Raw genomic sequence first — 144,179 nt, 5'->3', positions numbered from 1 at the left:
ATTGTGAAAAAGGAAAAATAAATTCATGATAATTTTGCTGCTGCACCTCAAACTGCAAAAGTTACAGCCACAATATGTGATAAGGCCTTAGTTAAGATGGAAAAAGCATTAAATTTGTATAAGATATTTTGAGAAAGAGAAAGAGAGACTACATTCACATAATTTTTACTGCAATTTATAATTGTTCTATTTTATTATTAGTTTTTGTTGCGAATCTCTTACAGCACCTAATTTATAAATTAAACTTTATCATGTTTATGTGTTTATGTATGTATGGAAAAAACATAGTATATATAGGATTCAGTACTATTCAGTCGCAGGCACCCACAGAGGGTCTTGGAACATAGCCACCATGGATGGGGGGTACTATTATATACATTCTTTTGAAGGGCACATGAAACACTCTTCATCATATGGTAGGCCACAAAGCAATTCTGAGCAAATTAAAGAATATTGAAATCATACCAAGTATCTTTTTCAACCACACTGGTATAAAACTAGAAATCAGTAACAGGAGAAATGTTGGAAAATTAACAAATATATGCAATTTTAAAAACACTATCCTGTACAACCAATGGGTCAAAGAAAGAATTGAAAAAGAAAAAAAAAGTACCTTGAAGCTAATGAAAATGGAAAAACACCCATCCATACCTATGGGGTTCTGCAAAAGCAATTCTAAGATGAAACTTTATAGTAGTAAACACCTACATTAAGAAAAAAGAAATATCTCAAACAACCTAACCAACCTAATTTTTCACCTCCAAGAACTAAAAAAAAGAACAAATTAAGTAAAAAGTTACTAGAAGAAAGGATATAGCAATGATCAGAGCAGAAACAAATGATATAGATCTGAAAACCAATAGAAAATATCATAGAAACTAAGAGATGATTCTTTGAAAAGATAAAGGAAACTGACAAATCTTTAGCTAGATTGACTAAGAGAAGGAGAAGAGTAAAATAAATAAAATCAGAAATAGAAGAGGAGACATTAGAACTGATACCAGAGAAATACAAAGAACCATGAGAGACTACTAAGGACAAGTGTAAGCCAAAATAAAATTATATAACCCAGAAGAAATGGATTTCTATAACCATACAAACTACCAAGAAGGACTCCCATAAAAATAGAAAATTTGAACACATAAATAACAGGAAGACTGAATCAGTAGTCAAAATTTTCCCAACAAAGAAAAACCGAGGACCAGATGGTTTCACTGGTGAATTATACAAAACATTTTAAAAAGAATTAATACCAATCCTTCTTCAACTTTTCAAAAAAATTTAAGGGGAGGGAACCCTCCCAAACTCATTTTACGAGGACACCATTACCCTGATATCAAAGCAAGATAAAGACATTACAAGAAAGGAAAATTAAAGACCAGTATTCCTGAAAAATACTGATGCACAACTTGTTAAGAAAATATTAGCAAACAGAATTAAACACACTAAAATGATCATTCACCATGATCAAGTGGTATTTATCCCTGGAATACAGGATGATCCAACATACCTAAATTAATAAATGTTATACACTACATTAATAGAATAAAAGGTAAAAATGATCTGATCATCTAAATCGGTGCAGAAAAAGCATTTGACAAAATACAACATCCTTTCATGATAGAAATGCCCAACCAATTGGGAATAGAAGAAATATACCTCCAAATAATAAAGTCTACATATGACAGATCCACAGCTATCATCATACTCAACAATGAAAGGTTGAGAGCTTTTTCTGAGATCAGGAAAAACAAAGGTTGCTCACTCTTATTCAATACAGTACTGTCCTAGCCACAGCAATCAGACAAGAAAAAGAAACAAAATGAATACAAATCAGAAGGAAAGAAAGAAGTAAAATTGTCTTTGTTTCCAAATGATACGACCTTATATGTAGAAAACCCTAAGAGTCCATGAAAAAAGTTAGAACAATCAACAAATTCAGTAAATTTGCAGGATACAAAATCAACACGCAGAAATCAGTTGCATTTCTATACACTAATAACAGAATCTCTGAAACAGAAATTAAGCAAATAATCCCCTTATAATAGCATCAAAAACAGTAAAATACTTAGGAATAAATTTAACCAAGGAGGTGAAGGATTAGTACACTTGAAACTATAAGACCTTGATGAAAGATATTGAAGAGGAGCACAAACGAAAGGAAAAATATCCAGTGTTCATGAATTAAAAGAATTAATACTGTAAAAATTTCCACTCTAGCCAAATCAATCTACAGATTCAACACAACTCTTTTCAAAATTCTAATGGTATCTAGCAAAGAAATAAAACAAATATTTCTGAAATTTGTATGGAACCACAAAAGAATCCAAATAGTCAAAACAATACTGAGAAAAAAAGAGCAAACCTGAAGGCATCACATTTTCTGACTTCAAACTATACTACAAAACTATAGTAATCAAAAGAGTATGGCACTGGCATAAAAATAGCACAGAGATCAATGGAACAGAGTCAAGAGCCCAGGAATAAATCCCCACATGTGCAATCAACTTATTTGACAAGAGAGCCAAGACTACTCAACAGAGAAAGCACAGTACCTTTATAAATGGTGCTGGGAAAACTGGGTAACCACATGCAGGAGAATATAACTGGACCCCTATCTTACATCATTCACCAAAATTAACACAGAAAGGATTAAAGATTTAAACATAAGGTATGAAGTAATAAAACTCCTAGACAATAAAACTCCAAAAAAAAAAAAAAACTCCTAGATATTGGGGACAATCTTGACATTGGTCTTGGCCACAATTTTTTGGATATGACACCAAAAGTGAAAGCAACAAAAGTAAAAATTAATGCATTAAACTAAAAAGCACAAAGAAAGAAATAATCAACAAAATTAAAAGGCACCCTAGGGATGGGAGCAAATATTTGCAAATCATATATCTAGTAAGGGGTTAATATCCAAAATATATAAGGAATTTATACAACTCAATATCAAAAAACAAGCAATCATTCAATCTGATTAAAAAACAGGTAGAGGACATTTTTCCAAAGAAGACAAACAAGGGGCCAACTGGTACATGAAAAGGTGCTTAACATCACTAATAATCAGGGTAATACAAATCAAAACCACAATGAGATATCACCTCACACCTGTTAGAATAACTATTATCAAAAAGTCATGATGTAACCAATGTTGGTGGAGAAAATAGATTTTTTTGCAATATTTTTGGAAAAGTAAATTGGTACAGCCACTATGTAAAACAGTATGGAGCTTCCTCAAAAAATTAAAAACACATCCAGCAATCTCACTTCTGGGTATATATCCAAAGGAAATGAAAACAGAATGTAGAAGAGATATCTGCACTCCTATATTAGTTGCAGTATTATTCACAATAGCCAAGACATGGAAACAACCCATGTCCAAAACAGATAAACAGATAAAAATAGATGTGGGGTGTGTGTGTGTGCATATAGCATAAATAATATAAAAATACTACTCAGCCATGAGAAAGAAGAACATCCTGCCATCTGCAACAACATGGATGGACCTTAAGGAATTATGCTAAATGAAATAAGCTAGGCAGAAAAAGACAAATACTGTATAATATCACTTAAACATGAAATCTAAAAAATTTGCTCTCATAGAAACAGAGTAAAATGGGGTTTTCCAGGGGCTGGTGGGTGGGGGAAATGGGGAGATGTTGATCAAAGGGTACAAACTTCCAGTTTTAAGACAAATAAGTTCTGGGGAGCTAATGTACAACATGGTGGGATTATACTTAATAATACTGTAGTGTATAGTTGATAGTTGCTAAGTTGCTTAAATGTTCACCACAAAAAGAAGAGGTAATATGTGACATCATGGAGGTGTTAGCTAACACTATGGCAGTACTTATTTTACAATATATAAGTGCATCAAATCAACATGTTGAATACCCTGAAATTATGCCATGTTATATGTCAATTATATCTCAAAGCAGAGGAAAAAGAAAACACAACTTATCAAGATTTATGAGATACAGTGAAAGCAGTGCTGAGAGGGAAATTTATGGTGTTGAATGCATGTATTAGAAAAGAAGAAAGATCTAAAATCAGTGATCTAAGTTTCCACCTTAAGAACTGAATAAAAGAAGAGCAAGGTAGACCCAAAGTTAGCAAAACAAAAGAAACAATAATTAGAAACAAATAAAACTGAAAGCAAGAAATCAATAAATAAAATCAATGAAACCCAATAGCTGGTTCTTTGTCAAGATCAATGAAATTGATAAACCTCCAGCCAAGCTAAGAAAAGAAGAGAGGGCACACAAATTTCTAATAAAGTAAAAGAAGGAGGATCATACTAATGACATGGACATTCAAAGAATAATAAAGATATACTATTAATAACTCTATGCCCACAAATTTAATAAACTAGAAAATTGACCAATTATTGATAGATATGATCTGTCAAAACTTAGAAAAGGAGAAATAGATGATCTGAATAGGACTATATTTATTAAAGAAATTCAATCAATAATTAATGTTCTTCCAAAACAAAAAGCACCAGGCCTAGGTGGGTTCACTGGTCAATTCTACCAAACACTTAAGAAAGAAATTATACCAATTCTCTATCATCTCTCAGAGAACAGCAGAGAGAATACTTACTAATTTGTTCTATGAGGTCAGCTTTACCCTAATACCAAAACCAGACAAAGACATACAAACAAGTAAAACTACAGACCAATATCTCTCATGATCATAGATATAAAAATCCTCAATTAAATACTAATAAGTCAAATCAAAACAAGTATAAAAAAATTATACAGCACAACCAACTGAGATTTATTCCAGTTATGTAAGGCAGCTTCAACATTCAAAACTCAATTAATGTAATCCATCACATAAACAGAAAAATTACATGATATCAACATATGCAGAAAAAATATGGGACAAAAACTAGCACGCTTTCATGATAAAACCTCTCAGTAAACTAGGAATCAAGTCCTCAACTTGACAAAGACTGTCTACAAAAACCCTATAGCTAACACCATACTTACTGGTGAGAAACTCAATTTTCCTATGAATATCAGGCACAAGGCACAGATGTTCCCTCTCATCACTCCTTTTCAGTATCATACTGGAAGTCGTTACTAATTCAACAGGCAAGAAAAGGAAATAAAGATATACAGTTTGGAGAGAAACACATAAAAGTATCTTTATTTGCAGATGACAAGATTGTTTATGTAGAAAATATAAAAGAATCAACAGAACAACTCCTGAAACTAATAAATGATTATAGCAGGTTGCAGGATACAAGGTTAATATATAAAAGTTAGTTGGGGGCTTCCAGGAAGACGGCGGAAGAGTAAGACATGGAGGTCACTTTCCTCCCCACAGATACACCAGAAATACATCTACACGTGGAACAACTCCTACAGAACACCTACTGAACGCTGGCAGAAGACCTCAGACCTCCCAAAAGGCAAGAAACCCCCCCCCCCACGTACCTGGGTAGGGCAAAAGAAAAAAGAATAAACAGACACAAAAGGATAGGGACGGAACCTGCACCAGTGGGAGGAAGCTGTGAAGGAGGAAAGGTTTCCACACACTAGGAAGCCCCTTCGCGGGTGGAGACTGCGGGTGGTGGAGGGGGAGCCGCGTAGGAAAGCACAGCAACAGGGGTGCGGGGGGCAAAGTGGGGAGATTCCTGCACAGAGGATCGGTGCCGACCAGCACTCACCAGCCCGAGAGGCTTGTCTGCTACCCCACCGGGGCGGGCGGGGCTGGGAGCTGAGGCTCAGGCTTCGGTCGGAGCCCAGGGAGTGGACTGGGGTTGTCGGTGTGAACACTGCCTGCAGGCAGTTAGTGCACCACGGCTGGCCGGGAGGGAGTCCGGGAAAAGTCTGGACCAGCCGAAGAGGCGAGAGACTTTTTCTTCCCTCTTCGTTTCCTGGTGCGCAAGGAGAGGGGATTAAGAACGCTGCTTAAAGGAGCTCCAGAGACGGGCGAGAGCCTCGGCTAAAAGCGCAGACCCCAGAGGCGGGCATGAGACACTAAGGCTGCTGCTGCCGCCACCAAGAAGCCTGTCTGCGAGCACAGGTCACCATCCACACACCCCTTCCGGGGAGCCTGTGCAGCCCGCCACTGCCAGGGTCCAGGGATCCAGGGACAACTCCCCCGGGAGAACGCATGGCTCGCCTCAGGCTGGTGCAACGTCACACAGGCCTCTGCTGCCGCAGGCTCGCCCCGCACTCCATGCCCCTCCCACCCCCCCGGCCTGAGTGATCCAGAGAATCAGCGGCTCCTTTAACCCCGTCCTGTCTGAGCGAAGAACAGACGCCCTCCGGGGACCTACACGCAGAAGTGGGGCCAAATCCAAAGCTGAGCCCCTTGGAGCTGTGAGAACAAAGAAGGGAAAGGGAAATCTCTCCCAGCAGCCTTAGAAGCAGCGGATTAAAGCTCCACAATCAACTTGAACTACCTTGCACCTGTGGAATACCTGAATAGACAACGAACCATCCCAAATTAAGGAGGTGGACTTTGAGAGCAAGATTTATGATTTTTTCCCCTTTTTCTCTTTTTGTGAGTGTGTATGTGTATGCTTCTGTGTGAGATTTTGTCTGTATAGCTTTCTTTCCACCATTTGTCCTAGGGTTCTATCCGTCCGTTTTCTTTTGTTTTTTTTTTGTTTGTTTGTTTTAATTTTTTTTCTTAATAATTATTTTTTTATTTTAATAACTTTATTATATTTTATCTTACTTTATTTTATTTTACTTTATCTTTTCTTTTTTTCCTTCCTTCCCTCTTTCCTTCCTTCCTTCCACCTTCCCTCCCTCCCTCCCACCATCCATCCATCCATCCTTCCTTCCTTCCTTCCTTCCTTTCTTTCTTTATACTTCTACTATTTTGTTCTTTCTACTTTTTCTCCGTTTTATTCTGAGCCGTGTGGATGAAAGGCTCTTGGTGCTGCAGCCAGGAGTCAGTGCTGTGCCTCTGAGGTGGGAAAGCCAACTACAGGACACTGGTCCACAAGAGACCTCCCAGCTCCACATAATATCAAACAGCAAAAATCTCCCAGAGATCTCCATCTCAACACCAGCACCCAGCTTCACTCAACGACCAGCAAGCTACAGTGCTGGACATCCTATGCCAAACAACTAGCAAGACAGGAACACAACCCCACCCATTAGCAGAGAGACAGCCTAAAATCATGATAAGTCCACAGACACCCCAAAACATACCACCAGACGTGGACCTGCCCACCAGAAAGACAAGATCCAGCCTCATCAACCAGAACACAGGCACTAGTACCCTCCACCAGGAAGCCTACCCAACCCACTGAACCAACCTTAGCCACGGGGGACAGACACCAAAAACAATGGGAACTATGAACCTACAGCATGCAAAAAGGAGACCCCAAACACAGTAAGATAAGCAAAATCAGAAGACAGAAAAACACACAGCAGATAAAGGAACAAGATAAAAACCCACCAGAACTAACAAATGAAGAGGAAATAGGCAGTCTACCTGAAAAAGAATTCAGAATAATGATAGTAAAGATAATCCAAAATCTTGGAAATAGAATAGAGAAAATGCAAGAAACATTTAACAAGGACTTAGAAGAACTAAAGATGAAACAAACAATGATGAACAACACAATAAATGAAATGAAAAATACTCTAGATGGGATCAATAGCAGAATAACTGAGGCAGAAGAACAGATAAGTGACCTGGAAGAAAAAATAGGAGAAATAACTATTGCAGAGCAGAATAAAGAAAAAAGAATGAAAACAACTGAGGACAGTCTCAGAGACCTCTGACACAACATTAAACGCACCAACATACTAATTATAGGGGTTCCAGAAGAAGAAGAGAAAAAGAAAGGGACTGAGAAAATATTTGAAGAGATTATAGTTGAAAACTTCCCTAATATGGGAAAGGAAATAGTTAATCAAGTCCAGGAAGCACAGAGAGTCCCATACAGGATAAATCCAAAGAGAAATACGCCAAGACACATATTAATCAAACTGTCAAAAATTAAATACAAAGAAAACATATTAAAAGCAGCAAGGGAAAAACAACAAATAACACACAAGGGAATCCCCATAAGGATAACAGCTGATCTTTCAGCAGAAACTCTGCAAGCCAGAAGGGACTGGCAGGACATATTTAAAGTGATGAAGGAGAAAAACCTGCAACCAAGATTACGCTACCCAGCAAGGATCTCATTCACATTTCATGGAGAAATTAAAACCTTTACAGACAAGCAAAAGCTGAGAGAGTTCAGCACCACCAAACCAGCTTTACAACAACTGCTAAAGGAACTTCTCTAGGCAAGAAACACAAGAGAAGGAAAAGACCTACAATAATGAACCCAAAACAATTAAGAAAATGGGAATAGGAACATACATATCAATAATTACCTTAAATGTAAATGGACTAAATGCTCCCACCAAAAGACACAGATTGGCTGAATGGATACAAAAACAAGAAACATATATATGCTGTCTACAAGACACCCACTTCAGACCTAGAGACAGATACAGAGTGAAAGTAAGGGGATGGAAAAAAATATTCCATGCAAAAGGAAACCAAAAGAAAGCTGGAGTAGCAATTCTAATATCAGACAAAATAGACTTTTAAAAAAAGACTATTAGAAGGACAAAGAAGGGCACTACATAATGATCAAGGGATCGATCCAAGAAGAAGATATAACAATTGTAAATATTTATGCACCCAACATAGGAGCACCTCAATACATAAGGCAAATACTAACAGCCATAAAACGGGAAATCAACAGTAACACATACATAGTAGGGGACTTTAACACCCCACTTTCACCAATGGACAGATCATCCAAAATGAAAATAAATAAGGAAACACAAGCTTTAAATGATACATTAACAAGATGGACTTAACTGATATTTATAGGACATTCCATCCAAAAACAACAGAATACATATTTTTCTCAAGTGCTCATGGAACATTCTCCAGGATAGATCAAATCTTGGGTCACAAATCAAGCCTTGGTAAATAGAAGAAAATTGAAATTGTATCAAGTATCTTTTCCGACCACAACGCTATGAGACTAGATATCAATTACAGGAAAAGATCTGTAAAAAATACAAACACATGGAGGCTAAACAATACACTACTTAATAACGAAGTGAGCACTAAAGAAATCAAAGAGGAAATAAAGAAATACCTAGAAACAAATGACAATGGAGACACGATGACCCAAAACCAATGGGATGCAGCAAAAGCAGTTCTAAGAGGGAAGTTTATAGCAATACAGTCCTAACTTAAGAAACAGGAAACATCTCAAATAAACAAACTAACCTTGCACCTAAAGCAATTAGAGAAAGAAGAACAAAAAACCCCAAAGTTAGCAGAAGGAAAGAAATCATAAAAATCAGATCAGAAATAAATGAAAAAGAAATGAAGGAAACGATAGCAAAGATCAATAAAACTAAAAGCTGCTTCTTTGAGAAGATAAAAAAAATTGATAAACCATTAGCCAGACACATCAAGAAAAAAAGGGAGAAGACTCAAATCAATAGAATTAGAAATGAAAAAGGAGAAGTAACAACTGACACTGCAGAAATACAAAAGATCATGAGAGATTACTACAAGCAACTCTATGCCAATAAAATGGACAACCTGGAAGAAATGGACAAATTCTTAGAAATGTACAACCTGCCAAGACTGAATCAGGAAGAAATAGAAAATATGAACAGACCAATCACAAGCACTGAAACTGAAACTGTGATTAAAAATCTTCCAACAAACAAAAGCCCAGGACCAGATGGCTTCACAGGCCAATTCTATCAAACATTTAGAGAAGAGCTAACACCTATCCTTCTCAAACTCTTCCAAAATATAGCAGAGGGAGGAACAGTCCCAAACTCATTCTACAAGGACACCATCACCCTGATACCAAAACCAGACAAGGATGCCACAAAGAAAGAAAACTACAGGCCAATATCACTGATGAACATAGATGCAAAAATCCTGAACAAAATACTAGCAAACAGAATCCAACAGCACATTAAACGGATGATACACCATGATCAAATAGGGTTTATTCCAGGAATGCAAGCATTCTTCAATATACACAAATCAATCAACGTGATACACCATATTAACAAATTGAAGGAGAAAAACCATATGATCATCTCAATAGATGCAGAGAAAGATTTTGACAAAATTGAACACCCATTTATGATAAAAACCCTGCAGAAAGTAGGCATAGAGGGAACTTTCCTCAACATAAAAAAGGCCATATATGACAAACCCACAGCCAACATTGTCCTCAATGGTGAAAAACTGAAAGCATTTCCACTAAGATCAGGAACAAGACAAGGTTGCCCACTCTCACCAGTCTTATTCAACATAGTGTTGGAAGTTTCAGCCACAGCAATCAGAGAAGAAAAGGAAATAAAAGGAATCCAAATCAGAAAAGAAAAAGTAAAGCTGTCAGTGTTTGCAGATGACATGATACTATACATAGAAAATCCTAAAGATGCTACCAGAAAACTACTAGAGCTAATGAATGAATTTGGTAAAGTAGCAGGATACAAAATTAATGCACAGAAATCTCTGGCATTCCTATACACTAATGATGAAAAATCTGAAAGTGAAATCAAGAAAACACTCCCATTTACTATTGTAACAGAAAGAATAAAATACCTAGGAACAAACCTACCTAAGGAGACAAAAGACCTATATGCAGAAAATTATAAGACACTGATGAAAGAAATTAAAGATGATACAAATAGATGGAGAGATATACCATGTTCTTGGATTGGAAGAATCAACATTGTGAAAATGACTCTACTACCCAAAGCAATCTATAGATTCAATGCAATCCCTATCAAACTACCACTGGCATTTTTCACAGAACTAGAACAAAAAATTTCACAATTTGTATGGAAACACAAAAGAGCCCAAAGAGCCAAAGCAATCTTGAGAACGAAAAACTGAGCAGGAGGAATCAGGCTCCCTGACTTCAGACTATACTACAAAGCTACAGTAATCAAGACAGTATGGTACTGGCACAAAATCAGAAAGATAGATAAATGAAACAGAACAGAAAGCCCAGAGATAAACCCACACACATATGGTCACCTTATCTTTGATAAAGGAGTCAGGAATGTACAGTGGAGAAAGGACAGCCTCTTCAATAAGTGGTGCTGGGAAAACTGGACAGGTACCTGTAAAAGTATGAGATTAGATCACTCCCTAACACCATACAGAAAAATAAGCTCAAATGGATTAAAGACCTAAATGTAAGGTCTGAAACTCTCAAACTCTTAGAGGAAAATATAGACAGGATACTCTATGGCATAAATCACAGCAAGATCCTTTCTGACCCACCTCCTAGAGAAATGGAAATAAAAACAAAAATAAACAAATGGGACCTAATGAAACTTCAAAGCTTTTGCACAGCAAAGGAAACCATAAACAAGATGAAAAGACAACCTTCAGGATGGGAGAAAATATTTGCAAATGAAGCAACTGACAACGGATTAATCTCCAAAATTTATAAGCAGCTCATGCAGCTTAATAACAAAAAAAGAAACAACCCAATCCAAAAATGGGCAGAAGACCTAAATAGACATTTCTCGAAAAAAGATATACAGACTGCCAACAAACACATGAAAGAATGCTCAACATCATTAATCATTAGAGAAATGCAAATCAAAACTACAATGAGATATCATCTCACACCAGTCAGAATGGCCATCATCAAAAAATCTAGAAACAATAATTGTTGGAGAGGGTGTGGAGAAAAGGGAACCCTCTTGCACTGTTGGTGGGAATGTAAATTGATACAGCCACTGTGGAGAACAGTATGGAAGTTCCTTAAAAAACTACAAATAGAACTACCATATGACCCAGCAATCCCACTACTGGGCATATACCCTGGGAAAACCATAATTCAAAAAGAGTCATGTACCAAAATGTTCGTTGCAGCTGTATTTACAATAGCCTGGAGATGGAAACAACCTAAGTGTCCATCATCAGATGAACGGATAAAGAAGATATGGCACATATATACAATGGAATATTACTCAGCCATAAAAAGAAACGAAATTGAGCTATTCGTAATGAGGTGGATAGACCTATAGTCTGTCATACAGAGTGAAGTAAGTCAGAAAGAGAGAGTAAAATACCGTATGCTAACACATATATATGGAATTTAAGAAAAATAAATGTCATGAAGAACCTAGGGGTAAGATGGGAATAAAGACACAGACCTACTAGAGAATGGACTTGAGGATATGGGGAGGGGGAAGGGTAAGCTGTGACAAAGCGAGAGAGAGCCATGGACATATATACACTACCAAACGTAAAATAGATAGCTAGTGGGAAGCAGCCGCATAGCATAGGGAGATCAGCTCGGTGCTTTGTGACCACCTGGAAGGGTGGGATAGGGAGGGTGGGATGGAGGGAGACGCAAGAGGGAAGAGACATGGGAACATATGTATATATATAACTGATTCATTTTGTTGTAAAGCAGAAACTAACACACCATTGTAAAGCAATTATACTCCAATAAAGATGTTAAAAAAAGTTGATTTTCTATATACCAATGAACAAGTAGATTTTGAATTTAAAAACACAATTCCACTTACATTAGCACCCCCCAAAATGAAAGACTTCGGTATAAATCTAACAAAACATGAATAAGATCTACATGAGGAAAATAAAAAAAATCTGATCAACAGCAACAAAGAATTAAATAAATGGAGCTATATTGCATGTTAATGGATAGTAAAACTGTACTGTCAGGATGTCCATTCTTCTCAACTTGACCTATAAATTCAATGTAATCTCAATAAAAGTCCCAATTATTTTATGGCTTTCAATAAAATGATTCTAAAGTTTATATGGAGAGGTGAAAGACTCATATAGCCAACACGATATTAAGAACAAAGTTGGAAGACTGACATTATTCTACTTCAAGACTTACTATAAAGCTACAACAATTGAGACAATGTGCTTAAAGAAAGAATAAGCAAATAGATCACTGAAATAGAACAAGGAGTCCATAAATAGGCCCCATGTATACAATCAATTTATTTTTGACAGGAGAAAAGGCAATACAATGGAGCAAATATAGTCTCTTCACCAAATACTGCTAAAAAAACTGGGAATCCACATGCAAAAATTTGAATGTAGACACTACCTTACACCTTTCACAAAAATTAACTCAAAATGGATCACAGACTTAAATGTAAAATCCCAAACTATAAAACTCCTAGAAGATAACATAGGAGAAAACTTAGATGACCTTGGGCATGATAATGCCTCTTTAAAGACAACACCAAATATATTATCTTGAAATAATTAACTGGTAAGCTGGACTTCATTAAGATTAAATGTTTCTGCTTTATGAAAGACAATTTTAAGAGATTGAGAAGATACAGAAGAAGAAAATATTTGCAGAAGGCACATGTGATAAAGAACTGTTTTCCAAAAATACAAAGAATTCTTAAAACTCAACAATAGGAAAACAAACAACCCAATTAAAAACTGGGAAAAAAACCTTAACATAGACCTCATCAAAGAATATATACAGATGGCAAATAAGCATAGGAAAAGATGTTTCACATCATACATCATCAGGCAAATGCAAATTAAAAAATAATAGGATATCTCCACACACCCATTAGAATGGTCAAATCTAGGACACTGACAACACCAGATGCTGATGAAGTTGTGGAACAAAAGGATTTTTCATCCATTGCTGGTGGGAACGCAAAATGGGCCAGCCACTTTGGAAGGCAAGTTGACATTTCTTATAAAGCTAGACATACTCTTACTATATGATCCAGCAAACATACCCCTTGGCATTTATCCAAAGGAGTTGAAATTTTCTATCCACACCAAAATCTGCATATAATGTTAACAGCAGCTTTATTCACAACGGACAGAACTTGGAAGCAACCGAGGTGTCCTTCACTAGGTGAATGGATAAATAAACCACAGTACATTGAGACAACGGAGTACTACTCAGTGCAAAAAAGAAATGAGCTGTCAAGTCATGAAAGGATGTGGAGAAATCATAAATGCATATTACTAAGCGAAAGAAACCAGTCTGAAAGGCTATCTTCTGTAGGATTCAAAATATATGATATTCTGGAAAAGGCAAAACTATGGATACAATAAAAAGACGAGGGGTTACCAGGGAGCAGGGTGGTAGATAGATTAAGTGGCAGAGCACAGTTTCACTGCCCTAAAGAGGATCTGAAATTGCTTTGTGTAATACCATAATAACGGATATATGTCATTAAACATATGTCCCAAGCCCATAGAATATACAATACCAAGAGGAAACCCTAAAGTAAACTCTTAACTTTGGATGATTATAATGTGATAATGTAGATTCACCCTTAGTAAGATCAGGTAAATGATATTGATAATAGGGGTGACTACATATGTGTGGGGTAAGAGGGTATATGGGAAATCTGTACCTTCCTCTCAGTTTTGTTGCAAACTTAAAACTACTCTAAAAAATTGTCTGTAAAACAGTATGTACTTATTTGATTTAGATAAGCCTCAAATAATGCTTTAGATAAGCCTCTCCCCCACCATTCAAAACAGTCTAAACTGGAATTATTTTGGCTCTGTCAAACTTTTACTATAATTTGAGCACTTCCTTTGCCAATTAACTTTTTCAGTAATTTTAGCTGTTCAAGTACGCAGAGATTATTCTCTGGTGTAAAACAAAAAGCAGATTTAACCAATGTCGAATTATTTAGTAAGCAGAGTATTTTGTATTCAGCTTTTAACTACCTTTATCTATCATATTTATTATCGAACAAATTCATCAAGTTCCTTTGACAAGTATGTGTCAAATGCTTGAATTTATTAATGGATGGAGTTTAGAAAGTTGAAATAGGATTGAGGAGGTGACTTAATCACATTGGGTGTGCATTTTCTCACTTATAAGGCAGTGGCTAGGACAAGGCATTGTCTAAGGTCATACTTACACCTAATATTCTGTTAGGAATCTGTCTAATTTTGACAATGCTCAGTTATTAAGATGAAATCAACCAAGATCTGACCATTCTAGTCTTCTAGTTCAGACCTTTGTCTGAAAGATAGAATATAATTTAAATGATTTAAAATATACCACACCTGGAAAGAATATTGCCTTGAAGGTAACCAGTCTAGGAATGACGGAACAAAACTTGCTAGGAACCATATTTAATAAAAATCTAACTCTATAAATGCAATAGGATAACGTGAGAAAATGAAATGCTATCAGGTAAACAGTGCATTAAACTTTGACGTAAACTGATGATCAATTTTTTATTTTGAGATTAAGCAAAAGACAAAACGCTTTTACACTTCTGATTATTTCAAGTTAGAGGTAAATTTAGGTATGAAGTGACTCTAAACAAGTCCTGGTCCCTGAAAATTTAGCGCTCCTATCTTCATATAGTAAATTCCTGTGTGCTCACTATATTATAATTGATTTATATTTCTTTTCCAAAAATCATAACAGCAAAATTGTATACCTTTATTACAATGCTATATCATCCATTAAGTTGCATATCAAATGGTGAATATTTTAATAACGATTTAAATTTTCCTATACCAAGAAATGTATATTAATCTGCTAACAGATTATAATCCATTTTAAGAAATTTTGATTCTTCCTATATAACATAGTAGATATGCATGCAATTGTATTGCATATTAGGGGTTTTTTAATGACGTGATAAACTTTACAGATTTATAGAAAATTAAATATTTTCATATTTAACAGAATTTTCTTGGTTCAAACTACTCTGTTTACTGAATAAAATTATCTTGATCACAAACAGTGGGCTCAGACATTTCACATAATCTTGTGAAATTCATAAATAAAATATGAGAGGCCAAACGTAGTATCACAAGCTTTAGAAGCTTGTGAAAATGAACAACACCTAATACATAATTTTACACTGCAGTTTCCAGAATATATTTTATTATATTTTAGACCGTATGCCAATACAGATGGAGGAATCAGTGGTGAGAATTTTCTGGATAATGATTTATGTTTAGCCATCAGAATTTTCTAATTATAACTGAAGTAAGGTTCAGTGTAACAATTATGAAATTTAAATTGCTGATAAAGGCTCTAGAAAGCTTTGAAAAATGATCCTTGCCTGGTACTACTCATCATATTCTGATTTAATTGGTCTGAAAATGCAGCCTGGTAATCAGTATATTTCAAAACCTCCTCTGTATAAGTATGGCTATGTAACTGCTTGAGTGCTATGACGAATAAAAGAATAAGAGATACTGTGGTTTACAGAAAAACCCAGCGAACACTGGACCTCCTTACAGACATGTCTGAAACAAACAAATGCTCAACAGGAGTCACACATCCCCTTAAATGCACTCTAATAACATAATTAATCACTGACTTTAATCTTTAGGTAAATTTTATAAATTCTTTTAACTTTATTTTTTAAGGTATGTCTAGTTGTTCATAAGAATTTAAGCCAAAGTTACTAAATTATTATTTCTTAACAGATAAAAGAAATTTGGAAGAATAAATAAAAACTAGCTTTGTTATTATCCTTCATTAAAAGGTTGCTTTGTATCAATTCTAAGCAAAGATAAGAGAAACTTGTTATTGTTACATTCAGCCTAATTCCTTTGGCATAATACCCAGAAATAGAAGCTCACATTCCATTTGTCCCAGATGGTCTTCTGGGTTGCTTAAAAACACCCTTATTATTCTTGGGCCTGGTATAAGACCTGTGCATTTATCTCAGATTACTCTGAGATTAATTTTGGCAGTATGAAGACCTACTCATTGAAATCTATAAATAAAATAGCATTACTGGGAAATGTACAATCGTCTTAATTTGAATAATATTAGCTCAAAATAAATAACTTGAAGATGTAATTCAGTTCTATAGAATTTGAAATTTCACCAACTTTCACAACTTTTTCCAACATCTTATGTCTGAAAACTTTCAAAAACTTGATTTTATAAGACTACTGTTTTACTAACCTTGAATATTCTTAGAAAATTGAATATTCTGATATTTTTGTGCTTTTGTCTTGATTAAAATGTTCTCAGGCAAGCTTGTACCCCTTGGGAAATCCCAGGCATATATATAGTCTTCTTCAGTGGAAAGACAGAAGCAGTGACAACACTCAGTTGTTTGTAAAAAAGAAGGAAGGGAATAAGGAAGGAAGGAAAGGGAAGGTGGAGAGAAAAGAATATCAATAACAATATAATAATTTAGTCCCCTCAAGATAGCCAAAAAGTATACAAATGGATGACAAGCGTCTGAATTGACTAGAACGGTGAATGTCCAAAGAACTTGGCAAATGGAAGTTTTGGGCATAGACAGGCAGTATAACCCTAAGTGTCCTATAATCTTAAGAAGGCCTGGTACTCCACGACTTGGGATATCAGAACAGTGTGTCTGAATCCAATGCTGTGTAAACATAGGCAGGAAACCCACCCACAAAACTGCTTTTCCACGCCTTGTGGGGAAGCTAACTTTCTTTGTAATCAAAAGGTTTGTAGGTTCTGTGATGCGTTAACAAGAAAAAAGAATATATGTTTACTGAGATGTACATGAAAAATAGAACAATGCAGCCCCTTATTTTCTATAAGTCATCTAATCTTCCTCAAGCTGGGAAGTGTGGGTAGAATTAAAGTTTGTTTGAACCAGTTATTACAGTCCTCTCCAATTAAAACCATTTCTTTCGAGCTCTTTTGAATAAAGTCTAAATGGTTTAGACTGTCATTTCCTCCCTTGTCCTCTACAGAAAGGAGGCTATGGGGAACTTAGATAGCCTTGTGATGCCAGGAAAGGGAGCCCCATTTTCTGCTCTGACCAACTGTCTAATAACGATTATAAATAGTAAATGATCGCAAATCTTAAACATTTTTTATAGCACCAGCATAGAGAACATCCACTGTACGTTAAAGGGATTATAACTCGGGGGTATTTCTATTACTTCCTATGTAAAGACACATAAAAATGTCACCTGTGCACTCAAACAAGGCACCACAGTTGTTGCATGCCATTGACCTAATGGCGCTTTGATTTGTTCTACCACAAATTTAGCAGTAGTAGCAGCAATCATCATCACCCTGAAAATGTTTTTATTTCTGCCATGTGGGGATGGGTGTCTAAAGTAAAATTTTCATTTGTATACAGAGAGTAAATCCCACAATCTCAGAGTTCTCATTGTGAAAAATAAGGTACAGTTCTTCAGAACTGACTTTTTAAGCTTCATGAAAGAAAAGTGTTCCTGTATCAAGTCACATAGTTATGAGCAAAAGATGTGCAATGCTGGTTCTAATAAATCAGAAAGTCATCACAGCCAGAAAAAGCTTTATCTCAAACTGTTTCAAAAGCATATGAAAGATAAGATACATTTTTGACAAGCTGACAACTTATTATGTTGTTACAGAGAATTTCTAAATTCCACAACCTCAAAATGACAATCTTGTCGGAAGTTTCTACTTAAAGAAATATCTTAGCAAAAATGAACTGGCACAGACGAAGAACAGAAATGACATTTAATCGGTCATGTCAACATGCCCCTTGGGTCAGATTAAAATTTAAAGCTAAAAATAATGCTTTTAAAACATGTTTTACTCACAGGTTTGTCGCCTCAAGGGATTGTCTTAAGGAAAGGAGGGCTGATGATAGACTTATATTTATTTGAGATTGTAAGGATTTTCAGTGACTGGTGGAACAATACCAGCCAAAAAACTGTTATTAGTACAAGCTCTCCCACCTAGAAACCAAGATTTTTATATGGCAAATATAGCAACTTCTAAAAGGAATATTTTAGTGTCAATTTCAAAGACTTTTCAGAAATGACATTGAAATCAGAGTGTCTCAAAATTCATTTCAACTTTTAAAAAGTATTGGGTTGGCCAAAAACTTCATTCAGGTTTTTCTATAAACCCAAATGAACTTTTTGGCCAACCCAATATCATGTACATGAAATGTGTTTAATATTGAACTTCATATATAATCTTAACATGAAATTAAAAAATAAACAATCCATTTTTAGTTTCTGTATTTGTAAAAATAATATGAGTTCTATTTTTGCAGCAGCTATACTAAATAACAAAAATCTGTTCTTTCACAGTGAAGAATAGCAGTGTATTGTCAGTTGTGTCTCTGTGGCTTTTACTAAAGTTATAAATTTAGCTTTGTATTGGGTCTGTTTACTATACCATGCACATTGTTTAGGAAGATGATTTGTGTGCTATAACTCTAAATTGTATCTTTTACAATGTTTTTCTCTCTTATTAGGTATTTTATGTTTTGATTTTTTTGGTTTTTTTCTTTCTCAATCCCTCTGTTTATGTCTTTTTCTTTGTAGTAGAGATATACATGTGTATGTTATACACACACACACCACACGCAAACACTTCTGATTTCTAAAACACGGTCTATCTAGGGAAGTCATAGATCATATATAGAATTTGAAATTAAGATCCCATCTCACTTTCTCTATCCTAGTTCTTTGTGTACATTCTTCTAAAATGCTTTGGAAAACTTCAACCTTTGTCATATCTGGAAATTCCTATCACGTTAACTCTTCCAAGGAAAGTGTGGAGACAACTATAAATAAAGAACTTGGCCATGTAAATAGATGTGTACTGACTATATTTTATCATTTTAGAGAATTTTTCTTTTCCTCCGAAATTTTTTAGTTCCACACTAATCTCTCAATTATATTTGATTTAAAAATGGAAACATTATTGATAAATCTCAAGTCGCCTATCCAGGAAAGAAGAAAGCACAGCTATTAGCCTATTGTGTATTTTTATAAATCTTATTATAATTGCTTTCTATATGTACTTAAATACTTTTAGGAATATAGGGTATTATTTTATATTTCTAAATCATAATTACACATTTTACACATTATTTTTCATATTGCTTTTTTCACTTCTCAATGTATTTTTAAAGATTATCACATGTTAGTACAAACCGATTTACCTCATCTTTTAACCTAATGCATTATATTCCAGAATATGGAGCAACCATACTTCATCTAACCATCCCATCACTGAAGAACATCTTTGTAGATTTCAAATTTCTGTTTGGAAATATTTATTTCCAACTTTGAGTGGAATAGCTAGTGGCCATTTTCTGCTCCACACAGAACAACTAAAAAAGTCTGATGAGATACAGAATTCATATTTTAAAGACAGCAGAGAGCTCAGGGAGCAATGAAAACCACAAAGCTAAGATTCTTTCTATACAGGGGAAAGAAAAATTTAAAAACTCAAAGCTGATTTTTACTGTGAGGATATTTACCATTTTGAGCATGAACAAGAAGCTAAGATTCCAGTACCAAAATCCCAGGAAAAGGCTGCTGCTAGGAGAGAGAAAAACTAGCAGTCTTTCAGCATTCCAGATGGTTGGCAGAGACTTGGAGGATCTCTAAGACATGGCCAGCTTTCCCCTCAAGGCAATTAGTGATTACAGAGATTCACAGGGCACAATAGCAGAAACGTAAGCATATAAAACCTCTGAAAGCAGAGCTTTTCTGAAGTCTCCTGAAACAAAATTTAGAATTAAGGACAATCCAGAGTGTAGCACCCCACAAAATACATTTGGCCCTGAGTAGAAACCAAGAAAGACCAAAGGTAAACCAGAAGTGGATGACTCTTTGCAGGCTGAAACTCAACTTTGAGCCAGCACAGTTCCTTATTTGACTTGAAAAAAATTAATAAACAAAAATCCCACACAGAGTCGGGAGACCAGCAGGGGGAGCTCTCATGCCCTGCAAGGATAGCAGAGCCCAGGAGGAAAAAGAGACTCCTCTTTACTGGTATGGACTCAGCCAATGAAAAATCGTGGACGCATTCTTTACTATAGCCACCCAACTTCCTTTTCCTCTCTATAAAACTGTTCTCATTCCCTTGCCATTGGGGGACTCGTACATGGCTCGCCAGGGTTGCAGACCCTGAAATACATTTCTGTGCTAATCCTGAATAAAGCCATCTTTGCTGAAGAACTATCTGGCAAATGTTTTGTTTCACGTCAACAGGCTAAAGTGATAACTGCTACACTATCTTTCCTGCAGAGGGAAGAATAAACTTCCGCACAGGAAGATAATATTATCTGGAGCTTTTGTAACTTTTTGTTCAGATATGCAATCCAAATTACCAGAATGATATAACCATGCATGACCAAAAACGAAGAGGAAAAAAAATAATAGAAACTGAGTTGCAGATAAATGAGGTATTAGAATCAGCTGAATATGATTTTAAAATAACTATGATTAGTATATTCAAGGAAATTTAAATATATAGAGAAACATGTTAAATGATTAAAATTTTCAGAGAATTTTTTTAAAGCCAGTGGAAACCTGGAAGTGAAAAATTAAGAATTCAAATGATAGATTTTAACGAGACTATCCAAAGAAGATAAGGAGATAAAAAGAGAAATGAAACAGATAAAACAAATAGAATACAAGATTTACCCAAACACCTACAGACTAAAATACATAAATTATAAAAGGACTAAATGTATCAAAGAACTAAGTTTTCCAGATGACATTAAACAAAATTCAACAATATAATGCTTACAAGAAACAAGCTTTAAGTATAAATACCCAGATTTGAAAAGGAAAAGGAGAAAAATTACATTGTAGAACACTAACCAAAAGAATGAAGGTATAGTTACATTAATATATGACAGAAAATCTTAAGGGCAAAAAGGACATTTCAATATATACAGGTTCCACCTACAAGGAATATATTACAATTCTAAATCTGTATGCACTCATTAACAGAGTTTTAAAATGGCTAAAGTAAATAACAACAGAACTAAAAGGAGAAATAAATCTATAATCATAGGCATAAAAACATTTCTCTCAATAGGTTACAGAACAAAGATACAAAAAAAATACAAAAATATACAGAAAAGAAATATCCAACACATCAGAATTTACATTCTTTAAAGAACATAAAATTGACTATATTGTATATAAACGTCAACATTTTTCAGAGGTTGACATTTTTCTTTTCTTTTTTTTTTTTTTGTAATGTAAGACATTTATTTTGGTTACAGTTTTAGTGTTTTAACACTGATTTGTGACATAACAGACATTAAACTTCCTTTTTTTAAACCAATTTTATATCTTCCCCTTTTCTGTCCAGAAAATTCACACTTTCACAATCAAATTACTCTAAAAGCTGACAGGAGGTAAGTAAAGCTTCCAACCAATCTGCTCTCCCAACCGGAGATGGCCTCTCTTTCCAATCAAGATAAAATCTGGACTTGGAAGGACCATCATTGTTGGCTCTTCAGTGATTTTTGTGCAGTTTCTATGACAGAAAATTTCCTGCGAGAAAAGCTAGTATCTTCACATTTTAAGATCAGTGCTTATTTCGATTAAAAGATTAGCATCTTATCATTAACTTGTGACACAGAAGGCACCAACATTCCTTTTCCAAGCATCCATCACCACGGGTGGAACACATTGCCACCTACTGGTCATCATATTGTTACACACCCTATAACTTCCAGGTGACGGTCAATGTCAATGGGGATTCTTAAAGAACGCTACGGTGTCAGAGACAAAAGGGACCTTAGAGGTCTTCAGGTTGCTTGAGAGATGGTGATTTCTGCTCTCCAGCTAACTCAGAGTGGCAGAGAAACAGACCAGCCTGCGGAAGGTGTACTGCTTTAGAATTTAGAAGAAAACCGTTTGGTGCTCTCATCCGGCCTAGATGGGGGTTCGCAAGTCAAAGAAAGAGATCGGGTCAGAGGAGGGTGTAGAGGCACCCTGAGTTCCTATTCCATCACTTTCCAGGGGTAGAAAGCTATCCAGAAACAGCTTTCCACTCACAGCTGGGCACGTGTTGGCTCTTAAACAATAGAATTTGATTTTGAGGAGCTACATCTCGTGAAGTAAATATGGGGTTTCTGGGACTAAAGACTATCAAGAAAACCCAAGTTATCAGCAAAAAAGTAGCTCCAAAGTGAAGGCACTAATTCTCCCCCTGGCCTTTTCTCCAACATACCCCTAACAAAGAGCCCTTCAAGAGATCTTGGTCAGGGCTCCCCTGGTGGTGCAGTGGTTGAGAGCCTGCCTGCTGAGGCAGGGGACACGGGTTCGTGCCCCAGTCCGGGAAGATCCCACATGCCGCGGAGCGGCTGGGCCCATGAGCCATGGCTGCTGAGCCTGCGCGTCCGGAGCCTGTGCCCCGCAACGGAAGAGGCCACAACAATGAGAGGCCCACGTACCGAAAAAAAAAAAATAAAAGAGAGATCTTGGTCAGCCAGCCTAAGTAGCTGTGACTGTCCTGTGCAGGAACCACTGCCTGGGCGTGGGAGGGGGACCCCCGGCCCAGCTCCTGGGCCTCTTCCAGAAGTGGAGCAGAAAGCTCTGACTTAGGGATGCTACATGTTTCCTAGAAGAAGAGCCACACATTCTAACCCAGTTGGGGACCCACGCTTTACTTCCTTGTCCTGAAGCAGAGTCCCCCCTTGACACCATAGCTTGAACAGTTGTCCTCTGGCCACAAAGCTAACTGGCTCTTGTGCACACGGGCTGGGTCATGGACATGCCCGGGGGCTCATTTCTTGAGGAGGAGTGTCATATGAGAGAAAGGATTCAGCTTCAGAGAGCAGCCAACCTGAAATCTCGCCTCAGTTCTGCCTTCGAGCTGGGAAGCCCTGAGCACCCCTACTCATTCTGAACCCCAGTTCCTTTTCTTAAAGGTAGCAATACATGAATAAGCCCTACCAAGTTAATAGGGTTATTGTGAGGATCAAGATAGATTTAGTGGGAGAGTTATCCAAACACTGTGAGGGACACGGGAGAGAGGATGGCCATTTCACTTAGGTGGGTCTATTGGGGCAGCTTCGTGTCTGAAAAAGAAGACAGATTCTAGTTTATTCGGGGCTGCTGAGGTCACAAAGCAAAGGGGACATCCAGGCTGCAGAGGTGCTGCTTCTACTTCTGCCAAGACAGAGACCATTACACCTGGGTGTGAAGCCTGAGGCACACCTGCTTCTCCTCAACCTAGCTGGAAGCTTCTGGTCAACTCTGGAAAAGGCACATTCCTCACCTCCATAAAGTAATAACACTGCCTGAAATGAAACTTAAAACTGAATTTTAAATATTCAACGGAAGTCCCTGATATTTCCTTTCAGGTAAGACTCCTTTGCAAATCCTTGCAAGTGATCCTACCACCAAGTCAGGCTTCTGGGAGCTTGACACACCCACCAGGACAACACCCTGCATATATTTGGTGCTCAAAAAAAAGAAATGTTTAATTCCACAAACTTTTATCAGACATCTATGTGCTAAGCGCTGGGGGCAGAGCTGAGGACCACCTCTCTGCCATTAGGGAACCTGAAGATGACAGCACTGCGCCGCTTGCCCCTTTTTGTTTGCTCTACCACCAGTAAAGGCTCCATCTGGATGTTACGCCACGTTTCCTTTCTGCCTGGCTGAGTCACTTTTGCTACCAAGGCTCCAGGACCTTTTCTGGCAGCAGAGAGCTGTAAGAACTACCTGTGAGTGGGCAGGATGTGAGCTTGGGCCCGTTCATCCCCCTACTTGTCCAGCCACTGGCTGTGTTGCTGTCTCTGTCTCTCTGTCTCTCTCTGTCTTTCTGTCTCTCTCTCTCTCTCTCACACACACACACACACACACACACACACACACACACACACACACACACCCGCGCTATAACTGGCCAGCTTCCTCCTCCTGTTCTTGGAATAGCACCAAGACAAAAAGCAGTGAGCACAAGTGGCTTGGGCTCGCCAACACTATAATTCAGGACAAAACCCTTGTAATTCTCCAAATGGTGGGGTTTTTAAATAGGCTGGATTTCAACACCCTGTTTTCTAAAAAAAAAAAATAAAACCCTGCCCAAGGCATTGCTCTTCTAACCGACCAAGTGACGTCTGAGAGCCAGGTACCCCAAAGACGCGGATTCTGGACTCCAGCCTTCCACCAAGGAGTCACATTTTTCAAACGATTGATTTAGGAGAGTCCTCCAGGGGCATGTATTTGCCCACTCAAGGGTCTCTTTGTTTCAGTATCTTTAATCCTAAAGAAATCATTAAAATGCAGTCTCTTCATGGGGATTTCCACCTAAGGACAACTGACCCTGAGCCAACTTCAGATCTCATGACGTGCCTCTGTCTAGGAGCAGGGTGTGGACGGCTGTGCGGAGACACAGGCACTGTTGGGGGGAGGGGGACCCGCGTTTGCATAGTTCCTTTACAGAGTCGGGGTCCCCACTCAGGAGAGGGCCCAGGGGTGGGCGGTGGGGAGGTCAGGAGGGGCCCCTGTGAGCGCCTCAGGCCTTACACTTCCACAGACCTCTTGCCCTGGGTCATCCAGAAGAAGCACGCCCGTCACAGGCCTTCCCCCACTCTGCACCCCCTCCTCAGGGTGAGGACATCATAAATTGTAGGCACCAGGGAGCAGGAATGCCCTCCTCAGCAAGCAAGAAAATGTACAGCCTTAAATGCATATGTTAGAAAATAACAAAGGGAAAAAAAATCACAGTGATTTATGCTTTCATATAAAGAACTTTGTAAGGAAAGAGCAAATCAACCCCAAAAAAGTAGTACAGAAACAATTAACATAAGAAAAAATACATAATTAAAAAAAATTAATTAAAATTTTAATTACATTCAATTAAAAAATTTGACAAAGCCAAAAATTGATTGTTTGAAAACACTAATAAAGATGAAAAATTCAAAAGACTTAACAAGAAAAAAAAACCCCAACATATTACCAATTTAATGCACCAAAACAAGATTTTGCTGTAGGCTTTACAGATATAAAAAGTTAATAAATTAGGGCTTCCCTGGTGGCGCAGTGGTTGAGAGTCCGCCTGCGGATGCAGGGGACTTGGGTTCGTGCCCCGGTCCGCGAAGATCCCACATGCCGCGGAGGGGCTGGGCCCGTGAGCCATGGCCGCTGAGCCTGCGCGTCTGGAGCCTGTGCTCCGCAACGGGAGAGACAACAACAGTGAGAGGCCCGCGTACAGCAAAAAAAAAAAAAAAAAAAGTTAATAAATTAAAATTATGGAAAGTTTCATACCAATAAATTTAATAATTTAGATAAAATGACAAACTACATAAAAACCACAAATTACCAAATTAAAGTAAAAGAAATTAAAGATATGAATAGTTCCTCATCTATTAAAGAATTTGAATCCAGCATTAAAGTCATTCCCATGATGAAAACTCCAGGCTTACATGAATATACTGGTGAATTCTTCAAAACATTTTAGGAATAAATTAAACCAATCTTACACTAACACTTCCAGAAAATACAAAGATAGCACATTTACCAACTCTTTGATTAGATGAACAAAAGTCTTGATACCAAAACTTAAAAGGGATGCTATAAAAAACAAAACTTGCAGGCTAAGTTTTCTCATAAATATAATAAATGCAAAAATCTTAAACAAAATATTAGCAAGACAAATCCAAGAATATATAAGAAAGATAATATACCTCAAATAAGTAGGTTTTTCCATGAAAGCAAGAGTGATTTAACATTAAAAAAAATCAATGCAATTTACCCTATTAATAGAAAATAAGTGAGAAAAATAATACCATCATCACATTAGATGCATTTGATAGAATTCAACATCCATTCATGATAACAATTCTCAAAAAATTAGGACTAGAAAGGAACTTCAATAACTTAATGAAAACCATCTTGGAAAGATCCTACAATAAATATCTTAATGATAAATTATTGAAAACTTTCTATTGCAGTCAGGAATGACCCAATGATGCCTGTTATCACCACTTGTATTTAACAGTTTTGGAGTTCCTAAGCAGTGAGATGAGACAGTTGAAAGAAATAAAAGGCACAAAGATTGAAAAAAAAAGGAAAAAGGAAATAAAACTTCCATTATTGGCAGATGGCATATTTTTTCATGTAGAAAATACAAAAGGACCAAGAGCCAATTATTAGAATTACTAGGTGAATTTACTAAAGCCACTACATTTAAGGTTAGTATACAAATATTAATTGCATTTCAACGTATCTGTCTCAAATAAATAGAAAATTAAATTTAAAAAATGATACCATTTACAAAAGCATCAAAAAACTTGAAACACTTAAAAAAAACAACTAACAGGTATGCAACACTGCTACTCTGCAAACAAGAAATATATTGAAAGAAATTTTTAAAAGACAATAGATAGAGGGAAATCTAGGTTCATAGACTGGAAGACTCAAAACATAACGTATAGATTTGTTGCAATACCAACTAAAATCCTAAAAGGTTTGTTCATAAATTCAACATGCTTGTTGTAAAATGTGTATGGAAATCCAAAGGGCCAAGAATATGCAATGAACTCTTGAGAACTATCAAAACTGAAGGACTTACACTATGAGATATTAAGACCTATTATAAATTCATGTTAATTAATTCAATGTAGTTTTTGCACAATATAAACCAATTGACCAATGGAATAGAATAGTCTAGAAATAGACTCACATAGATGCGGTCACCTAACTCATGTCAAAAGTAACATTTCAGTGCAGTGAGTTGTGGCCAACTGGATATCTTTATGGGAGAAAAAGAAGAACCTTTGCCTTTACTGTATTCCACACCCATATAAATCCTAGACAGATTGTAGATTTAAAAGTGAAAGGTAAAACAATAAGACTTTTAGAAGAAAACATAGGAGAATATCTTTATGACCTTGGAGTAAAGAGCACTTTCTTTATTTCTTAAACAGGACACAAACGATATTTAAAAATAAATAAAATGTAATTAGATGACACCACAATTAAAGTATTCTGTCCATCAAATGTTATCAATAACTCCGAAGGATACATACAGATGGTCAAGTGGCACATGAAAAGATGCTCAACATCACTAATTATTAGAGAAATGCAAATCAAAACTACAATGAGGTATGACCTCACACTGGTCAGAATGGCCATCATCAAAAAACCTACAAACAATAAATGCTGGAGAGGGTGTGGAGAAAATGGAATCCTCCAACACTATTGGTGGGAATGTAAATTGGTACAGCCACTATGAAGAACAGTATGATGGTTCCTTAAAAAACTAAAAGTAGAGCTACCATATGATACAGCAATCCCACTCCTGGGCATATATCTGGAGAAAACCATAACTTGAAAAGATACATGCACCCCAATGTTCATTGCAGCACTGTTTACAACAGCCAGGACATGAAAACAACCTAAATGTCCATCAGTGCAGGAATGGATAAAGAAGATGTGGTGTATATCTATCTCTCTATCTATCTATATACACATATACAATGAAATATTACTCAGCCATAAAAAAGAATGAAATCATGCCATTTGCAGTGACATGGATGGACCTAGAGATTGTCATATTGAGTGAATTAAGTCAGACAAAGACAAATATCATATATCGCTTTCATGTGGAGTCTAAAAAAATGGTACAAATGAACCTACTTACAAAACAGAAATAGAGTCACAGATGTAGAAAACAAACTTACGGTTACCAAGGGGGAAAGGGGGCACAGGAGGGTAAATTGGGAGATTGGGATTGACATATACACACTACTATATATAAAATAGATAACTAATAAGAACCTACTGTATAGCACAGGGGACTCTACTCAGTACTCTGTGATGACCTATATAGGAATAGAATCTAAAACATAATGGGTATATTGTATGTATAACTGATTCACTTTGTTATACAGCAGAAACTAACACAGAACTGTAAATCAATTACACTCCAATAAAAATTAATTAAAAAACAATAGGACGTTGCTAAGATGCTAAGTATGATATGTCATATAATAAAATGACATTTTATTTGAATTTTTCTGAAAAAGTTATAGAGTGAAAAGCAACACAGAGTTAAGTATTTTTATTGTGTGTATGTATATACGGGTATGTACCTGACAAAAAAACTCATTCAAAATATGCAAAGAATTCCTACAAATTAATAAGGAAAATACTATCAAACTAGTATAAGATATATAAAAAACTTGAGTAGGCACTTCACAACAGAAAATATCCAAGTAACACATACACATATGAAACAGAATTCAAGTAAAGCACAAGGGAATACACACTAAAATCACAATGAGTTAACTTCACACCCATCAGAACATCTAAAACAAAGAGTGAGACAAAGCTAGGTATCGGCAAGATTATAAACAACTAGAATTCTGATAATTTGCTGGTTCTTGTATAAACTGGTAGGTACAACCCATTTGGAAAACTACTTGTCAGTGTCTAAAAGAGCTGGAGACATGCAAGTTCTGTGATGCAGATACTGCGCTCCTAAGTGCATAATAACGCAAATGGAAATGCATTTTTCATATAACAAAACAAATGTACAGGATAAATCCCACAAATACACAATTTTAATACTGAAAGGGGAAAAAAGACAAAAGAGTACATCCTATATGATTCTATTTTTTAAATTTCAAAAACTTTAAAATTTAATATACGGTATTGGAATTTGGGATAATGGTTAACTTGGGGGTTTCAGGAGTCCTGGTAATGCTCTATGTCTTGATCTCAGGACTGTTTACATGGGTGTGTTTATTTTATAAAATTCATTAAACCCCACACAAATTATTTATACATTTTATAAGTAATCCTTCAATATATTTTACAGGGAGGAACTTTTATTTATGAGGCAGGGGGAGAGACAGAGAGGGAGAGAGAGGAGGTGGTGGAAGGGGCAATGGGGGCAGGGGGAGGAGATTAATAATTTCAGGTATACTTGCCTTTAAAGTCACTACACACTAGCTGAAGTATTGGGAAAATTCTTATGCGGGTATTTGAAAGGCAGATGCAGCTTCTCCTTGCCAAGATTAGGCTGTCACATTTGAGGCAACTTTCAAAACTGTATTTTGTACTGAAAAGTTGACCAGTTTGCCGATTTTCTTAGTTTCTGGCAGTTAGAAAATTCTCAAAAGGTAATAATTATTTTAAATTTTGGGGTTTTGTTTCTGCTTTGGTTTTATTTTGTTTGTTTTGTTTTAATATCTGGATATGTTGGTATGCAAAATCCTCAAAAATGATCAACTTACAAAACACACATGATTAATGATAGGTACATATTCAATCAAATTGTTTTTGACTCCTGAGAACTTGACTTCTAAAGTCAAGGACCAGTGGGTTGCACAATTGTACTCTACAGACTTTGAACAATAATTATTTTTCTTTTACTTGAAATACTGTAATGAAATAGCCATTCCTCTGAAAGATACAACATAAACTTCTATTCAGAGAAACTAAAACTCATCCACCTTCATTTTCTACTTCATGACAGATTTTCCATTACAGGAAAAGCTGGAGCAAAACATCTAAATTTATTTATCTCCTCCCACTTTTTTCAGTGACAACATATATTATTTTCCCTTTGTCTCTCAATAAACACAAAGGACTGTTGAATTTACTGGAAAATAATTAAGATGAATAACATTAAAAAGATATAAGAACATCTCCAAGTTATTCCTTCTACTAATAAAAAATACGATTCACAGAGTCTCACTTCCCGTAATTTTTACTGCTTACTATCACCTAGGAGGATCAAATCTAAAAGCTGATTATAGAAAATTATTTACAACCTTGGAAACACTAAAGGAATCTTTCATGCAATTCTACCACCTCAGTACCTGACAAACCTCTCTGAATGCAAAAAAAGAATAAAAAATTAACAACAAAAAAACTGTCTTTAAAGCTAATCTGTCACTTGATTTGACATGAGATTATTCTCTCAAGTCCAGGAATCCATGTAATTTCCTTCCAGGCATCTCTAGGCAAAGTTCTTTTTCATTTTACAACTTCTAGGCAATAAGTATTGAGGCATACATCAATTCTATTATTAAAGGCTCTGCAAAGTATTGCTATACTAAGGAGGGAAAAGCAACATGTTGGGGTTATGTGTGCTCTGTACTATGGAGGTTGCATGCTCGTCCCAGCCCACTGATGATAATGCTCTGCCCTAGGGATGCCTGCAGTACTCGCCTGGGCCCATGTTACCGGGAGAAAAGCCCACAGATATTTCCTTACCGAGGTCAATGTTGTGGCTGGGCCGGCCCTTGTGGTTCCTGTGATGGTCACAGAGTGCACTTTAGCAAAATACTATCAGGGAAATTTGAGGAACAAGATTTATTATCGACAAATCCTGAAGGGTACACAGCATGCCTGAAGACCACACAAGGGGGAGGTTGAGTAGGGGGAGAAAAGGGGTGAGAGGGAGGAGGGGGGGCAGGGAGAGTGAGAGAGAGAGAGAGAATGAACCTGGGGCTCTACATTTATTTGGGTCTAAGAGCAAGGTGATTAGGATTTCTCTAGGTCACTCATTATTGGCTGATTTGAAGCATAAGAGGAGGAATGAGCACACAGGAGCCTGGAAATGGGGTCACTCAAGCAGCCGGTTACCTATGTCACCCAGGACTTTCTGAAAGGGAAACTTCATGGAGTGGGTGGTCTAGCTCTTTATCTGGTTGTCTTGCTAGTAGCTATGTCATACAGTTGGTAATGCGTTTATTCAAGATGGAAGTCTTTTGAACTGGATGCCTTGGCAATCAAAAGAGTGTCAGGCACTTACACCACAGAGATGAAGCCCAAAGGAGATACTGCTTGTGTACCTTGATGAGCATATTTCAGGTATTTCTATTTCTTTACCCATAAAGTGGATATGTTAACTTAAATATTGGTATACTGCAGGGGAGGTAAGATTACATATGAAATAACTTAGCAAAAATGACTGCAATGTATCTTACACAATAGGTGAATATTCAGTGTTAGCTTTTACCTTCATAATAAACTATTCCAGTATTTAGCAGCTTAAAACAACAAACACTGGTTATCTTACAGTATCTCATGAGGATTGCAGTCAAGCTGTCGGCCAGAGCAGTAGTCAATTCACAGCCTGATGGGCCTGGAGAATCTGCTTCTAACTAACTCCCGTGGCTGTTAGCAGGCCTTGGTTCCAGGATGGCTCCTGGACTAGGCCTTCTGTTGAACACAGAACACTCCATAAAGTTTTCACATGACAGATTGCGTCTCCCAGAGTGAGAGATCCAACGGAGAGCGAGAGAACCATCAGGACGGAGGCTGCAGGGTCTGACACACATAATCTCCTAAGGGACATATTATCACTTTTGCAGAATGCTAACAGTCACGCAGCAGAATCCTCATGTGCAGTGAAGGAGGAGACTACATGAGAAAGTGAATATCAGGAGGTGAGGATCATTGCAGGCCATTTTAGAAGCTGACTCATCCAAACAATAACTGTTTATATTATACCTCATAGTTATTCACACTATTTATTGAGCATCTTAGTGTTGTGTTTTTATTAATTCATTTAATTCTCACTCTAACCCTATTAGATAGTGTTGTAATTTCATTTTTCAAGTAAGATGAAAGAAAATTTTAAAGGCATATTATAGCTAATAAGTGGTGGAACATTATGAAATGCAACAGTCATCTCGTTAGTGTTTCACAATGATATAAACAAAAAAAGCAAATTTTTCAAAAGTAATAAAGGATTTCAGAAATGGTAGGCCTGCCTTGTGTAATTAACGCTGATTAAAAATATGATATTTTGCTAGTAAAATAAGATTCAGCCACCATTTCAGCTATTACTTCAGCCAAAGGAATTATACTATGCATGAACGATTTTTTAAATATCTATATATTGTGGAATACTCTTATGGATAGTATTTATAAATATTATATTTAAACATATTTATCTCTCACAATTAGTATTTTATGTCTTTCCTCTGTCCCCCGAGTTGAGAAATACTTGTATCCCTGTCCTCATTTTTATTCTTTTAAGTTTTCATTTTTTTAAATATATAAACCTATACAATTACATAACATTCTTCCATTTCCTAATTACATATTATCACTATTTTAATGGTGTATAAAGAGCAGTAGTATTCTTCAGGGAAAATATCCAAACTCAGTTTTTATCTGTGTACAGAAAGAAAATAATTACCAGATATTAGACATTGTAAAAACCTCTATAATTCAAAGTCCTGAGCTTTATCTTATAATTCTACTGTTTTCTTTCATGCAGCTAAAACCAAATTATTCTTCCCTAATTCACCAAAGACTTTCTAATACCAAAATAATTTTGAAAACTAATTCCTATTAAAATTTCTTTCTGAGTTTATACCACTAAGATGAGACCCACAGGAATCCATACAGCCTGTGAAAGAGGTAGGAATAAAGAGGAAATTAAGAAATTGGGTATCACAAGCTAATCACCACAACCTCCCATTGTTCATATTGCTTTACTACTGCTTTTATTTCGTGTCATTTTTTTTTCATTTTTTCCCTTTCAGAACTGAAGAATTTCTCTTTAAAGAATACATAAAATTTAAGTAACAATACTTGTATTTAAGTAACATTATTCTTTCCACATCTTTCTCACTCCAACTAAAATGATCAAAATTCATCCATATCTTTTAATATAAAGATTAGAAATTGCTCTGTCTCCTACTACTCTACGTTAAAGTTAAATGTGAAGAAAACTAGGAGCACAGCCCAAAGAAAGCTGATCCAAGTTATAAAGCAGAACATATTTATCCAACTATGCTGCAAATACACGTGTCAATTATGAACATCAGTGTGAGTTTCCTAACTTTTTACATCATCTAAACTTCCCAGGACTAATTAAAACCACACTTATGAAGGATTCTAAAACTTGAAGTGTTTTTGTTTTCTAAATGAGCTTGGAGTAAATCTCTTAAGTCTTGGAGTGCATCAAATGTAGACAGTAAAGCTACTACAATCTAGACTGAAATACACTGCCTCTGATATATTCCTCGTATACCAAAATTCCTCTCAGTGTCTCTTACTCTGCTATCTGTTACTTTGAAAGTAACATATCAGGATTATTCCCATCAGATTGTTCAAGATGGAGGCTATTATAGTTTAGTCACCCTATCTCACTCATCAACTTTAAAGTATAAGGCCTAAATAAAAGCCCAAAGTACCTTTGTGAACTCCCCCAAGATAATGGAACTTGAAACACACAGCATTTAAATTTCTACGAAAGAGTTTCTTGAGTATCAGTTGAGTTAGCTGAGGAATAGTTCTTGGTCTTCTTTGGAAAAGTACCTAAGAGTAAATAATAAAATTCATTGCCCATATTTGAAATATTTCATAAAACGCTGAGTGGAAGTGTGAAATGGACAATTCTTCTGGAAGACAATTTGTCAATATCAAGGACCTTAAAATTTTACATCTACACCTCACCTAGTTTTAGAAATTGGTATAAAAATATGACTAACACTAATTCTACATAGTTTATTTTTATAATAATAACTAAAATAATCCATAAATTATGTTTCCATATGTTAGAATATTTTTTGGTCATTATGTTCATCAATTAATATTTAATTACTTATTAAAATATTCATGAAAAGGGGATAAAAAGTTCATAAACAGTATATTTTAAATTCTGTTTAAAAATATTAGTGGTATTTTGTGTGTATATACACACACATATATATTTATAAACATTAGTAAATGATAAATTATTTTGTCCAGATTTGAAATATTTTGTAAAACATTGAGTGGAAATGTGAAATGGACTAATCTTCTGGAAGACAATTTGTCAATAATATCAAGGACCTTAAAATTTTATATCCACATCTCACCTAGTTTTAGAAATGTATGTATATATATATATTATATACATATATATTAGGTATGAACATATGTATGTATGTATACATTTCTTTCTCTGTCTCTCTCTCTCACACACACACAAACACATACACACACACTGCTCATTCCATCACCATAATGTTAGTAATTTGAGATTAGGGAATCATGTAACCCCCAAATCTCAAATGGAAACAGCTGTATCCATTCTACTTAAAGGCCTTCACTAAATTTTATAGTTAAATTGCAAGCAGCCAAACTGGGAAACAAATACAAATATTCTTAATCTCTAACATTTTTGTTTAATATACTTGGATATGAAAGCCAAATTAATTATGAGAAATAACTGCTCCCATTTTCTCAGCTTGAGGTCCATTTTAAGTATAGATATCTAGCCACACATAATTGGGTAAGTTAAAGGTTGGCCTAGCTACTTTTGTTACAGTAATTCAACAAAGGATAAATGTTGGAGTACCATGGAAACAAGGATATATTTAATTCTATATCCTGATCAAACCAATTTTGAATCACTTGTTATGCTGACAAATTTCCTTCAGACATATGGAATTAACTTAATAGATTTTGAAATATCATTTGCCCTATAAATCCATTAGTCATTTCACAGAGGTTTAAACAGCAAAATTAGTAAGCATTCCTTGGCATCATTTATACAGAATCTGATTTGGAAAAACTGGTCCTACCTCGCCCATCTTGTAGTGATAAATTTCTAGTAAAGAAAACATCCAGTAAAATTCATTTATAACCATGGCTTGTAATGAAAAATGGCAGCCCTAGGAAAAAAGTTCCTGAAGAATGTGATTTCTGTAACTACAGAGCTACTTCTATGATATTTAACAATGCAACCCTTCATTACTTTTCTCTATCCAACCATTCTAAACTGAGTTGAAAGTGAGAATATGCATCATTAAACTTTCTTGGAACTAGTGCCATTGACCTTGACCACACGCACAGTTGAAATCCTGAACTATACGGATAATAGGGACATTAAGGTGAAATAAATGTCTTTCTTTTCAGTTCTTTGGTTAACCTCTAGATATCTAACAACATGGCAGCCGTTGATCCAAACAGAATTTCAGAACAAATCTTGCCCTTTAGCCACTTGACAGCAAAAAGTAATTAGGCCCAAACTAGGTATAACTGTCCCTTACCTCAGTGAAAAAAGAGAGAGAGGAAGATTAAGATGGAGTTAGAAGTGAGGTGGCTCTCTAACTATCATAAATAACCACATTTATAAAGATAACATATCAGGTTACTATTAACTGCAGTGATTCAATGTCTTATAAAACTCAATACTTTGTCAAAAACTTTAAATAGATTATGAAATATTCTCAATTTCCAAAAACACAATAAGCCACAAGTATGTTATTTACAAAGGTATTGCTCCATTGAATAAACACTATAAATGATGACTGAATCTCCAGTGCATTCAATACAAGCTTATTTGAACCTCAATGTATAGAAATCTATTAGGAAAAACACTCTGCAAGCTATTCATCATGTGTAAGCACATTTCTCTTTAGGAAGTACATTAAAAATTTAATCTTGGACAACCAGAAATGGTCTTTCTCCACCTCCCTAACCCAGTCAACACCTGAGGCAAATCAGAATGGCTGCTAAGCAATGTGGCTCACATTTTTAGGGTAATTTAAAGAGGTCATTTACCTGGACACAGTCCAGAGGTGAGGAGTAGAATGAATACTTTGGCTGGATAGATGAAGAGGAGAAAAGGCTAATAAGATAGTTTGAAAGAGATGAGACTGCTGCTACAGTAGAAGAGTTTAAACAGCACGGAAGAGATGCACCATTCTTCTCCATTCCTTCTCTTGCTCCCTTTATCATAAGTTGGACACCCACATACAGTAGATTCCGATGGACGATTTTAGATTCATCTATGTTTGCCACATGATATCTATAGTATTATAATATTACAAAACTTTTCTGCAGTTTACCCAGAGATAAATTATATTAAATATTTCATATATGTCATTCAGTACTGTTTCTATTAATGTACAGAATGTGTATCTAATGGTTCACAGATTTGGAATCATGTCCTATATACAATTTGGTATTCACTGTGAGCAAATAATGAGCATTTTCCTATGGGATATTCTCCTAATTTTAATTTGTGTACAGTATTCTACAATATTTCTTTACTGGGCATTTAGGTCATTCCCCACTTGTACTATTAAAACATTACTGAACATTCTTTTGTGAACTAATTTTATTCTGTTTTTAGTTTATTTTACTTATTCTAACTTTATTCTTATAAGAAAGAAATAATGAGTCAATATATTTTTAAATTGTTTATATATTAGTGTTTTTCAATCCTGGCTGCACATTGAGATTATTTTGAGGCACTTTCAAAAAATATTGGCAGAGTTTCTCTTGCTTTTTAAAGTTCCCCAGGTGATTCAGGTGTGCAGTCAAAGCAGAGGCTGATATGTATATTACCAAATTGACATCCTTAATCTTAATACGAATTCACATTCCTCCAGCATTATAAACAATTGTTCACTCTGTCCAACACTCTATTGTCCTTATTTGAATCTTTGTCAAATGGGTGACAATGGTATCTCATTATCATCTTAATTTGCATTTTTGATTTCTAGTGAGAGTGAACATTTTTCAAATATACTACCCATTTATAATTTTCCTTTTATGAATTGGCTTTTAATATTTTCTGCCCATTTGTTCAACTGCAATATTCAAGTTTTATTACTGTAAATAATCATCCATGAGAATTAAATAATTATTTTGCCAAATAGAGCAAATTTGTCATTTAGCTTTTAATTTTGTTGATGTAGTAGATTATATAAAGATGTAAAATCACTAATCTATTTTTATAGTTTTCTATTATTCTTATCCTCATTTAAACTAAACGTCAACTGATGTCACTATACTTCTTAAAACTAAGATAAAACCACGCATTGAATTCATTTTCTTAGTCACCTCAGGCTCCAGTTTCCACTGAATTAGTTCAATTTAATGATCATCTTACCATCTCACTCGGGCTACTGTTGTTCTGAACTATATTTACCCAGACCAAGTACCCAGCCTCTTTCTTCAATTTATTACAAATTATTCACACATGGTAATTTTGTGTACAAATTTGGGGAAAACCATGTGACTAAATTCAATGTTAAATGTTCCTCTTCTTAAAACCCTCTTGGCTTTTTGATGGATTACATCTCCTATGTGGATCTAACTCTTTGCTCTCCTCTAATCCACAGATCTTTTTCTACAAACACCAAATTAATATTAATGCAGAATGGCTTAAATACTTCTTTTGTTGTCTTAGACCTGACTAAGTCCTACAACTTTGTTTTGGTCAGAGTGGACTACCTACTGTAACAAACACTTCCCAAATCTCAGTGGCTTAAGGCAACACGTTTTTTTAGCTATGATCAGTACTATGGTAGAGGTAAAAGGGAGGCTAAGTTCAATTGTTTGGGAACCCTGAATTCTTCCATCTTGTGTTTCTACTATCTTCTTTGCTTTCAAACCGCAGAGGTCAAAAGAGAGAAAGAGAGCTTATGAAAGGCATAAATGCTCTTAACTGCTTTGGTCTTAAAATAACATACATCACTAACACACATATTCAATTAACAGGAAATAGTGATATGGCCCCGTCTAGATACAGTGGGGTCTGGATATGTGGTCTAAGTGTGCTCAAGTAAAAGAAGAGACATGAACATTGGTAGACAGTAGCAAATCTCACAGGCATATTAAAGCATTTTCCTAAATAAGTAGGGTTTCCTCTAGAAATAAATTCTCATCTCAGATGTTAAGAAAACTAATTGTTTGTATGCTGCATTGAAAGACATTCAACACTCTGAGATCAGAAAAATATTCAACAATATTTTATCTATTTACTTCATGATTTCATTATCTGTATTTAAATACTTATACTCCTGGAATATATTTTGGAGTGCAATATGGATAAAACTTTATTCCAAAATGCTCACCAATTAACCAATACTATTTAATGGTTAATATTAACACTTGACATGCTATCTTCATCATACAGAGAGAGAGAGAGTTTCTTAGATATCACTTCTATTTCTATATCTATATTACCCCTGGACAAACTATAGTTGACTCTTGAACAGTGTGGGAGTTAATCCAAGTATAATTTATCAAAAGCCCTCCATAATTAGGGTTCCTCTGCATCTGTGGGTTCAACCAACTATTGACAGTGTTGTATTGCAGTATTTCCTCTTGAAAAGTATATGTGTATAAAGTGGACCCATACAGTTCAAACCCACAGAGTTCAAGGGTCTACTGTACAATTGTTATTACTGTAGCTTTATAATTTAATATATACCATTAAAACAACCTTTTATCATACTCATAAAATTTTCCCTCCTCTGCTTATTTTTCATATATAGTTTATATAGATCAAATTTTCTCTCTGGAGTCATATTCCTTCTGCCTGAAGAACTTCTTTTAATATTTCTTGTAGCACAGATCAGCTGGTTATAAATTCTCTCCACTTTTATATGTTTGGCCTTTATTCTCCTTCATTTTTTAATGCATTTGCTTTTGTTATTTTGGGGGGATTATTTTGTTGTTTTCTTTAGTTGAAATTGTGATTGAAGATATTTATAGATTCACTTGCAGTTATAATAAGTAATACAGAGAGAACCATTGTACACAATGCCCAGTTTCCCCCAATGGTAACATTTTGCAAACTATAGTATACTATCACACCAGGATATTGACATGAATACAATGCACTGATCTTATTCAGATTGCCTCAGTTTTACTTGTACTCATTTGGGTGTGTGTGAGTGTATGCATTAAGGTCTATACAATTTTATCAGTTGTGTAGGTTTGTGGATTTCTTTTCCATTTTTGAGAAGTATTTTTTCTGGATATAACTGACTTCAAAAAAAAAAATCTCTTTAAAGATGTCACTCTATTTTCTCCTGGCTTGTCTGGTTTCTGATTAGAAGTCAGCTAATACTCTTATATTTTTCCTGCATATATAGTGTGTCTTTCTTTCTCTGTCTGCCTTGAAGTTATCCTTAATGCTTGACTTGTAGCAATTTGACCAAGTTTACATGGCTAATAAATAGATGAAAAAAGATTTAAACTCATGTCTAATTTACAACCAAAACTCTGAGTTCTTTGCACCACATGAAACTGGATAGGCTTTATGCCATTATTTGTAAATATTAACAGCAAAAAAAAAAAATCTAACTCTAAATAATTATTCATATTGTTCATCCATATAAAGCACAATTCAGCAAATTTTAAGAAATACTCAGATTAGAAGCAAAGATTTAGTTGGTTCATCAAAATCTGAGATTAAGGAAACTGTGGTCTGGAGGAATGACCTGAGAAAAGGGACTGTCACAGGCTAAATAATGACTCCCAAAGATACCAAGGTCCTAATTTCTGGAACCTGAGGTTGTTAATTTATTACAGCACCAGAGACTCTGCAGATATGACTAAGTTAAGGATCTTGATATATGGAGATTATTTTGCATTATCTGGATGAGCCATAAATGCAATTACAAGTGTTCTTATAAATGAGAGGCAGGGATATTTGAATACAGAGGAGAAGGCAATCTGACAAGAGCGGGGAAGGATTTGAAGATGCTATATTGCTGACCTTAAAGATTGAGGAAGGGGCCATGAGCCAAGGAATACAGCCTTAGAATTTAGAAAAGTTAAGGAAACTCTACAGGAAGAGTTATTTAGGTGCAAAGCCAGGTGAAGAAGCCATGCTATATTTTCAGTCATGTAACCTCCCTGAATACTGTATTAAGCTCATTAGTTTGTATTCAGTTGTGCCTCAGATAAGTTATATAAAGACAAAATAGAATTAATATAATCACATATAAATATAATTAATGGACATAATTAGCTAAGGATAATTTTATTTTAAAATAATTATATAAAATGGTAATAAGTCATATGAAAATAAATCTTCCAAATAAATATCAACATAATATCTTTTATATAATATACAAAACAAATTATTCTTGGATTTTTACAAGTTCTTTTATTCATTCATTGTGGCAGAAGCAACTCGCTGTCCAAAAAAACATATTGCTTCCCATTCTTTAGTGTAGAGTTGTTAGCAGGGAAATAGCTGCCCAGCAAGGGACTGTATTTCTCAGTTGCCCTTACAGTCAAGTGTGTCCTTGTGACTGAGTTCTAACTAATGGAATATAAGAGGAAGGTATCACTTCCAGGCCCAGCTCATTAAAAACATGGCATATTCTCCTCCATGCTTTTCTCCTTCTCCCAGCGGGATAGATGATCATCAGTAGTTCTGGATACCTTCAGTGAGAGATGGTGGAGCTACAAGTTAGAGGGAGCCCGAGTCCATAAATTGTCACTAATTGATAGTTATACATGTTTTCAAGTATATGAGCAAGAAGGAATTTTGTTTTGAGCCATTATATATATTTGTTATGATTTGTTTGTTAAAGTTGTTATTCTTACCCTAACAATACACTCACCACTTATTTATTTATTCAACAAATACTGAGTAAATACTATGGACCACATATGCCTCTGGATCTTGAGGACAGGTCAATAAACAAAGGCTTTTCCCTCATGGAGCTTACATCTACCGTCAGAAAAACAAACAAGTGGATCAATCAATTTCAGGTAAAGACTACAGAAAATTATAGTGGGATATAGGTACAGAGAAAAATGTAGTATATTTAAACAGGATGGTCAGGAAAGTTTCTCCAGAGGTGACAATTAAATAAGGGCTGAAATAAATGACAGAGAGAGCATATGAATATTATCAAAAGGGTATTTCAGTAGGAGGGAAGCAGTAAGGCAAAGGCCCTGAGGTAGGAATGAGCTTGGTGTGCTCATACAACATCATACAACAATGAAACCAATATGGTGGAGCTCCAGGAGTAAGGGGGAGAATTAGATCACCAAAAGAAAGATGATGTAGGATCTAGTGGGATTCTCATCCCAAGTGTATTTGGAAGCAGGAAGTCAAGAGGGAAAGGAAGAAAGTGATATGAAATGCTATACTTTTTAAACACCTCACTCTGCCTATACTGTGGAGAATACCCTGTGTGGGATTAAAAGTTTAGGTAGGAAACAAATGAAATAGCACACACAAAAGTAACAATGGATTAATCTGTGGTAGCACATATTCAGATTGTGAGTGTAGAAAAAAATGAGAGATTGAAGAAGTGAGGTATAAAAGAAAGATATAAATAAAGGATGATTCCAAGGTTTTTGCCTACAGTAACTGGATATTATGGTGGTGCCATTTCAGAGATGGGGAAAACTATTGGAAGAGAATGTTTGGGGAAAGAAATCAATAGTTTGATTTTGGGTCTGTTAATATTGTAATGCCAATTAAAGATCAGTCATTTGTAGATCTCCAGTAAGCAGTTGGATATATTAATCTGGCATTCAAGAGACAGATGAGAGCTGGAAACACTAATTTTGGAGTCATCAGCATGAGAGCTATGGGTTTTAACTAAGGACATAGCATCCCTTGGGGAATTTGGAAAATTTGTGGAGGAGTTTTAGGCCCTCTCACAATTTAGAAGGTGCTTCTAAAATTTAGCAGGTGTGGCCAAAATTGCCAGACTTTTTTTTTTTTTCGGTACGCGGGCCTCTCACTGTTGTGGCCTCTCCCGTTGCGGAGCACAGGCTCCGGACGCGCAGGCTCAGCGGCCATGGCTCACGGGCCCAGCCGCTCCGCAGCATGTGGGATCTTCCCGGACCGGGGCACGAACCCGTATCCCCTGCATCGGCAGGCGGACTCTCAACCACTGCACCACCAGGGAAGCCCAATTGCCAGACTTTTAAATGTCATGTATGTAGAAAACCTGTTTATAATGATTTGTTCCTAGATCCTAACTACTGATATAATTACATAAACACAAAAGTATATCATATGATTTGTATGATTTTACTACATAAACTCACACATATACAGTCAACTAATATTTGATAATGGAGGCAAGGATATAGAATGGGGAAAAGACAATCTCTTTAATAAATGGTGCTGGGAAAACTGGTTATTTACATTCAAAAGAATGAAACTGGATGTCTGTATTACACCACTCACAAAATTAATTCAAAATGGATTAGAGACTTAAATTTAAGACCTAGAGGATCTCCTAGAAGAAAACATAAGGAAAAAACTCCTTGACACTTGGCTTGACAAGAATTTTATGGATATGACACCCAAACCACAAGCAATAAAAGCAAAAAGAAACAAGTGAGAATACATCAGACTAAAAGTCTTCTTCACAGAAAAGCAAGCAATTAACAAAATGAAAAGGCAACATATGGAATAGGAGAAAATATTTGTAAACCACATGTCTAATAAGGTGTTAATATCCAAAATATATAAAGAATTCATACAATTCAACAGCAACAAAAACAAATAATTTGATTTAAAAAATGGGTGGAATACTGAAATACACATTTTTTTCAAAGAAGATACTCAAATAGCCAACAGGGACATGAAAAGGTATTCAGCATCACTAATCATCAGGGAAATGCAAATCAAAACCACAATAAGATATCACCACACACCTGTGAGAATAGCTATTATCAAAAGGGTAAGAGATAAGGGCTGAAGAGAATATGGAGAAACAGAACCCTGTATACAATCGGTGGTAATATAAATTAGTGCAGCCACTATGGAAAACTGTATGGAGGTCCCTCAAAATATTAAAAACAAAACTATCATATGATCCAGCAATGCCACTTTTGGATCTATATCTAAAGAAAATGAAATCCCACTACCTCAAAGAAACATCTGAACCCCTATGTTCATTTCAGCATTATTTACAAAAACAAAGAAATAGAAACAACCCAAGTGGCCATCGATGATGAACAGATAAAGAAAATGTGGTGTATATACAATGGAATATTATTCAACCATAAAAAAGGAAATCCTACCTTTTGTGACAACATGGATGAACCTGTCATGCTAAGTGAAATGAGCGAGACAAAGACAGTTACTGTATGAACTCACTTATATGTGAAACCAAAAAAAAAAAAAAACCCCACAACAACAACAACCTAATAGGAATAGAGAATAGATTGGTGGTTGCCTGGGGGTCAGAGGGATGGGGAGAGTGAAGGTGGTCAGAGGGTACAAACTTCCAGTTATGTCCTGGGGTTGTAATGTTCAGCATGGTGACTGTATTTAACAATACTATATTATATCGTATATTTGAGAGTTGCTAAAAGTAGATTTGAAAAGTTCTCACCACACACCAAAAAAATGTAATGATGTGAGGTGACGGATGTGTTAACTAACCCTATTGTGACAAGCATTTTGCAAGACAGATAAAGTCACTACATTGTACATCTTAAAAAGAACGTGTAATTTTAGGACTAATTATTTTTATGTTTGGTTGCTTATACAGAGTTCATATTTGAAAGAGAAAACATGTAATTGGTTGGGACAACAGGTTAACTGTGGAAATCCACATATTTGGAGCCTACCCAGCAGGTAATTGGGACACTGGTGTGGACTCCACCCTGTGGTAGTCAACACAACAAGGCCCCATTAGAGCTGTGGTCACCTTCCAAGCCAGTGATAAGTACAGCCTCTTTAAACCTGTAAGTCACAGCCTGAACATCACCAACTTACCCAAATTTCAGGGTAGCCAATTACCCAAATTGTAGGTCATGATCCTCCAAATAAACAAACAGCCTCAGTAGCATAATTCAGTAAACACAAATGTAGAAAATGACAGGAAATTACACTAGTAATACTGGGCTGTTTTACATAATTTGCAAACTTACTGAGTGCCTCATGGGAATAAACCCCAAAAAAGGAGAGCCCTGATCTTCTAATGGCCAGGCTGCAACCTCCTGGGGAGGAGTGCCAAACCCTCCTTTCTGCTCTGAAGCAGGATTTCAAAAATGTTTAGACTCTGATGAAGCATCAGTCATTCCGTTTAACAAAGAGGAAAGCCTGGTCACAAACCCAGAGCATATAATGATTTTAATTCAAAATTCATAATTGGCTCCCTGTAGCCTAGAGGATCAACTCCACACTTTTTTATTGTGTCTCAGTTTGAAACAAGTATCTGGGTACAATTTGGTTTTTTGGAGTAAGCCCAAGATGCACAAATGATGAAATGAAAAAAATGAGACAGGGAATGGCGAAAATTCTATAAAGGATGTGTTAACAAGTAGGTTAGCTCTGAAGGTACCTGGGGCTCAGTTCCACCGCAGACTCTCTGTGTGTAGACCACATCTTAAAACTGTATAGGCACTGGGGCATTTAGTCGTCTACCCGCCCCATTTGCTGAGAGTGCTCCAAGACGTAGTAACACCCTTCCCAATCTGTACTGCTTGAAAGCGAGCCATGTTCCCTGGTTGTATAGACAAAGATCTCAGGCACAAAAGAGAGAAGCAGATACTTCTGTGATGGAAAGGCATCAGTGTTCCAGACACTGTCTCATCCTTCAGCTGCAGGTCAACTCAGGAAGGCTGAGGGAAGATGGGTGGGGCATTCATGAGTTTGCTTCACATGGCATAGCAGACCCTTGTGGTTTGGCATGGAACTCAGCAAACTTATCTCTGCCTATTTGATCCTATAATTCACCCACACCAAACTGTCTGCAGTTTCTTGAATGGACTACATCTTTCCAAAATTCCAAATCCCCAATTGTACAATCTGCTTCTCTTCTCTCTGTGCCCACTGCAGCTGGTTCATATTTTATGAGGGTGCTTATCTATCATTATGCAACAATAACAATTTACATACTGAGTCTATCACAGAGAGTGGCATAGAAGGAGCACTCATATGTTTGTTGAATAAAGACAAAAAGAACAGAACAATCCCTTGGATGGTGGTGAGATTGCTGACAGAACAAATAAACACACTTAGCCTGCTGGGATCACATAGAATAATCCCATCTGCAAGGGAGGCAGAGAAAGTACTTTGCCAGTGTATTGAAACACAGTGTTCCAATACTTCTGGACAACACTGTGACAGGTAGACAAACTAAATCCTTAAATATGGCTAAGAGAAACATGGGTGAAGCTTTTCGAGCTCAAGTTTGGGGTCTGCCCTGAGTCTGAGGTTCTTAGAAGGACCCAAATGATATGTTGCTTTTATTTTATGCCTAAGAGATATTGTTAAATACCTACCAAACTGGATGTATTCTCCACCAGTAGATTTGGAGAGAGCTCCAGGGAGCCCCACTGCTCCTGCTACTAGGCAAAGTTATCACTTCTGCCTCCATAAACATACAATGGATTTTCCCCCCCTAATTCAATTGAGAGACTCAAATGTTCAGATTGAAATGATACAGAGACAGGATGTTGTGTGAGATTTGTAGGGTGGCTCATGAACCTAATACCTTGCTTCTAAATCTAGGAAGCAGAGTTTCTTTGAGCTCATCTGAGTCTTATAAAATGGCCTGATCTCTTTAGGCTGGTGCTAGGTCTTGGCAGGATACTCATCTGGGCACCAATAGTTGTCACAGGACTCTTCTATTTCCCTGGGACCTATTCAGAAGGCATGCTGTAAATCTGTAGCAATAAGATATACCGATACTGGAGTTTTGTGAGGGTAAGGACAGATTTTAGAATTGATGTATCTTAAATACACCTTTAGCAGAAGTGAAAGCAAGCTGTCAAAGCCAGTCTTTTTAGCCAATAAACTGGAATTTCTTTTTTTAATTTTCTATTTGGAACTAAAACATCCTTTTGCCACATAGGCAGCAGCATGTTCACAAGTTGGTGATTTGGGGTCAGGGTCCTGAGCTATGCATTGGAGGCGTGTCTCCAAGGTTTCTTTGAGCAAACAGAAGAACAGCACCTGTACTTTTTTTGCAATGGTACATATGAAACAAGAGCTGCCTAATGATTCTGTGAAACACTTTGTTGAAAATAAACTCCCTATACTAAGTGCTCAAAAGCAAAACATAGCCAATGAAGGTGACAAGGACTTCTATAGATGACACTGAAGAACCAGGCCAAGATCTTCACACAAAATTAACTCTTTTATTCAGAGACAGCCTAGCTCAGAATGTAAAAGAGGAACAAATGACCCGATGCTTGTGCTAAACAAATGATAGAACACAATAAAAAAAATCAACACAAATGATTGCTTTTCCGGCTATGGAATGTTTGGGAGTTATAGTACAGAAGACCAACAGAGAAAATTGTTTTACCAATATGCCTCTTAACAGTCAAGTGAATGTTAATCCTCCTCATTTATAGAGTCTCATAAATACATATGACCGAAAAGAACAGAATGTGTTAATGACTAAACTCTGACTCATTTCTCTCACTCTGTACATGGAGTCTGTTGCCAAAATCTATCATTTCTTAAATGTCTCCTATAATTATAACTTTCCTATTTACTATCTATGTGGTTTACAACACACATACACGATGTCCGTGGAGTCACAACAGCACCTGGACACCATTTCACAGAATAATAAAACTGGCCCCGGCTTCTCTGGTGGCGCAGTGGTTGAGAGTCCGCCTGCCGATGCAGGGAACACGGGTTCGTGCCCTGGTCCGGGAAGATCCCACATGCTGCGGAGCGGCTGGGCCCGTGAGCCATGGCCGCTGAGCCTGCGCGTCCGGAGCCTGTGCTCCGCAACGGGAGAGGCCACAACAGTGAGAGGCCCGCATACCGAAAAAAAAAAATTGGCCGTCAGCAGCATTAGGAAACTGGTTCAATGTGACTCAGATAGTAAAAGGTGTAATCTCAATTTCTCATCTGGAAGGTTATCTTTAAGGCACTATCTAACTCTAAAATGCTATGGTTTGATAATTCTACACCCTCCTTTTCTTCATCAGTCTGCCACTGTCTCAGCATTAGACTTGACCATTTCTCACCTAAGCAACTACAATTTCCCCTTTATCTTCTTCATTTTGGCCTCCTACAGTGTCACACTGTACTCTAGACATGAAAATAACTCTCTTGGCTCTTGTGTTCATAGCCAAGATGCTCGGCCTATTTTCTCAAGTCTCCCAACAAAGAATGAATTGTATGTCTGGTGCCACGTCGTTTGGGCCTGGCCGCTTCTCCACAGCTTATCATGGGTTCATTCACAGCTTTCCCTCTTCCTGATCTCCCACCCTGAGGTTCCACAAAGCTGTCTTATGTGCAAACATACGCATTTTATTTCACTCCACCTAGCTGCCTACAGCTTCCTCTGCTTCTGTTTTCATTTAAACAACTTTTAAAGTTCCCCTCAGAAAAGCAGTTTTCCCAGCTCCCGACTTGGCGTGGCCTAGTCCTGTGTGAAAATGGAAATGGCACGTTAGCGCTATCTGCTGCAGACAGCAAACGCCCGCAGGGCGACGACAAAGTTTAATTATCCGTACTTTGTAGGAAACAGAAAATTAGCGCTCAATATGTGTTAAATAAAGGAGAACAAACATTTTTATTTTTGTTGCCACTTGATATTTTTATGGGTCATGTTTTGAAATCATTTTGCAGAAAATACAAACTGGAACAGATTTCAGGAGGCTTTCACAATGGTTACCTTAAAAATCATCCCCACCCCCAGAAAATGAAGCCTCTGGATATTTGACTTTGATGACTTGACATTTAAGGGAAATTTATGGAAAGTCACGTGATTTTTAACAAGTTCTTATATGTTCTTTCCATTTTGCACTGTGGGTCTGTGGGTCACAAAGTACAAAGAAATCTTCCAAAGTAAAAGTAAAGGTACACGATTTTTATTTTTTTGGCCACCATTGTATCTCTGGCACCTCACTGACTTAGCATAAGCCCACAATGAATATTAAATTGAACTTTAATAAAAAATGCATTTTTTATTTCTAAGTCATGAGCAGGATATGAGTTTTAATTGCATAATTTCAATTCTGTGCATGATACATTTCACGGTGAGGGAGGGCGGCTGCTAATTTGAAGGTGTTTGGCCCAGGCAACTAGGCTCAGCCCTGCCTAAGAGTTCATGAACCTCCTGGAAACAGAATTGAAGGCCCTAGTGATTAAAAACTATATCCAGGTCACACAAAAGGTTCTGCAGTTGTCTTAGGTACACGCTTCTGATTCATTTCTCATTTCCAATAAGCTTCAAAAGACAAAAATCTTCCATAACGATATCCTTCATGGCTATGTTTTCTTTTCTAATCCCATGGCCATTAGCCTAACCCAAGCCCCTAGCTTTTCACAGAGGATTCACTGTAGCAGACATCACACAGACTTTCCTGATTCTCAGATTTTGCAATTCTGGTACAGTATTTCCTGTAACATAACACATTTTTTTTAAACAAGCATATTCTATCACACTTCCCAAAATTACTGTGTTCCTTGATTTTCCTGTTTATCAACACAGACCCTCGCTATCTGACATTTAATACTTTCTGTAACCCAGCTTAAGAAATCCAGCACCATTCTTGACTTCTCCCTTTCTGTTGCCAACTCCCCTCCTAAATTAAGCTCTAACCTACCACCAAGTCCTATCTGTTTTACTCTCATGTCCAAGATACTAGCATCTCTCTCTCAGACTACAGCAAGCCTGTATAGGTAGTAGCTTGATGATGACAGTGATGGTGATGAGTGACCCACCCAATTTACTGTATACAAAAGAACCAGAACATCTTATAAAAAATAGGTCATATTTGATGATCTTGCTTAAAAGCCTCCAAAGAAGTTCTATTAATTACCTAAGAACGAAATCCAAATTCTCTACTCTGATCCTCAATGCCCAGCATGATCTGGGTCCTGTCTATCTGTCTAATTCATCCTGAGCCACTTGCCCCCTTCCTTACTTGGCTTCAGGCTTTAACTTTCTGTTAGTTTTCAGAACTCATCAATCTCTTGCTGTGTTCCCTGTTCTCTCCTCACCCCCTCACCTACTTGGCTCCTTCTCAACTTTTAGATCTTGGCTTGAAGGTCAACTCCTTGGAGATGTTTTCCCTTACTCCCCCACCTGAAAAATCCTCCCATCTCCAATATTCACTGTTGTAGCATCTAGCTCATATTTTCTTCATCACATTAGTAGCATTACGACTACCATTACTTACCACAAACTTGCTTCTTATATGTATTTGCTTACTTGTTTGTTTGCTGCACTCAACTAGAATGTAAGTCCTACAAGGGCAGTATATCACATCTGTCTTGTCTACCACTGACTCACCAGAACTGGATAGAGTCTAGTGCATGGTGCATGCCATCATTTTTTGTGGAACATTCTATCAGTGGTTTTAATTTTATTCAACTAATTATTTGTCTCTACTCCCAGATTCTTGCTCTCCACTGTGTTCATGACAATTGCCTCGTCTTTGCATCAAGGTATACTATTTCCATCTCTGAGATTTCACTCATCCCCTTTGATGAGAATATTCAACCCTTCCAGCTTGGTCTGCCAAAATTCTGATGAAATCATCTTGCCCTCACTGATCTTTTTCTCCTTAGCATTTCTCTATCACTTAAATATTCTCCACAAAATTCTAATTCTTATATATGCACCATTATATACAATACAATATTCTAATTCCTTAATATGAATTGCCATCATTTCCTCAACTAAACTCTGAATACATATGTTTGTATATATATTTACTTATTCCTAGAGTTACTATGTCAAAGAACACAACATTGGTTTAGAATCAATTGATTAGAATCAGATAACTTCATATGTATTAGATATATTTATTAGATATCTTAGATAACTTCATAAGAAGGATCTTAAAGAAAGCTAAGACCCATGTGTATATACTAAAATTCTAAATATCCACCCCAGCAAAGCTTTCATCTTTAACACCTTAACATCTATTTTTTAAAAAATAAATTCATTTCTCTAGTCCAAAAGACACTTTTGTAAGTTTTATAAGAATTGGGTTTTGCTTGGGTGGTGATGACACCTAAGCTTCCCAAAGTATTCCATACTCTAAAAATTGCAGGAACACAGCATACTGGAGACCATATGGAAACAAGTTCTGCAAGAATTCTGTATAGTTAGCATCTGCTTCTGTCATAACTGGTACAGAAACTGAAACTTGGCTTTTGGTTTCTTCTCTCAGGCTAATGCTTCAAGGACAGTTTAATCAAGGAATACTACTAGAAAGTGTTTTGCCAAGATCTTAATAGCTGAGTTATTTTTCAGTAAAAACACATGTAATTCTGAGTATCAGTGCTACTGACTCATGCATCTTTATATAACAAACTCAGAGATCAAGTGTAAGAGTAACTTTTATAAACATTCTTGACCCTCAAAGCCAAAGGAAGATTTAAATTTGGGACCAGAGCTGTTTCTGAAGCTCTGCATAGCCTCAACTTCTCCCATATACCAATTTTGCTCTAGGGGCCACTTATTCTCCCACTCAACAAAAAATTATGGGCAGCCAGCTCTTTGCCAGGTTTTGTTCTGGGTGCTAGAGACATTGAGGTAAAAGACGGGCAAGGTCAGTGTTCTTCAAGGGGCTTTGTAGCATTCTACTGGTAATCTTAGTGCATTCTTTTCTGACTGACAAACGTACTTCAAGATCTCTATTTTTCTCATCCTTTCCCTCTCTCAATGCTGGAAGGCAATACAAAATCTTTTTTTGCCATAATTTACCTCCTAATTCTCTTTTTAATTCTTAATATTTCTTCTAAATTCTCAAAAATTTCTCATCATACTTAATAATACCGTGTTTATAAATCTAAAATGCCATAAATTATAAGAACACACCACTATTTTATGTACCACTAAGAGCAAAAAAAATACCTTTGATAATTAAATTATGTTACAATACTTTTTATCACTTGCAATTTTTTAAAAAATTTTTTATTGAGGTATATTTGATTTACGATATTATTCACCTTATTCATTATTACTATGATTCATTTTATATTACAAAAAGAGCCCATTTGAATTTATTTAGACGTAAATGTTTACTAAATCACTGGCATTTATGTAAAAAGAAATATAATAAATTATTTCTAAAATGTCTTCACATTTAGAATCCAAATTACTGATCAATTCAGAATCATTAAAGTCCATAGTTTTCCATATAAAAGATCCCTTTGTGCCATCAAGAGCCTTGGTGAAACAGCGTTTTTTAATTGTGCCTCATTTCTGTCTTCAGGATTCTCTTGTAAGCTGCAGATTATATATCGATATTTATATATCTATTTATTGATATAAATTTGTATGCCCAAATATGAGCAGTAAGAAATACATCACAATTGCTGCCTACATGACCACAGTTGCATGATACCTTTTGATCTCACACATGTTAAAATGTACAAAGAAACATGGTTCTTAGAAATGATGAAATATATCACACCAAAAATGTAAGCCAATTTTTTTAAAATGTGCATTATAGCTACAAATTTTAAAAGAAAAATACTCCTGATTCTATCCACAAGTATCTTCAAGGGCAATGTTAGTCTCATGCAGATAAGCAGTGAGTGTATGGCAAGTCCCAAAACTGTGAAAAACTGCCCAAATGTGATCCTTCTCATCACCTCCTAAGGTAGAAACAAGAAATGTGTTCCCATTCAAAATTACCAGTGTCTGCTGTTTGCTCTGTCTGAGGAAATGTCTTGAAAGTGAAACGAAGATCCAATACTGCCTACAGAATCAGCTTTGCCAAGAACCTTAATTTAGCGCTGTAAAATCCTAGAGCCAGGAGAGAATTTGTAGAATGTCTAGTCGCAATATCCTCCTCTGGCACTGAGGAAGCCCAGGCCTGCAGTCACAGAGATAGACACTAGACCTCAAGCTTCCTGAGTCTTGTGCCATAGCTCTTTCTCCCACACTCTGCAGCCCTTCTTCTCTGGGAGCCATTCTAGCACTTCCAGAAGAGAAGTAGTACCCCATTCATGCTCCCAATGTGATACTGTTTGGCACTGAAAGGACACACTGCAATACGGTTCTTCTGGGTTTGATTGAAAAGGACTGAAAAATGTCTTTTCAAAACATTCTTAAAGCAGAATTTGAAATGATCTAAGGACCTCTAGGAAAGACAGAGCTGACTAATGGGTAGGAATCACCAATCTGTAACAAAGGTCGGTGAACTATACTTCTTGGGCAAAAGCCCCACCTGCCACCTGTTTTTAAAAATAAAGTTTTCTTGGAACACATTTGTGCCCATTTGTCTCTGTATTGTCTATGGCTGTTTTCAAGCTATAACAATCGTTGAGTAGTTACAATGGAAACCACGTGGCCCATAAAGCTGAAACTATTTACTATCTGGCTTTTTACAGAAAAAGTTGTCTATCTCCTTACCTAGAAGATAGGCTTTCAAGGACAGAGGCCAGGAATAATAACAAGCTGCAGCTTCAGGCTCCAGAATAGATTTTATGGGTTGATGGTACAGAAGAAATTATTCTTTTTAAACATCCGTTTAACCAGGGCACTCATTATCCCTACCTCATATTCATACTTCATCATCCCATAGAATAGAACATGAACACACAGAACAGACACACAAACACACATGCACACTTCCAGAAAAAAGGGAGTGGCTTTTGTCCAGTTATCTGCCAGGGCTAACCTTGTTGTCACAATCTAATTAAGTGAAACATTTATTTCTTCAGCTATGAAGAATTCTTCAATTACCCTCTTGATTCATTCATGTTTCCCAAAACCCATGTCCAGTGTATTTGAGCCCTGACTCCAAATTTTCAACACTCCCACTCCTGTGTCATCCAAAACAGTAACCTATTCCTCTGCATTACTACTACAATAAAATTCTTATCTGATAGACACTGATAATGTACTGAATACATCCTGCAAGTAGTAAATCTCCATAAACATAATTGGGCTACAGAAGTTCTATTAATAAAAATATTATAAATGAAGATACTGCTTTTATTTTTATCCAAAAATTAATGAATATATATGACTTTTTTAGAATATAATCTTATAGTTATCAGGAGCAGAGACTTTGGAAATAACTGTGCTCTTCACTTAGCACAAAATTATCCACTTATGCTAAACAAATCAAGGGACTGCCTTGATGGTGAAAACTCAACAGGATTCTTTTAGCATTATCCATATAAATAAATCAAGAATTTAGCTCACAAAAGAAGAATCAATGGATTTATTTGTAAATCAATTTATAGATAGTGATTCTAGATAAGAAGTAAAGATTCTTCTTTAGAAAATGTTGTAGAACTTATAAAGTTAGGACTTGGGAAATAGTACAACCCCTAAATTGATGTGGTAATCTACTAGATGGAAAATATACACCCAAATAAATGCCTATTTAAGTGCACAATCTCCTATGGCCTTAATGTGCCACCTGCTAATTTATTACAGGCAGTCCCTACAAGAATAGAAACATCTTGAAATGCAATTCATTAAATGAGTCCCTCAACCATACTTAAATATATATATATATTGTGAACTCTAATTGACTCTGTAAACTTTCCAACAGAGAGCTTTATGTATGCTAATAGTGTTGGCCAGAGAACATCCCCAACAATTTTGCCTGGGTAAGTAAACCTAAGAGAGACGTTGGCATTCATCCCCACTGAGGTTCTCCTAAGCCTGCAAGAATACCTTTAAATGCTGGAATCGGTGAAAATACTTCTTTAGATATTCACACTTGCCAATCCCTTCTTTTCCTCCCAGCTTGATTTGTAGTATTTTGGTTCATTTGCTCTCAATCCAAAAGGAAATAAAATAAGCTTACTGAGGATTTAGGAGAAAATATAAAAGACCTGGGGATGCTGAGAATACAAGAGAAACAAATATGGCACTGGGACATAGAGTTGCAGAAAGAAGGAAAACAGATTTACTTGAAGGAAGAAAAATAGTATCCAAAAAATAAGAAGCTGGATGGAGTGGGAGAGGAGAAGGCAGGGAACAGAGGAATGAGGGTAACTACGGCAATCAGACGGAGAACTCCTAGCTTTGAGAGCTTATAAACATTGGAATGATTTAACAACCTCCTTGAGAGAGTTGTGAAATGTTTTGTTCCTGGAAATGTTTAGACAAAATGTAGGTAAATTGATGCAGAGAAATAATTTAGTTGACATCTCTAGATGTCCTTCCAACTCTGATTCTATGATTTTGTAACTTAAGAATGACTGAGGTAATGCCAAAAAAATAATAAGAACCCAAGCTTATGTTAAGCATACACACAAGATTTATGGTCTGCCTCAGAACTTTTTTCCAGAGTAACACGGAGTGAATTTCAAATGCATCATTCTCTGCCGGCAATCATTTGTTTAAGTGCTAAGAGTGACAGTACAATTGTGTAACAATATTCAATCTATACATGTAACTGCCCTTCTGGCTTTCTTTGTATTCTCAGTCCAATTTTCTTAAACTCCAAATCAGATAAATGTCTCATCAGCTTTCCAGTAGTCTTCCTAAAGATATCACAATTTCTTCAGATTCTACTAGATTATTTCTATATCCTTTTTTTTTTTTTTTTGTGCGGTACGCAGGCCTCTCACTGTTGTGGTCTCTCCTGTTGCGGAGCACAGGCTCCGGACGCGCAGGCTCAGTGGCCATGGCTCACGGGCCTAGCCACTCCGCGGCACGTGGGATCTTCCCGGACCGCGGCACAAACCCGTGTTCCCTGCATCGAAAGGCAGACTCTCAACCACTGCGCACCAGGGAAGCCCAATTATTTCTATATTCTTAATGACAGACCCAGCCTCAGTTAAACAAGCTAAAGAATTTTTTTCAAATTTCACAAAATGTTGACCTATTCTAATGCAATTTTATTCTACATTATGAGGTATGCCTTCCTGGGAAGCAGCAGCATACTTATGTTTTCATTTAAATATGATATAATGGGTTTGATTTGGGGGATGTGAGTTAATTCTGCATTTTCTCTCATTTATCTGAGTTTTCAATGGTATTCTATATATTCTCCTTTTGGTCCATCACACACAAAAAATGTTCATGTTAATTTACCACCATGCAAATCAAAGGTAGGCTCTAACAACAATCAAGCTTCATGGTAGCAGCATTCTTCAGAATGCTATCCTTTATTACTCCCTAATGTATAGGCCCATTTTTTTAGGGGTAACATTGTATCTGAAGGCCGACTTTCAATTACATATGGTATTCAAAAGCTGTGCAGTATTCAAACCTGGCTGAAATTTCCAACAAGATTATATTTAGACTATTTCCCACTATCATTTTAAGTGAGGATTTTTTTTTTTAACCCACTCTGAATAATACTGAACTACCCAGTCATTATTCCTTTGGCCAACCTCTGCTATTTTCTGTTCCCCTTTTCCTTTTACTCCAGTAATTGCTTGCTTTCAGTTCTTTTTATAGGCCAACCAATTCATCACATGTATTCAGTATTTTCTCATAATTTTCACTCTAAATACTGTTTCTGACATCTCGCCAATATCCTATTGGGTCTCCCTATTTCTGCTTTTATTTAAATGCTAATTATTTCAGTCTTGGGCATTTTGGAAGAATTAATGAGTACATGAGAAAACTGATGTTCCTAAAATTTTAAGATCATTAACCCAGCTAGTTATTAACTCTCAAAAAAGGTCCTTATAGGAAAGAAGGTGATTATTGTTCCTGTAGCATCTTTAATTAAAAAAAAAAAAGGAACTATTTTCTTTGGTACAACTGGTTTTCAGACATAATAGGATTCATGAATTTAAAACAAATTTAGGAAATGTCAAAGAATAATTTTAAGACATTATCTGTCAGTGAGCCATTTTATTTTTATACAAGGGAAACTAATAAATAGATTAATTTCTTTAATTACAAACAAAAGCAGAAGAGGAGAGAACAAAACTGTCTGAGAAGAGTAAACCATTTTTCCCCCCCTTGGGTAAGCGACAGCTAGCAAAGAGCCAATCAAGATATTCACAAGGAAACAATTTCACCCATTTACAGATTCTCTGAAAAGCACAGCGAGTTCTGCAGTGAGGCGCAAGCAAGCCCATCCCTGAGTAATGGCTCTGGGCCCCTTCTCTTACGAGAATTTCTCAACTCCCCCCAGTTGGATCAAACTCAGCTCCCTAGTCTATCTGGCTGTCAGGGCATCCCTCTGATACAGAACAATGACCTGAAGATTACTTGGGGGAAAGTGGCTTTGTATTAGCATGTAAGTATGTGAATATAAACAGCAAAGTTGGACAAAAAGCTGATGGATTTTACTTCTTGTGTCATCTTGATATGACCCCTTTAGTCTTGGAGCACTTTCTTGCATCTGGCACAAGATGTGAGGGGATCTCCTTGTACTTTTCTTCCCCCAACCTGGGTCAGCCATTTCTCTAGAGATCCTCATTTCTTTCTCTTGGTGAGTGTATTTAGAAAACAAATTCTGAGCACTAGGTGTGCTCATTGCTATGAGTATTCTTATATCTAGACCTTTCCAGTTCATAGAGCAAGAAAATACACCTATGCTTTCAAATCCAGGTCAACACCACCAGATCAGTTAAAGGTTCACTGTGAAGCTAATGAGCTCCTTCTAATGTTCTATACCTAATTTTGTTATTTCTAATTTTTCTTAAAGAGATTCTCCACAATTGTATAAGCTTCAAGGCTCAAAAAAACTGTATACCTATATCCTCATACCCTAACAGAGGGTCGCCTTCATATTCTACAATACCATTCTTGTCATCTGCCTTCTTTAACAGTGAAAACCCTGATTCCTAAAAAGATCAATATATAAGCTCACCTACTTTATCTTCTAATATACATAAAATAGTTTTGTAATTACAATAGCAATACCTACAGCAAACCTGCTAAGTTTAAGATCTGATTGCCATTCTGCCCTTTGAATACATTCTACAAAGGGTTGTTTAAAGTTATTTGAATTTTTACTGTGTGTAGTTATCAATTTAATAACACATTAGGTTCATTTATATGTGTTTCTATTTAATTTTAGGGATTTTTACTAACTATATAATAATTTAATCTTAGTTTCATTAAATATTTACATGACTCAAAACTCAAAATGATAAAACTAGAGATAGCATTCCTATCCTTAACCTCTCCAATCTGTTCCTACGCATTCTAAGGCCTGCTCTGAAATCTCATATTATCCCTGACTCTTATGGGGAAGAGTAGCCATACTCCCTTAACTTTATAATACTTAACTTGTTTTATTGTCCTTAATATTACCTATCACTACAGGACATAATTTTATTTATTTATTCATTCATTTATTTATTTATTATCTGCTTCTACTAGAATATAAATTCCCTGAGAATACTTTGTTTCATTCACTGCTATACCCCAAGAACCTAGAATAATCCCATGCATAGGTACTCAATACATATTTGTTGCAGGAATTTCACGAATGAGTAACATATTTATTTATACAAATTGGAGCCACCCTATAAAGACTGTTCCAAAACTTGTCTTTTTTACACAATATTTCCTGGAGATCATTCCACATAAATTTTTCCCTTATTTGTGGAAGGCTACATAATATTCCATGGTAAGGCTATAGTGTTATTTAATCTGTCCTCTGTTGAATGGCATCCAGGTTGTTTCTAGTCTTTCACTGCTGCAGACCCTGCTGTAATGAACATCCATTTACTTATAGTTGAGTTCATTTTTATATTTAATATATTTAAAATATTAATCTTCAACAAAAGTTGGTGTATAATAGAGAAGAAAGAAAGATTGAGATCTATTTTACAAGTTAAATATGATTTCAAAGACATTTCCTACTTATGGTAGCTTCAGATTAAGCTGCAGACTTACAGATGATATATATTGGTTTTACGCATTCTCAACGGTATTTGGGTGCAAATGCTTGAGAAGAATAGAATAAAATGATTTCTAAGATCCTATGTAACCCCAGGATTACTCCAGGGTATCCTATGCTCTTTTGGCTCTATAGAATATACCAGATTTATTTTAACCCATTTTTCCCAGATCTTTTAAGATATTAATGTGTAAAATGATAGAAGTCTTTTGAAATAGAGTATTTACATCTACAGGTAGTACTAGGGTTCTTTAATTCGATCAGATGTTTACAGCAAAAATAATGACAGTAATGGACCACATACTGAATTAAAAAAAAAAAAAAACTGAGTTCACAATGATACTGTGAGAAAACAAGAGAAAGAGGACAAGCTGTACATGTGTAAAGGGAAAGTCCAAAATGTGAACAATTTGGAAATCTAGGAGAAAGGTATTCAAGTGTACTTTAAAATTTTTCAAAAACTTTAAAAATCAGGGAAAAGGAAACAAATAATGAAGATGACTCTGAAAGGCAAGGAGCAGGTACGTGGCGAGATGCAGAGACATCTACGTCTCTCTCACCCTTCTGTTCCTCAACCTACCTTCCCTCTAAAAAAAAATAAGTTGCACTAAACTACCTGTTCTGACAAAAGCAAACGTAATTCCATATACAGTTTGCTATGGATAATGCATTCTCAAGAACTACTTTATTTTAAAATACTAAATGTTACATTTGGGGATTTCCTGGGAAGTGGAAGTGGCATTTGAAACTAATACAAAAATAAATGAAAATACTGTAATAGCAGGATATTTTATGTGTCTATTTGATAGGCAAACTGCAACACAATCCTAATTAAATATAGTCTCTTTAGAAATACATACTGATGACAAAGGAGGCAAGAATATACAGTGGAGAAAAGACAGTCTCTTCAATAAGTGGTGCTGGGAAAACTGGGCAGCTACATGTAAAAGAATGAAATTAGAACACCCCCTAACACCATACAAAAAATAAACTCAAAATGGATTAGAGACCTAAATGTAAGGCCAGACACCATAAAACTCTTAGAGGAAAACATAGGCAGAACACTCTATGGCATCAATCACAGCAAGATCCTTTTTGACCCACCTCCTAGAGAAATGGAAATAACAACAAAAATAAACAAATGGGACCTAATTAAACTTAAAACCTTTTGCACAGCAAAGGAAACCATAAACAAGATGAAAAGACAACCCTCAGAATGGGAGAAAATATTTGCAAAGGAATCAACAGACAAAGGATTAATCTCCAAAATATATAAACAGCTCATTCAGCTCAATATTAAAGAAACAAACAACCCAATCCAAAAATGAGCAGAAGACCTAAATAGACATTTCTCCAAAGAAGACATACAGATGGCCAAGAAGCACATGAAAAGCTGCTCAACATCACTAATTATTAGAGAAATGCAAATCAAAACTACAATGAGGTATCACCTCACACCAGTTAGAATGGGCTTCATCTGAAAATCTACAAACAACAAATGCTGGAGAGGGTGTGGAGAAAAGGGAACACTCTTGCACTGTTCGTGGGAATGTAACTTGATACAGCCACTATGGAGAACAGTATGGAGGTTCCTTAAAGAACTAAAAATAGAATTACCATATGACCCAGCAATCCCACTACTGGGCATATACCCAAAGAAAACCATAATTCAAAAAGACACATGCACCCCAATGTTCATTGCAGCACTATTTACAATAGCCAGGTCATAGAAGCAACCTAAATGCCCATCAACAGACGAATGGATAAAGAAGATGTGGTACATATATACAATGGAATATTACTCGGCCATAAAAAGGAATGAAATTGGGTCATTTGTAGAGACGTAGATGGACCTAGAGACTGTCATACAGAGAGAAGTAAGTCAGAAGGATTAAAACAAATATCGTATATTAACACATATATGTGGAACCTAGAAAATGGTACAGATGAACCGGTTTGCAGAGCAGAAATTGAGACACAGATATAGAGAACAAACATATGGACACCAAGGGGGGAAAGCGGCTGGGGGTGGGGGGGTGGTGTGATGAATTGGGCGATTGGGATTGACACGTATACACTGATGTATATAAAATGGATGACTAATAAGAAAATAAATAAATAAATAAATAAACAATAAAAGAATGTGTCTTGGTTTAACAACAACAACAAAAAAGACATACTGAACACACATTACTTTAACATTAGCATTTATTCTAAATCCAAAGGTGATTTAGGTAATGTAACATAACATACATTTCAGGAAAGTGTCATATTAAACTAAGCAGGGCTGGCCTGTTTATCCTTCATTCCCAGGCTTCTCTCCTCCCTTTTAGAAGATTCCCACATCTTCAGGGGTTCGCCATCCAAAGCACGTGTTATTTATTCATTCACTTTGTTTCTCCTCACTACCGAAATCTTACCTCTGCCTTGTATCTGCTCTACTCAACCCTCTGCTTCCTGATTCTTAAGCACTGTACAGAAATTCACCTGTATCCCTTTCCTTCATGGTCCACAGTATTTGCTAGTTAGCATTATAAATCATTCCTGCTTAGCATGCTAATTAGGAGAACAAGTGGACCCCTCCATAAGTATGTGAACTGTAGCCTTCTGACAAAACCACGGCTTTCTAATACCTCAATTACATCAAAGTTATTCCTCAACTTCCTCTGTAAACCTATGGCCCTGTGCACATCTCATACCTCAATTACATCAAAGTTATTCCTCAACTTCCTCTGTAAACCTATGGCCCTGTGCACATCTCATACCTCAATTACATCAAAGTTATTCCTCAACTTCCTCTGTAAACCTATGGCCCTGTGCACATCTTTGTAAAACATATTACTTAATAGTGAAATTATTTCTCTAGGTCTTTATCGTATCCCAATCAGACCAAGTTCCTTAAGAGCACAGGTCATATCTTGAACATTTTAGTATCCCTATACATAACCCAACACTTAGCACATTATAAATGCTCAGTAAAAGACTATGTGACTTACTTACCAAATTGAAAACAATTTATTTCTGGAAACACTTTAGCCTGGAAGTAGACAGTGCATTTCAGAGAGAATTCTTTAAGAAAAACCAAACTAATAAGAGGAGTAACAAGCAGGGAGACCAAAGACCAGAGCCTTTTCCAGTTGCCAGAAAAACTCCCTGTTGTTGAAAGCAGGTAGATTCAAAATAGCCTTTTGGTTGAAACAAGGGTAGCCTTATGGGAGAAGTGTGCTTAGTGCCCAACCTTGAGATAATCCAACAAAGAACCCATTTCAAAAGAACAGAATTTGAGCCATTTCTGTTAAGCCGTCACTTTTACCCAGGTGATTCTTGTTACAGTCAGAAAGCCGGGGGGGGGTGGAAACAACTTTACCCAAAACAATTTTCAAGAAAAAGAGTACAATAGATTATATATGACCACAAATCTCCTCCTGGAACTTAAAACCTTAATCTATTTAATATCCTGGTCCTACAAAAAGCAACAGTGCCTCTCAGAAATAAGGAGGAAAGAAGAAATTGTCCTGAGAGGCAAACACAATCACGGAGTTGACATCTATTGTATACTGCAGTAAAGATTAAATTCTAAAACTTTCAACTATGGGAAACAACTTACAATATTATAGTTCTCTAGACCTGACCGATTATAAGAGTGAAAGAAAACTGGGGTGAAGGCAGAGAACCAGAACTCTAAACCCAGCATCTGTATCTCCTGTTCGCCCAAGCAAAGCACTTGACTTACCTGCACCTCCGATTCTTAATCTGAAAACTGAGTACGTTGAACTTGCTGTGATTTTAAGGTTCTTTCGAGGCATATTATTAAATAATTCCATGTTTGATTTGTTTTTTTCTGAGAATAAAAGTAAAATGGGGGTGAAACTGCCCATAAACTGTATTAGTACATATGAGTTTTGAGTGATTCCTTGGCTGCACTGCCCAGAGCTTGCTCTCAAGACCAAAGCTGGGCTCTCATGCTGGGCGTTATTCTCAGGGGGTGGGAGTGCTGGCTGCAGATAGCTCACAGCTGAGTCTCTCTCAAGGAATTAACCTCAGGTGCAGGGTGTTGACTGGTAACAGACACTTCTTCCCAAGGAAAAAGTAGCTACCAATCAATGCAGAGATACAAGGACTCAGCCCTCTTGCCTCAATTTGGGACAACTCTGAAAGACAATCCCAGGTCTAGAGCACCCCAAGGACTCAAATAAAACCCATTACAACCACAGTGCAAATTCTCCCCCAACCCAATCCTGCTTCCCTCACTCCCTTTTAGGTATTGTGTCCAAGAGTATTCCCCAGTGTCCTCCTAACAGCACATCTCCATCTCAAGTCTGTGTCCTGGGGAATCCAAGTGGTCCTAGGAAGCAAATTATAAAACGGAATTTAGGGGAGCTGATAATGAGGATTCCTTCATTGGTGGTAGATAGAATACTTATTCCTGGCATGCTAAAGTGGTACAATTATTAAAACTTTTACCTGTGGTAAACTGAAATGAGACAGTGTGTCAGAAAGCACTGACAGATACAGTGTCTTAGGTATTTGAGAGAATTAGGGAAAAAATAATTATAAGAACTATAGGATCTGACTTTTGCTGGCTACTACTGATGCACTGTAAAAATTCAAGGATACTCTGAGAGGGATTAATCTCAAATTTAAAACTACCAAAATCAAAGGGCCTCCTTGGAAGCATATAAAGCATATAAAGTAGATGCTTATCTACTGCAGCCAGAGGGCAGAAAAAGCTTAAGATCAGGTTCAACAATGAATTATAAGGAAAGCAAAAGTCCAGAGAAGAGAAACTGAATTCTCAATCACAGCAGGTATGCCACTAAAGATAAAACCCTGAGACTTGTGGCTTCCCTGGTGGCGCAGTGGTTGAGAGTCCGCCTGCCGATGCAGGGGACACGGGTTCGTGCCCCGGTTCGCGAGGATCCCACATGCCGCGGAGTGGCTGGGCCCGTGAGCCATGGCCGCTGAGCCTGCGCGTCCGGAGCCTGTGCTCCGCAACGGGAGAGGCCACAACAGTGAGAGGCCCGCATACCGCAAAAAAATAAAACACCTGAGACTTGGAATGGGGACATCTGGGTTGAGGCACTTGAGAATCTTGACCCCTCAGATCTGTCTAGCCCTGCAGAAGTAGCTTACCCTTCTCAAAGAGAACACCCACCCTCCTCAGATTCTACCCTACTGACACTCCCGGCTACAAGACTAATAACTAGGGTCAAATCACTACATAACCCAGCCAAGGACATTCTCGGCCTGCTGAGGAAGAACAGGGATGCAGAAGAAGCTGCAGGACCTGGCGAATGTGAGTCGGGAGGAGCCAGGAGAATATGTATGGAGCTGGAGACTGAGGGTGCTGGATCAATGAGTGTGGAGCATGAAGTTAGGTAAGGGAGAGTTTATCCATACGAGGACACTATCCAGTGACACAGGAGTTCGTAATCTGGCAGGACCCTGGGATATGGTGCTAAGACACTGTTATCCACATCTTGGATGCCTAGAAAAAGCAATGGCCCACACTAAAAGAAAAAGAAATGGGAGAACAACTGGGCTAGTGGAAAAGGGTGCAAAAAGATTAGGAGAGGTAATATGCCAGGGGGGACATTCTAATACAATGGGGGAAAAAAAAAAACTAGTCGCTGACCAGCTGTGCTCCATGGATGCACTTGAAGGACAACACTGTTTCCTAAAGCAATAAGGAATGCGTTGGTGAAAGAAGCACCAGAAATGGTGAGAAACTTACTGGTAGCTATTCTTTCTAATGCAGGGATAATTGTAGGAGATGCTGGATAGTTACTACTGGATAGTAACCAGAATTTTATAATCCTAAAATAATACAGGACAGGATGCAATTGATGGAATTCAGAGTACGCCACCGCAAAATATGCCAGTCTGGCTTGTGGATTATTTTGAGCAGAAAACAAAGCCCAAAAGACTCAGGAAGAACCTTTGAACTCCACCATAACTGCCTAAAAGAATTTAAGATAGGGCTTCCCTGGTGGCGCAGTGGTTGAGAGTCCACCTGCCGATGCAAGGGACACGGGTTCGTGCCCCAGTCCAGGAAGATCCCACATGCCGCGGAGCGGCTGGACCTGTGAGCCATGGCCGCTGAGCCTGCGCGTCTGGAGCCTGTGCTCCGCAACGGGAAAAAAAAAATGAGGGGCAAAGTGGAGTTGCAAGTTTTATTTTATCTTAAGATGCCAGTGGAGTACTGTCATGTTAGGTGCCAGTACTTTTTAAAAGATTTCCAAATCTCTATTCTGGGATGCAATTAAATTGCTTTAAAATATTTGATCTTTGTAAGAATTTATTTTAAACTTTGTTAGACGGGACCAAAGCAGTCTTTAGAGTTAATTTTGCCTCACTGATGAAGCAATAAATACTCTTCTGGGTACCACACCCAACCCCTGCCCCCAAGTGGCTGATGGGAATTCCAACAATTTCTGGCCCTCTCTGTGCTCAGGGGATTGTTTTGATTGCTCCCTTTTGGTGTTTCTTTTTTCCCCTGCTTTGAGAAGTCAGCTGAAGATCCCAGACTCTCAAAGATGTTTGGAGCGCTCTCTCTCTCTCTCTCTCTCTCTCTCTCAATCTCTCTCTGCAGCTCTCTCCTCTCCAGTATTTTTCCCTAAGAACTCTAACCACATCAGCCCTCCCAAACTCCCAAATCTGTCTCTTTAGCTCAAAATACTTACATGTGAGAACACAAGACTGTATTAAGGAAATGAAGCATCATGATCAAATTGACCAAGTTTATGCATCAATCCATACAATCTGTGTGAATTTTCTCAAATAATTACAAGTTGGTATGATCCCCTTTCCTAGAAATCCCAGACATTTCTGAAATACAGAACAAGTACACTTCCCAGGAAGTTTTATTAAGATGTCTAATTAGCAGAATATACTATAAAAACACATATACCTATAACCATTGAGATTTCTGAGACAATTTCAATGTGCAAAACCCAATATTCTTACACCCCAGATAAACTGCCAATACCTGAGTTCCCAGCATTCTTCCTGTGGCCTCTATATTGCATGCTTTTGTAGTAAACAAAGATGGAATTCCTGGCCAACAAATGTCCCTATTTTCAGAGAACTTGTTGCTCTCCCACAGTTGTGGGTCCTGCAGTCATGTTGGAATCACATACCCTTGTACCCACAGGAGTAGAGTTATACAAGTCAAGATAAGCTCAGAGAATTCTCCACCTACCAAAATTTGGAATGAAACCTAGAGATCCCAGTTAATTTCTTTGATGCCTGAACTGAAATGACCTTTACAATTACCTACAGCTGTTACATGGAAAAGCCAAGAAAGTTGATCTAAAGAGAGAAGAGAGTAAAGATGAGATGCAAAGAGAAACAGATGATTTGGGAGAGAGTAAATGAGGTTATAATAGCCTTACAGTCCTCAGTAATCTCTATGTGTGAGACACATCTGTTTCCTGACATTGAGTTCCAATAAGAAATTATTTTAATAAATTCTCCTTTTTAATTTAAACTATTATAACAGAAAAATTCACCTAGCATGCCTTATGGAATGCAATCAAAGTGCAACTTTATTTATCTCCCCTTGTTCTTTAAACTTCATTCAGTGAAAGAAAATTTTTCTCTTGTCCTTGCATGAAAATTCTTTCTCTAGTAAACCCCATAAGTTTTTGTTCTCATTTAAAGTATAAAATGACCTCCAGTCACTTTAAAATCCAAAAACTGCCTCACTTCTCTAATTATCAAGGCGTAGGTAATAATTCAAACTCAGTTTTCCTCTCAGGCTACTACTGATGGTTAGCAACTTACAAGTGGAAAGGGAGAGAAGCTGAGGGGGTGCATCATCTTTCTTTCTCTACTCACCATGTCTCCTCTGCTAACTGCAGTTTCTGACATCCCCAGGTTTGAATCCAGTTGGGAAAGAGGGCCTGGGGTCACGAGCAGTCACACCGGAAGTGCAGGGATCATCTGGCAATAGGCCCCTCTCAATGACAGATGTACAGATGCTGACCTATTTCATCAGAACCTTTGTGAACTTTCTAGAGGAATACCCTTCTCACCTCATGCTTAATCTCTTGGGCTGCAATACCTGCAGTGTGACAAATACACGTATTCTTTTGGTAGTCCTTTCCTCTTTGACCCCCAGATTCCCAGGAATCCAGGTAATTCATACCACACAAAACTCCCTCTTGGAATACTCAAACTATCTGGGAAGTTCTCTTGGACAGAATTATAAATGGCTTCACCACTTCTGTCTTTCCTGTGAGGTCTATTCTTGGTGCATGGGAAGAACACATTCTTTGCACAGCTGCCACTAGGAGTGGGTTACATTTCAAACAGTCCTCTGTTCTCTTTCTTTGCCCTGCTGCCACCAGCTGACAGCAACAGCCCCTCACCTAGACCAGCAGATACATCTTAGTTTCTGAGTTGTCCTATTGAGGTAGCACTACCCTCACTTCTTTCTCATGGAGGAGTGGAAATAAAGGCAAGAGTTCACAACTCCCTTCTTCCCTAGATCACTTTATGCAGTTGGCCTGGGTCATGGTCCCTGAGAGAGGTCCAAGAGTTTAAAAACAAACTGTTCATTTTTTTAAAATTTCAATATAGGACCTTTTCTTTGTGTGTAGCTCCCACTGCATCCTGGTGCCACAGGCAAAAGTTAAATTTTATCATGTATCATTAACATTAGTTGGCTTCTATTACTATCCTTCCCACCCCTGACAAAGAACCATTAATGAGGCACTCACAGTATTCATGGAAAATGTCTACATTATAGGCTTTATGAACCTGAAGGTAAATCTCACTGTTGAATGACTGTGAATGTTCATGGAATGTAACTATTTGCTGAATCAAGAATTTGAATCACGTTAGCTAACAAATGATCTAGCAAACTATTCCACAACCTTATCCATATGTTATCTTGATTTTCTTTACCCTGAGTAAAATAGAAAGTAAATCTTGTGGAATGGTTTAAGGAAAAGATCATTCTTATTTAGAAAATAGAAGTTGTAAAAGTATCAAAAAATCAAAGGCTGGGATTGTAGAATATGACTGTGGCTTAAATCTATGATTATTAGAATGCACCAGACAATTCATTCATTGAACAAATATTAATTGGGCAGCTAGCATCTGCAATCCATTATGATGGGAGCTAAGTATAAATGCTGAATAAAATGAGCATGGGGCTTCCCTGGTGGCGCAGTGGTTGAGAGTCCGCCTGCCGATGCAGGGAACACGGGTTCGTGCCCCGGTCCGGGAAGATCCCACATGCCGCAGAGCAGCTGGGCCCGTGAGCCATGGCCGCTGAGCCTGCGCGTCTGGAGCCTGTGCTCTGCAACGGGAGAGGCCACAACAGTGAGAGGCCCGCGTACCGCAAAAAAAAAAAAATGAGCATGATTCCTGCTCCTTTGAAGCTTACTATCTATATACACTCTAGTTAAAAACAAGAAAAATAATTCATGAAATTATTTCCTCCAGTACCCTACTTACTCATCAAGAAAGAAAGAAAATTGTGATTAAAGGTAAAATCTGCTTAATTTATGGTGTGCAAATATGCACAGGAAACATGTGCCTTTAGTCAAAAATGTGAATCCTTAGAAAGCCATCTGCCATACAAGTTCTTTTCATGGGGCAAACATAAAAGAACTGACCTTTAACAGAGTAAAGGTATAGAAAGGCAAAGAAATATTTTTGCTGTGTGTAATATGAAGTTAACAGGAAAAAGAATAAAAATAAGATAATCACATTTCTGCAGAATTGCTATCCTCCAATCTGAAGAAACTAACGAAGGATGGAGGGTGTAGCCTGGAACAAGTGCTCAGTGTCCGCTGAAGAAAATGCCTGCAAATACACACCCACACACACACACACACTTCATACGTAGTACACAGAACAGCTCTCATTCATCAATGCTGCTTTCATTTTGTACACTCAAGGAGGATGAAGGTTGATAGTATAATAATGATGACACGTAAGATACTATAGGGTTTATTTTGCTAGCAGAAATCTGACTTTAAATTTTATAAACTACCTTATTCCTCTATTTATGGGTTACTTGGACACTTCATTTATATTTTGCTTTATTAGAGAGATATATAGGATATGGATTCTGAAGAATTATTCCTAAGATTGTCAAGAGACCTACCAGTTGCACCTAAAGTCAGCTGATATACCTGGCTTCCACCAGTGCTAATACCTAGGAGCAGTCAGACAAACTCATGAATCATGAATATTTAGAAACCTGCTTTAAAACGCTTTATCAAAAATGAGTGTCGGTAACCTGCATTGTTATTTCTGGATATTTTGCATGTACTTTGCCAGGGTCTACTATGATTTAATACTAATTGGTGATTCTTTTCTAGATTTTGGAAACCAGAACAGCCTCTTGAGGAACAATTCCCCATTAGGGTTAATTTATAATCCAGCTCAGGATACTCTTGAGATCAAAAGGAGGAGCTATTACAAGATATGGAAACAACCCAAATGCCCATCGACAGATGAATGGATAAAGAAGATGTGGTACATGCATACAATGAAATGGTACTCAGCCATAAAAAAGAATAAAATAATGCCATTTGCAGCAACATGGATGGACCTAGAGATTATCATATTAAGTGAACTAAGTCAAAGAAAGACAAATACCATATGATATCATTTATATGTGGAATCTAAAATATGACACAAATGAACTTATCTATGAAACAGAAACAGACTCACAGACATAGAGAACAGACTTGTGGTTGCCAAGGGAGATGGAGGATAGGGGAGGGATGGATTGGGAGTTTGGGATTCGCAGATGCGAACTATTACATATAGAATGGATAAGCAACAAGGTCCTACTGTATAGCACAGGGAATTATATTCAGTATCCTCTGATAAACCATAATGTAAGCGAATATTAAAAAAGAACGTATATAGATGTAAACCTGCATCACTTTGCTGTACAGCAGAAACTAACACAACATTGTAAATCAACTATATTTCAATAAAATCAATTTTTAAAAAAGGAGGAGCACTAATAAATATGCCAAATCAAGAGTTATAAATCAGCAAGCAGCAACTCATGGTCACTCTAGCTGAGTTTTCAATCTCCAAAGGCAGAGTCTAGGATATTTGCTTTTCTTGAATAGAATACTAAAAATGCAACTTCAAAGGAAGCAGAGGTGTCACAATGTGAGGAGATACACAATGTGTGGAGGCTCATGGCTGAGCCGTGTGTATCTTCAGCTGCTTAAACTGCTAAAGATAGTAGCAATGGAAGAGAGGAAAAAGACTTGATCTGACACCTCACTGCCCACACAGTGTCTACCTCCCCCAGATGGCGACTAACTCATAGGCTCTCTGAGTTAATAACTAGAGTGCTCTGTATGACATCAACTCATGAACCGTGCAATCCCATAATAGGAACAACCAGACCATGTGGGAGCAAGAGCACATCCAAAAGAGCAAATTTTGCCAACTCACTTATCTAGAAATTGTGATTTTATGGGATTGCTTTGGGGAAACTTAGACTTAGCATAATTTGCCAGTTATTTGTCTTTAAATATATTTCCTGTATTTATATCTATACCACAGAACCTTTTATGTCACCAGGACTCTGACATTAGGATTATTGATGTAACTTAAGGGTATCTCTCTGATCTACCCAGCAGGATCCTAGGTCACCTCTAAATCCAGAAGGCTATAAATAAGTGTAATTTTTTCACTAATGATCTCTCAGAAATTTTTGTGTTATGCCAAGAGTATTTGTCTTTATTATTGGGACAGAAAGGCATGACTGTATTTGAATAAATTACTTTCTGGGAATTATCTTTGCTACTGATACATTATCAAAATTTAAAATCATGAGTTTATAACACATTCTTTCTACCCACTCATTCGTTTGTTCATTCATTCATTTCTTCAACCAATATTTGTGCCTACTATGCACTAGGCATTGTGCTCTGTTGTAAGGACACAATGATGGATAAAGCACAGCATGGCTTCTGCCTTTGTAAAGCTTTCCACTGAGTGAGGGAGACAGACCACAAACAAGTAAACAAACCTACAAGTGAAGGCTACGGTCCAAGTCACTAGAAAATAAAAAGGGGATATGTTTAGATAGAATAGTCAAAGAAGGCCCTTGGAGAAAGAAAGTCTTCACTTGCTCCATTCTTTCTTACTATCTTTAGATTCTCTCTCTTGTTTTTGTTTTTTTTTTCATTTCTTCAAATTTCTAATCTTAAGTGACATACCCTTATGAATTTGTTTTCTTTCTCATCGTATTTATTTGGTTGCCTTATTAATTTATTCTACACTTTTACTCCCTCTTATCTGTGTATGTGGCCTGTCAGCTAGGAAATCTTACGGAAATTCACCATTTTTCTCTGGTATAAGGAAATTTAAGCCAAAACTTTATTCGTCATTAACCTCATGTTCACAACTTTGTCACATTATACTATTTAAGTATTTTAACAGTATTTAAAATACTGTTTAAGATGTGAAACAAGGGTCAGAGCATATTCTGTAACATTTTATTTGAACTTTCTTGTATGCCCTACATTGTTTTCGCTAGAAAAAATAATTGACTCAGTTAGTGAGGCTACTTGTCCCATGAACATAACTTGGGTTTCTTTTCTTTTCCCTCTCGCTCAAAAGTGTTATGGGAGACTTCTGAACATTGACAAAGCATCTGCAACATCACAAAGAGGCATAAGATATTTCTAATCGTTTTATGTAGCCAATTCAACAAATTCATTAAACTGCATTCAGTGGGGAATACAAGCATAACCTTGTCCCTCTAGGCTCATGGGCCAGCAGAGTGGAGAAATGTGTTTTCATTACTATGTAACACAAATTTGTCCAAGCTTCGTTAGTCTACTGGTAGTAAATGGAGTTCATATTAACAATAATAACTCTAATTTCACTAGTTCTTATCTGATTGCTGAAGCACGGCCTTCGACTCCATGCTGAGGCCCCACTAATATTTCTGGTGTCTGCCAGGTTCTCTATTCTGTTCTTCCCATATGGCACTTGTGTTCTGCAGTTTCTGACAGGCACTGCGATCTCACATCCAGAACGTGGTACCTTCAATGTTTATTTATAACCTACTCTTTTCCTAGTACTCAGCTTTGTTATCAACCTGGCTTACTGTGCCTGTATCATTCTATCCTCAACATACATCCTCTCCAAAGAGGCACCTCAGGCCCTGTGCAAGCAGATGTGAGCTCTCAGGTCATCCAATCAACTGGAAATAATTGGCTAAACCCAAGATAGATGGTCTCTGTTTACTTGGACCACAGCACCCCTAGGCTGTGGTCCGGAGTTAAGAGAGAACAGCACAAGGGGGAGTGGGAGAGGGAAGGACTGGGAGTTTGGGATTAACAGATGCAAACTATTATATATAGAACGGATAAACAGCAGAGGGAACTATGTTCAATATCCTGTGATAAACCATAATGGAAAAAAATATGAAAAATAATATATATGTATATAACTGAATCACTTTGCCGTACAGCAAAAATTAACACAACATTGTAAATCAACTAAACTTCAATAAAAGAGAGAGAGAGAGAGTGATGCTCAGCTTCCCCAGCTATCAATCTCATTAAAGGGGTTAAGGTGGAGCCTCCAAGTTTGGTATAAGTTTGTTCCTCAACTAAATGACTGGAATTAATACCAAGCCTACTCTAGATCTTCTACCACCTTTACCAGAGGTCAAGAGGAAGTCTGTGTAATGAGGCTGACTACATCTCAAGATGGCTTTAACTATCATCTTGACCCTAGATCAGTGGATTCAAGAAGGAACCCCAAAATCTAACCACTTCCTGTCCCCAAAACTCACACCTTTGCCACAATGTGTGTTGATTCCAACAGGACTAATCACATTATTCCCTTTATTCTCTATAATGTTACCATAAGAATCCAGAATCCCAAGATATCATCCATCACCTGCACCCTAATCTCCACTAGTAGATACAAAACACATCCTCTCTTTCCCCCACTTCCACCCAAACTTCAAAAACTCTTCCACCCTCTCCTCTGAAATTCACCATTCAGCATCATCAAAACCCTCCATCTTAATATTTCTGAATATTTTCTTCATTTTCCAGCTTTAACAAAAGGCTGATTATTCCCTTAGAATACTCCTTCCCTTGCAAGCATTTCAAGTGTTGGATTTTTTTTTTTTTTTCTCTTTTTGCTTCCCACAGTCTTTACAGTATTGAGCTTGGAGATTCTCTGGGCTCTAACTGCCACTTCTACACTATTTTCCCTATGACCTCCATGTTAGTAAATCCAGCACTCACTCTTAGTTTTCATCCCAAGTCACCCCTATTGCAGTGAATAACTTGCATTCCCTCCATGTACTTATTTCACTTGTCATCCGAGACATCATCTTCTCTTGGTTTTCCTCCAGCATCACTAATCACTTCTTCTCCATTTCCTTTGATAATTCTTTTTCTTCTCACTGATTTCTTAATGTAGAAGAGCCCCAAACTCTCTCCTTCTTGGTGACTTCATTAAGTTCCATGGCTATACATTTTATGTATGAGATATATATATATCCATCTCAGCTCAGACCTCTCTCCTGAATTCTAATCTCATACATTCAATAATCTTCTCAGCAGCTTCACTTGGTTGTCTAATAGATATCTCAAACTTACTATATCCAAAAAGTTACCATATCCAAAATTGAACTGTTAATCTTACCCTCCACACTTGCTCTATCTACAATTTTCTCAAGTGAGGACAATTCCATACTTTCAGTTGCTCAGGTCAAAATTCTTGGAATCATTGTCAATTCCTTCCTTTCCTTCACAACCCGTATCCCAAATACCAGCAAGTCCTATTGGCTCTGCCCTCAGAATATAATTAGAATCTGACCACTTCTGAACTCCTTCATTGTTACCATCCTAGTTCCATTCTGTATCATGCCTAGCATGGATTTCTGTTTTTCCCTTTGCTCCCCTCCTGTCTGTTCTCAACACAGCAACCAGAATGATCCCTGCAAAATGTAAATAATATAATATTTGTCATTCCTCAGTTCAGAATCCTCCAATGGTTACCTTTTGTTCTAAGTACAAGCCAGTGTCCCTGAGGGCCTATAGGGCCCTACATAATGTAGCCTCTGCTATCTCTCTCACTTCATCTCCTAGTTTCCTTCCCCTTGTTACAAACTGGGCACACTCAAAACTAGGGTCTTGCACTATCTCTTTCCTTTCCTTAGATGTTCATTCTCCAGAGGGTCACATGGGTGATCCCCTCACTATCTTCATGCTTTTGCTCAAATTATCTCCTCAACAAGGTCTATATTACCCATTCTATTTCAGATTTAACCTGTCCCCCAATACCAGCCAGACTCCTGACTCCCTTTGTCCAGCTCTCATTTTTTCTCTTTTTCATAACCTTATCATTTTTTAACATACCATGTAGCTAACTTACTTATGATGTATATTATTCATTATCTGTCCCCCTTCCCATAAGGGCAGGAATTTTTGTTTTGTTCACTGACATATTCCAAGTTCTCAACATAGTGCCTGGCATAAAATACATGCTCAACAAATATCTGTTCAATTGGATTAAATTTGGGACCCAACAAAAGTACTGTAAAATGTGGTCTGTATTTTCAAAAAAGGATAAATAGAATATTCTAGGGAAGAAGATAAAGGAGATTATATTTCTTCTAGAAACACTGAGTAAAGCTTTATGAATAGGTAGAATTAACAAGTCTTGGTGACAGAAAAAATAATTACAAAATATGAGAGAAATGGAGATTACAAGGATTCTATTCTTAATGACTTAATGAAGTATAATAGAGAATGCAAGATGAAGATGTATGCAAGATCTCTGATTTGAAAGTATATTTGAGAAATTCATGAAACGTGTTGGAAATGTGTGTTTGTAGCTCAGGAGAGAGGTTTAAACTGGAAATGTGTATTTGTGATTTTATGGTTAATGGGTACCTCTATGAAGTATGTGACCATTAAGTTCAGAATATACAGAGAGAAGCAAATAATAACAGAAGGAAATGTCTTGGAAATATTTAGAGAGGTGAGGGAAATGATGTCATAATGCACTTGAAAAAGAGGAGGAAAAAATGGAAGTAGGAGAAATATAAGAATGGTCAGAGACATAATGTCAGTGTTCCAGATCTTTGGTAAGTCGAATCTGAGCTATAGAAAAGTTCTATACACTTAATAAAGAATAGATCAAGATCATTAGAGTGGAAGGCATGAAAGATTGATGAGATCAGAGTGATCAGAGTCATTAACATGAATGCTGAAGTTTGAAAGGACAATGACAGGTCTTGGCTGAAGAGAAAACTATATATTTGCAATGTATTACGGCTACGAGTGCAGAAGATACCAAGCAAAGTGATAGAAAAATGTGGTATATTTCTGTATAATTACTTAAGCAGATGACACAATAGTAACCAGTTTTTACATTTTTAGTTAATGATCTGACAAATAAGTGGTGGAGCTCTGAAAGGGTTGCAGGGCTCTATAATAAGCCAAGTACATGAGAAAATAATAAATTAGCTACCCATAGAATCATAAGGAGAAATTACCATCCACTGTCCTTAGGTGACAATAGATTCAAAAGTCAGTTTTGTTTCATATGATTTAATATCTTATTATGTGGTGTTTCATTTATGTGAAATAGTTAGACTTCCTTACTGGGACAGCAATAACTGTTACGACGTTACTTGCTATGAAAATAAAACAATAAACTTGATAGTGATCAGTGACTTCCATTACATTCAGAACCTAGGTTCAATTGCTGGCTCAGGACACAGAAGTATACAAGGTCTACAAAAGATGAACAAACATTTTAATATGTTTTAGAAGTCCTAGATTTGTATATGAGTACTTCACTTGCAATTCACTTCTCTATATCTATTTTAAATGAGTAGGTCCTATTCCTGTAAAGATTAAAAGATTAAAGGTTTCATCTTTGTTCTCTATAAAAGTCAATGGCTGAGTTTTTTTCTTTTTTGTCGTCATAAATCTATTTTCTATTTGATGTCTTGGGGTTCAGCCACATGATTCCTTACACTGTGAATGATGATTTTACAGCTGAACCTTGGAACTCTCTCTCTAAAAGCACAGCTCAACATTAAATATTAAGACATTACATTAAAAAGGTAAGAGACACAGGCAGCAGCAAAGATAATTAAAGTTACAAAGAAAACACTAGACAGGAAAATAGGTGATCTAAGGATGATTCTGGGTTGTCAAGAATTTTTTAAAATTTATAAGAACAGAAAAATCCAGGTTCCTTCGCACTCATTTCTCTCTTCCTTTACTCTGATGATCTAATATCTGCTATCAGTCTCAGTCTCTAGCACTCAAGGCAATCCTTAAACCTCAAATGAAGGTATACGGATTTTCTTTAAAACTTTTGTTTGTGATTATTTTGCCTTCAGAATAGAGGAAATGGGAGTTTCTAGTTGTCAAGTATATTTATGTAGCAAGTGTTGTGTTTGTGAATATCTTGCCTTGAGAAGAGATGGGAGTTTTGAGTTATCATGTTGATTTTAGTGTTGAATAGATTGCTTTAAGGAGACAGGCATAAGCTTGCAGTTGTTAGCAACTGCTAACAATAAAATATGTCCATTTCTAGCAGGGTGGTACTTTATTTCACTAAGAAGTCAAAAGTTAAAGATTTAATAAAAAATAAATCTCCCACTTGTGGTGACTGAAATAGAAAAAGGCACTCAAAGAAGATCAAAACCAGTGAGAGGAGCAGAACTTCACCAAAGGGCCAATCCTGTTGTTCTGGAGCTTGTTAGAGAACCAACACAACTCCTTACCTTAGGATGAATTCCAAACTCAAAGAGGAAAGGGTTGTATTTAAATATTGAGAAAATTGGGTGATATTAAATTTGTATAAATCCCTTGGTTGAGGGAGGTTTAAAGAAAAGAGGCTTCTGTGATTGGAACATTCATTAGTGCACCCTCTAAACTCCTTTATCAGGACTGTGACTTACTTTTGGTACTACACCTCAGAGAGGTCAGCAGTATACTTAGTTCCCTGAGCGTAGCTGATGGCAAATGACCACTAAAGAGCGCTGTACTCCCCAAGGGGCATCTATTAGTGCACAAGGCTTGTAAGCAACAGGGACCAACTTCAGAGGCTGTGAAAACTATTCTTATCTTTGGTAAAGCATGTCTGGAGACTCTCTTGGATCAGCCCCTGACTCTTATTTATGGACTGGCTTCACGTTCTGATGGTAAAGCCCTTCATTTTCCTAATTTATTCTTGAAACTTAACCAGGTGAAGAGGCAACTCCAACAACAAACTTCTCTCACTAACAAGAATTTTTGTTATTCCCTTCTCTCTACTTTTACTAAAGTTAGAAATCATACTCAAATGAGAATTTAATATTTTTTTCTAATCACAAAATGAAAATGAAGTATTTGTAAATCCACAGGATTAAAGAACACTCTCGAAGGTAGAGGATACAGTGTTTCGTACCTGACATTATTCCATTACACAGCAGTGTTATTAATCTTTCTTGCTTTTTCACTGAACTTGAGTGATCAGGCATCCTGTCTGTTGCTTCATTATAATGTGTTCTTCAACAGTGAGCCAAAGATAGATGTCAAGCTTCAAGTAGAGGTTCATTTACCTTCATGTACTTTGCAGGGAAAGCCTCTGATGATTATGTAAGATGCCATAAGAATTAATTATCAAATGGATGAATGAATTTTAAAATGAGGTTATAATTCATTGACCAGATTCTTGTTCACCATTCTTCAATTAGGGTGGGTGTATTCCATCTTGGATTAACATTCTTCTTTCTTTTTAATTGATCTCTTGTCATTCTTGAACAAAAAGTCATTTGTTAGTGCAAGAAGTGAAGTTAAACAAGGAGCCTACTGATGTTGAAGGATTCTATCTCATAGAAAACATGGCATGCAGAGTGCTTGCACTAGATAGAAATGGATTGCACATACACATACACACACAAATACACCCTGCTGAAATTATGTTAATCAGGGTTGATATTCAAAATACAGTACAGTATAGACCCAACAACTAGAAAGAATGAAATGCCTAATCAGAATGAGCACAACATACCCATTGGTATAGCCAGATTTATATATTTTGATTGAATATTAGCTTTGGGAAATATGATTTATTCTCCTTATCTTTAATTCAATTTAAAATTAAAATGTCATTTATAACTGTCAAGCAGGAAATTCTATAATTTTATAATCTTCATTGATATTTGCAGTGTAAACTAGGAAATACAACCTCAAATGCTAAGAGGCAAGGCAGGAAGTCAAAGCCAGGAAATAAAGCTGGGAGGGAGTGGCAAAGTGTAAAACAGGAGAATACATTCCCCAACCAAAAATATTCAAATTCAAATATTTATAAAACTTCTGGCTAAAAAAACAACATGCTCAGATTCTGTCTCATGTTCAGTCTTATAAGCATTCCTAAGTCCAATAAATATCTTCAAACGTTGTCATATTTTCCAATCTAACCATCTATTTCTGAAATACACTGCATTCCTCATGATGGCCTATGTCTTTATGTCAAGAAAGTAAAATCATTTATAATAAAAATAAATAAAAATCAAAGACAAAAATTTCCCTCATGTATCTCTTAGACTATAAACTGGGAGGTCAGGGATCATCACTTATATCATCCTTACACCTAACATGGTGTTCCTCATTTTATGTTACACAATGCAGAATGAATTTTTTAAAACTTTGCTTATTAGCTCTTTTAATATTTTAAAATAAGAAGGCTATAATTTTTCCAAATGAATAATAAAGTATAAATATAAGACTACTTCCCAAAAGTCGCTGTAAATTATGAAGGGCAACAGAAAAGTGTACAACATTGTTACTAAATTATAGGTCAAATTACTCAATACTAATAAAAGCTATATGGAGAAAGAATAAGTATGATCGCAAATACCACCCACAATTTCTTTACCCTATCAAAAGATTTTGCCAACTGAGTATAATTCATGAGCATCTTGAAACCTACAAAGTTATCCAGAATTGGCAAACCAACCTATTCATTCATTCAATGGGATTTCATGAGAACCGTAGCAAATTTGTTAGAGCACCATGGAATCAATGCAGAAATTCCTTGTGTATGCTTTGATTCCAAAGGGACTTCAAGGAAATTCTGTCAAGTATTGATGAGGAAACTCACAGTTCAAGACTGACCACTGGAATAGAGTATAGTACCCAGTTTTCCTTAGGCTTGATACTTCTCCAGCAAACCATGCACAATGGGGTCATTCCTCAAGATCATGTATACACTGCTCTCTTTGTATCCTCATCCTTGGGGACGTTGGTTCCAGGACCTCCACAGATACCAAAATTTGCTGATGCTCAAGTCCCTTATATAAAATGGCATAGTATTTGCACATAACTTATGCAATCCTCACAAATACTTTAAATCATCTCTAGATTACTTGTAGTATCTAACACAAGGTAAATGCTATGTAAATATTTACCAGAGCATGGCAAATTTAAGTTCTGCTTTTTGGAAAGTTCTGGAATTTTTTTCCCAAATATTTTTGATCTACCAGTTGGTTGAACCCATGGTTGCAGAACTAATAGATGCAGAACCTGTGCATATGGAGGGCTGACTATATATATAGAGAGAGAGAGAAAAATACAGTGCATGTTATATATACCACTTCTCAAATCCCAAAAGTCTAACTATTTCTTCATTTGCCCCCAGTGGCCTATTTGTGTATCTCAAACCTCGATATTTTAATTTTGTGGCTAAAAATTAATTCAAGAATTTGAAGAAAGTAGGCTGGGAGCAATAGATAGAAAAAGGCAAGAGGATTAAGTTATAACACAGTGACATTCATACCTGATGACCACATTCCCAAGGTCACTGGACAAATGATAAAAATAAAATGCAGACACTAATGGGAGTTTCCTCCAAGGCAACAGGAATTAGAACATACCTCATACCAAGAAAATGCATCAAACAACACACTTTGTAAAGCTTGATGGCACAGAATTAGAAAGTATGCCATATACTACTTATAATTCACATTTTTAAAGGTACTTTGAGATAACACTGGTCTATCACACTAACTGATGACAGTTTATTTCTTGCTGCTATGGCAGCATGTATGTGGTGGTAGGTGATTAAAGGCCGGCATCTCCCTGTTTTGACATTTGATGAAGTCTGAAAAAATATTTCTTAAACAGAATTTATAATAGCAACATTAGTCAGGTTTTCAAATCACTTGATTCTCAAGATGATACCACAATTTTTTTATCTTTCCACTGACTACAAATCTCTTAAGGAGAAAAATGTCATGTAATGGGTAAACTGTATGTTTATTTACATTTCTCCTCTTAAATAGCTACCAACTTTTAAATGCCTTGATATAAGAGAAACTATTAATTGCTTCAATAAAATCTCTCTCAAAGATAAACTTTTAGCTAGTGAAATGCAGGGTAAATCAGAGAATAAATATACTTATTCCAAAATATTAACAAAAATCTATTGAGAAGTCCCATTATATCCTGAAATAGGATACGTAGATAGATAGAGATATATCTTCACAGAAATCATTACTCAGGTTCATTTCTATTGATGTCAATGAATTCTTGATTAGAAAAAAATCTTCACATACATTCTTCATTCTAAGGTATCAAGAATATGATTCTATCTCTGTCATTTAAACTAAATAATAACATGATAATTCTGGTATAACCAAAGATTTTATAGTCAATCCTAACTAATTTAATCTCTTGAATGTCTGTGGATTGAGTGAGGCAAAGATTTCTACAATCTAGACAAATGCAACATTGAAAGCAATTTTTACATGCAGGCTACCAACTAAACCTTCAAATGAAAATGCAGACAGCCAGCCTTGAATATAGATCGCCTTGTAAGCCCCTAAACGGAGGATCCACTTGAGCAATTCCCTGACTTCTGACCCATGAAAATTGTTAGATTAAAATGAGAGTTGTTGTAAGTTTACCTCAGGAAACAAGAAAAATCTCAAATAAAAATAACTAACCTTACACTTAAAGGAACTAGAGAAAGAAAAACAAACAAAACCCAAAGTTAGTAGAAGGAAAGAAATCATAAAGATTAAAGCAGAAATAAATGAAATAGAGACAAAGAATAGAAAAGATCAATGAAAATAAAAGCCAGTTCTTTGAATAGATAAACAAAATTGATAAATTTTTAGCCAGATTCATCAAGAAAAAAAGCGACAAGGCTCAAATCAATAAAATCAGAAGAGAAAAGGGAGAAGTTACAATGAACACCACAGAAATACAAAGGATCAAAAGAGACTACTATGGGGCTTCCCTGGTGGCGCAGTGGTTGAGAGTCCGCCTGCCGATGCAGGGACATGGGTTTGTGCCCCGATCCGGGAAGATCCCACATGCCGCGGAGCGGCTGGGCCCGTGAGCCATGGCCGCTGAGCCTGCGTGTCTGGAGCCTGTGCTCTGCAACGGGAGAGGCCACAGCAGTGAGAGGCCCGCGTAAAAAAAAAAAAAAAAAAAAAAAAAAGACACTACTATGAACAACTATATGCCAATAAAATGGACAACCAAGAAGAAATGGATAAATTCTTAAGAAGGTTCAAGCACCCAAGACTAAACCAGGAAGAAATAGAAAACATGAACAGACCAATTACCAGTAATGAGATTGAACCGCTAATTTAAAAACTCTCAACAAACCCAACTCCAGTACCAGATGGCTTCACGGGTGAATTCTACCCCAAACATTCAGAGAAGAGTTCACACCTATCCTTCTAAAACTATTCCAAAAAATTGCAGAGGAAGGAACACTTCTGAAATTGTTCTATGAAGCCAGCATGACCCTGATACTAAAACCAGACAGAGGTATCACAAAAAAGAAAATTATAAGCCAATATCACTGATGAACATAGATACAAAAATCCTCAAAAAATATAAGCAAACTGAATCCAACAATACATTAAAAGGATCATCCACCATGACGAAGTGGGATTTATCCCAGGGATGAAAGGATTTTTCAATATCCACACATCAATCAGTGTGTTACAGCACATTAACAAATTGAAGAATAAAAATCATTTGATCATGTCAATAGGTGCAGAAAAAGCTTGTGAGAAAATTCAGCATCCATTTATGATAAAAATTAGTAAAGAAGTAACAAGGTCTTTTCAGCTCTGAATTCCCTACCTCTGGTTACAAGGATGTCTCTCTGCCTCCTGGTGCAGGGAGGGTACCTTTCACATGAAAGATTATTTTGTGATTTCATACAGGCAGGGTATCTGTCAGAGTGTCCTTGCACTGGCTGTTTCTCAAGTAACTTTAACTCAAATAATTAATATGCCATTTTGGCGTATTTGTGGGCAATCTGCCCTGGGCCTCAAAAGTTCCCTCCTCTGAAATTTCCCTGGAAATTTCACGTATTAAAAGCTGAGCTGGTAGATTGCTCTATGATTTCACTGAATCAGTGATCCTAAGTAATTCAGTGATTTCACTGAATCCTAGTCCTAAAAATAGGTCAGTTCAGTTAAATTCATTTCAGGAGGCTCCCAAAGTTAGGCCTACACTACACATGCATTCAGGTATTTAATAAGAGGCATGTCTATGGAAACAAATAAACAAACAACAAAAAAACCAAAGGTTAATGACTGGAGTGGACTATAAACCAGCTTCTGAACCCAGGGAGCAGCTAATCAAGAAAATTCTAGATATCAGTGTCAAAGCATGTTTTGTAGTTTGAAATGTCTCTGATGTTATCAGATATTCAGGTAAACTTTCTAAGTGACCCATACAGCAACAGGCATGAAGATTATTTAAACATGAGCTGTTCTGGCAATTTCTCTGAAGTTTATATCAAGTCACCTAGCTTCCCTTTGCAGGGCTTCAGGAAAAAGGGTAGTTTTAAGTTCTTAATGATCCCAAATCAAAAAGATATAAGAGGGACTTCCCTGGTTGGCCAGTGGGACTTCCCTGGTTGGCTCCCAATGCAGGAGGCCTGGGTTAGATCCCTGGTCAGAGAACTAGATCCCGCATGCATGTCACAACTAAGAGTCCGCATGCCGCAACTAAGAAGTCTTCATGCCACAACTAAGAAGACTGCATGCCGCAACTAAGAAGCCTGCATGCCGCAACTCAGAAGCCTGCATACCGCAGCTAAGAGTCTGCATGTCACAACTAAGAAGTCTGCATGCTGCAACTAAGGAGTCCTCATGCTGTAAGTAAAGATCCCATGTGCTGCAACTAAGACCCAGTGCAGCCAAAATTTTAAAAAAGATGGAAGAGAATTGGAAACATTAGTTTGGAGAGTCATAGCCAGATATTGAAGGAAACTAGAATAATTCAGGATTTAGTCCAGTTTGCAGGAAAATAACAAATCTCAAAGACAATTAATAGAAGCAGAGTCTGATATTCACATGCATGTATTATAGATTCTACTGAAACATAATTTTTCTCTCTGAAATCACTCTCATTTTCTATGAAAGATAGCCAAATTAAGACAAATTTGTTTGCAAGATAAATCTAGATTCAATCAACTTGGCCTGGTTATTTGCATAAGTGCAGCAAGAATAGCAATTGATCATATAGGCTCTTTTTAATCTTCTTTGCTGGACCAGTTCAAAAGAAATTTCAGACTGAACTTTTATTTATTATTTTTTTATTTTTTGGTTGCGTTGGGTCTTCGTTGCTGTGCATGGGCTTTCTCTAGTTGTGGCAAGCGGGGGCTACTCTCCATTGCGGTGTGCAGGCTTCTCATTGTGGTGGCTTCTCTTGTTGTAGAGCACAGGTTCTAGGCATGTGGGCTTCAGTAGTTGTGGCATGTGGGCTCAGTAGTTGTGGCTTGCGGGCTCTAGAGCGCAGGCTCAGTAGTTGTGGCACATGGGCTTAGTTGCTCCATGGCATGTGGGATCTTCCCAGACCAGGGCTCAACCTCATGTCCTCTGCATTGGCAAGCAGATTCTCAACACTGCACCACCAGGGAAGCCCCCAGACTGAACCTTTAAATGTCTCTCAGGGCCAGGAAGATGAGCCAAGTCAAGGACTTGCAATCAGACTTGCCTGCAATACCTATAGATTTGAGTAAATTGCTTTCTTTGCAAGGTCCCCAAAATATCTTGAGGTTCCTGCATCTTCCCGGAAGTGACCTTCCTTACTCACCTGGTAAGGCTGCTGGTAACCATATAAGTAAGGTACTAGGTTGCTTTTCCAAGGGGCTTTATTGGCTTAATAAAGACAACTTTAGTTCCTTAGAGCTGTCTGGTCATACATGAGTCTCCATGTGTCTCTCTCAAATATGACACTCCAGTCAAAGCCTTGCTGATATAACCAGTTTCCAATTGTGTCCTGCTAAAAGGGGAACAGATTCTTACTGAACTTATGCAAATAGCCATATTGCCAAGAAAATAAGAATTCTCATTACAAGTTTCAGAATTGTGGAGGGATCAGGTAGAAAGAAAAGATATGGAGATCTTTTCATCTTTGTTTACAAAGGTATACTTTATCAAATTACTCTGAGTCATATTTAGCTTAAGAGGAAAGATTTTCTTATATCTGGAAAACAAGATTAAAGAATCAGCAATTAAAAAAAATAAAAATTACAATCATCCTCCTCAGTCTATTTAGTACCATTTCATTAGTTCTTGCTCTCCTTGATCTTTTGTTTTTATGAAGCTATCATTTTCTCCATTAGGTTCTATACATTTTTACCCAGTTCAGTGGTATGATTTGAGAGTTATCAGAAACTTGTATTCTAGAGTACTTGTTCCTTTCCATGAGTTTCCCTGAAGATTTAACACATTTGCAGGAAGCTTTTATAAAAGCATCTGAGTAAAACAATAACTGTCTGCAAATGATAAAAGACTTAAAATGCCTATTATTAAAGATCTGATTAATTATAATGGAATTGACAAGGAAATTTCGTTATTTTTGTGACATACTACATTTAAGATAATAACTACAACAGAATTATGATTGATAACATTATACCAGGACATATCCAAATTTTAGGAACTTCATATAATTTATAGAATATTTATATCAACATTTACCCATACAATATAACCTAAGGTTTATCATCACTTATTTGAGAAGGCTCCCATGTAATTTAACATATCAAAATAAGCCTAACTGGTGGCGCAGTGGTTACGAATCCACCTGCCAATTCAGGGGACACGGGTTCGAGCCCTGGTCCAGGACGAGCCCATGTGCCACAGAGCAACTAAGCCTGTATGCCACAACTACTGAGCCTGCGTGCCCTAGAGCCTGTGCTCTGAAACAAGAGAAGCCACCGCAATGAGAAGCCTGCTCGAAGGGTAGCCCCAGCTCACCACAACTAGAGAAAGCCCACACGCAGCAACAAAGACCCAACGCAGCCAAAAATAAATAATTAATTTTTTAAAAAGACTAATTAACTTAATACCTCTCTTTTATAAGGAGAGAAAAAGAAATCTTTTGAGGTATTCCAAGGGCCCTCAGGAAATCCCCAAAGTTATTTCTAGGTCAATAAGACTTCATTTAGAATTTGATTTGGGGAAATTTTTCAAAAATATAAAAAGCCTTGGATACTTGACTTAACAGAATCACAGATCATTATGAAATAATAATTATCTATTTGACCAAAGTGACAATAAAAAATTTCAAAGGAAAATACAAAAGGTTACAGTGTCATAAGTTAAACTTACCTCTTTTAATATTAAGATGACTCAATTTTAAACAATAAAAGATCTGATGAAGACTGTGAAGCACAGTTAGTAAGACTGTGCTTACCCTTGCCTTTTAGGGAAAACAAAAACAAAAATATTTTCACAAAAATCTTATCAGGAGCAGACCAATAGTCTACTTAAACTTTATCCTTTTAGCAGATGGAAGAAAATCAAGTTTTTGTTTTATATTTGTATATTACTGATATTAAACCTTATTTTTATAACCTTTGTAATACATTTATTCAATTTCAGCTAGCTTGACAACAAAAGGTAAGATTCTCTCTCTTTCTCGTTCTCTCTCTCCAACTTTTTGTCTGCATTTAGTTTGTCCTTCATAACCAGAAGTTCTAGTTTAGACAAAATTACTCTCATTTTCCTTAACAAAAATATATCTCCATATCCGGTGCCCTTTTTTAGGCAAAAATGTATCTTACTCTCCTTGCATACAGAGTTGTTTTCCTAATTAATTCTAGTTGTTTTCATTACATACATTAACTAGAATTTTTAACCCTTAAGAACCTTAATTTTTAGTGAATTAAAGAAGTAAACAATTGGGAATTCCCGGTAGTCCAGTGGTTATGACTCCACACTTCCAGTGCCGGGTGCCGGGCGCCGGGCGCCCGGGTTTGATCCCTGGTCAAGGAACTAAGATCCCACAAGCCACATGGCACAGCCAAAAATAAAAAGAAGTAAACAATTATGAACTATCTTTTACACCAGCATTCTGTGGATCACCAAATTTATGAATACATTTCATAATTTCTAGAAACATATGCTACTTCATATACAATGTTTCAATAAAGTACAAGACTTGTTTACTAATAATACCAAATTTATTTTTAGTTTTTCTGTAATAGGAAGTCAAACATAGATAAACCAATGTTCATTACTTAAAGTTCCATAATTTTATATTATCTAGAAATTGTCTAGATATTCAATGATTTTCCATCTCTTAACCTAACTTAGCAAAATTTGAAGGGTGGAAGTTACCAAAGAGACTTGGGAAACTATTTAACTAGACATATCATTGCTTAAAAGTTCACCTAAAAACTCTTATCTCATTTACATCTATTTAATTCAGTTGTTCTTAACAATTATACGTAGATTACTCATGAAAATTTCATGAGACATTAGTCATCGTACTGACAAATTTTGTAACAGATAACATGAGCTTATTTGACTTTTAGTAAACTTAGTTAGAATAAAAGTATTGTATGTAATGCTGATAACTCTAAAGACATGTCTGTATCAAATAAGCCTAAACTTAAACTAGCTTGCATTTACTAAAGATTAATGCTAGGTCATGTGAACTTGAAAATCATTTGGGTTAGTTTCTGTTATATTTTAATTCATTATAAAATTGTGGTTGTTTTAAAGCCAGTTAAATAGAGCTCTTTTACATATTAATTTTGACAATACCACCCAGAGACAGAAAAATACCATATCTATAATATACATAATATAGACAAATATACGGACACAAACACATAAATAACAGTTGGAATAAATTAAATTTGCTTGCTCAGATGGCTAAAGTTTTTTACTACTTGGGGAGAAGACTTTTAAGATTTATATTTGCCCTTGACAAACAATCTTAAGGAGGCTGTGGTTCAGAGTTTGGGCAAGGAAGCCCTTTTAGCAGTTTGTGTTTAAAAAGCCTCTTTCCCTCCTTTTTTTTCAGTCTCAGGCAAGTTTTTGTTATCTCCTTAGGTGTTTCCATTTCAAATATATGGTAATATTTACACCTGTATGGGACAGAGAAAGAAAATGTTAAGTTTTCTCCTATGAGTTTTGGAATATATTTGTCTAAAATCTTAGGGTAATTACTATTTAAATTTTTTCTTCTTTTTCTTAAGTACAGGACAATTTTGTTTCCAATATCCTGGTCTTATAATATCTACAAGTATTTTGAGAGGAACAGATGATTGGTAAAGGGAACAGGGATTGGTAAAGATAGGTTGGTCTTAACTTGCTTCTAGAGGGGCATTTCTGGTTTTACAGAGATTTATAAGACAAAGATAGTTGCTTCTATTAGCTCTTGAATATTGGCTTCTAGCTGACCAACTTCCTGATTATTTCTAAGAGGGCCTGGAGAATTGCTGAGATGGGGCAGTTTTTAAGAAGGGGAAATTACCTTGGATTTTTCCTTCAAGTCTAATTTGTGTTCTTTCATCTTGTTAAGGAGTCCCTAAAACTAGCTGTTTTATACATACATACACATACACGCACACACACAGACACACACACATATCTATATATATAATGTTAATCCACTTTTTAATTTGTTTTAGGATGAAAACTCTCTATAATTTCCCTTCCAAGTATAGCCAACTCAAAGGATCCATCATCTGGCCATTAATGAGTAGGATCTTATATTAATGTCAAATAGCTACTCAAACTAATAAGTCTTTTTATGGATCAACCAAAGACACAGGAGGCATCTCACAAGAGAGCATGCAACCCTCACAAGATCTGAAAAGTTTGCTCCCAGAGTTAGTTTAAGAAAGTAAAAGCCCTTCATTGCTGTAAGTGATAAGAATAGTGTAGTGAAAATGGTGTCTTCAGTTTCCCAAGAGAATGTGTGGAGTCAAGTCAGTTTAGCCAGAATCCCCTATTACCCCTGATGTTTTCCCTTAATAATTTTCCATTCACTTATCCTCACCCTGCTTCTTAAATATAAATCTCCATTTATCCTTGGTGTATCCAGCGTTGAGCCCAATCTCCCTCCCCTACTATAAAACCCATTATAGTAGTCTCCCTGAATAGAGTCTGTGTTAATGTTCTTTACCACATGTCATAATAACTTTTTCTTTAACATGTTAGTAGTCTGAATGAATTGGTAAATTTTCATTTCATGTGTTAATTATTGTTTTAATTATATATAAATTATATAATATATATAATTATATGTCTGAAAAAGCATTATGTGGTTTTGAAAAAAAAACCTCTCAATAACCTCTCAAAGCAGATATTTAGGGAAAATCTGTGGAAGACTTTGAAATGTACCCAAAAAGATTAGTGAGAGTCTTCAATAAAAAGCAAGCACTTTCTAGGACACAATATTCCTAGTTATCTAATTCTATTGGATCTGTGACTTTTGTTGACTTTTTTTTTTACAACTCCATAAATTGTAGACAACTGACTGAAATGAAAATGAGTCTTGACAATAGACATGCAGATGAATTCTTCCAATAGAGCACTTCCGCCAACTTGTAGAAAAAGCTAACATTGTACCTATTTGTAAATTCATTAAAACATTCCTGCCTACCTATTCCTGTGTGTTATTTTGAATTCGCTTTTGAACCTATTGTAGCATCGTTTGGGTTTCCTCAATAATGAATGAGTATATAGGGACTTCCCTGGCAGTCCAGTGGTTAAGACTTCACCTTCCAATGCAGGGGGCGTGGGTTGGATCCCTGGTCAGGGAGCTAAGATCCCACATGTCTCACAGCCAGAAAACCAAAACATAAAACAGAAGCAATATTGTAACAAATTCAATAAAGACTTTAAAATAATGGTCCACATAAAAAAAAATGAATGAGTGAACAAAATCTTTGACATTCTATATTTGTACAAGAGTCATGATTTTACCTTAAAAAAAAAAATTCTTTAACGGGTATTACGGTTGACCCTTGAACAACACAGGTTTGAACTGCGCGGGTTCACTCATATGCAGATGTTGTTTCAACAGTAAATACTACCCTACTACACAATCCATGGTAGGTTGAATCCACAGATGTGGAACCACAGACACAGAGGAAGCACATACACAGAGGAACAGCATATAGAGAGGGTCGATATAAATTATATACGGATTTTCGACTGCACGGAAAGTGGGCACCCCTGACTCCCACATTGTTCAAGGATCGACTGTATTATTATTCTCAATTTTACAGATGGAGAAATTGAAGTTCAGAAAAGCTAGATAACTGGTCCACAGTGGCACCACTAATAATCTGACTCATGATTGTGGAAGTCAAAGTGCATACTTTTCCCATACACTATACCTGTATTAATATAAACAAAATCACATGGAGTTTGTGTGCTAGAGCACTTCACAGGACACTGAATCATATGCAGCATGAAAACCCAGCCAACTAATAATTACTACTGATTAGACAATTAGTGACTAGAACTGCTAATTACATTTCAACATTGTTGCTGTATGGTAATAAAAACAAAAATAATAGCTCAGTGAAGCATACACAAAAAAGCATTATACAAACCTAGCCATCAAACGTGCCAGTAAATCATTTCAATTATAACTTTAAGAAGTCTCAGGTATATTTTTCTTCTCTCCACTGATTCCTAGCATTAGCAGAGATCATTAACTGATTTTGATTGGTTTCATACATAGTAAAAGAAAGAGAAAAGGGGAGAAGGAGGAAAAGAAAGTGGAGAAAGAGGAGGAACAGCAGGTTTCAGCATGTGATAAGCTAAACATTGTTTACTTATGAGATATGAAATTCTGTTTTGCAATTGTGTGACACTGGGCAAGTTTTAATCTCAGTTAGGTTCTTTATATTGTATATAAAATGGGCTTAAGACCACCTACCATTAAGCTGTTTAGATAAAATGAGATAGTTACTATAAACTATCTGGCACATAAGACTTCAATACATTTTAATCCCCTTTGCTCAACTCTACCCCTATCCAGATCATTCCATAACCCCCAAAACACAGTGAAGCAGTAAAGAACAAGAATTTAGAATACACTTTACTGTTAATTAATGCCCGAGAGTAGACGGTGAACCTAAACGTTCAACCAGATTTTGTTTCCAATGTATACCTGTAAGATATGAATCATTAATGACAATTTACATAACAAGTAACTTCAAGACTTACATTTTGAATGTAATGAAAATGTGTTTGCCTTTAAAAAATGTAAGACAAGCAAATGCCATATGACTCAGAAGTTCTGATCTCCATCAAATAGCATCTGAGAGAAAGATTAATAGTGGTAAAAGTGTGACATCCTGGAGGGACAATTTTATGCTATGGTTATCTTTGTACACAGCTGAAGTGACAAGCTAATATATAGTCTTAAATCCATTTAAGATGACAGAATGCTCTGTACTTCCTCACTTAGCTACAGTTTTTTGAGGGGGAAAGGATGGGTGTTTGTTTTAAATCACATTCCCAATTTAGTTCATGGAGGATAATGGCAAAACACTGAGAAGATTAATTTTTATTTTCCTAGCTTCTTACGTCTTCCTCAGTGATCTCATAGCTCATCCCCCAACTCTTCCAAAATGTTTCACCTTCATGAATTCTCTGAAATAAAAAAACATGGAAACTAAATATAATAACTCTAAACTTTCTGCCAACAACCCAAAACTCTTCATGCTATATACTAAATATAAAACGTAAATGTAAATATAAAATACTAAGTAAATAATAAAATAAATGTTTTTGAGAGGCCAATTCATAAATTGTTAAAAACTGTTATAAAGTAAATGGAGAGTTTTCCATCATACAGAGGGAAAAAGAATTGCCTTAAAGAGAACACAGAAAGAGAGCATAGATGATGAGTCATTCTCTGGATCTCTGGCAATCAATAGAAGGTTAAAAATCACCTTGGACATAGAGATATCAAACATGAAACAGTTTCTTCTGAGCAGAGGTCTATTTCAGGTTTACTGTGATTCAACTGAATTTGAACACATCACCATGAGGCCACCATAAGACAATCTACAGGTATGTGCCGGCAGCATGGCCTATGTCTATCTTTTCAGACATTCTTGATCACCTGGAGAGTAATGAGAATTAGTCATATAGTCCCATCACCATCAAATGCCAAGAACCAAAACTCTGTCACTCGCACCCCTTTCCTAAGTTACTAAATACCTCGGCAAGTTCACATGGGCACTTAACATGATGCTGGTTATACTCATAATGCTTATCATTGAATCAGTTAGTACAGATGAAACTATCCCACCTATACCCAGGCAGAGTTAGTCCCAAAGACAAAACTTACCCCAGTAAATAACTGAGATCAGAGAAATTAAAAGTCCAAGATTTAGAAAATAGCTTGACCTGTCAAGTGCAACTCTCAATTAACATATGATGAGTCAGTGGGTAATTTAATAATACATCACCCCTTTTGAGGTCCTCCACTTCAACCCCATCTGGTCTAACATCAACTAGTATACTGAAAATCATTCCTGACACTATCTGTAGTTAATGTAGACCCCACAAGTTAAGGGCTGAGTCCTTGGAAGACTGCCCCTACTTAAGATGCCAACCACAAGTTCAAGTGATCCCCAGGTCATACTTACTACTGACAAACTGGCCACAAATCTGGGTTCCCATTAGTCTTCTCACATTTGATAATTTGGTAGAACTCAGGAAAGCGCTATACTTACAATTACAGTTTTATTATGATGGATACAACTCAGGAGCTGCCAAATGAAAAGCCACAAAGGACAAGGTCTGAGAGTGTCCCCAGTACAGAGCTTCCATGCTCCCAAACCATGGAATCAGGGCACATCATCCTCCAGGCATACTGATGTGCTCACCAACCAGGAAGCTCCACTGAACCTCATGTAGAGTTTTTACTGGGGTTTCATTATATCCTTGGCCACATGACTGAAATCAATCTCCAGTCCTATTCCTCAACCCGGAGGTCAGGCTGGCTCAAAGTCCCAACCCTCCAATTACATGACTGCCTATGACCAGCCTCCTTCCTGAAGCTATCTAGAGGGCCACCATGAGTCACCTTATTAACATAAATTCAGGAATGATCCACGGGGATCATGAATAACAAGGACACTCTTATTCTCAGGAAATCCTAAGGATTTACAGTCTCCCTTCCAGGATTCAAGGACAAAGGCCAGCCAAATTCTTTATTATATAACACAGGGACATTATACATGTTGTAATATGAAATGAGCCAAACAAGGCCTGAACGTGGAACTGATGATTGAATAGTGTAGTACAGGGAAACATAAGTGACTTGCTTCTTCTGCACCAGAACCACAGATCAGCTTTAGTACTTAATTAAAACTGTCAGCTCTCTCATTTCTTATCCTGTTTTTAGAAAATAATGGGACTTGCAGCCTGAAAATGAACCACTCCAGGGGTACTGACACCATGTGGGTGGACCTGCATAATCTATAACATTTAGCACCTTCACATTCATATTAGGAGTCTATTTAGCAGTCTAAAAAATTCATGATCACTAGCCAAAAGGGTTTTCTCCCTAAGCATTGATGGGCTTAAACAACACTATTCTCTTAGTGTTACCAAATTTGAAATAGCTGATGCTCACAGCAAACTCTTCCAGATAAATGTACCTATGAAATCTGCAACAAAAAGGTATCAGATCATCTGGTCCCTCACTGTACCTCAGAATGGACAAGATGCCAATCCTTCCAAGCTATAATTTGTCTCACATGTTTTCAATACCTCTTCTGGGGATGAGGTCTGTGAAACAGTTTATCCTGTCCAGCCCTCCAATTCAGATAGCACATAAGACACTGGAGCTGGAATTGGCAAGACTAAAAGCTAAGTACCAGCTACACCACTCACTTTGAAAATTTTATTTGACCTCTGTACTTCAGATTTATCATCTGTAAAATGAAGATAATGACAATATCATAATTATATAGTAAGGATAAAATGTGATAATACGTGTATGACTTTAAGGTACTTTGGAAGATGAAATTGTTAAAACAGGGAGAATCCTGATTTATATTCTGACATCATTTTCATCAAGAAAATTATCATTGGCTTTTTTTCTGATACGCTGTCCTTTGGGAACAATGTACAATTACACACACACACACACACACACACTCACCCATGCAGACAGTGATGTCTCTTGACTCTACAAAAGGCTGCTTAGAGACCTAATATGCATAGTCATATTAAGTCATATCCCTACCATTGGGCAAGGGAGGTAAGGATGGAAAATAACCTGACATATTTAAAAAGCCCGCCAAAAGGAATCCAATACTATATAATGCCCAGAGCTTGACCGCACCTACAGCTCCTTCAGCTTACCTTCCCGCAGAGATGAATGGCTCTCCATAGTTAAGTCAGATACTGCCGTTTGTGTGTTAAAAATGCCAAATTTGACCCCCAGACTCCTGACAGCTAAAGTGAAACATTCAGAAACACCAAATACCTATATTTAGAGTGTTCTCCAAAGATTTCATTCTAAAATTGACAGCCATATGGTTCCAACCCAAAGACTAGATAAGACAGTTCATATTTGACAATGATAGTCAACCAGTGTGTTTTGATCTTCTTTAAGTCATGCCTCTTTCCATGCTTCCTCCCATAACTTCTGTGTGTTCATAACAAAGATAGTTATAAATGTCTTGGCTTTCTATTATTTGCAAATTATAATCAATAAATATTGAATATGTTTGTTAGACAGACTATTTTCTAGCACCACATCAGCTCTCACCATTTCAAATTCACCAGAGTCCCTGAATTCCAACTCTCTTTTCATTAAGTTATTCCTAGAACATATGATTTTACCTTCTAATGAAAATGCTGCCACAGATTTGTATAATAATTTCATATCCATAATTTCTATGATTCTTGAATATATATTCGTATTCTAATAGTCATGTTGCATATTTCTTCAGTCCTCAAATAATGTATGCCTGAGTGACCAGCACCACGCTAGGTATCAGAGGCACAGCAGTGAAAAAACATGAATGTGGTACCTGCCCCCAGGAAGCTCACTTTCTGTTGGTGAAGATACACAGTAAAAAAGAAAAAGAAAGCAAAAAAAAGAAAAAAAGAAAAAAGTAAGCAACTGATATAAAATAATTTAATTTGAAAGAGGTGCTACGAAGGAAACAAATGGGACTGGGAGAGAGAATAAGGAAGCAGGAAAGCTCTCTTAGAAAGAGAGCCTCAAGGAAGGATTGCGTAAGGAGGTGAAGTTTAGGCTGAAGAATAAAGGGTAAGGAAGACCTTGCTACTGAAATTAAAATCTGCCAGCAAGAAGGAAGTGCATATATAAGGCTACAAGATAGGAAAGGGCTTGGGATGGTTTAAGAGAAAAAGAAAAGTTCGGTGTAGCCAGGGGATAGGGATTGAAAGCAGAGTGATAGACAACAATCTGGAAGGGACAAAGAGTGGTTGGGTGGATAATGAAACTATTTTCAAGCCCTGAGATATGAGATACAGGGATGTAAGAGGGGAAACTGCCTCTATTTACTGCAAGAAAACCAGCACCCTCTGAAGCTAGATTTCAGTTTAGGCAAGGAAGCCAAAGGAATGCTTTGTGACAGACAACATGAGGATGAAGAGGGAATTTGCTGACAAGCAGAAAGGAGTTCTGGAGGCATTGTGGGAGTTTGGGTGTAGAGTGGGGGTCAGCTCAGGACTGTGCTGAGCAATACAGGGAAAAGACTCCAGGTGGTGAGAGATGGCAGGAGAGACTTGTCCTTCTGGTGGTAACTGGGATAAATAGGGATGTGAGGCAAGAGGGATTTGTCCTTACAGTGCTGTTGATGGCAGAGAACAACCAATACTGCTATTTACCTCCACAAGGAATCTCCAGAGATACCTGCCCATGAGACTGTGGACTGTTTCAGTGAGATGGGGTTGGGGACTACAGTTAACTTCTGAAGGCTATTCCACTAGCTCATCTAGTGGCAGCTCCCACAATGCATAACAACTCTCAAAAATACTGAGACGCAGGAGGCAAGAACGTGGGGAGATTCACGTAATCTCAATGTAATGAGATTACATTGCACAATGTAATGGTGCTCGTGACCAGAGGCTATTTTATGTTTCTTCCTTTTATTGCAGTCCAGCTTTTAAATTATTCCTGTAATTTGATGGTATCATAATACATAAGATAAAAATACATATTTTTGAACTACACAGAGTTCATCTATTTGCATGCTTTCCAACTGTGGGCCAACAAAGAAATTAATAAATTCAGTGGATTGGAAAAATCTACCACCTAAGAACAATATCAGTGGTTGATTTAAAGGTTGAGAAATGGTTAGGAAATATATTCATAATTGCAAACATCCCTATAGAAACAAAGAAAATACTCTGAAGTTAAGGAGGAAAAATATAGTCAGAAGCCATCATGATTGAGGGAAATGGTAAAGCTGTAGTTTTAGAAATTCCCAGCTCCATTAGGATGAAAAATGTCTTAACAGGGCTTCCCTGGTGGCGCAGTGGTTGGGAGTCCGCCTGCCGATGCAGGGGACACGGGTTCGTGCCCCTGTCCCGGGAAGATCCCACATGCCGCGGAGCGGCTGGGCCCGTGAGCCATGGCTGCTGAGCCTGCACGTCCGGAGCCTGTGCTCCGCAACGGGAGAGGCCACAGCAGTGAGAGGCCCACATACCGAAAAAAAAAAAAAAAAATGTCTTAACAGCTTATATATCATTCAACAGTTCCACCATATAGGTCTCCTGAAAAAAGCATTCCATTCCCATTCCCCAGCACTTGTTTTAACATATGTTTCATACATGAAAATCTCTACCCCATGATCAACACTTATCATCAGTTTTCCAAAACTGAAAAAATGCAAAAGTATTTTTTCACCTTTAATTTTGCATATTTGTCAACTTAGAGAAGCTACCACGACTTTATGTGTATACAGGAAAGTTTAACCTAGGCAGCTTCTCATAAAACATAAATATAATGTCATTGTACAACTCTTCTATTGGCATGGTGTTTGGCGTTAAAAAGAGAGCTTATATATTAAATACCTAAGTGTGTGTATATATATATATATATATATATATACACATATATATATGCTTCTATATATTATGTCTTATATCCTTAGGTATTTAATATAAAAGTGCCCATTTTATGTGTATATATGTATGTATATATATATAGAAAGAAATAGAGACAGAGACAGTGAAACAGAGAGAGACAGAGACAGAGACAGACAAAGAGAGTGTAAGCACACCACAAATGACTCAAGTTATGAAGTCTTGTCTCTCGGCAAGAGTCCTACTAGGTTAGGCTGCCCTCACTCAGGCTCCTATTTCACCTAATATTCCACAGCACACATTGTGAGGATAGGGGCTAAGGATGCCTTGAACAACTGAGGAAATAATTCTCTGAATGCCTTCCTCAGCGGTACACATTGCCTCTGTCCCATTTTCACTGTAACAACATTATGGAGCAAGATCTTCACAGCAATTACTTGGCTTGCAACTTGGAGGTATGTTCCTCCCCTTCCCCATACCCCATCCAAAACTCCCATTACCAGGGACTGAAGCAGTCAGCCTGCGCTAGTCCACACTAGAGAAGACCGACCTGCAGCCAAAGAATTGCATACACAACATACAAGGAAAAATGCTACTGCATTCAGCTGCTAAAGCTGAGCACTGGTCAAAAGGTGTCTGCATCATCAAAGAGGGAGAGAATTGAAACTAGGAGGCCCGGGTCCTCGTGGAGAGACTGATAAGCATAATGTGGCTCTAATGTGGCAAGGGGCATCAAGATGCACTCCAGAGTACAGGGCTCTGATAATATGACTTCCTAATTACCTCTGCATGGGTGAGACATTAACCAAGCTGCTTCCACAGAGAAGCCTTCAGCCATAAAAAGAAACGAAATTGAGCTATTTGTAATGAGGTGGATGGCCCTAGAGTCTGTCATACAGAGTGAAGTAAGTCAGAAAGAGAAAGACAAATACCGTATGCTAACACATATATATGGAATTTAAGAAAAAAAAAATGTCATGAAGAACCTAGGGGTAAGACAGGAATAAAGACACAGACCTACTAGAGAATGGACTTAAGGAAATGGGGAGGGGGAAGGGTAAGCTGTGACAAAGCGAGAGAGTGGCATGGACATATATACACTACCAAACATAAAATAGATAGCTAGCGGGAAGCAGCCGCATAGCACAGGGAGATCAGCTCAGCTCGGTGGTTTGTGACCACCTAGAGGGGTGGGATAGGGAGGGTGGGAGGGAGGGAGACGCAAGAGGGAAGAGATATGGGAACATATGTATATGTATAACTGATTCACTTTGTTATAAAGCAGAAACTAACACACCATTGTAAAGCAATTATACTCCAATAAAGATGTAAAAAAAAAAAAATCTAATGGGGAAAGTAACACCTTCCCCCACACCAGGTCAGTTCCTGCTGAAGTGACTGGTGACTAATGGGAATTCTATCCTCTGAGCTGCATGTAGGGAAAGGGTAGAGAGAAAGAGACCACCATGGCAGCTGAGATAACAATGAGATCAAAAGGTGTAGCTGTGAGAGGAAGCAGAACTGATGCCCTGAAACATGGCTGTAGGCTTGCTGGATAACCACGTCACCAACAGGCTCATTGTGCAACAGCATCTAGAATGCGTGTGCCTCTCTTGAGCCAAGCTTCAGGTCAGCTCAGACTCTATAAGTATTATTAAGTCACATATGGCAACCAACTCTTGAGAAAATGAAACACTTTAATCACAAAATAAACTTCAGGTGCACAGAGAGAGGAAGAAAACACAAAACCAACCAAGGAATCACTGACAATAATCCTGTTTTTGCAAATGAGAGAAAGCAAAATGATCCAAAACAATGCTGCTTTATGATGATCTGAAATGTTGCCAATACCACCATCCAACAGAGATATAAAATAACTTTCACTTTCAAGAGAGCAATAATTAGATGATGTTGTTGAATTGAGAAGGCCATACTGTCTTAAATATAGTTTTTATTACTCTAAAAGACATTAATGTTGTTAGCAGAAAAATTATAAAGTTCAGATTAGTATGAAAAAAAACATAATGCTACCTCCAGAGGTAACCAGTTATTTATTATTTTGTCATTCCTCTCTTCTCTTTTCTATACATATTTTTACATAGTTGATATACTAAATATGAAACATTATACCCTGCTTTTTCAGTTATTATAATGTTTTCCAACCAACTTTATATTTTAATATACCTGGTTTACTTGTTACAAATTATTTATTTTAGGTCATATAAAGTGCAATATAGTCTACCATGTAGATGTACTACTTAGTGATAAATTTTAAAAATATAGTTTATGAGGGCTTCCCTGGTGGGGCAGTGGTTGAGAGTCCGCCTGCCGATGCGGGGGACACGGGTTCGTGCCCTGGTCTGGGAGGATCCCGCATGCCGCGGAGCGGCTGGGCCCGTGAGCCATGGCCACTGAGCCTGCGCGTCCGGAGCCTGTGCTTCGCAATGGGAGAGGCCGCAACAGTGAGAGGCCCGCCTACCGCAAAAAACAAACAAAAAACAAAACAAAACACAAATATATATATAGTTTATGAGCTCTTACTACGTTCAAATAACTGAGCTAAACAAAAAAATCTAATGAGTGGAATTTCTGCCCTCAGCAGAATCAGAAACGGGGAACCCCAGTGACACTACACATAAATGAAGAACTAGAGCTGCAGGGAGCTTCCGCCCTTACATTGTGCCAATCATCATTTTGATTACTGTTTGCAAATGAAAGAAAGCAAAAAGATCTAAAAACAATTCTTTTGTGATTGCTCCTTCACTCCTCTACAGTCTCCTGGTGTCTATTAAGACCCACTTCAAAATCACATTTCCACAACTCCCCCCATTTCCCTCTCCTCTAGGAAAACTCCATCGTTCCCCACTTGTGCTCTCATGGGACTTTAAATAAAACTCTGTAATTTAGCACATTTATTATGTTATTAATTTACTGTAATTGCTTGACCCCTTCAGGAGTCCATGAACTTTGTAGACAGAAATATTTTATATTTCTTTGTTCCTCAGAATCTAGCAATGACTAGTAGAGAGCAAGGGTTCAATCAGTGTATTTTTCAGTGATTGCAACTGAATAAATCTAAAGTGAAACACTTTTTTTTTCTGAAAATTATTAATAGAGATAATAAACATCTGAAGTCTAAAGTTGTTTTTAAACTATGTTCATGTATGTACTTTTATAGAATTCTCAAATCAGTGTTTAAGATATCATCTCTTTCACTTTCTGAAACGTGCAAAAGATGCATAATAATATTTGTGTTTCCAAAGAATGGAATGCCTATTATTTTTGTGAGTATATCAGCAACTTGGTATTGTGGTGGTTAAAACTACAAATAGAGTCAGGTAATGACAGAAGTCACAGGAGAGACAAATTAAGCTCTAGCTTAAGAGAGGTTTAAGAAGATTTCCCTTTAAGTCAAGAGTACCAAGGAGAACTATAAAATTATTCATCCTCTTTTTCAACTGTCAAACATCCATGTCAATAAATTCTAGGAGACAGCATAGGAGAACAGAGGACAGCTCAAATGGTTTATTCACAATCACAAAACAAATCAGAAAGGAAGTGGTAATCCGTGATTATACAACATTTCCTCGCAAGGATTTGGGACATCTTGAGATTATTTGAAAAGCTTTTTAATCCTTGGGGGGTAAAAAATCTGCTCTTAGAATTAATGGGAAAGATTCCAATACTGTTTCTTGATTCTCTTTTTCTCTTTTTTCTAACTTTATTTCATATTCTTTTCTATGTATTTTAAATTTATAGAACACAGAAAAATAATTTTTAAATAAACTGCCATATAGTATAAATGCATATTTTATAAATAACATTAGAATGTTGGAAAATAAAATATACATTCAATATGTATGACATACTGTGCAGGAATACATGAGTTTCCTCACAAACAATTCAATTTAAACTTTACTAAATAAACACAATTTGAATTTTGCTCGGTATTGATCCCAAGGGAAGTTAGTTCAAGCTCTTTGGAGGGGAGTTATCCGTTACAGCAATCACCACTCCAGAGAACCAAAGAAGCAGTTGAATCAGAAAAACTATTTGCAAATGGCCAAATTGAATGGACTCTAACACAGAGAAAGTATAAGCCCTATTTTTTTTTTTTTTTCTGCTAATATACAGTGGTTTCTCTTTAGCCAGACGATCAGAGGCTGGCTGTGTTGTTAGGAAAAATCCATTCAAAGGCCTGGAAAATGTCTTTCTAGAAACGCCCTTTCATTCACTAGCCCTGGCAAAGGACAAACATCCCTGGATAGCCTGGAGCTGAGATCATTCTTTCAAGCCACCTGATCTCCTTAGGCAGCCTCCTGTTGGGGATATTATGAAGACTCCCAATCTGGCCAGAGTCACACTTTCAGGGTTCGATATAGATACAGCTCTCCCAGGGAACACTGATTGCCCTAGAGCAATCATTAAAGTGTGGGGGCATTTGGGCACGGCAGTTGGAAAACAGGTGCTAATTGCTGATTAGACAGCCCTGGCTTGGTTTAAGCACAGAAGGTTACAGCTCTACTGTGACATTTCACATAGCAGAGAGTGTAAACCAACAAACAACTCACCTGTATTTTATTAGGACTGCAGCCATTCTGATTGTCCACTTGGAACCAAAGCTAAAAAATATAGCAATCTGATATAAAGCATTCATATTTACACACCATTTCCATCACTTTTTAAAAATTAAAAATATTTTCTTGGCCCTTATGAAGATTTTAATGGACCTTAAAAAATTTATCTCAAATAATAACTATGAATTTTCAGGAATGCCTCATTTAACTCTGTTTGGAAAACTTTATTCAATTATTCTCCAATTCTGTAAGCCCCAGAAAGAAAAACACACCATTATTCCTGTTTTCATTTATAAAAATGTTTTATTAAATACACACAAGAAAGATTTATAAGTATATATTTTAAAATTAATAATGAAATGAACACTGTATACCCTCCACCAAGCTTAGAAATAAAACACTACAAATATCTTTGAAGCCCCTTGTGTAGCCGTTCCCAGGCCCAACCCTTTTATTCCTTGCCATTTTTAAAGTAAGTACCAACCTGAATTATGTATTTATCTTTCCCTTACTAATCTTTATAGTTTTACTATACAATTATGGATCTCTAAATAACATAGTAAGTTTTGTATTTTACATATTGCAACAATTCTACATGTATTCTTTTGTGTTTTTTTTAGCTCAATGTTAAGAGATTCATTCATGTTGATATTTATAGCTGTAATTAACTCATTTTAACTGTGCTATATTATCCCACCATATGATTATACTAATATATTTATCCGTTATGGTATTGACAACATTCAGGTTATTTTCCGTTTTTTGCTATAATAAGCAATGATACTTTGAACTTCCTTCTTCTTGACACTGGCAATAAATTTTCAAGGATACATAACTAGAAGTAAAATTTCTAAGACATAGAATACCTGTCTTTTTTTTTTTTTTTTTTTTGCGGTACGCGGGCCTCTCACTGTTGTGGCCTCACCCGTTGCAGAGCACAGGCTCCGGACGCGCAGGCTCAGCGGCCATGGCTCACGGGCCTAGCCGCTCCGCGGCATGTGGGACCTTCCCGGACCGGGGCACGAACCCGTGTCCCCTGCATCGGCAGGCGGAGTCTCAACCTCTGCGCCACCAGGGAAGCCCACCTGTCTCTTTTTGTGTATTGATTTCATATGATATGTTTATGACTTAAGTGGAGTTCTTTTAATCCACTTGTTTATGACAAAGACCACAAAAAAAGTTTTTTAAAAAAATCATTTTATTGGGGTATAATTCACATAGAATAAAATGCACACACCATTTTATAAGTTTTGACATATGAATACACCCATGGAACCATCACCAAAATCAAGATAATGAACATACCTTTCACCCCCAAAAGTTTCCTCATGACCTTTTGTAATACATCCCCCCTCCTGCCTACCACCCCACTCCCAGGCAACCACTAGTCTGCTTTTGGTCTATAGATTAGTTTGCATTTTCTAGGAGTTTTAATAAATGGAGTAATAGAATGTGTACTCTTTTAGTCTGGCTTTTTTTCCTTCCAATTCTGAGATATAATTGACACACAGCACTGTATAAGTTTAAGGTGTATAGCAAAATGATTTCACTTATATACATCATGAAATAATTACTACAGTAAGTTTAGTGAACATCCATCAATTCATATAGATACAAAATAAAAGAAAAAAAGTTTTTCCTTGTGATGAGGACTCAGGATTTACTCTCTTAACAACTTTCATGTACATAACACAGAGCAGTGTTAATTATATTTATCATGTTGTACATTACATCCTTAGTACTTACTTATAAGTGGAAGTACCTTTTGACTAACTTCATAAAATTATGCCTTCCCAACCCCCCAACTCTGGTAACCACAAATCGGATCTCTTTTTCTATAAGTTTGTTCCTTTGTTTCTTCATTTTTGAAGTATAATTGACCTACAGAACCATGTTACTTCCTGGTGCACAACATAGTAATTCATTACTTCTATATATTTCAAAATCTACTTACCATCTGTCACCGTACAAAGATACTACTTTATTAATGACTACCTTCCCCACACTGTACGTTTCATACCCGTGACCCATTTATTTTGCAGCTGGAAGTTTGTACCTCTTAATCTCCCTCACTTCTTTCTCTCATCCCTCTATTCCCACCCCTCTGGCAACCACCTGTTTGTTCTCATGTCTATGACTCTGTTCCTCTTACGTTTGTTCATTTGTTTTGTTTTTTAGATTCCACATACAAGTGAAATCATATGGTATTTGTCTTTCTCTGTCTGATTTATTTCACTTAGCATAATACCCTCTAGGTCCATCTACGCTGTCGCAAATGGCAAGATTGCAAATGGCAAGATTTCATGGTTTTATATGGCTCAGTAATATTCCACTGTATGTATCTTCTTTATCCATCCATCTATCAATGGACACTTACATTGCTTCAATTATCTTGGCTATTGTAAACAATGCTGCAATGAACATAGGGGTGCATATATATTTTTGAATTAGGATTTTCATATTCTTTGGATAAATATCCAGAAGGGGGTTAGCTAGATCATATGGTCATTCAGTTGCAGCTGGAACTCAGCTCATGGTGGTTTACACCAACTCTCCTGAGAACCAATCTCCTAGAAAAAGTACAGCTCAACTGGAATTAGGCTTTATTTCTGTCATTTCCTTTGCCTGGAACAATAGTGTAACTAATTTATTTTTTGTTAGTAGTACACTATTTCTTTATTGGCTTATTAAGAGACGTTATTGGCTTGTGAAATCATAATTCCCACATTGAATCTGTAACCAAGCAGGACCCTATGGGCCCTTGCCAGGACAGACCCCTCCCCAATATCCTCTGTTTTAGCTCCTCTCCGAAGTACCCAGGTAACTGTCTTATGCACATTTCCCGAGTTGTTTAACAGATGCTAAAACCCCACCAAATGGAAGACATTAACTACTTGATGACTATGACCTTGGGCACATCACCCCCAGACCTACTGGAGCCTGAGGATTGATAATGTTAACTCCTGCGATACCACCCTGTTGCCTCACCATCAACCAATCAGAGAATTGTGCATGAGCTGATCACACACCCTGCAACTCCCCTCCCTCCCTTAAAAAGCATTTCCTGAATCCCATCAGGGAGTTTTGAGCTGCCCTGGACTCCTTCTGGCACCTTACAAGAAACACCACACTTCCCTTCACCACAACCCAGTGTCAGTAGATAGGCTTTACTGCACATGGGTGAGCAGACCCAAGTTTGGTTTGGTTACAAACCTGTTTTTTTTGTTTTGTTTTGTTTTGAATTTTATTTTATTTATTTTTTTATACAGCAGGTTCTTATTAGTTATCTATTTTATACATATTAGTGTATATATGTCAATCCCAATCTCCCAATAAACTGTTTTGGCAAAGATAATCTCAGTCTCTGAGCATAATATGCTGCCCTACAAAACAAAATGCTCTTCAACTTTATTGAATAATGCCAAACGCTGTCACAAATGATTGATATTTCTACCAGCAATGTTTATAAAAGGTTTTATTTTTCTACATCTTCATTGACACTTGACAGTAATAGACATTTTAACTTTTGCCAGTCTGGCATTTGAACTCATTGTGGGTTACCATTTGCACTCAAGGTTGATCAAAGTTTTATTTATTTTATTGGTCATAAAGTGGTTCATCTTCTTTGAAATGTCTTTTAATATGCTTCTGCCTATTTGATCTTGTGTTATTTGACGTATTATAATCTGAATTTATTTCATGTTTGTTAATTACCATATCAATTTTTTTTTTTTTTTTTTTTTTTTTGCGGTATGTGGGCCTCTCACTGCTGTGGCCTCTCCCGTTGCGGAGCACAGGCTCCGGACGCGCAGGCTCAGCGGCCATGGCTCACGGGCCCAGCCGCTCCGCCGGCATGTGGGATCTTCCCGGACCGGGGCACGAACCCGTGTCCCCTGCATCGGCAGGCGGACTCTCAACCACTGCCCCACCAGGGAAGCCCCATATCAATTTTTTACTAGAAAAATATTCTTTTGTTAGTTTTATGTGTCAGAAGTACCTTCTCAATCGGTGGCTTTTTTCCCCTTTTTTTGATTCTTTCCTTTTATAAAATTCTTAACTTTAAGTTAAATAAATTTACTAATGACTTTCTTTGTGGTTTGTGCTGTTCCCGTCTTTTAAAAATTCTTCTAAATTCTGAGGTCATAAAAGTACTCTACTATATGTTCTACAAATATCTCAGCTTTTCCTTTCTTATTCAAGTATGCTTCCTTCTGGAATTTCTCTTCTGCATTATATAACTTATAGATCCAACTTTATATTTTTCACATAGGTAATTAATCCCAGCACCATTTATTAGACAATCCATCCTTTACCCACTGATCAACATGCCCCCTCCACCATAAGTCAAATTTTCATATACACAGGAACCAGTTCTGAACTCTTTATTTGGATTTACTGTTCAATTTGTCTTTGTGTGAGTAAATATAGTACTACCTCATTGACTACAGGTTTTAATGTCTTGATTTATGGTAGAAAAAAGCCCCTATGTTATTCTTCATCTATTTTAGCCTATTTTAGCCCTTTACTATTCTGTAATTATTTTAGAATGAGATTTTCAAGTTCTATGAAACCTTTTGTGATTTTGATTCAAGCTGTATTAAGTCTATAGATCAACTGGGGATGAATAATAATGTTCCCTTCATAAACATGGCATATCTCTACATTTATTTTGATATTTATTACTACACTTAAAGGATTTTCTATATCTTTCCACATAAAAGCTTTGTACATCTCTTGTTAGATTTCTTCTTAGGTTATCTTACATCTTTTGTTCCTATTTTAAATAGTAACTGATTTTAAATGATATTTCTATTTCTTCCTGGTGTATGAAATTAATCTTTTATGTTTATTTTGCACCTAGAAATTTTGCTAGAATCTTATTTATTATTCTAATTTTCTAAGTATAATTTTATTTTTTCGTGAGACAATCACAACACTTTTAAATGATACTATTTTTGTTTCTTTTCTTCTAACACTTAAAACCTGTATTTTTTTCTCTTGACTTTCTTCATTATTTAGGATTTCCGGTACAATGTTGTGTGAAGATGGTAGTAAGAGCCCTTGCCTTGATCTTAAATTTAAAGGAAAGTATTTTAATATTTCATTATTATATACAATCTTTTCTTTAATATTTTCCTTAATCAAATTCTCTTGGGAGTTTCCTCTATACCTAATATCATAGGAGCTATTAGTACAGTGTATTATAAATTTTATTGTACACTTTCTTCACATATTGAGAAACTGTTTCCTCCTTAAATCTATTTATATAATAGAAATAGACTTTCTAATATTAAACCAACCTTATTTCTGGGCTAAACCTAAACTGATCACCATGAATTATCTTGTTTACACAATGCTGGATACAGTTTGCTAGTAAGTTATCCAGGATTTTTGCACCTTTGTTCATGCCTGAGATTAGCCTGTGATTTTTTTTCCTCCTGTATCTCTTTTCTGGTGTGTATCAAGGTCGTATTAACCTTATAAAAAGAGTCAGAAAGTGTTGCCTCTTTTACTATCCTCTGGAAAAGTTTGTATAAGATTGGAATGAATTGTTTTATCAATGTTTGATGGAATTTGCCTACAAAATCATTTGAACCTGAAGTTTTCTTTGTGGAAGGTTTTAAATAATTGATTTTATCTTATTGATAGTTACAGGACAACGTTTTACCTATTTGAGTCAATTTTGGTGGCTTTTCTTGAAAAAAAAGATTTTTCTAAAAATTTTTCATTACATAAATTATAAAGTTCTTTAAAACATTGTCTTTTCATCTTTTTCATCTTTATTGCATCCATACTTATATCCTCTTTTTCATTCCTGGCATTTGTGTCTTCTTCATTTTGCTAAATGGAGTTTGCCAAAGGTTTGTCATAACTTTTAAGCTTTTCAGACTACCAACTGTGGATTTCTTGGATCTTTTCCATTGTATTTTTGTTTTCTTTTCATTCATTTTGGCTCTGTATTCGTGATTTATGCTTGAGTTGGTCTACTTTTCTTTATTTTTTTAACTGAAGTACAGTTGACTTACAATGCTTCAGATGTACAGCAAAGTGATTCAGTTTTTTATATATACACATATACATGTATATACATATATATATGACCTGTAATGGAAAAGATTCTGGAAAAGAATATATATACGTGTAAATAGGATATATATGTGTATATATATTCTATATATACACATATATATAAAAGAATATATATATTCTTTTCCAGAATCTTTTCCATTATTGGTTATTACAAGATATTGAATATAGTTCCCTGTGTTATAAAGTAGGTGCTTGTTGGTTATCTATTTTATATATGGTAGTGTGTATCTGTAAATCCCAAATTCCCAATTTATCCCTCCCCCTCATCTTTCCCCTTTGATAACTGTAAGCCTGTTTTCTATATCTGTGAGTCTATTTCTGTTTTGTAAATAAGTTCATTTGTATCATTTTTTTAGATTCCACATACGGGTGATATCATATATTTGTCTTTCTCTATCTGACTTACTTCACTTATATGATAATCTCTAGGTGCGTCCATGTTGCTACAAATGGCATTATTTCATTCTTTTTTATGACTGAGTAGTATTCCATTTTATATATATATATAACTATACATATACATATATATATATATATATATATATATATACCACATCTTCTTTATCCATTCCCTGTCAATGGACATTTAGGTTCCTTCCATGTCTTGGCTATTATAAATAGTGCTGTATGAACATTGGGGTGCATGTATCATTTTGAATTAGAGCTTTCTTCTTTTCTGGATATATGCCCAGGAGTGGGATTGCTGGATCATATGGTAACTCTATTTTTAGCTTTTTAAAACCTCCATACTGTTCTCCATAGTGGCTGCACCAATTTACATTCCCACCAACAGTGTAGGAGGGTCACCTTTTCTCCACTCCCTCTTGTTCTACTTTTCTTTAACTGCTTCTTTTATACATTTTCTAATTTCTTCAGTTTAATTTCCAACCTTTCCTCTTTTCTAATACAAGCATGTAAGGTAATAAATTGACCTAGAATTATTGCTTTAACATTTACTTTTTTGTTGATATAAAATTCAATAGAATAAAATTCACAAATCTTTAATCTTCATTTTGATGTTTTGACAATTGTATATGTCCATGTGATATGATTCATATTGAGATCCAGAACATGTTCATCACTCTAGAGTATTCCACGATGCTCCCTTTCATCAGTCTTCCTCCCAAAGGCACCCTATATTCTGATATCTTTCACTATAGATTAGTTTTGCCTGTTCTTGAACTTCATATAAAAAGAATATTATAGTAATATATTCTCTTGTGTCCATACTGTTGCACATATTCTCTTGTGTCCATATTGTTGCATGTAGGTTGTTCCTTTTTATTGCTGAGTAGTATTCTGCAATATGAGTATATCACAACTTGTTTATTTATTCTTCTGTTGATATATACTCAGGTTGTTTCTGGTTTAGGGTTCTTATAAATAATATTTTTTGTATAATGTCTCTATTTTTTTTCATTTTAAAGAAGGAGTTTATCATCTTGGCATTTACTGTAAGAAATTTTTATATTTTCTGGACACAGTTCTTTGTCAGATATTTCCACAGTCACTGGCTTGAATTTTTACTTCTGAATGATGTATTTTAATTAGCAAAGTATTCAATTTCCAGGAAGTCTAGTTTGATTTATCTTCTTTTTGATTTAGTGTTTTTTCCAGTCCATCAAAATATCTTTGACCACCTCCAAAGACATGAATATATATACTTCTATTTTTTTCTTCTGGAAGCTTAATGATTCTAACTTTCATGTTTACGTATATGATCCATCTTAATTTGTGCAAGGAATGAGATATAAGTCAAAGTTTTAACCAGTCCATTGAAATTTTTATTTGATTACATTTAATTTCTAAAAATTTTAGTTTTTTATTTTTAATCTGCTTAATGAGTTTCATAATATCTTCATTAGTATTTTTGATATATTTGTTTTTCAAAGGTTAGTTTTTCTTCTGTGGCTGTTAATTCCAATAACTGAATTATTTGAAGTCTCATTCTTGTCATTTGCTTCTTCTAGCGTTTACTCTTTGGCTTTAAGGGGTATTGTGTTTTGTGATTTTTTTTTTTTCTTTTTAAAATCTGAGCTAGACTTTTCTTTGGGGGAATTCTTGGAGCCTGGATTGAAAGTGTGTTCCTTGTTCCTATTCTTATTTCTGCCAGGTCCTCAGGAGCACTCCTAATCAAGTATCGTCCAAACTAAAGCTTTAGATGAAGATTTTTGTTCACAAATGAATAGCGTGAATTTTAACTTTAAACCCACTGGGAAAAGGACTTGGGTTACAAATTTTCTTCTTTGTATACTATCATGGTTGAGATAAGAGATTATCATTCTTGTCCCCCTCAGTGGGTGACGTTTTCCTTTCACTGAGGATATAGTTTTGGGGGGTCCCACATTTGGGCAAGAGTTTCCTTTTAGATTTCCCAATGTGTGCAGGCTAGTCTTTACATTCTTCTTCCCAACATTTTTAAGATTATAAAAGGAGTCTTCAGGGTCATTATTAATTAATAGTTGCCCCAAGATAACCAGCTATTTTGTGCTTGCTTAACTTTCTGGATTCCAGGTTATATTCTGTTTTTAGCATCTGAATATTTTTTCTTACTTTCTTGTTAGTTTGATAGCACATTTAAAATATAGCTAATATTTTTCAATGTCTTATTTTACTTTGAAGTAAAAAGTTCGTTGAGGATTTCTACTCCACTATACTGTCAGAAATTGAAAACCCATATTTTCTTTCAAACTGTTTACAGTCTCATCAGCTATCAATGATGCCATTCATATAGTTGGCAACAACAAGAGTAAAAGACAAAATTAGAGGTATACTGCACTGATTAATAGTTCACTAATTTTGATCTAAATATCTTAACTTCTAATTATCATGAAGAGTATTTTTTAAAATAAAGGATCATTTTCTGCAGTCAGTATATCCAAAGATAATTCAAAAATGGCAAATGTACCAGCTGACTAAGCAGGAGGGAAACCAAGTCAAACAAGCGGAAGAACCAGACAATAATCATACTGGTGCATACTTGCTGAATGACAGTCTGAGTACATGAAGTATCACTGTGGACCAGAGCGCCCAGAGAGTTCTGTTGATTAAAATCTTTAACACTGCATTTGATGCTTAAAGTAGCATAGAAATGAACAGAGACCCTTTAATATTTTAAGGCCATGGCCTCTTACCAACCTCAACGCAAGGATTTGTTAGAAAGCCACTGCATTTGTAAACTTAATGCCCACTACCAGAAAAGAAATGGAATCAAATATCCTCTAGAAATAAGCAAAAACTTGGTCAGTTTAGGATTATAGATTGGTGGCAGGGATGTCTCAAAGGAAGAACTTTGGTAGAACTAATGCTTCAGAATATCTCACTGGAACAAGCCATTGACAATCAAATGGTTCAAACATTTTAAATTAGCCCACTTAAATTTATTTAAAAAGTATTATCGAGTTCTCACCAGTTCTCATGTGGTAGCAATAATGTCAACACTGCCTGCAGACTTCTCTTCATCTTTCTTTTTTTTTTTACCTGAATCCTGTTGAATAGTATGTGTTTTCCAGAATTCAGTGACTTAGAACATTCTATTTCAACTAAATGATCATAAAACAGAAATATAAACATACTTAGCCACACATTTTTACCTTTCTTTTAGTAAAACCTCTAAGCAAATATATTTTCTTTATACTTACTACTTAATCTTTTCTATTTTCCTCCCTCAACTTAATAAATTATCTTTCTCATCAATACTATTCACATTTAGCTCACTTTTGAACTCTGTTTTGTAGACTGCCTTTTTGGTGCATATTTCTCTTTGGAAAGTTCTGCTTCTTGATGTTTTAACGGGGGTAGTATTGTGTAATGGGCAGGTCCCTCTCCCACTTGGGTGTGATGTCCTATCCAAGAAAGGTCTATGAATGAACAGCTTATAAATTCTGCTTTAGACCTCAGGAAAAACACTGAAAAGACACTCTATTCCTTTGATCTATGTTCTGCTGACCTTCTGAATGCTAGGACCACTAGGACCAAGATTAGGAGGTAAGCCTAAAGGAAATGTGCCGAAGAGATCTTTTATATCAAGCAGGAAGAAACACTCTTGGTTCACATATACATCTTCTCAATTCACCAGGACCAGGGGAGTCTTCTCGGTCTTGAGTCAAAGCCCTGTAGCAATATGTCTCCACTGGGGGACTAGGAAAGTGGAAGGGAGAAGGGCACTCCCCATGCATCCACTCCCCTCCAACTCCAGAGATTCTGACTATGTAAAGCATTCTGGCGAATAAAGGTGAAAGAAGAAACACAAATGAATAATAACTTTTCCCAAAGCCTCCTTTTTACATCCCATGTGAACCTGAAAAGGAGGTAGAAGACTGACTGAGAATTTGTAGCTCCAAGGTCCAAGCCATCTCTCATTCCTTCATACACAGGCTGTGTATGAAAAGATGATTCATGGCAAGAAAAAAAAACAAATAAAACTATCTTCACTGAGTTATTACACACATAAGCAGTTACTCAATACATATTTTAATTCACAGTTTTGCATTTATTTTTGCTTACATAGAGTATGTTGGGTGACTCAGACAATTAATATTCTAATTTTAAATGTTTTCTTAATGTGTTGCATCAAAAAACAAAGAAGACACATCTTACTGTGCTCTAAGATGGTCTCAAAAGAAACTATCCTCAATTCTTTCTAATCTTCAACCAGCTCACTGTTTACAATCAATTAACTTTTAACTCCCATGAAACAGTTAGCACCAAGATCACTTTCAGAGATATACACATCACACTCAGGCAATCCTCATTGCTCCCTTTGTGCTATACCTCATTTCACTAACAGGACAGAAGTTTGGGGAGTTGCCACATTCCAACAGGAACCTGACCAGGGTTAATGAGGCTTTTTCACGGTAGCCCAAATTCCACTGTACCACTGGACCTCATCATCATGCTGAGAAGCCAACACTAATTATAACCATGCTGCTATCCTTGAAACTGCAATATAAAGAATCAAGACTGAGCACAGGACAGCTATCAGTGGACTCAAGTGCCACCTATAGGCTATATCTCTATTTAGTTCTTTTCCTAGGACAAAATTAAAGGCAATATACCAAGAGAGGTGGTAAATCACACTGCTCACCAGAAACTAAAGCTGATTCTTATGCTTGGGCTCTCCTATAGTTTAACTTTAATTCAGTGGTCCATAATTACTCCACAAAGGGCATAATTTAAAATATAACAGAGACCAAAGTTTTTATATTATTATCAGAGGAAGTGAATTATTTATTTACTCTATAGTATTGTGGTGATATTACAAGCTGGTATGTTTAAAAGATGATAAAATATTAAGAAGCTAGTATATTGGCGTTAGACTATTTCCTTCTTGTGCTTTTTAACTTGCTTAGATCATTAACATTTGATGGTTAATATAAAGTATCTTATTACAGTATGTCTACATAGTAGTCAATGAGGTGCTTAGAGAGCATTAGAGAAAATTTGTCTGTATAATAATTACCTAAAATTATCATATTCATTAAGTACCTACTTTGAAATGGGCACTGTGATAATAAAAAAAATCTATGCTGGGAGCCTTGCATTATGCAGTTTGGCTATCTAACTGAATTGAAATTACTTGCATTATAAAATTTGCCTACATTAATTGAAATTAAATGATTAAAATTAAATAACTAAGAAATATTTGCTTAGCTTCTACTATATCCTCAACACTGAGCTAGTTAGGAGCAAAACAAGGAAATGAAAAGGATTTTTCCCTATTATCAGATTGTTAGCAATATAATTGGGGAGAGGAAACATATACAGATGAAAATGTAAAGGAAAGTTTCAGGGAGTAGGTGTTATAAGAATTGAAAAACATAAGAGATAGAAGAACTAGGAATTTAACTGAGCCTAGAATGAATAAATTGAAGTGGAGAAGAGCGGAAAATGGAAAAAGACGTATGGTAGTATGAATGCATAAGGTATATGTTCTCAAAAAATATTTATGGTCAAAACCATATTTCTTTAACATCTGCTCTGTGATAGAACTTCTATACACTTCTTCAGTTCTCATAATAACACTGTGAGTTGGCTACTATTATTATCCTTATTTTATAGATGAGGATATTGAGGTTGAGAGAGGTTGAGTAATTTGATCAAAGTCATTGAACTAAGTAGTAAAATCGGGATTCAAACCCAACACTTTATCATTCCAAAGTGGCTATTCTGAACCACTATGGCAGTAATAAATAAACCATCTATCTTTAAAGGATACAGTGTACGGCATGAAATAAATTTAGGAAGTATAACATCCAGGAGACAGATGGCATATTCAAATTGGGTTGCTGAAGTTGAGTTTGATGCAGAGAATATTTACAAAGGTGTGTACAAGGTGTAGAGAAGCCACAAGAATAAGACAGGATCCCAGCACTTGCAAAACTATTCCCACCCTTCAGCCTGAAAGGTGGAGTGGAGAGTGGCAGTTACCAAACCCCAAAAGAACAGAGACTTGTGGAGAGGGATGCCAGATAAGATGCATGGCTTTTAGTAGAAAGGAGGAATCTGGGGGAATAAATTCCCTGACTTCATTCTCCTTCCTTCCCATTTCCTACCAGGGTTCCCATTTCCTACCAGGGTTCCCATTGATGTAGTTCATGCAGATCAGCCGCCAGGGCCACAGATAGTTGAAGAGGGGTGGAGAATGGATCTGGAGAAGCAAATGGAAGAGAGAAGGCACAAGAATGTTCTGTGAGGTTCTTGAGTGTTAGGCTAAATTATTTAGACTTTGTTCTGTTGAGGATAAAGGATCAATAAATGTCCAGGGGTGAGGGAATTGCATATGAAAGAACTGCTCCGTGAACACTACCTTTTCATTAATGTGGATAGAATGAAAAGCTGGCAGCAAGAACACTTCTCAGAAAAGCCTTTGCAGAAAGTTCTGGTAGGAGACTTTATAAGCTTAAGAGTGAGTAGTGCTCACACAAGAGAAAGGAAGAGGCTTAGTGAGCTATGATATTTAAAAGGAATGGACCTCCAGTCGCACAGATCACATGGTCCATTGATGAGAGAGTCTCCCCTCTGTTTTCTATTTTGTCCCTTGTTGGATTTATTTTAATGGATTCCTGCCTTTTGGTCCATCAGCAAAGCCCTTGGGTAACTGATGTCATTCATTACAAGAGTAATATATGCTGAAGGGTTAAGACAGTAGATCTCAGCAGTGATGACCTTACTTGAGTTGTTCAGGGGGAGTAGGGAGAAAAATGAAAAGAAAACACATGCCAAAAGATTACAACATGCCATTGGCTATGCTCAGCAATTTTATATTTAAATTTCCCACTACAACTGGGAGTAGATATTAGTATCATTTTACAAAAAAAGAAATCTGTTGAAGTTCACATAGACAATAATAATCATTATAAATAACAACTATAATAATATGTTATACACAAGACTTTAGGGTATGTAAATGTTAATGAAATCTGAGTCTGTATCCTTGTTTTATTTTATGTTGTGACTTAGTAAACCTGATTGAAACAACCTCAGTATCACACTTTATGACTCATTTTAAAATACATTTTTCAAAATATATTAATTTGATTTCTAAAATAATCAATTTGGTAAGGTAATATAAACAAAAGAGGTCCAAGAGATAGATAGTGTCTTTCCCACAAATGGAGTATGTCAGAGCCAGTATCAAACTTTGCATCTTGTATGTTCTTCTTTTAAATTCTTAACATTATGTCATGGTTTCTTGATTTAATACATTATGTGAATATGTGCATTTTATGCATGATGAAGTTAAAAAGGGATAAAAGCCTCAAAACCAAAGTTGTGGGTGAATACCTATAAAAGCAGCATAGTTTCATAGATATTTCCTAAATACACATAAAAAAATAAGAGACTAATGGTGGAAGTTGAAGTTAAGAGAGAGAAAGTGAAAGGTTCATTTCAGGACTATAGCTTTTACTAGTTTCCACACCTCTCACTGATGCCACCAAAGTGAAGAGATTACTGGAATGGCAAGTAAAACAATAGAAAATTGAGTGGGCTCAAACCAAGTAATCTGAAGTGCTATTCATTCAAAGTTCCATCTTTTGGGAAGAACAACCATGTTAAGAAATGAATCGAAAGGAATAACACTTGAATAGAACACCTAAGCAATATTTTCAGCTCAAATTCAGAAAAATGCAGCCTGTGTCAGAGAAATTTTTGTTTGTAGAGATAGAAACACCATAATCCAAAGAGATCAAAGCCTGTTTAGGAGAATCTAAAAGTTGGAAGTTTTGAACTTTTCTATGTATCTAAGTAAGTTTGTCCTTTAATTGAGAGCTATCACCATTAAACAATGGCATTTTTTTCTTCGCTTTCATAAATTATCTGTGTAATTATTTTTAAATAATACATCAGAAACCAACAAAATTAAGTAATGCCTCATGTAGGTCCCTGCCTCTATTTCTAGCTGCTTAGGGATGTATCAAATTATCCTTGCTTTTTTATTCAAGAGTTCAGGGCACTCATTCCTGTGTTCAGAACATTCAGAAACAGTTAAACAAAATAAGTTATTCCTAGTAATCCAATAGTAGCTGCTAGGTGCAGCCCAGAAAGTAAAACTTCAAGCCCATACAACTGGAAGAATGACTTAGGTAGCAAAGAATGGTTAGGTAACAAATGATACTAAAAAGCAATTGCCAGGAAAGCAAATTAATATTAATTCTCAGCAATTCAAAGTTGACAGCTTTTCCTCTAAGAAACAGAAGCACCAGGAGAGAAAGGGAGTTTTCCCAACACCAGAAAATAAAAGAAGTTCTCAAGGTTTTCACCAAAAAATGCAATTTCTGGCTTATGTTCTTTAAAATTCCCAGGTAATGTCCATATGGTGAGTCTATAGAGACAGAAATTCAGGCACAGAACTACACTCCCAGCCTTATCAAAGACTCTGATGTACACAGGTAACACGGAAACTGAAGAGCTGCCTAATTTCAAAGAATCCTGTGAGACTAGACAACAGACATGTCAGGAATAAGCAGTATGGACTCAATATGTATATATTACTATACATGTGACAACATTTTAAAATAAAGTTATATGTGGTATTGGATTTTAACTCAAAATGTAAAGTAAATATACTGATGAATAGATGGTTGAATAAATAAATGGGGGAGAACAGGCAAATCATCCTTACAGAATTCCAAATAATATATATAAAGATACTCCCCTGTCCAGGAAGTAGTTTAACTCTCCCTCCCCACAGATGAGCTGGACTTAGTGATTTGCTTCCAAAAGATAGGTTAAGGAACAGGAAAAACAGTAACTTTGTAGTAGAGAAATCTAGCAATCATAAAATCTAAGTATGAACACAAGGACTTCTACTTCTAGCCAAATGAAGCAATGAGGGCCAGAGCTACCCGACTGGCAGAAATCAATTAAACTGCCAGACAGAATAATTGAAACAATGGCTTTCAAAACTCAGGTAGCAAGCAAAAACTGTCAGTGATCCCAAGAGACATGAAACAAATTATGAAACACCACAGTTGCCCATCTTACTACCTATAGATAATTTACAGACCACAATACAGAGACAGTGAACCTAGGCCAAGGTTCACAGAGACCACTAGATCTCCCTGAGTTGTGGGGATAAATATGGAAGTCTGGGGAGACAAAACTGGCTAAAAATCATAGCCACAGTATCTAAGATGAGAGGACTTCACAGAGAGAGTATTGGAGCTCTTCAGAGGGTTACCTTAAAATCTTCAGCTGTGTACTGACAAATACATACATGTGATAGATCTACCTGAGGAAAGAACCAACAAAAAAGAATTCGAGAGATAAATCTAGGGAACTCACATAGAATTTTCTGTTTCCATCGAAGAAAAAACTAATTACACTGACCAAATTAAAGGTCTATGAGAGAAAAAATAGTTTGCTTTATATCTGGATCCCACTAGCAGTCTTGATGTCCATATGTCACTTAATACATGTAAATTGTGAATAGAAAAAAAAAGCTGTTAAAGGGAATTCTCCTAGGGAATTAAAATTTTACAGTTTTACCTTATAGGTTTCAGCAATATTTGACTTTCTAAAATAAATAAGTGATATTTCCTTGCTAATTAGGAAGAGGAATCATTATAGATTGAATATAATGAAATAAAATTGAAAACAGAAAAACCTGGGAGCCTAGAATGGATTCAAGAGTTAAACAACAGGCTTTGAAAAACCACTTTCTTTCTTCAAGCATCATAATCTCATATTAAAGGGCCCTTAACTAGAGCCAGGGACACACTTGCTCAGCCATATTCAAGAGGCTAAACTATATCCAGCACAACTATCAGTTAGAAACCAAAGGTTAGAACCTGGTTCTGTGAGAGTGAAAATCAGCTTTGCCATGACAGCACTTTGGAGAAATACATCAAATTCTGGGCAAGAGGCAACTGAAGATCAGAACTCCATTATTAGTTGGAAAGCAGTGATGTAGAATACAGAGGATCCAGAATCACAGCATGGAAAACACAGAAGGTGAAGTAAATGTCTTTGGAACAAGACTCCATTCTGGCTAGAGCAGTCAGAAGCAACTTCTCTTAGAAAAAGTAGAGGTCCACCTATAAAAGTCTATGGGAATCCATTTATCCAGTGAGCTACTTTAAATGTTACACTAATCAGTAATACTATATACTATTACCCAGTGTGATATTCTGAACTAAGCTGAGAATTGATGCAGCAGCACATACTTTTCATGCCCAGATTTACTCAGAGGCATCACGTTTAAAACATCAATAAACATTACTCACTAAGAACCAGCTTCAGAAGGATGCAACAGGATAACGATTTTCTCCCATTATGAACCACATTGATAAGGAATTACCTTGTCTAGATGTACTAAATGTCATCACCTCTAGATAATTTGTATACAATAAAATGATAAAGCAAAATATTTTCATTTTTAATGGGGTACATATATTGAAAGTCTGATTGAAATATTAGTGTTTCACATATGCTAGAAATTCTGAAATCTTATTAAATCAAGGCTAACTATGCTTACAATGTCTCACCCAGTCAGGTTTAAACTAGTAATGCAGAGAGATAAAACACAAAGAACAGGAGTTCTTGTATTGGGGATTTGAAAATTAAGTCAGTAAGTTGGATATTTAAGCACATAAAAGAATAATCAATGACTGAAAATTTCAATAACATGTATGAAGAGAAAAGTAAAAGCACTCCATTGACTTTTTATCAAATATTAGAAAAATAAATATATTTGTGGGACTGATAAATGGATGAGAGTCACTTGTTTAGAAAAGCTAAAATTAAATTCCTGATAACAGAAATTGCCACTTATCATTTGGAAGTGATCCTATGTCTTCTCATGGGAAGATTGGAGACTGGACTCCCAGAGAACAGTTTGTTTCCGGGACCTAGAGATGGGAACACTGTCTGGGTGCAGTGAATCTAACGTGTCAAAATTAAAAGAAGGTACCAATCCAAAATCATGCAAGAGAGAAATGATTCAAAAAGGCAGGAAGGGAACCCAGAAAGCCCCCTAAATCAGAGGAAACCAAAGGCAGATATGAAAGATCATGCACAGTAACAAGGCTCTGAGCCCAAGCTGCTGAGAGCACATGCAAAGCGTTGAGGCACATATGATGTGGGACAGGGGGCCTGAACAATCAGTAGAATGGTTAGGTAGGGTTCTCTCTGGATATCTACTAGTGTGTGATGAAATGTGGTGCTTTCTGTACGACAGGTATGGATGTGGGAAGTGGCTTCAGGAGGACTTACACACATTTACCAAATGCTTAAAGAGAATTCTTGGACTGTTTTTCCAGGAATCAAGGGAAAGAAGGAACTCTCCAGCTGTTATCACAACCTGGCACAGGCTAGATTTGAAATAGCACATAACATACACAGTAACAGAGAATTGTGTTCTCTGTAGAGCACAGAACCAACATTTCATATAAGATATATGGTCTGATAAGGTCTTTTAATTACTAGAGCTATTTATACCAAATTTTCTTTCTTTTTATTCTGAGGATAAATGGACATTTATTTCTAACACGCACTGATTATATGCAAATACAAGTGAGTCATGGCCCATTGCTGAAAAGCACAATTTCTGGAAGTAATGCATGCTAATTACAGTACTTATTGAAAATCACTATTTTGACAACTATAATTTTGCCACCACCTTTCCAAATCCTAAACTGAAAAGTATCTTGTATCAAACATATTTTAACTAAAATATACTTTTTAAGGCTGCTAAAAATCTCTGAGGCTGAGTCCTCTTTTATGAACCATGTTGATTGATCGGGCAAACAAAATAAATCATAGTAAGGGATACCATGTGACACTTTCAAAATATTCTGTTGAATAGTGCAACTGCCCAGTAATTGTTTTATTCTTAAGATTATTACTTCCCCATGGTGCATTCAATAATTAATAACAAACTTCTATAAAACAATACCCAATTAATATTTATTGAGGGCAAACTATATACCAGGCATTGTGCTAAGCAGTTTACATGCAACTATCCATTTTCCCTTCTTTCTATCTATCTATCTATCTAATCTGCTTATATAGCTACTAGACCAACTATATAATTGTGTTCTAAATTCTACTCCTTTCAACTAACATTATGGTATGAGCAATTTGAAAAGAACCAAAAATATAAATTAGAGAAAATAATCTAGCTCTATATAAGTTAACAGACATAAATTCACTAATAAAGACAAAGCTCAAACAACTTAAAATGTTCAAATATGCCAAGCTTACTTGATGATAATTATGTGATAATAAACTATAACTCATAATCAATTTCAAAGTGAAAGGTTTGTGAAAAGACTTGTAGTAGTCATAACATTTTACAAAATACAAGTAAACGTTTCCATTGTTTATCTTCAAACAGAATACTATAAAATAATCCTGAGGAAATGTAGGTACTTTGCATTGTTATAATTAAGGATTTATTCTAACACCAAATGGGAAAACCATTATTACTATACATAAGGAACTAATTATATAAAAATTGGGGGGGGGAAATATTTGTTGAATGGGGTATGCTCTTTAGCTATTGTTCCAAATGAAAACTCTCCAAAACTCAGTGATTTAAAACAATGAACATTAATTATTGTTTATAAATCTATGGGCCAGTGAGGGGGTTCTACTGAACTGAGCTGGACTCAGCTGATCATGGCTGGCCTTGTTTTTTATATCTGTAGGCAGCTAGTATGTTGGCTGGGAACTGGTGCTCTAGGAAGGCCTCAATCACACTTCAATTATTGGCTATAGGCTGGACAACAGGGCTGTGAGGATAATGTGTCTTTAGCATCTAGCAGGATAGCTTGGGCTTCTTCACATGGCATGGACAAAGATTCAAGAAAAAGAGCAAAACCACCAGGCCTCTTGAGGCCTCAGAACTGACACAGTATCACTTCCAATGTCTTTGGCCAAAACGAGTCACAAGGCCAGCCCAGATTCAAAAACACTCCATCTCTTGATGAGAGGAGCTTTAAGGTCACATTGCAACGGCTGTGGATCAGGGGTGGGTAAAGTATTTTGCTCTGTTTCTAATCTATTTTATCACATGGTGGATGAAAAGGAAAAGAAGGTTGTTGATTCCCCATGTGTAATGTTAATATAGATCATACAGGGGTGTATAACACAGCACTTTTCTCTGAGAACTGCCCACCCCAACTATAGAGGTATCCTGTAAATAGCAAGGACTTTTCTTCTTTGATGAAGGGAACATGGCCTTCTAGACAGAAATAATAGAATAGGGGGACATATAACTCAAGATGGGGCAATCAAATTAGTACTCAATAATTGAACTGGGTGATTTACAGACTAGTATTTGAGATTAATAGCTGAGCCCTAGATAAGGGAATCCTGTGTTGAGATTCACAAACCTGGTCTAGACTTCATCTTTCATAATATCTAATTATTAGTATTTCCTTAGATTGTGTGGAATAAACCTAGACCATTCCATTCAATTCCCTTTCTTGAACAACCATGCTTATATTGATTTATATTACCTAGAACCAAAGTAGCTTTAAAAAAAAGAAACATGGTGTTGAATAAGCTTCTTTTTATTTTTCAATCTTCTCTTTGTTTTTAAATTTTTCTCCTAAAGCAAAGCATCTTCACAGACATTAAGAGACAACAAAGACCAAGAAATACCTAGTTTTTTCATCTATTTTTAGTATCTTTTATGGGTAGTGGTTTTTTCCCCTGGACACCATAACAGAATTCACTTAAAGCACTGTATTATTAAATAATCACACATACTCCAAGAGTGAGAGCCATGAAATGGGAGAATTTTATAAATGAATGGGACCTTAAAGACAGGAAAATCCTAGCGATTTGCTCAAAATCACATAAGAAATTAGTGAAAGAACTGCATTATATTTCACTGATGTTTCTACTATCCTCATGAAATGAAGTGGTTTTTATAAGACATTGAAGATTCCAACTATTAATTTGGCAACTAAAAATAAACTGTGCTGTGACAACAACTCTACACTTGCATTACATGTAAAATAAACAATAATAATACCTATATATTATAGGGTGTTTTGAGAATTATAAATGAGTTAATACATATAAAACTGATAGAACAGCAATGGTTTATATAACAAGTACTCAATACATATTAATACTAAGCATTTTCACCTGTTATTTAAGTATATTATTTTTAAAAATCAACTGATTATAATTTACATAAAATAAAATTCACCATGTTAAGTAGAAATTTCAGTGAGTTTGGACAAATTTTTATACCTGCATAAACACCACCACAATCAATATAAGCTACACTTCCAACGATCCAGACTTTTATCATTGTACTTCCCAGCCAATATTTACCCCAGGAAACTATTAACTTGTTTTTTTGTCACTATAGATTAGATACCTGTTCTCTAAGTTTCAGATAAATGGAATGACACAACACTCATTTGTGTCAGACTTCTTTAACTTAGTATTGTTTTTTAGACTCATCCCTTTTTTTAATATCTTAAGTAGTTAACTCTTTCAATTGCTAACTAGTATTACATTATATGTATGATCATACCATAATTTAAGCATTCACATATTGATATGTAAGTCCTCCAACTTTGTTCTTTTTCAAATTGTTTTAGCTATTCAAACTCCTTTCTCTTTTCATTTGAATTTTAGAATCAACTTGACATTTTAGCAAAGACAGATGTGGTGGTTTTGATTGGAATTGTGTTGAATCTATACACCAATTTAGGGATAATTGTTATCTTAACAATAGTGCATCATGAACACGGTATATCACTCAATTTATGTAGGTCTTTATAAAATTTCTCTCAGCAATGTTCTTTAGCTTTCATCATACAGGTATTGGATATGTTTAATTTGGTTTTAAGTCTTATACTTATCAGATGTTACTGTAAATGATTTGCATTTAATTTCTAATTGTTCATTGCTAGTATAAAGAAATAACGTTTTATATTGACGTTGTATATTTCAACCTTTCTACAATTACTTGTTAGCTCTAGTAATTTTGTGAATTAAGACAATTTGACTCCATTCTTTCTCATTTGTATGTCTTTTCTATAATATTCTTGCCTTATTATACCAGCTAGGATCCTAGTAAAATAATGAATCACAGTGGCATTACCCATGTTACAGTATAAGCATTCATTATCTCACCTTTAAGTATGATGGCTATTGTGAGTTCTTCATAGTGCTCCTATCAGATTGAGAAAGTTCTCTTCTGTTCCTAGTACATGAAAAATTTTTATCATAAATGTGTTGCATTTTTTGATGAAAAAGCTCCATGATGTTGGGCTTGGAAATGATTTTTTGGATATAACACTAAAGGCACAAGCAACATAAGCAAAAATAAATAAGTGGGACTACATCAAACTAAATACCTTGTACATAGCAAAAGAAACAATCAACAAAATGAAAAGACAACCTATAAAATGAGAAAAAATATTTGCAAAAACACATATCTCATAAGGTGTTAATATTCAAAATATATAAGGAACTCATACAACTCAATAGGAAAAATATAAACAATCTAATTTAAAACTTGGCAAAGGGTTGGCAAGGATGTGAAAAAAGGTAACCCTTGTGCACTGCTGGTGAGAATGTAAATTGGTTGCAGCTACTATGAAAAATAATATGGAGGTTCCTTAAAAAATTAAAAATAGAACTACCATATGATTCAGCAATTCCATTTTTGGGTATTTATCCAAGGGAAACAAAAACACTAACTCAAAAAGATATAGGCATCACAATGTTCATTGCAGCACTATTTACAATAGCGAAGACATGGAAGCAACCTAAGTGTCCATTGATGAAAGAATGGCTAAAGAAAACATGGTATGTACAGATATTCCTCAACTCACCATGGGGTTCCATCCCAATAAATCCATTGTAAGTTGAAAATACTGTAAGTCAAAATTCATTTAATACCCTTAATCTACTGAACATCATAGCTTAACCAAGCCTAGCTTAAACATGCTCAGAACACTTATGTTAGCCTTTAGTTGGGAAAAATATCTAACAAGCATATTTTATAATAAAATGTTGATTATCTCATGTATCATATTGAATATTGTACTGAAAGTGAAAAACAGAATGGTTGTGTGGGTAGTGAATGGTTGTAAGTGTATAATATTTACCCTTGTAATCGATCACAAGGCTGACTGTGAGCTACAGCTTGTCGTCCCTGCCCAGTATCATGAGAGAGCATCATACAACATATCACTAGTTCAGAAAAGATCAAAATTCAGATTTGAATTTTGAATACAGTTTCTACTAAACTAGTATTGCTTTTGCGCTATCATAAAGTTGAAAATCAGTAAGTTGAAACAGTAACTCAGGGACCATCTGTATATACAATGGAATGCTATTCAGTCATAAGAAAAGAAGGAATTCTTACCATTTACAATAATACAGATGGACCTTGAGGCATTATGCTAAGTGATATAGGCCAGAGAGAGAAAGACCAATACCACATGAGCTCACTTATAAGTAGAATCTAAATTTTAAACAAAGAAAATTATATTCATAGATACAGAGAACAGATTGGTGGTTACCAGAGGAGGGTAGGAGGTGGGTGAAATGGGCGAAGGTGGTCAAAAGATACAAACTTTCAGCTATAAAATAGTCATGGAGTTTAGTGTACAGCATGGTGACTCTAGTTAATAATACTGTAGTATATATTTGAAAGTAGCTAAGAGTAAATCTTCAAAGTTCTCATCACAAGAAAAAAAAATTGTAACTACATGTGTTGATGGATGTTAGCTAGACTTATTGTGGTGATCAGTTGCAATATATACAAATATTGAATCATTCTGTCTTACACCTGAAACTAGTATAATGTTATAAGTCAATATATCTCAACAAAAATTAATTACACCTAAAATATTTAATGTATGAAGAAATATCAGAGAAAGAAGATAAGTTAAACATTGCTTATATAATCTAAATCTAAATCAGCTGTATTTCATTATACAGAATAATGTATAAAATTCAGAATTCTCAGTAAAACTAGAATGAATCAGGATGGGGTCTTCTTATGCAAAATTCTGTTCTGTCAGGTCTATTTTCCATTGTTCTCAACCTCATTCACTTACCACATGGGCTGGGTTCTGGGAAATTTTAAACTAGGAAAGAAGAGAATTTGGCAGCTATTGCTTGCAGATGCTATACTGAACTGGAATATGTATACAACAGACTCTAACACAGGGATTAGGGGCTCCTACCCTCTATGCAGTCAAAAAATCTACATATAACTTTACAGTTGACCCTCTGTATCAGAGAATTCAACCAATCTTGAATAGCATAGTACTGTGGGACTGTCTTTACTGAAAATACATCCATATATAAGTGGACCCACACAGTTCAAAGCCTTGTTGCTCAAGGGTCAACCGAGGTTGCTTCTCTGTAAACTAAAATAACTGGGAGAGAATTCCCTGGTAAAGGCCACCATGAAAGTTATCATAAAGTTGACATATTTGGTTTCTGAACTTCTTTCCAAATCTGACATTCCCATTTCTTTGATTTGGCTCTGAAAATAGGTAAGTGGAACTATATCAAGGAATCAAGAAGAAATAGTGAAAGACAAAAAACACACACAGAATAATTCCTACTTGCTCACTGGTATAACCAATGTGTTAACTAGGTAGGCTAATTTGAGAAGATGCTATGCCAATATAGAGTATTCTAGACAACACATTTTAATTTTATCTAATTGAAATGTGCCTTTAGTTACCAAATAAATTTTTTAGTCTTTCTGAACTACACTTAATTTATAAAAATTATTTATGAAGTACCAATACTTTACAAGACTCCTCTAATTACAAATAAAAGTAATATATCAAAGAAATCTGCTTCAAGTTTAGAGAAATCTTTACAATTTAATTACAGAATATTTAATGCTGATTAATACAACACTAAAAAGTAATTTCATAAGAGGTTGTATGCAGAAATATGTAATTAAATTAGAGATAGAGAAAATATTTCAGAAAGTTAAATCATATATTAACCTATGGAATGGAGGAGAACAGTATTACAGTGAATAATGGTAAAACCACATTTTTATAGCTAATTAATTCATTTACTGCCCCTCACCTTTCTTTTTAATGCATAAAATTAAATTTTAAAATAATGTAAAAGAAAAGTCAAATACAGATCTGTTATTTTTAATGAGACCTACATGTGCATTTGGTTAAGCAATAAATTCAATTTCCATACTACTGTCTGTAAAATCTTTTATTAGGGCAAGGTCAAAAACAGGGAATTTGGAAATAAGATTCCCCAAATTGTTTCAGTGCTGAATGATATCACTGTTGGACAAATTTGATCCAATTTGCAAGATTAAAGTTGTCTTGACTGATCAAGACGTAAGCCCCTTTTTGTTCAATATTGATGATAGGCTATTCTAAAAACAATAGAGAAATTATGATCTTTTTTAAAATCAGGTTTTTTTTCAAGTTATTAAAAACAGCTCTTCATCTTCAATGGGTGAATTTAATATTTCAACAAGCAATATTTAAAAAGCTTAAGTAATGAATAAATTTCACATTAAGTTTCTTTGCAATAATTACTGAAAATGCTACAAACACCACTATGATGTAAAGCTCATTTTTTATGTTTTATGGTACTGAAAAATAGCAGCTAATGACTTATATTGATGAAAAATAATTTTGGACAGAAGACTGTTTTTTATATAGACTGGTTTTTAAAACTCTCCCACATCCTCATCCAAAATATATGCACAGAAATTCACAATGATCAATAAGTCTTTTAGTTTCAATGCTGTGGTATTAGATTAGTTTAGTCTTATGTGAGGTCAATTTCCTTTCCAAACATTTTCAATTAATGTCTATGTACTTCGATAAATATAGAACTCTGGAGAAATATTTAGATAAATTAAATTTGCAGAGATCTGACTAAAATCACAAGCCACTCCTACCAACATAATCACTTCCACAATGACCTGGAAACTGGTTCCATATTTCAGCATATAGCCCTTGAACCTTTCATAACCATATGTGGCATATTCCAAAATGTCTAAACTCAGCCTAATCTGACACAGTGTTGTGATACTCAAGAGCTGAAACACTTGAACAAAACATATATGCCAGTAAGCAAAGTTAAACCAAGTAAAGCGTTCATAGAAACAAGGGTTATCTAGTTAACTACTTCCACCTGGGATTGTAAGAGGGAAAAATAAGAAAATATGAATCCAGGATATTACTATTCCATTCCACTTTTTAATAAAATGTTCATCAGATAGCACAACTTCCTCTGGCATTTTGAAAAATAGGTCTATTAACAGCAACATATGAATTTTTCCTCCTCCCGATGAATATTTTGAAAAGTTTTGTCATTACACTAATGGAAAATACCTTTCAATAATCAGAGAAAAAATGGCTTTTGCAATGACGAATTGCTTAAAGCAAAACTAAAGTGTTTGTATATTATTTCTTAAACCTGACAAATATTGGGCAACTTGAATATGTCAATACAAAGTACATCCTCTAATTTTAAATTTTATTTTATGGCTAGAAGGAGGAAGTTTTAGATGAAATAATGCCACTGTAACAATGAGACTACCAATTTGATAAAAGTACAATTTGGCCGGGGTTTAAGTACAAGCTTTTTATAAGCACCAGTTTTGAGAGTATAAATATGTGTAATTTACATTAAATTGATTCACAACTGTGTATATGTTGATCATGTGCCAAATTCCTAAAAATAGCTAAAATTTATTTTATTTGTAATCTATCCACAGATCTTACAAATTGAATTATTATATAAGTATTAATTTTCAGTGTTTTTGAAAGCACGACAAAAGTAGCATTTTTATTTAGGTACTAATTAACCAGAAAAAAAAGTTAGATGTTTTCAAAAGCCACTTCATCAAAATAAAATATTGATGTTACCTTGCTACCAAGAGTCAATTTGTATTGTCTCAAATGGCTTTTCCTTTCCTAAGCAATTCTCCTTTTCCTACCTCTTAGAAATCATTCAATGAATAAAAGGACAATGTTGCAAATATACATATTGTTATTATTTTTTAAATTTCCCTTGGGTATTATCTTAACCATCTTACTGAAGAACTACAGAAACAATAGATAATAGTTCTCTAATGACAATAACTTATTTACTTCTAGTTTCCATAAGCCTACTTATTACTGGACTGAAAGTTGGTATAGGGTGATATAAGAATTACCAATTTCCACAATTTTCCTAGTGATAAGAATGCTAATAAGCTAACTTTTACTATTCAACTTAAAGAGCAATATTATTTCTCTACATCTAAAGGAAAATGTACAAGATATGTTAATTGTGCTTTTTCATTTTCGTGGTGTTGGAAGACTTATTATCAGTAAGTCATGATGACAAGGACTGAGAATAGATTCTGCCTTTAAGATCTTCAAAAGCTACTAGGGAACTTAAATAAGTACACAGACAAATAAATTATAAAGCAAAATAAGAAATGAGAGACATGAGTACGTACTACAGAAATTCAGATATGAAAAATGTTTTCTGTCTGAGGGGAAAGGAAGGGAAAATCAGGAGACCCTTATCGCAGATATCAGTTTGCAGATAGCCTTAGTACAAGGAAAGAAGGGAAGAATCTAAAAATTAAAGATAGCCAAGTATATACCGAAAAAAAACAGAAAGAAAACTTCATTGGTATACATTCAAGTTATTTAAAAGTTTTTTATGGCCTTTTTTGTGTTTAGGAAACCACAATTTAAAATGCCCATTTTCACCTTACTCAATAAGGACCAAAAAACATATTTTTTCACTTATTTATCTCTTACAAAGCTATACCTTGCATATAGTAGTTGCTCAATAAATAATTGCTAAACTAATGAAATACCTACAGTGAACATATTTCATGGAATACTTATTTAATGGCATAAATAAATGGTATAATCTGTACCAAGAAACTGGATACTTCTATCATAGACATCAGTTTTTCTATGCTAGGCAAATAAATTAGTTGTCAAATGCTTTATAATACTGTATTCCTAGTTTTTCAACATATAAAAATTCCATGGATTTATTAAGCAAACTGGATGTTCAATAGCTCAGGCATTGTACATTTTATGTTGCACAGTGTTTTATAAAGTGTCAACTTTGTTCCAAGCAGGTAAATAGACAACTAAGCTCATTTTAAAACAGACTTCCATGTCTCTGTGTGCAACATGTGTCACAAATGAAGAAGAGTTGTGGGTATGAGAAGTAAAAGAATGTTAACATTAAAATATAAAGAGCAGTAGCAATCAGTTCAAGAGCTGTAAGAGAGATTATAAGAAATTTAACCTTAATCACATTTATTAATCCCATAAAAAATAAAGTCTACCAAATCATCCCTTAAGACAGTCTCTGTACTATTTCTCAACAAGAGTAAATAAAACTTTCATGGTGGATGCTATTTTTATTTTGAAACATTTGTAATTTCCCACTTGTTCAATACTTCAAGCACAACAAATGGGATACCCATTATTAATCTAAATAATAAGAAAAGAACTATAATATTTTACTAACAGTAAACTTTCGTATGAAATACCCCATTTAAATGGCATGTCCTTTTTCATTTTTATTATTTAAATCACATTTTTTCCCTTAAACTTTAGAATTATTTGAGAGGTTACAGTTAAGAAGAATAACCATTTCTGTATTTTCCTCCAGGATCAAATGACTCAAACAGACTTCCTTTTCAGGGAGAATTGAAGACTAGGTAACATAACTGAGTCTGCCACTGAAACAAATGTTTTAATGTAGGCTAAAACATTAAAAACATTATTTAAAATATATTAATAACTGGGGAAAAAAAAGAAGTTTGAAAGGTTTCACCATTTTCCCCACTCCTCCCCAAATAAACCTGACTATGAACGGGAAACAAGAACACTGAATGCAAATATTCCACAGGGGCATTTGTCATACATGGTTGGCCTTGAAACCTGGTTATCAATGACATAATGTTCAGGGGATCCAAGATAAAAAGTAGGCCCTGCCCAAGATGTAGATGTCTAATTCAAGAGAGGATCTTATCATTAATTTATCCAACAAAGAATTACTGACTGACTTCTCTTTGGCATCCCTCTATGCTCTGAAAATATAGCCGTAAGAAACATAATCAAAACCCCCTCCAACAAGGAGATTGTATCAATACAGATAAGTCTAATATGTTTTAAAATATATTTTAAAATATTAAGTGTAAAATATTCAAACATAAAAAATAAGAAAATAATTTAAATATTAAGAATAAAAGGCAGAACTGACACTGTAAATAAGAAGCTATTAAAAATGACCAAATAGAACTTATAAAAATAAAAAATATATTAAATGAAAATTTTTAATTGATGGCTGAATTAAATAGTTGATTATACATTATATGTATATACATAATGCTGTCTCTATATATCACCATTTTTGTGTGTTGTGTGTATAATGTACAAAGAAATGAAGATATAAAAAATAATTTAAGAATAATGTAGAACAGAGAAAAAAGGTTCTGGAACATAAGAGTTCAAGAATGAGATAAAAACTAGAATGTAAAAAGATAATTTTTGAAAACAAAAATACTGAGATTTTTCCAAAACTTTTGAAGGATACTATACTGCTGATTCAGGACACCCAGTGAATCTGGAGCAGAATAAACAAAAACAAATCCATACTATTACTTAACATAGTGAAAAACCTCAGAGCACCAAAGACAAAGAGAAGAATTTAAGAACAGTGAGGAAAAAAATTTTGAAAAGACGGATTCCCTACATAGGAATAACAACAAGAGTAAAAGCTGGCTTCTCAATACCAGGTATGAAACCCAGATAATAAATAAATATGCTAAGGGAAAATAACCGTCAACATAGAATTAATTATATTCCCAGAGAAAATAACTTCCAAGCACTAGGGTAAAATATAGGCATTTTTTGAACACACAAAAACTTAAGAGTTTGCCATTAATAGAACCAAGAAATTCTAAAATTTTCAAGCAGAAGGAAAGTAATCCAAAATGGACATCTGAAATGCATGAAGGAGTACTGAAAACAAGATAAATTTGTAGATTAATCTAAACAAACATTGACCATATAAAACAAATAATGTTGTCATGTGGGATGAAAAACAAATGGGATAGAAATAAAAGTCGCATGTGAAAGGAGAGAAGTGTGATAACTTTCTAAGTGTGTTAACCTCTAAGATCTTCAAATTAAGGAAGAGTGTAAAACTGCTAGTTGCCTTTTGATTTTGAAATATTAAGTATAGTGTTAAAATGTCTAGGATAGCTATAAATAAAAAGCACAGGCAGTATATAGCTTCTAAGTAAACAGAGGTTTAAAAAGATAAGAAAAAAAAACAAAATTAAGTAAAAAAAATATAGAAAAGCAAAGAAAACATACAAAAAGTGGAATTAGAAAGCATGAAATAAGACAGAAGAAACAAATCCAAAATAAAAGTGACAACAATAAATGTAAATGGAGAAAATGTTCCATTTATAGAAAAACTTATCAGACTGAAGTAAAAAAAAAATACAACTATTGTCATTCATTTAAAACATAATGATAAAGAAAGAAAAATAAAAAATATATATCAAGCAAATGTTAATCAAATAAACTTTGTGTGCTTTTATCAATATCAGAAAATATAGACTTTATGGCAAAAAAACATTTCTAGAGATGATGTAGATGAGGAAGATTTAGCATTTCTAGACTTGGATGCATCCAAGGTAGCTGCAAAATATATGAAGCAAACTGACAGAAATTTTAAATAAGGAATTGAAAAATCACCCATTATGATTATATTTTCATACACATTTCTCTTTAATTTATAAACCAAGCAAAACAATAAAAATCAGTAAGTGAGAGAACAAAACATAATTTACAAATTTGAACTAATGGCACACAATAAATGAAAAATACACATTCTTTTCAAGGATGCCTAGAACGTTATAAAAATTGACCACTGGGTAATGCAGCAAGTCTCAAGAAACTGGAAAGATTTATGTTATAAAGACAAGCTTTATTTCCACCTGTTTATAAGAAAGTTAATTTTAAAATCATATAAATCAAAGATAACACTCTTCTAAAATTTTATGAATCATAGAAAAATTATAATTTAAAATAGCAGATATTTTACCACTGAGTTTTAATGAAAGTACTACATAAAAAAATTTATAGGATGCAGCTATCATGGAGATGCACAAAAATGTACAGTTTCAAACACATATTAGGAAAGAAGAGACTGAAAATTACACATTAGGCACCCACTTTAGGAGATTAACAGATAACTAACAAAGAAAGCCCAAAGAGAATAAGAAGAAATTAAATGATAAGTGTAAGAGGAAAACCTAACAAAAAACAATATATATAATAGAAAAGATAAATAAAATGAATAACTGATTCTTTGAAATCTATAATAAATTTGACAAACTTCTGTCAAAATGTACCATAATGAAAAGGAAATAAGGCACAAATAAACATTAGGAATGAAAAAGAAAAATCCACATAATTATGAATGCAGCAGATACTAAACAGATAATAAAAGAATATTATGACTACTTTATCTCCATAAGCATTAAAATGTAGATGAAACTGACAAGTTGCTGGAAAAGTTCCTTTTTTTCAAAATTTACTCAAAAATAAATAGAAAACACCAAAATCCTATAAACATTAAGGAAAATGAACTAATCATTTAGTTCATTAGATAACTCTCATGTTCCTATAAATGCTCTACTTGACCAGAAATGCAGTGTATTAAGTCAGCCAGTCCCCAAACGTCAAGCCAACACTGGGCCTTCCCACCCTAAACAGGACTGACTCTGTGGCCCAGCCAATCAGATATTTTCTTCCACCTCATTTTGCAATTCTCTAGAAGGAGTCAGTCTGTTTCATGAAGTGGTAAATGTTTGTATCACCTAATTTGTTTTCTTTAACCATTTTTTTTTAATCAAGAAAAGCCTTGAAAACCAAAAAAAGAATGACAGAGAATAGATGATATGAACAATGACTGACTACTCATCAAAAAATAATGAGGGACCAAAGACAATGGAATAATACCTTTATAGTACTGGAAGAAATAAAAACTGTCAACCCAGAACTTTATCCTTTAATGAGGGTAAAATGAAGACATTTAAAACAATTCATCACCAGCAGACCTGTACTATAAGAAATGATAAAGAAATTCCTTAAAAGAAAAAGTAAACTTCAAGGAGAAAAATATTACTAAAATTTAAGAAGGAAATTTCTCAGTACATAATATTAGTTCTTAATAGTAACATTCCTAAATATATATATGCACCTAAGTGAGCTTCAAAATACTCAAAGCAATACCTGTCAAAACTAAAGGAAGAAACAGACAAATCCATAATCATAGTTACATTTTTTAACACCTATCTCTTTGCAATTGATAAAAGAACTAAACAAAATAAATCAATACAGATATAGAAGATGTGAACACTCGCAACCAACTGCAATATGTTTTCAAGAAACAGAACAGGTTGTACAATGAGAAGGACATTATCAAATAAGTATTTTAAAGAAAATGCCCAGGGCTTCCCCGGTGGCGCAGTGGTTGAGTCCGCCTGCCGATGCAGGGGACACAGGTTTGTGTCCCGGTCCAGGAAGATCCCACATGCCACAGAGCGGCTGGGCCCGTGAGCCATGGCCGCTGAGCCTGCGCGTCCGGAGCCTGTGCTCCACAACGGGAGAGGCCACAGCAGTGAGAGGCCCAGGTACCACAAAAAAAAAAAAAGAAGAAGAAAATGCCCAGAATTTAAAAACATGAGTTTCTAAATTGATAAGGCCTATCATTTGTCCAACATAATGGGTGCAAAAACATCCACACAAGTCATGTCATCATGAAACTTCAAAACCCTGCAAAGGCATGTGTCCAAAAGTTCTCAGAGACAAAGCAAAGAGCAAATAAAACCAAAACAAACATTGCATCAGGAATCTATTTAAATGCACAGTTTCAGACATAATGGAGTAACTAGTATTGGATTTAACCATCTTGCTATAAACAATGTAAAATTAAACAAAATATATGAAGTCACTCTTTTCAGGGTTTGAGCAATAGTCATATAAATCAATAATCCTTGAGAGAAGGGAAAAACGTAAGGTAAATCACATTCTCCCCAGGGGCACTTTTCATACATGCTACAGAGAAGTGGAGCCCAAACAGAGCAGGGATCTTACTGGGAAAAAAGATTGGAGCTCATTGTTGCTGCAACAAATTACCATAAACTCAGTGGCTTAGAACAATACCCATTTATTATGTCATAGTTTCCACGGATCAGAAATCTGGGAACAGTGTGGATCTTAGCCAATTCTCTGCTTAGGATATCACAAGGCCAAAATCAAGATACTGACAAGAGCAGGGTTCTTTTCTACAGACACTCGAAAGAATGACCCTCCAAGCTCATTTAGGTTGTTGGTAGAAATGAGTTTCTTAAAGTTAAAGAACTAAGGTCCCTATTTCCTTGATGGCTGTCAGCCAGGAGCTTCTTCAAGATCCTTAAAATCATCTGCATTCCCGATCACATTGTGCCTTCCAGCTTAAAGGTCTGCAAGGGTAGGTCAAGTACCTTTCATACTCAACTCCTTCTCAGGTACCTTTCATACTCAACTCCTTCTGACTTCCCCTTCTGTCACATCTGACTAAATAGATATTTATATTATGTATAACCATCTTCAAATAAGATACTGGTGAACTATACCCCATTTTCATTGAAGAAGAAGCAAGAAATACTGGTGAAGAGAAGCTATATTATAATTAAAATAGCATAAGCATTAGCCATGGGTCTAAGGTCTGTATACTAGAAGTGCATTTGGTAGTAACAGAAAACTCATGTATACACTGTGGGCTGCAAGTAATCAAGGGATAAGCAAGAAAAACATTTAATTATCTTACCCAAGGAAAAAATCCAGAGATAGACAGTTTTGCATGATGTCATCAAATACCCAGGCTCCTTCTATCTTTATGTCCTACTATCCTTTCAAGGACTTGCTTCTCCCATCATAACTGCAAAATAGCTGCTGAAGCCTCAGGAATTAAGCCTAGGTTCACTGCAAAAATAAGAGGGAAGTGGAAGACATCAGATGCATACGTTCCTTTTATCAATAAGCACTTTCCAAAACCCCCAACAAGAGTTCTGCTTACATCTCATTAATACAAAGTGTGTCGTATGCCCACTCCTAGCTGCAGTAGAGATGGAGATCAGATATTAAGCTGTATAAGACTTGCACGGAGGGAGAGAAGGGGAGAGGCAATTAGGAACATGTCATTTGTTTTTCTGCCAAATGTGTCTACTACAGGTAGAACACTTTCATTTTTACTTTGGGTAGTTTAACATCCCAAGCCTTTATCTCCACATATGGAAAATATCGAGCTCGGGAGAAGATGGCGGAAGAGTAAGATGCGGAGATCACCTTCCACCCCACAGATACACCAGAAATACTACACGTGGAACAACTCCTACAGAACACCTACTGAACGCTGGCAGAAGACCTCAGACCTCCCAAAAGGCAAGAAACCCCCCAAGTACCTAGGTAGGGCAAAAGAATAAAAAGAGACAAAAGGATAGGGACGGGACCTGCACCAGTGGGAGGGAGCTGTGAAGGAGGAAAGGTTTCCGCACACTAGGAGCCCCTTCGCGGGCGGAGACTGCGGGTGGCGGAGGGGGAAGCTTCGGAGCCGCAGAGGAGAGCACAGCAACAGGGTGCGGGGGGCAAAGCGGGGAGATTCCCGCACAGAAGTTCAGGGCCGACCGGCACTCAACAGCCCGAGAGGCTTGTCTGCTCACCCGCCGGGGCGGGCAGGCCTGGGAGTTGAGGCTCCGGTTTCGGTCGGAGCACCGGGAGAGGACTGTGGTTGGCGGCGTGAACACAGCCTGTAGGGAGTTAGTGCGCCACGGCTGGCCGGGAGGGAGTCCGGGGAAAAGTCTGGAGCTGCCGAAGAGGCTAGAGACTTTTTCTTCCCTCTGTTTCCTGGTGCGCGAGGAGAGGGGATTAAGAGCGCTGCTTAAAGGAGCTCCAGAGACGGGCGCGAGCCTCGGCTAAAAGTGCGAACCCCAGAGACGGGCGTGACACGCTAAGGCTGCTGCTGCCACCACCAAGAAGCCTGTGTGCGAGCACAGGTTACTATCCACACCTCCTTTCCGGGGAGCCAGTCCAGCCGGCCACTGCCAGGGTCCCAGAATCCAGGGACAACTTCCCCAGGAGAACGCACGGCGCGCCTCAGGCTGGTGCAACGTCATGCCGGCCTCTGCCGCCGCAGGCCCGCCTCACACTCCGTGCCCCTCCCTCCCCCCAGCCTGAGTGAGCCAGAGTCCCCGAAGCAGCTGCTCTTTTAACCCCGTCCTGTCTGAGCGAAGAACAGACGCCCTCCGGCGACCTACACGCAGAGGGAGGGCCAAATCCAAAGCTGAGCCCCTGGGAGCTGTGAGAACAAACAAGAGAAGGGGAAATCTCTCCCAGCAGCTTCAGAAGCAGCGGATTAAAGCTCCACAATCAACTTGATGTACCCTGCATCTGTGGAATACATGAATAGACAATGAATCATCCCAAACTGAGGAAGTGAACTTTGAGAGCAAGATTTATGATTTTTTTCCCCTGTTCCTCTTTTAGTGAGTGTGTATGTGTATGCTTCTGTGTGAGATTTTGTCTGTATAGCTTTGCTTCCACCATTTGTCCCAGGGTTCTATCCTTCCTTCTTTTGTTCTTGTTGTTTTTTGGTTTTTTTTTGCTTAATAATTATTTTTTATTTTAATACCTTTATTTTATTTTACTTTATCTTCTTTCTTGCTTGCTTTCTTTCTTTCCTTCCTTCCCTCCTTTAGACAACGAATCAACCCAAATTGAGGAGGTGGACTTTGAGAGCAAGATTTATGATTTTTTCCACTTTTCCTCTTTTTGTGAGTGTGTATGTATATGCTTCTGTGTGAGATTTTGTCTGTATAACTTGGCTTCCACCATTTGTCCTAGGGTTCTGTTTTTTTTTTTCTTCTTTTTTCTTAATAATTGTTTTTTTATTTTAATAACTTTATTATATTTTATCTTATTTTCTTTTACTTTATCTTCTTTCTTTTTTGCCTTCCTTCCCTCCTTCCTTCCTTCCTTCCTTCCTTCCTCCCTCCCTTCTTTCTTTCTTTCTTTCTTTCTACTTCTACTAATTCTTTCTTTCTACTTTTTCTCCCTTTTATTCTGAGCCGTGTGGATAAAAGGCTCTTGGTGCTCCAGCCAGGAGTCGGTGCTGTGCCTCTGAGGTGGGAGAGCCAACTTCAGGACACTGGTCCACAAGACACCTCCCAACTCCACATAATATCAAATGGTGAAAATCTGCCAGAGATCTCCATCTCAACACCAGCACCCAGCTTCACTCAACAACCAGCAAGCTACAGTGCTGGACACCCTATACCAAACAACTAGCGTCACAGGAACACAACCCCACCCATTAGCAGAGAGGCTGCATAAAATCATAATAAGTCCACAGACACCTCAAAACATACCACCAGACGTGGACCTGCACACCAGAAAGACAAGATCCAGCCTCAACCACCAGAACACAGGCACTAGTCTCCTCCACCAGGAAGCCTACACAACCCACTGAGCCAACCTTAGCCATTGGGGACAGACACCCAAAACAACGGGAACTACGAACCTGCAGCCTGCAAAAAGGAGACCCCAAACACAGTAAGATAAGCAAAATGAGAATTCAGAAACACACACAGCAGATGAAGGAGCAAGATAAAACCCACCAGACCTAACAAATGAAGAGGAAATAGGCAGTCTACCTGAAAAAGAATTCAGAATAATGATAGTAAAGATGATCCAAAATCTTGGGAATAGAATGTACAAAATGCAAGAAACATTTAACAAGGACCTAGAAGAACTAAAGATGAAACAAACAACAATGAACAACACAATAAATAAAATTAAAAATACTCTAGACGGGATCAATAGCAGAATAACTGAGGCAGAAGAATGGATAAGTGACCTGGAAATAACTACTGCAGAGCAGAATAAAGAAAAAAGAATGAAAAGAACTGAGGACAGTCTCAGAGACCTCTGGGACAACATTAAACATACCAACATTCGAATTATAGGGGTCCCAGAAGAAGAAGAGAAAAAGAAAGGGACTGAGAAAATATTTGAAGAGATTATAGTTGAAAACTTCCCTAATATGGGAAAGGAAATAGTTAGTCATGTCCAGGAAGCACAGAGAGTCCCATACAGGATAATTCCAAAGAGAAATACGCCAAGACACATATTAATCAAACTGTCAAAAATTAAATACAAAGAAAACATATTAAAAGCAGCAAGGGAAAAACAACAAATAACACACAACGAATCCCCATAAAGTTAACAGCTGATCTTTCAGCAGAAACTCTGCAAGCCAGAAGGGACTGGCAGGACATATTTAAAGTGATGAAGGAGAAAAACCTGCAACCAAGATTACTCTACTCAGCAAGGATCTCATTCAGATTTGATGGAGAAATTAAAACCTTTACAGACAAGCAAAAGCTGAGAGAGTTCAGCACCACCAAACCAGCTTTACAACAACTGCTAAAGGAACTTCTCTAGGCAAGAAACACAAGAGAAGGAAAAGACCTAAAATAATGAACCAAAAACAATTAAGAAAATGGGAATAGGAACTTACATATCAATAATTACCTTAAATGTAAATGGACTAAATGCTCCCACCAAAAGACACAGATTGGCTGAATGGATACAAAAACAAGACTCATATATTTGCTGTCTACAGGAGCCCCACTTCAGACCTAAAGACACATACAGACTGAAAGTAAGGGGATGGAAAAAGATATTTCATGCAAATGGAAACCAAAAGAAAGCTGTCATATCAGACAGAATAGACTTTAAAATAAAGACTATTAGAAGAGACAAAGAAGGACACTACATAATGATCAAGGGATCGATCCAAGAAGAAGATATAACAATTGTAAATATTTATGCACCCAACATAGGAGCACCTCAATACATAAAGCAAATACTAACAGCCATAAAAGGGGAAATCAGCAGTAACACATTCATAGTAGGGGACTTTAACACCCCACTTTCACCAATGGACAGATCATCCAAAATGAAAATAAATAAGGAAACACAAGCTTTAAATGATACATTAAACAAGATGGACTTAATTGATATTTATAGGACATTCCATTCAAAAACAACAAAATACACATTTTTCTCAAGTGCTCATGGAACATTCTCCAGGATAGATCATATCTTGGGTCACAAATCAAGCCTTGGTAAATTTAAGAAAATTGAAATTGTGTCAAGTATCTTTTCCGACCACAACGCTATGAGACTAGATATCAATTACAGGAAAAGATCTGTAAAAAATACAAACACATGGAGGCTAAACAATACACTACTTAATAACGACGTGATCACTGAAGAAATCAAAGAGGAAATCAAAAAATACCTAGAAACAAATGACAATGGAGACACAACGACCCAAAATCTATGGAATGCAGCAAAAGCAGTTCTAAGAGGGAAGTTTATAGCAATACAATCCTACCTTAAGAAACAGGAAACATCTCGAATAAACAACCTAACCTTGCACCTAAAGCAATTAGAGAAAGAAGAACAGAAAAAAAACAAAGTTAGCAGAAGGAAAGAAATCATAAAAATCAGATCAGAAATAAATGAGAAAGAAATGAGGGAAATGATAGCAAAGATCAATAAAACTAAAAGCTGGTTCTTTGAGAAGATAAAAAAAAATTGATAAACCATTAGCCAGACTCATCAAGAAAAAAAGGGAGACGACTCAAGTCAACAGAATTAGAAATGAAAAAGGAGAAGTAACAACTGACACTGCAGAAATACAAAAGATCATGGGAGATTACTACAAGCAACTCTATGCCAATAAAATGAACAACCTGGACAAATTCTTATAAATGCACAACCTGCCAAGACTGAATCAGGAAGAAATAGAAAATATGAACAGACCAATCACAAGCACTGAAATTGAAACTGTGATTAAAAATCTTCCAACAAACAAAAGCCCAGGACCAGATGGCTTCACAGGCGAATTCTATCAAACATTTAGAGAAGAGCTAACACCTATCCTTCTCAAACTCTTCCAAAATATAGCAGAGGGAGGAACACTCCCAAACTCATTCTACAAGGACACCATCACCCTGATACCAAAGCCAGACAAGGATGCCACAAAGAAAGAAAACTACAGGCAATATCACTGATAAACATAGATGCAAAAATCCTCAACAAAATACTAGCAAACAGAATCCAACAGCACATTAAAAAGATTATACATCATGATCAAGTGGAGCTTATTCCAGGAATGCAAGGATTCTTCAATATATGTAAATCAATCAACGTGATACACCACATTAACAAATTGAAGGAGAAAAACCATATGATCATCTCAATAGATGCAGAGAAAGCTTTTGACAAAATTCAACACCCATTTATGATAAAAACCCTGCAGAAAGTAGGCATAGAGGGAACTTTCCTCAACATAATAAAGGCCATATATGACAAACCCACAGCCAACATCGTCCTCAATGGTGAAAAACTGAAAGCATTTTGTAGTGGGATAACTGAGGACATGGAAAGGAGACGTGACTCATGAGCCCCCCCCAACCCCAACAAACTGGGGGCTGGCGAATAAGCCAGAAATGCAAACAGTCCTGATTGCTTTGAGCCCCCCCGGCAAACCAGGGGCATGCGAATAAGCCAGAGTTGTGAACAGTTCTGAATGCTTCAAGCACCCCCCTGGCAAACCGGGGGCCTGCAAAAGAAGCATTGAGTGCTTTGGGCACTGATCCATGAGATGTCCTCAGTATAATCAGCGTGGTGGGAACGCAAGGAAATGTCCTTGTGCTACTTCAGTATAATCAAAATAATGGTGGGAACTTTATGCTGTTCTTGTGCTCAAGGACGAAGCACGGCAGGTGCTCACGAAAGCCAATTATTGCTTGTATAATTAATAAAATCATGGGTTGCTGCTTTGGCACTTCTAAAATGTTAAGAAAACAAGTCTTAAAGTGTAAATCTAGATAATGCTTTAATAAAAGTTACCACAGCAAGACAGACGGCGCTGTTTTGCCTGAGCGAGCGGCAGCCCTCTACTGCTGTGCTTTGGCACAATTCATCTCGTGTGATGAGCTTACTTTCGGCCCTGTCCTAAAAAACTACAACACATTTCCACTAAGATCAGGAACAAGACAAGGTTCCCCACTCTCACCACTCTTATTCAACATAGTTTTGGACGTTTTAGCCACAGCAATCAGAGAAGAAAAGGAAATAAAAGGAATCCAAATCGGAAAAGAAGAAGTAAAGCTGTCACTGTTTGCAGATGACATGATACTATACATAGAGAATCCTAAAGATGCTACCAGAAAACTACTAGAGCTAATCAATGAATTTGGTAAAGTAGCAGGATACAAAATTAATGCACAAAAATCTCTGGCATTCCTATACACTAATGATGAAAAATCTGAAAGTGAAATCAAGAAAACACTCCCATTTACCATTACAGCAAAAAGAATAAAATATCTAGGAACAAACCTACCTAAAGAGACAAAAGACCTGTATGCAGAAAATTATAAGACACTGATGAAAGAAATTAAAGATGATACACATAGATGGAGAGATATACCATGTTCTTGGATGGGAAGAATCAACATTGTGAAAATGACTCTACTACCCAAAGCAATCTACAGATTCAATGCAATCCCTATCAAATTACCAGTGGCATTTTTCACAGAACTAGAACAAAAAATTTCGCAATTTGTATGGAAACACAAAAGACCCCGAATAGCCAAAGCAATCTTGAGAACGAAAAAAGGAGCTGGAGGAATCAGGCTCCCTGACTTCAGACTATACTACAAAGGTACAGTAATCAAGACAGTATGGTACTGGCACAAAATCAGAAAGATAGATCAATGGAACAGGATAGAAAGCCCAGAGATAAACCCACACACATTTGGTCACCTTATCTTTGATAAAGAAGGCAGGAATGTACAGTGGAGAAAGGACAGCCTCTTCAATAAGTGGTGCTGGGAAAACTGGACAGGTACATGTAAAAGTATGAGATTAGAACACTCCCTAACACCACACACAAAAATAAGCTCAAAATGTATTAAAGATCTAAATGTATGGCCAGAAACTATCAAACTCTTAGAGGAAAACATAGGCAGAACACTCTATGACATAAATCACAGCAAGATCCTTTTTGACCCACCTCCTAGAGAAATGGAAATAAAAACAAAAATAAACAAATGGGACCTAAGGAAACTTCAAAGCTATTGCACAGCAAAGGAAACCATAAACAAGACCAAAAGACAACCCTCAGGATGGGAGAAAATATTTGCAAATGAAGCAACTGACAAAGGATTAATCTCCAAAATTTATAAGCAGCTCATGCAGCTCAATAACAAAAAAACAAACAACCCAATCCAAAACTGGGCAGAAGACCTAAACAGACATTTCTCCAAAGAAGATATACAGACTGCCAACAAACACATGAAAGAATGCTCAACATCATTAATCATTAGAGAAATGCAAATCAAACCTACAATGAGATATCATCTCACACCAGTCAGAATGGCCATCATCAAAAAATCTAGAAACAATAAATGCTGGAGAGGATGTGGAGAAAAGGGAACACTCTTGCACTGCTGGTGGGAATGTGAATTGGTACAGCCACTATGGAGAACAGTACGGAGGTTCCTTAGAAAACTACAAATAGAACTACCATATGACCCAGCAATCCCACTACTGGGCATATACCCTGAGAAAACAATAATTCAAAAAGAGTCATATACCAAAATGTTCATTGCAGCTCTATTTACAATAGCCCGGAGATGGAAATAACCTAAGTGTCCATCATCGGATGAATGGATAAAGAAGATGTGGCACATATATACAATGGAATATTACTCAGCCATAAAAAGAAACGAAATTGAGTTATTTGTAGTGAGGTGGATCGACCTAGAGTCTGTCATACAGAGTGAAGTAAGTCAGAAAGAGAAAGATAAATACCGTATGCTAACACATATATATGGAATTTAAGGGAAAAAAATGTCATGAAGAACCTAGGGGTAAGATGGGAATAAAGACACAGACCTACTAGAGAATGAACTTGAGGCTATGGGGAGGGGGAAGGGTAAGCTGTGACAAAGCGAGAGAGTGGCATGGACATAAGTACACTATCAAACGTAAAATAGATAGCTAGTGGGAAGCAGCCGCATAGCACAGGGAGATCAGCTCGGTGCTTTGTGACCACCTAGAGGGGTGGGATAGGGAGGGTGGGAGGGAGGGAGACGCAAGAGCTAAGAGATATGGGAACATATATATATGTATAACTGATTCAATTTGTTATAAAGCAGAAACTAACACACCATTGTAAAGAAATTATACTCCAATAAAGATGTTTAAAAAAAAAAAGCTTATCTTTATCAGCTTTGAACTGTAGAAGACATTAATTTATTCTTTCCCAGAGAAAAGGAAATATGTGCTGGTGGATAAACAGTTGTTATCCACCAACTACATTGCTATAGAGTATCACATTACTACAATGATTAACAGTAATTAAGTTATTTGAGAAAATGACTGACTGCAGTGATTTGTTCTAAAATCAGCCTAGACCTAAGTTGTTAATTATTTCCACTATGCCTAACAGCAATTCCAAAGGCTCTAACTTCAATCAGAGAGCATAATGTAATGAACTTGCCAAAGAGGCACTTTTACGATGCATATTAAATGTGATGAAAATGTGAGAGTTGGAAACTTAAAAAAATTAACACAGGGAACACTGCAATATAAGGGTCCCACACTATTGCTAATTTTCACATTACGCATTTGTCAGATTAAAGGAATGAAATAAGTATTGCTTACCTATGCAGTAATTGAGGAACTTTATACTAATGCATATATCTGTAAAGGGCACAAAACTCAATAAAAAACATTATTGAGTATTATTGTGAGATGAGTTATAATTAGAAACATTAAAAGCGCACTTATTACAAAAACTGATGGATGAGTGCTAAGTTCTAGACTTTTTTTAAGAGCTGTCATCAAACCCATTTTACTTCCAGGCTTCTAATAAGCCCAGAAATCGCATAGATAGGCAGTAGGCTCAATGGAAAAGCACAGGATTTGGAGTCATAGAACATTGGAAATTCTAGTCTGGCTCTACCATTTACTTACTGTGTTAGGCAAGTTATCTAGCCTCTCAGACCCTCAGTTCCTTCAAGCATACACAATAGGAATAATAACAGTACCGACCCCCATAGGATTGTCATTCAGACTGAATGAAATAATACACATGTGAAGTACTTAACACAATGCTTGCCAACAGATCTCAGTAAATGGTACCTGCCTTATTGTTGGGCTATTTTCAAATTGCAGAAACACACTGTTGTGCCAAATCAGAATGACAACTAGACTTTCGAGATCCACTTTATATTCTGAAACACTGAAATATTTAAATACAAGTGCTCAAATAGACAACTATGTTTATCATTTAAACTCATTAAGAAAAAATATTATTTCTTATACTTCTTTGTAGTCCAATAGCAGGACACTTTGCACCAATTAAGTGCTTAGTAAATTTTGGTGAGTTTTTTCCAAACAAATCATAGTTCATCGACTCTCTATAAGCAAATATTCCTCCACAGTTTTATAAAATTTGTAAGAGGAAAATATGCATAGGAAAATATGCAAGAACATATTTTACAGTTATCTCAGGAATTTACTGGAAATTCAGTTGTGCAAAGATAGACTGGGAATTCTACAAGTCTATCTGTTCAAGTCTCAGTACACAGTTTAGATATTATAAAACATTCTTGATTTCTCCATTTTCTTCACCCTGACATGCAATCAGTTACAAGCTCATGAACATCTCAGACTCTACCCACTGCTCTCCAGTTCCACTGCCACTTCCCATGTCAGGAGCCATAACTTCTCACCCAGATTTCTATAGCAGCCTCTTACCTCGTCTTCCCTCCTGGCCTTCTCTCTCTCATAACAATTTTATATGTGGCAGCTGGTGTAATCTTTCTAAAATGCATGTCACTTCTCTCCCTAAAACCCTGATTTAATACCAGGGCAACTATTTCCCTCAGATAAAATTCCAAAGCATTAGCATTGCATTAGCATTGCATATAAAGTCCTCATGGTGAGCTGCTCTGTACTTATGTCTTCAAACACATCTATGGCCACTCACCCATCCCCACTCCCTGTTCCAAATACAAATCACACTCCAGTTGGAATAAACTGCTTCAATTCCTCAAACACACCATTCTTTCTAACATACTCATTTTCTTCCATCTTGAGCACTCTTTTTCTACTTCTTCAGCTGGTTAACGGCTACTCATCCTTTAGGTCTAGGCTTAGAAGTCACTTCTTTTTACAAAATCTCTCCAGAGCCCCTAAGTTTGGATTAGGTCCTCTCTTATAAGTGATTATAGCAATATATGTTTCTTTATTTAACCATTTATTCACTCAAGAAACATTTGTTGAGTGCCTACTACTTACAAGCTCTGTTCAAGA

This window comes from Delphinapterus leucas, chromosome 3, assembly GCF_059928025.1.
Source record: "Delphinapterus leucas isolate spDelLeu-1000000601 "Yukka" chromosome 3, BTC_Dleu_Yukka2, whole genome shotgun sequence".
In the NCBI taxonomy this organism is placed as follows: Eukaryota; Metazoa; Chordata; class Mammalia; order Artiodactyla; family Monodontidae; genus Delphinapterus; species Delphinapterus leucas.
The sequence above is the reverse complement of the archived record's forward strand: the minus strand, read 5'-3'. Positions refer to the sequence as shown.